This window comes from Eretmochelys imbricata, chromosome 6, assembly GCF_965152235.1.
Source record: "Eretmochelys imbricata isolate rEreImb1 chromosome 6, rEreImb1.hap1, whole genome shotgun sequence".
NCBI classification, from domain to species: domain Eukaryota; kingdom Metazoa; phylum Chordata; order Testudines; family Cheloniidae; genus Eretmochelys; species Eretmochelys imbricata.
In genome coordinates, this window is record NC_135577.1 from 43614839 (window position 1) to 43759017 (window position 144179).

The window sequence follows — 144179 nt, forward strand, 5'->3', positions numbered from 1 at the left end:
ACTGCAGATCAGACTAGATGATCCCTTCTGGCTTTATAATATATGAATTGTGAGTTTGGGGCTGACAAGAGCCACAGGATTCAGGAAATGGAAGATTCTAGATAAAGACAAGCTAAGTCTATTAAGTTAAGAGTTTCTATAGTTAAGAAGCTGGGAATTGGCGCAACAATGTGTCCGGATTTGACTGTGGTAATTAAAAGTTTAACTTTCCTGAGACTTGGAATGGAATTATTGTCTTCCCTTGTTAATGCTGGGAGTTTACAATATCTGCACAAGAGCTGGTTAAGTTATTGCCAATTCTTATAGTGGTTTTCTCAGCCTGTAGTAAAATGGATTAGTGCAAATCAGACATTTAAAATGGATGAGGGCTTTCTTTTGATCAAAATCTGAATATTTCCCGGAACAGAACCAGTTCAGTTTGATTCCTGAATGACTCTGTGTCTCCTCTATTCTTCACCAGGAAAGAAGCAAAGGCATGGGGAAAAAATAGTTTGGAAGCCCCCAACCCTCTTCGAGAAGGAAGTGGTTGACATTCTTCTCCCTAAGAGCTGGCAAACCCCATTCCATTTCCCTTGGTATCCTGTGGATGTGTAAAGCATAAAAGCAAGGGTGACAGGCAATGGCAGCACAGTTTCCTCCATGAGTCAGACAGATTAGGAGGGTCACATTATGTTCCCAATAGATTCTAAACCTCATCTTTTCCCCAAATGCCACAAGCCTTTACCCCTGAGAGGGACCTTTCCCTCCACAAAGTAAACCTTAACATGCCTTCATACTTTCAAGGGATGAAGCTATGTGGTTCATATTTTTTCCCCTGTTTCGGAGTATAGTTTGTAAGTTTTACAAGCCTGGGGTCTAGCCAGGAAGAATGAAAACCTGAGCAATGATTGCCAATTACACTATGTTACACATAAAAGTTTTGTCAGAAGACAGACTCATAGACTTTAAGGTCAGAAGGGACCATTATGATCATCTAGTCTGACCTCCTGCACAACGCAGGCCACAGAATCTCACCCACCTATTTCTGTAACAAACCCCTGAGCTATGCCTGAGCTACTGAAGTCCTCAACTCGTGGTTTAATGACTTCAAGGTGCAGAGAAACCTCTAGCAAGTGACCTGTGCCCCATGCTGCAGAGGAAGGCAAAAAAACCCCAGGGCCTCTGCCAATCTGCCCTGGAGGAAAATTCCTTCCCAACCCCAAATATGGCTATCAGCTAAACCCTGAGCATGTGGGCAAGACTCACCAGCCAGACACCCAGGAAAGAATTATCTGTAGTAACTCCGATCCCGCCCTATTTAATGTCCCATCACAGGCCATTGGGCATATTTATCGCTAATAGTCAAAGATCAATTAATTGCCAAAATTAGGCTATCCCATCATACCATCCCCTCCATAAACTTCTCAATCCTTCTTAAACATGGGAGACCAGAACTGCACACAATATTCCAGATGAGGTCTCACCAGTGCCTTGTATAACGTTAATAACACCTCCTTATCTCTACTTGAAATACCTCACCTGATGCATCCCAAGACCACATTAGCTTTTTTCACAGTCATATCACACTGGCGGCTCATAGTCATCCTGTGATCATCCAATACTCCGAGGTCCTTCTCCTCCTCTGTTACTTCCAAGTGATGCCCTGGATCTGCCTCAAATCTCTCTCTGCTCTCTTGATTAAGTCTACTGCCTTACAAAATCTCAAATGGTTTTCACCCAGGTATACGATAATCATTCCTGGCAGCTGCTTCTGGGCTCCTAAAGAATGTAAGAGGGGCATCATCTGGTCCCAAAGCATGCTCTATTTGCCATGCCAACCCAGAGGCCCAACCCATGCCACCACTGAGGTCCAGCTGTGAACCTCTAGATGAACTGGCTGATCAGTGCAAATTTCTGTGCCCGCAGATCCAAACACTGAGCCTCATGATGCATTTTTTCACCTTAGGGCATGTTTCTCCATCCAGGCCAACTCAAACCTGCCTCACCACTGAACTTCCATTCCCCTGTGAGCCAGATGAACAATATTCTATTCCAAGAGGTGTTGTGGATGTAATCCCTCCAATCCTGAACAAATGGAAACCCACATCACTAGGGAAACTTCAACAATCTGTATACTTTGACATCACCATGAACTGAAATTTGATTTCCAAGGTAACTCCTCTTCCTCTGAGGAAAGTGTTGCCTGGCATCAAGACCTCTACCCAAGGCAGGTCTGTACTGCTCTGACTGGGCCAATTTCAGTACTACAAGAATGTGTGGAGGCTATGATTCAACTTGCCATCCCTTAATCAATTTTTGGACACTGAGACAGGGTGTCAGATTCCTCCCTCCACTGCAAATCCCTAAACTCGAAAAGTCTACCTAAATCTTCCCTTGTTGATTCTTTTTACCCCTCAGAGAAACCACCCCTCTGAGAGCCTATGTAAAACCCTGGTGTTAGGGAAGGGGATGTGAACTACCTGGGATGCCGGTGGGATGTGGGAAAGCAACCAAGTTAATTGCTGGTACCTCCCTGTGGCAGGTGATGGGGTACATTTCCCTAATAAACCAGATTTGGAAATGAATTTGGGGAGAAAGACATCTTCTGTAGAAGTTGAATGGGGTTGGAACCCCTAATGTCTGGTACAGTGTGAAGACAACCTCCTTTCCCCACCCTCTCAACCTTTGTACGAGGGCAGGGCAGTGGGATCCCAGCAATGGGCTGGGACCAGCTGTGGAGGGGTGGCGATCAGCCTTCCCCCAGGTGCAAGTAATTACTAGAGGAATCATGACCTGCATTGTACAAACTATTGCCAGAGAGTTCCAAGGTGAGTTCAGCTAATAAAGTTGTAGCCTCTTGTCTTTCTTCCCATGTGTCCAAAACAATGCCACTTGGAGCTCCTGGGAAGTGCTCCCTCTCCACCACCTTTCCTATAGTGGGCAGTAAGCGCCCCTCTGCCAGCCCAGCCAACTCTACTAGTCTCTTAGGGAAATGCAAGGACTGAAATTTCACCTGCCTTCTGTGCTGAGGTGCCAAGGAGGAGGTAAAGATTCCTAGTTCTCGCCCCTGTTTGTGCACTTGTGCCTGGCCCAGTCTTGCCCCTGACAAACTTCTAGAAGCACATGTATATATGAAGTTAATAAATAGACTGCCAGTATTATATGAGCCATTAGATATAAAACATCTAACAGTGTGTATTAAGATATGCACATATCTATCGTCATCATAGACCACTTGGGCTTTGCTCTCGTGGTTACTATGATAATCCCTCTGAGTGGCTATTGCTGTCTCTCACCATGTACATCAATTATTAATGCCTGTTCAAAACATGCATCACCCACAAATTCATTCTTATTTTTCTCTCCTATATATCTTAGGGAATTTCCAATAGAGATGTGCTGGCAGTAAAAATACCTGTTTGAAGATGTCCAAAGAAAAGTACCTGACTCTCCTGAACTAGCTGGCCTGCTAATTACCCACAGCAATTGAATTGGATGTGAATCACTGGAAGAGCACTAAGCAAGGCAGGTGGGAAATATTTATATAGACTAGACAACTAACTGTTGCTGGTGCCAGAACAAACAGGTGCAGATTTTATTGATGCAACAAACATGAAAACTAAACCAAACAAACACACGGTTTACAGGGTATATTTCTGTACCACAAACAGCCTTTGCAAAGTAAAATAAAAGATGTTCTGTTTTCATTGAGGAGGAACCCTCATTATTAGTGATGCAAAGACTCTTCCTTAAACATTTGAACTCTAACATTAGAGCCTAAACTAATGGGGTTCTTCTCAGCTCATCAGATGCCCTCCAGAAGGTGTTTTAACCCTCCTAAATACATTATTCAAGATATGCGGACAGGTCTTATTCCTTGTTGCCTTTTTCTGCACATAATTCTATCCCACCCCCACCTCACATAGCAGTTATACAGGTTCTACCTATAACATGTAACTGTATGCCATTCAACACAGCCAGTGGTTGCTATTGCCATCATATTGCATTACCAGCTGGGCTACTGCTAGACTAGTTAGAAATAGTTCTTTCAGCCAATCTTGTGGTTCTTTCTCCCTGCTCACCTTCAAGACAATTTCCCCCATTCCTTCTCCCACGTTCATATCAACACAACCTTGGATTTCCAAAGGAGCCTGTAGTCACACCTCTCACCTCCATCGTGTCCCTTAGTGTCCAAATGGGGTGTTGCAGAGGTTCTCTCAATCTAGCGCCCCTTCAAATGTTCTGGTGTCACACAGTTCTTGGACTCTTCCACTTCTGGTGCTCATAACTTGACCTCTTGATCTGGAGGAGAGCAGCGGAATTCAATCCCGCTCTCTCCTTTGGGTACTTACCAAGGGATCCTGTTTTACGCAGATAAGGACTGTTCCACCACCTTCCTGAGTTGCTCCTACATTCATCCTACCTTTTGACAGCTTCATTAGGTCCCTGCACTTGGCTATCCCCACCTGATCTGTGGTTTCTCACAGCTTCTCCCTAGCTAGCTACAAAGGTGCTTTCTCAAAGCCCAGTCTCTCCTAGCCCTTCTCTGCGGCAGTTAGGCTGTATCGTGGGCAGTCCTTTTTGTCTGACAACTTTAGAATAATGAATATCTCCTTCCTCTAGACAGGAGTTCGCCCACAACCCTCTCTCTGGGGCTGGGAGTTGTCTCTCAGACCTCTTGCCTTAGGATAGTCTGTCTTCCCCTCCTTCAAGCAGGAGCTCCACCTCAGCCTTCTTCCTGTAACTGGGGCTTGGGTCTCAGGCCTCTTGCTTTGGAAGAGTCAGCTACAAAGCTTTTGTCAGCTCCCTTCACCTGAACACCTGCTCCAATGAGCCTTCCAAGCTGGAGGGGTCAGCAGTTCATCCCTCCCCTATCAGCATATGCTTGCTGTGAGCGAGAAGGCATCTTTTATGCTAGTCCCCTTCTCCCAACTCCTCCCCTGTTGATTGGGTGAGAGGGAAGCCTTACCTTGCCCTCTCTGCAAGGCTGTCAGGATTCCTTCCTCTAGCACCATTCATTCCCAGGATTCTTAGGTCTCTCTCGATATCTATTGGACCTTTCCAAGCCCTTAAAAGGCTATGCCAGCGGATGGGGTGGGCTAACCACTAGGCACTACTACCTTCCATGGCAGACTACCCCATCACAGAGGTTAAGGGAGTAAGAAGCCCAATCTCCATTGAAATAAGAGTTGGGCACTTCACCACCATAAGCTCCATTGGGGAACCCCGGCCTTAAATCTCACCACCTTTTTGCTGCCAAGTAAATTTCTCTTTCAGCTCACTATCTCCTAAGGGCTCAGAGAAATAATCTATTTTCCCCTTAACCCAACAGTTTGCTCCATGTAGGTCAACATGACACATGTGTTTGTTAATCTTGTTTTCCAAAGCAGAAAGTGACAAATTCTGAAAAGCAAGTAAACTACTAAAAAACAGAGGTTCTAATAAATTGCATTTTAAATGATATACAGAAAACTGAATATTAACTTCAGCTGATTTGTAAAATCAAGTATTTGTTTCATGTGTTTCACCTGTGCTATGTGATTTGGTCATGCCAAATCATTTATAATAAATAACCATCAAATAGTCAAACAATATTCTAAGGTTTTTGCCTCCATTTTCCTGCATTCATCTGTCAAAATTAAGAGGAGGAGGGAAGGGATGTGAATCAGGTGTTTTCCACAATTCACCTGTTTTAATAAAATGCTCTTTTGTATAGGACGAGAACAAAGATAAACAATCCCTGGGTTTTCCTTCACCATTCCCCCTTAAAAAGCTCTTCCATAATGTCACACATTACTTTACTTACATTTTAGATGATCTTGTACATTTACAGAAAGAAACACCAGTATTTGAGCAACTTTTGTGACACGAGTAAATCTTGATTATTTTACATTAACATAATGTTCAAATGTGTCTCTCTGAATGGTGATGTCTTCTAAGAAGAGATGACAAAATAACATTTGAATTATATTGCATGGAATGATAATAATAATAGCAGTGTTGCCAGCTCTTCTGATTTTGTCATGTGTATCACATGGCATCTGGTGTTTTTCTTAAAGTTCCAGCGCCCAGATTCCTGTGATTAGGTAAGAATCTCAGCCTTGATTTTAAAAAAAGTAAGTTTCTAGCCCTCATGTTTGCAGAGAAAAGCTTTAAAAGTGAATCCTGAAGGCTCAGAAACCAGAAGACAAATACAATAAACCCAACATTTATTATTTTGCAACAATCTCATGATTTTTGAGGAGTGAGTTATGATTTTTCAATGTTTGAGGTTGGCAATACTGTAATAGATTTTACTGTCAATTTAATTTACTCTGTTATCATGCTAGTAATCATTAAACATAGTTATAATTCTTATAGAGATATCTGCAAACCTGGAGTCTTATATTTCCATCTGTCCTATAGCAAAGGATCTCTACTCTACAGAACTCAGTGGTATTCAGTTACATTCATACTGCAGGGAATGTGGGGCTTTCAAGCTCAAGGTCTATATTATGTCATTTGTTTTACTTGGAATATCCAAGGTGATATGGGGAAAGCTCTGCAAGGTACTCAGCACCCTCAGCTCCCAACGAAACTAACGGCACCTTTAGAGAGACCCTCAAGCACCTTGCAACATCTCAATTGAGCCCAAAGTATTTTCAGAGTAACTATTTCTGTTCCTTCTTATTCTTTCTTTCTGCTGCTGCCTCAGATGTCACTGCCTCCAGAAATATCTGCAAGTTTATCAAGAGACACTCATTTATTTTCAAGGTCATGTGCAGAGCTGACCGCAGCAGGAATCTGGGTTTATTTAGAGCGTCGCCTTAGTGACAACTTATTTTTTAAGATCTCACCTGTCTGATGTTACTGCTGCTATTTTTTTTTTAACAAGTAGTGCACGAATCTGAATCTCATCCGGCATGCCTGTCATCTTTGGAAACTCATTTCCACCTAAGTTGTACTAACAATAGCCCCTGAACCTCTAGGTTTTTCTTTTCTTTTCCTACTCTTTCCTATAGACTAAATATTTTACAAAATTAAACCCAATCCCTCTATTCTGTTGATCTCTCAATAGCCCATTTTAGTTATGTTATGAGAAGCAATATGTTTGGCTTTATTATCCTAAAGTTATTACCATCCAGGTTTTGTTGTTTTGTTTAATCTACCATTTCGTACATTTCCTGAACAACTGCATAAAAATCCCCAAAAGAAAAATCCACATTACAGAGTAAGCAAACAGCACAAATCAGTGGTCTTTTAAAAATCTTAGTCACTCATTAAATATGGAATAAATGTTCTTTCATATCTAGGTGCTTTATTAGGAAGAATATTCCTGTACGAAATCTCTAAATTTTATACGATACATTCCATTCATATCACCCCCTGTGTCGTATCAAAAATGCAAGTTGGGGAAATGATTGATTTTTATGCTTCTAATATCTGTAGGACAAACAGAGAACCTGTAGCTTTGCATAATACTCCTTCATTTTCTTGTTTGCATAATTAATGCTATGCAAGGGGCTCCTTTGTTTTCCTTCCTTAGCTAGTTACTATGACAATGGCAATTGTTTGGAGAGCAAGAAGCTATTGGCAGGAGTGTGTTATTCAATGCAGAATTATTACAGAATAATCTGACTCAAAGTTGCAATGAGTATGAAGAATAGCAATTCTGATACTATCCTAAACAGTATTTTTCTGATGATAAATCCACAGAAACATTTGGAAAGATTTGAATTAATGTTAAAAATCATCTGGTTTGACTCATTTATTAAACTGTCAAGAAGAATCGGGCTGATCTTTCTTTCTGAGTTAACACATAAAATACTTGTTACTTGTATGATGAATGGGAATACGTCCTTATACATCAATTACCTGCCATCAGCGGCAGTAGCATTTAGCCAGAACTTTAGGTGAAGGCATTGCAAGCTCTTTGTAACTGCTTGTTAGATGCTCTTCTAAAGCCCTTTTGGACTTACTCTGTCCTTTCTTATGGCTGTCAAAGCAATGAAATCTGGATCCTCTAAGTAGAGAACTTTGGTTAAGGTTTTTGAACCATTCCTACACGTGAATGCCCCTAAGCACGTGCCTAACTTTAAGCATGTGAGTAATCCCACTTATTTAAATGGGACTCCAAAGTTATGCATATGCTTACATACCTTGTTGAATCAGGGACTCAGGGAATATGCTCTTAAATTACCACCTGTGAATGCAGCATATAACCAGATGATTGTGAATTTATTTTCTTTTGTTTCTTGTTGTCAAAGTGGGCCAAAGCCCCATATGCCTCAAAGGAAGAACCAAAACTGTCCATGAGCCTCTTCTTAAATTAAAACTTAGGCCACGATTTTCAAAAGGGAGGGAGCCTAAAGTTAGGGTTCCATGTCCATATTTAGGTGCCCATTGTTTTCAGTTGGAGCTGTTAGGAGCTCAGCATGTTTGAATATCAGGCCACTTTCTTAAGTGCCAAAATAGGAGTTTATGAGCATAATTTTAACGACCTTGAATGAGTTTAGAATAAAAGCCTCTTTATTTTGCCTCTTGTACAGCACTGAGCTATTGATAATGCATAGTAATAAGTAGCCTATGTAATCACATGATCTTATTACTCTTCCCTTCTTGAGCCTTGTCAGTTGGAGGGAGAGTGGAGGTATTCCTCTCCCCACCCCCTGCAGTGAAATCTGGAATGGTTGTTTTTTTTATCTCCTTCCCCTGAAACATCAGCACTGGCCATGGCTGGAATGGGGGCACTGGGCCAGGGCTCTGACATGACACCAAGCATTCTCTTTCTCTCTCTCTCAGGTACTTGAATGGCTGGTTCTTGCTCACATGATCAGGATCTAACCAGTCACCATATGTGGTGTCAGAAAGGAATTTGTCCTCCGGTCAGATTGGCGGTGACTTTGGGATTTTTTGCCTTCCTCTGCAGCACATGGGTGCAGGTCACTTGCCAGGATTATCTGGGTATATGTCACTTAATCATTTCCCTGCCATTGCAGGGGCCTTGATCTGGTGCACCTTGATCCCTCCTATTCTCCGCCTATCTAACACAATAGTCTAGTCTCCTGTGGGCTGCAACTCTTTGGTTGTTGGGTTTGGGGTGGGTGCTGGGTGGTGTTGATGGCTGATGATATATAGGAGGTCAAACTAGATGATCTGGTGGTAACTCTATGACCTACCCTCCAACTATTTGTTATACTTGCTTGCTGTATCTTGCTTTAGTCAGGGAGTAAGCACTTCAGGACTGTCTTCTCTCTATGTTTGCTGAGTGCACAGCATCCTGATGACTCTATCCCAATCGGAGCCTTTGGCACTACTGGAATAAATAATAATAATATGGAATTAAGTGGGAGTCTAAGGCTTCTAAGGGTTCTATTACCAGTATAGCCACTGACCTGCTGTGTGATCCTGTATTAGTCACTTTATCTCTCTACATCTGTTTCTCTCCCAGCCTTTGTCTAGCCTATTTAGTCTTGCTCTTTTCTATTCATGCTCTTGCTCTGTGTCTGTATAGCACCTAGCACAATGGAGTCCCTGTCTCAGTTGGGGCCTCCAGGCATTCCTATAATGTAAATAAGGCTAATGGTTTAAAAGGATAATCTGCTACCTTTGTTTTGCATGTATAGAACATACTATATACAGCAACCTGTATAATTTGGCATTTTAATAATACAATATTTATATCACATATCAAGATATTTATAAAAACTTGATATCTAGGTTAGAAAAAGAAAATCTCAAGTGAAAACTTATGTGTATAACATTTGTGACCCTATTTATAGGAGTAAGGATTTCTTCACAATTTTTTGGTGATAAATAACTCATCCTATATATACTACAACATTCAGCAAATCTTTCTAGAAATTATATTGCATAATTAGCAAACAGCATTAGGAAATTCAGTGCAGTTTATAAAATATTTAAAATAATTGCATGTGATTATGAGATTAGTTTCTAAAGCACAGAGCAAAATCATAAAGTTACTGCATGAGTCATTCGAACACTAAATCCCGGTATTCTGTGTCAGTTTTTAGTTGTTCACCGATTACAAGTTTTTATTAAATTTGGTGAATACAAATACCATTAGTTTGGTGGCAGAATAAGACAGTGTTTGCATCTTCACTTCATTAGACCTGGGTTCACTCAGACATCAGCTTCCCAGTCTAACAGGAGGCTAGGAATGTTGTCCAAGTGACCCATCCAGGAGAAGTTTTTGTCTATATCTCTTACAGGGCACACAAATATTTTCTCAAAAGCAGCCTTAGTGTACATGCAATTGTGTTTTCTGTGGCCTACAGGGGCTAAGCACCCCCAAGTTCTAGTGAGCATGATCTTGAAAGGTGATCTGCTGCTTCAACTCCCACTGAAGTGACTGGCAGTTGGAGAGTGCAAAGAGCCTCACAAAAGATGCTCAGCAACTAAAAGGATCATGGTTGCTCAGTCGAGGTGGCTCCTGGACAGCATCTAACTGTGGCCAAGCTGCTGTTCACTCAGCTTCAGGAATTAAATGATTCTATCACTTTCACTCTCTATTTTCTTCTTTACCACCTCATTCATTCTGAATTTTCTCCATTTACTACTGGGTTCTACTTCTCAGAGCCACTCTCTAGCAGACTTGCTTTCCCATCCTGTCCTGTCCTTTCCTTTCCCTTCTAGGTCATATCCCTTTCTGCTTCCAGCCCTTCCTATCTCCAGACTGTCCCTTCCTCCAGGATGCCTTTCCTCTTCTCTCCCACTTCCAGGCTCCTTCTTTTCACCAAGCTATGTCATAGCTCGACCCCCCTGCTTACTTTAAGTTCCACTGATACCCCCAGTCCTGTTCATTAACTGTCAAGCCATTTGCTCTTTCAGTTTTCCCACTGCATCCCCCCATGCTGTTTACATATTCCTTATTAAGCCTGCTACTATTACCATTAATGCGAATTTTGCCATAGACATCAAAGGCAGCAAGCCTGGAGACCACAGTTTAAGTGGCTGTTCACACACACATTCATACATAGACTTTAAGGCCAGAGGGACAATTCTGATCGTCTAGTCTGGCCACCTGCATGATACACACCATAGAACATTACCCAGTAATCAAGCCTATAACTTCTACTTGAGCTAAATTCAGCTACTCCTTTTATCCAGCTGACGTTATGAGCCCAGCTTATCCAATGAAACTCTAACCACAAAATCTTCACTTTCAGATTTAGACTCGAGGCATGGTTCTCCATTGCCTCCCATTTTATGGGGTCAAACCAAACTTTAAATGAAACTCAGAAAAATATTGGTTAACCTTTTCAGGTTTCTGTTTTTCATTTTCAGTTCCTCTTCACTTTCAGGTTTGGATGGTAGTAGAAGTAACAAAATGTTGCTCTTGCTATAAAGTATTTCCAAGAAGCACTGTGACCCTCTTGAGATACCTACTTTGTGTGAGATTTCCTGATAAACAAGATATTGCATATTTATCTGGACCAAATGCCAACCACTCAGTGTTTGGGGGGAGAGTTAGGCCAATGCTGAGTGCTTTGGAAAATTTCACTAAGTCTACTGATTTTTTTACCCTTGTTTTGGATACATATTTGCAATTAATCTCTTAGTCGGTGCCACTAGTCTTTTTATAGTTATAGAGTTCAGCTCCTGGAAACTTCTTAGGCCCTTGCACTTGTATTACTTAATAAAGTAGAGTTGAACTTTAAGTATCTCTTGAGTTTTCAGTATGTGTCTTTTGTACCTTCTGTAAATACATCTCTTTTGCACTGCATGTTCCCAATACTAATGTTGCTGTATGATGACCAGTGAAGCCAAATAAGGACCTGATTTATTTTATGATTCTTTTCTCTGCAGTCTTACAGCAATCTTCTGTTTACTTGGTCATTTGCTTGATGTGACAGTGGCAAATAAAATGGTTGAACTCTGAGAAAATGTTTTAATGTTTTTCTCCTGTAAAACTGTGGACTATTATCCAAGACTATTACTACTGAGGCTTTATAACGAGACAACATGGTTATACTGCATGATGATGTGATCAATAGCCTAGCAAAGCTGGACTCCTAGTAAATAATGAACAAATCCTGTTTCCATTAAAATGAATGAACATTGTGTCTCTCTTTTCTAATGGATATCCATGCAGTTGGTCTGAACTGAGCACCCAGAGCTCTACTGTTTCTACCACATTGACTCACTGGGTGAGTTGGAGGAATATTTAGGAGGTAAGTTCCTCCCTCCTTCTCCATGACTTTATTTATGTTTGTCTAGTGGATTAGTCCTTCTTTTATATTTTTCAATTTCTAGGTATCTTTTATGACTAACTTTCATGGCTTTCCTTTTGCATAGACACAAACAAGAATAATGATCTTGTCTACTTTCGGTACCGCTCTTCACAGTGGTGCTGATTCATCCCAGAAGAGATTGTGTTGCTTGCATGTGCCTGGGGGGCAAAGCTATACTCACTCTAGCCACTACTTCGGAGTAGGGCTGGATATATTTTCCACAGCTTGCCATTTATCTTAGTCTCTATGTACAACTGCAGCAGAAAAGTGATGTCCTTACTATATTATTTCCCTCAATAAGAAACTGACATTTTCTCCTGTTTAGTATCAGTCCATACAACTGAGTTATTTGTAGTGCTTTAATTAACCTGTGCATCATATGATTTTACCCCATGTAATATAGACACATATGTACATAATATGTATCCCTGACAGATGACCTAGAGGGATACTTCCATTTTCAAATGTGTCTGCAGGGAGCCAGGCAAAGCATCTCCTATAGCTTAGAATAGCATCTAATATTTCAATCACTATTTCTGCTCATTTGGGTGTCTGGGAATGCTCTTTTTTCACATTTAGAACGAGACCCTTTTTTTCCCCTGTGACACATGCCACTATTCTAATCTACCCATTGGAATGATTGTTCAATGCTCTGTATGGCCTGATTCAGCAATGTATATGGACTGAAGAGCCCTACTGACTTCCCATTGCAGCATAGGAGCCTATCTTTTAAAAACAACATGGAGTCTAACTATTATATCCAGTTATATACAGGAGCCTTTTCCTAGGGGCACTATCATTCTCCTGGGACTGGCGGGGTGGGGGAGCGGAGAGGACGGGGGGTGATGGGATGGGAGGGGCACGCACACTGTCTTTTATTTTGAATTTTCATGTGAATTATATTTGTTGTGTGGGTAAAATCCCCTAGAGTACATTTCCATAAGAAACGGTGACACAGCTAGTATGAAGCCAACAAACTTGGCCATGCTTATGTCTCTGTTATTATTATTAAGAATTTTCCTTTTACTGACAAACTACCACCAAGTCTGCACAACTTACTGACAGGTTTCTGAGAAACCCCATCATGTTACTGCAATGCCTGGCTCCTGTTCTCTACCTTGTTTTAATATTATTCTAACTTGTTGTGCCACTTAGGTTATAACTTTCTGGGACACAGTCTGTGTCCTTACCATTTTCTGCACACTACCTAATATACTATCAGGTATTTAACAACAAATAATGATCTGCTTCCTATGTATGTACTCCATATGGCCCTCATCACCTCACAGACATTAATGGATTTTATCCTCACAACTGCACTGTGAGGAGGAAGCTTTCATGGACAAATAACCATGTATTTTATACTGTATTCACTCAATACAGTATAAAACAGTAGAACACCACATCTGTGCTTAAAAACTTGGTTTCGTTAGCTACAGTAAAGTCCTTAAACCCTTTAGTTTCACGCTTCCAAGGAGTTATTACAACCAGTGAGAGAAAAGTCTTTCATGTTGTTTTTAAATCTTTAAGTTGAAACATGGACACAGCCTCAACAGTAGTGCCAGAGGGTGTGATTGACTGAGCTTTGCCAGAGTAAGGCCTGAGGGCCTGATCCTACAACGTACAGAGAACCTTCTGCAAGAAGCTTGCCATCAGTGGGAGTTGAGGCTGCTCCACAGTTGAGGCTGGTGAGGTCTAGAAGTCAAACATGTGAATGAGATTGTTCACGTCCAACATGGCTGTTCTAAGTGGAACTTTAAATGTGATAGAATTGCTGACCTAAGGGAAGCTTTCTGTGCTACAAACAGAAAAGTCAGGCCTAAGAGCCTATCCACTATGACTAGAGCTAGACATGAACCAAAATCTCAAGTCTAAATGCCCTTGAAATTTGGGGGTCCAAAACTAGATCCAATCTCATATTTGCAGCAGGCCACTCTCTGTTTACTCTGAAATAAACAAACAAATCCAAACTTTCAGACAACTGAAATCCGGGTCTGAATTTTATGGTTTGAACTCATGTTTAATCTTGCGGAGTATGTGGGCTGGGAGTGAGGCCAGGGGAACATGCATGTCCCCCTGGCACCTATAAGATAGGGAGGACAGTACAGTAATTTATTCTACAGGAAACCACTTAATATATTCACTCTCTTTATGGACCTTCTCTGTTGTGCAAAAGCTAAGGAGGCAACACTGATGCAGACACAGGGCTGCCAGTAGATGCCTGAGGTTTAGTTGGGGTTTAGGAAGTTGGCAAGGTTTGTTGGTCAGATCCCATGTTTTGTCTGTGGAGAACAAACCTTGAGTCACTGATGGAATAATTCAGAGGAAACTCCATGGGAAAGCATTGTGAAGTTTCCTGGCCCCTGCACCAAGTACTTGTATGTGAATTTTCTCCCTGTGTGCTGCTACAATAGTTGAGGCCAACAAGCCCCTAGATGTAAACATCTGGGGGCTGGAAGGAAGATTGTTCCTAGTGGAGGATCTTCTACTCTGAAATCACTTTTCCTACAACCTGAGTCTGTCAGCCTGTCAGTGATTATAGTCACTGACAATTAAGGCACAGCGTAGGGCCATCTATTTTCTTAGGCCTTAGGCTCAGGGATGTTGGGAGAGCAGGGGGTATATATATAGTACCATGAACATTACTTTAGGAGTTAAGAGCACATTTGCAGTGACTTTAGTCTGTAGGTGGCTGTAGATTTTAATAGTGCATGTGTGCGTTAGGGTAATTTAATAAACATTAAATAAATAAATAAGTAAATAAATAAATAGCACTATTTTAGCAGAAAGAGTTTATTTTATTTGTCCATGGAGATTGCTTTGTTGTCTCTAGACATTGGCCTTGGGCAGCTGTGGGCCTACAGGGAGGTTGATTTCAGAAGAGGCAGAACATACAGATGACAAGAGGCTTCAGTCACAGTGAGCTGGATAAAGGGAGCGGGAGACACAGATACACTAACTGATGTGCAGTTACCCTTTAGGCAAGACCATTCTGGACTGCTGCCCACTCACTGACTGCACACGTCTGTGGGCTAAGTCACAGCCTTAGCTTTGGTGTAGCTCAGGAAATGTCACATTTCCCAGGGTTAGCCTAATACAAGGGAATTAAAGACCACATGGAACTAGTCCTCTTTTTTCCTTGTTATTTTAATAGACATACTTTTTCAAGTGTTTGTGTTGGAAGGGGGGGCACAAGTACCTGGTTCCACTTAAGCAGTATTCAGTGGACTTAGCCAAATGGAGAATCTAACCTTTATTTTTATACATGGATAATGGTACAGATAATTTTAGCAATAGGTTTAAGGCGCTATTTTAAAATTCAGATTACAGTGGACCAAAGCAAATCCCCAAGTCCTTACTATGTCAAATTCATTGAGATTTTTAAATTAGGAAGGACTATGTAAATCCTGAGGAATAACTTTTGGATTTCAACCCCAAATGAATCCATGTGCCAGAAACCCAAATACAATTATGATTGTTACGCCCTGCACCCACCAAAGCAAACTGGGAAAGTTAAAGGAAAGGCGAAGAGAAGTCAGACAGCTGGAAGAGCCAGAAGTGCTCACCAACCAGCATGAATTGGTCAAAAGAAGAAGACTGGATCCCAGATAAGGGCTATACAGTTTGAAAACCAAGATGAGTGCCCGGAACATTTAATCACAGTGCCTACAGGAACTGATAAAGAATCAGAATCAAAACGGGATAACATGAGGCAGTTGAGATAGGACCAAGAAATCCAATTAGTTTCTTTGATCCACTGGTGAGCCTCAGCATAAGAACAAGAATTATTAGGGAGCATTCTCACCCCTCTCCTCTCAACTGCAGTTGGTGAAGGCAGTGACAGAAAGGGTTTGAAGGAGAGAAAAAAGGGAGAATGATGGGGGCCAGGAGAGAAATTTCACAGCAGCATGGGGAATATAAGAGGATTAGACTGGTTTAAAACCCTCATCAGAAAGTCTTCAAGACAGCACTCGGTCATAACATACTGTATGAAATGCATTGTCTGAGCACAACAGGCTATGCTAAGGACTGAATATGATCACAATCATTTATGAATTTCCCCCCCACACACACCCTGAAAGAGTCCAGTCTTCTTTTACTACAGAGGAGGTTCAATGTAAATCAGGAGATTAAAGTACATAAGGTATGATTAAACAAATACACTTTAGTATTGGCAAACATAATATGTACTTACTGATGATGTGACAAAGTCCTCACACATTTCAAAGCAAAGCTAAGTCATATCCTACCATTTGGGGATTTTTTGAAACCAATCGGAAAACTATAACCTGTATGAAAATGGAACTTATCTAGGGCCCGGGCCATCCTTATTCACAGTGAGTAGTATCTTACCATAGGACTAGTCTCTCTGAAATCAATAGGACAGTGTGTGTAGCAAGGTACAATTCACTGTGAATAAGAATGGCTCAACTGTGCTCACAATACTTATATCTAGTAAATATAATTATTACAAAATATTCAGCCTCTGCCAAACCCAATTTATCCTACATTCCATGTGGCTCCTGTCTCCCTTTCCTTTGGCCTTCTACAGTCCTCTCTGCTGAGATCCAGTTCTACAAAAAAAGTTTTGCTGTAGCCCAGTTGAATATACATGGGAACAAAGTATATAGTTCCAATTAGCATTTTATTATGTTTGTGATTTGTATCAGTATTGAACATTTATACTGTGCTCATGCTTAGAGGCCGCAACGGAAGCTCCACTGTGCTAGCCCTTGTACAGTCAATGACAGCCCCTCCCTCAAAGATCATGCACTCCAAAATGAGTGATATAAACCTTGGGGAGGATAGAATAAGAGTAATAACAGGCTGCTTTAGTGTAGACAAGCTGTGTGCACAATTCATAATTTTAGTAAAATAACTGGTAGCAGCAGTCACAGGAATCAGAGCTTGCCACCTTGCCTAGCCACTATACGATGACATCTGAATTATAGACAGAGCCCAGATTTTATTTTAGAACATCTATATTTCAACACAAAGCTATATAGGCACATGTAATGTAAAGGGAAACAAGGTATTAAAAGAGATAGAAACCCTTCGTAATGTTTATTATAGACTCTGATCAATTACCTGACTTTCATGTTTTGTTCGTTTCTTACAATTACTTTATTTCCCCTCGCAGCCACACACTCAGGAGCAGGCAGTGCAACCTAGTGATTGGACCAGGAGTCTGGCCTGGTGGTCAGAACAGAATCAGAGGGCAGACTCGGTGGCATGGTCAAGAGGCGAGCCAAGGGTTGAAGCCAGCAGTCAGAACCGAAGGGTGAGCCAGAGTTGTGGTCGGTATCAGGAGTTCAGAGGTAGGCAAGGACTGGGGCTGGCGTGGAGCAGGAAAGAGATGGAGCAAGCGCTGGCCAGGAAGCAAGTCTGACTCAGCTGCAGGCATGGAACACATTGAACATCCACTATGCTGCTGTTGTGTCAGGGCTTAAACGGAAATGTCTTGGCTCTTCTAACTAATCAGGGAGCACGGTCACTTAGTAAGGGTTTATTGGGCCAAGTCAAGCTCATTGAGTTGGTAGGTAATCAAGCCTAGATGTAGCTGAGTTTCTGACACAGACCAGAGATAGTGGCACAGTTTGCTGCAAGATCAAGCTGTCTGTGCTGGGAAATAACAAATAAGGTCAGGACTGAGACCTGTCCTTATGATACTTCCTAGGGCTACCTGAGTGCACACTGAGTACAGGTGAAGTGAAGGAAGACTTTGTAGATCTACTCGCCACCCATCTCGGAGGGAGGGGAACGACTAGGCAGGTAGTTAGCGTGGAGAGAGAAGTTGTTTTAAACCAGTAGCAGAAATACTTAATTGCTCGACAAAACAAGAGGAAATTGTGACTCTTCCCTCCCTGCTCCCAGGGCAGTGCAACTATCTGCTGCCCTCTGCTCAGCACATAATGGCTATGTTTTTACAGCTAGATTGTAACAATACAAAGTCTCTCCATTTTTTCCTTAGAATCTCTTGAACAGATTTTGCTGATATACTTTTAGTTGCTCTTTTTTTCTGCTGTTCTGATTACTTTGGAATCGGAGGAAGTTTATAATAGGCATTTGATAGAGTGATAACATCTGCCTTTTCCATGGTGGTACTTAATCATTGATAAAGTGGATCTCTGCTTGGAAAGGGCAGCAGTCTACAAAACAACAGTGTCATCTACTTGGGTGTGAGAATTAGAAAATGTATTGTGCTGTGAACCTAATGAGCGGGGAGTCATTTTAGGAGGACTTGGTGACGTCAAATATGGTCTTTTGAAGGTCAGCAATTGAGACTATCTGCATTTTTAGAAATATAGAGAAGCACTGAAGTCCTTTGATCTGCATAATATGCCCCACAAATTATGTTGACCTTTGCAAATAATTAATTTTAAAACACTATATTGTTTTGGTAACTTACATCAGGGAAACAGAGACAGCAGTGGGCTACAGCCATATTTTACTGTGTTCTAATTATTTACAAATCAATAGCTACAGTGGAAAATATATTTGTCTAACTAGGTTGTTAAAGTAGGCATATATATTAACTTCCTTAAATCTGGGTTCTCTGATACAGCATATATAAAATCAAAGCTTTATTTTAAAAAATGCTTAGAGCTTTGTGGATAAGACTTTTTGATGAGAGGGGGATTTCAAAGACAGGTTTTAGCTTTCAAAACTTTATCGAACAGAAACTACTTAGGACACCAGCAGGATTTCATGGATATATTATTATTGCGATAGGGGCATGTGAAGTTTTGAAATTCCCAGCACCAGCACTGTAACTTACAAGCAAATCGGATAGTTTCCTCTCTTACCCCATTTCACCCTATATATTGGATTCAAAAAGGTCTTGAAGCCAGTAAGGATTGTGGAGTATGGAAGTAGTATGTCCCCATTTCTGAGCACAAGTAAGAAAGCTGAGGAGGAGATACATCAGATATGGAGAAGACAAGAGAGACTGTCTCTTATATAGTAACATCCCCTAAAGAGCATGAGTGAGAGGACGACAGAGTAAAGGGGAGAGTGGAGGAAATGAGAAATAAAGGGGGGCATGAACAGCAGGGATACTTAGAGGAGACAAAGAATAAATATCAGGGGAAGAAGAAGCGGGAGAGCTCAGCTAGTCAGGATAGGTCAGTTGTAGGACTAGGTTTTCTTGGTTCCAAGGAGGATTATGGCTTGTTTTTGAGGGGTGCTTTTTATAAAAGGAGACACAATGGGTGCAATTGATTCCATTTTTGTTCGATGTACAGGATGTAGCCTTAACAGATAATCAGAGTCAGAATTCTTCTTAAGTAAAGGTTATCCTAAAATGCAATGCTGAATCACATCCAGCTTTCACTTAATTATCACACAAAGAAAACTGTTTGCTGTGGCAGAATTCCAGTTCAGACCAGGCAAGAGTAGCCTGTTAGGGGCAGAAGACACATATTGATATATAAACTTCTCTAGTTCACAGAAGGAAAAAGTTATGTTTTGGTACTACTATTGATCTTCTCCTCTTCTTCTTGGCTGTGCTTTCTGTCTGTGACTCGCGTGACATCGGTCTATATTTAAAAGGTGCTCTATAAAAATATTTATAAAATGGTCCAGTCTGATCACCTGTTGATGAAGACACAAAGACTATGTGGTGATTAAGGCTCTGATTAAGCAAAGCTCTTAAGTTCATGCATAGACTTTTCACATGTGTAAAGTTAATTCATTACAGTAGATTTACTCATGTGCTTGAAATTAAGCACCTGCTTAAGTGCTTTCCTGGACTGAGGCCTAACTCAGTTTGCAAAACAAAGTTACCAAGTACTGGTTCAGATGGATTACAATGTTATGAAGTATCATTCTCTCAGCTATTGTTATCTTCCTGCTCTTTTAAACAACCCAGCATGCATTCTGCTGATGACATCATAAATATTGTTCCCTGGTTCTGGAAATGTTTACAAAAGTTTATGGCTCATTCTTAAACCAAGTCACCATTCCACAGTCTAGAGAAGAAAGGAGGAAGAATGGTCTATTGGTCTGGAACTCAGGAGATATAGTTTCAATTCTCTGCTTTGCCATAGACTTCCTGTGTGATCTTGGGCAAATCACTTATCCCATTTTACTGAGACACAGAGAGGCTAATAGCACTGCTACCACACAGATGTGGTGAGGATAAATACATTAAAGGCTGTGAGGTGCTCTGATGCTACAATAGTGAGGAGGAATACATAGATACTCTCTTTTGAAAAAGCTTTTTTTATTTAATTACGTCAGAGATCTTCTCATATTAAAAAAGACTTTGTATCCTAAAATAATGTACGAAACTTGGCGCCATTTCAGAGAAATAGAATGAGGGAAACTGAGAAAAAGAAGAATGGCATTCCACATACTACAATTTCTCATTGACCATATTGGACAGTGATATAGCAGATGAAATATCCATATCATTTTGTATAGATTTTGATTCTACAAACACTTAAACATGTGAGTAATTTTATTCATAGGGATCGTCCCATTGAGTTCAATAAGGCAACCTACAAACGCAACGTTACCCACATGGCGTAAGTATTAAAAAAGTAGAGGCAACGATTAAGGCCCAGGGATTAAGGGAAAATAGACAAGATGATGCCAAAACTTTATCTTTATATTACTACCTAAAGATTATTTTAAATCAACAGCCAGCTAGAGTGGCATGAAAAATAGGAGAAAATGGATTTTCTAATCTTGTTCAACGTAAGGAGACAGATACCCTGCAAACCTTGGAAGGTTCTCTAGTTATCCCTCTAAAAGGGCTTTAACTGGACTGTGTTTATTGTTGTTTATCATTAAAAAAATTATTTATTTATCATGATTTTCGCTATTCAGAGCACTAAAATTCTTCCATAAATCACAGATTTTAAACTAAACAAATATGCATATTATATAGCATAGATTTATACTTATGCAAAATTAAAATTTCTATTATCTAAAAATGAATGTCATTTAAAAAATAAAAAATCTGATCAGTTGTTTTTCTTATCACATAGGGCTTTGGGGTTTAAAATAATTTAATAAAGATTTCAGATGAAGCTGAAATAGTTGGTGACTCATAGGTCAACAGTGGGAGGTAGGTGAGAGAAGGGAAAGCCTAAAGCAGTTAAGGTTTTAATGAGACTCTCAGAGCTAGTTTTCAATTCAGAACATTATTAGTTATTATTTCTCCTGTTATTTTAACCAATAGCCAATGTAAAAATCCAATCTCTTTTCTAGATGTTTGTTCAGTCAAATTTATTCTTTTTTTTTCCTGAGAATTTCTGAATAGCATACAGATTATATCAAAGTTTTGAAAAACTGCAAGGTTAGAAAATAAGAATAGGTCATTATCCATAAGATTACTCTGAAACTGGAAAGGTTTAAAGGAAAAAACAGCTGCATTTATCAATGCTGATACTTAAGAAGAGTTATAAGTACATGTAAAAATACTACAGAGTTTGAACAATTTCCCAAGGACATTCAAGTGAGCACATTAGCTGTTTTTATTTTGAGAATGCCATCTATCTCAGTTTGGCTGACATTATACTTTGTATGAGTGGACATTCAGACACTCACAGGGACACAGATGTTCACTGAAGGGAGATTGGAATATTATACAGGAAGATCGGGATAAGAACATAAGAAAGGCCATACTGGGTCAGACCAAAGGTCCATCTAGCCCAGTATCCTGTCTACCAACAGTGGCCAATGCCAGGTGCCCCAGGGGGAGTGACCCTAACAGGTAATGATCTAGTGATCTCATCTCCACCCTCTGACAAACAGAGGCTAGGGACACCATTCCTTACTCATCCTGGCTAATAGTTCTCTTACTCAGTTCTCTTTTAAACCCTGTTATAGTCCTAGCCTTCACAACCTCCTCAGGCAAGGAGTTTCACAGGTTGACTATGTGCTGAGTGAAGAAGAACTTCCTTTTATTTGTTTTAAGCCTTCTACCCATTAATTTCATTTGGTGGCCCCTAGTTCTTATATTATGGGAACAAGTAAATAACTTTTCCTTATTCACTTTCTTCACACTACTCATGTTTTTATATATCTCTATCATATCCCCCCCCCCTTTGTCTCCTCTTTTCCAAGCTGAAAAGTCCTAGCCTCTTTAATCACTCCTCTTATGAGACCCGCTCCAAACCCCTAATCATTTTAGTTGCCCTTCTCTGAACCTTTTCTAATGGCAGTATATCTTTTTTGAGATGAGGAGACCACATCTGTATGCAGTATTCAAGATGTGGGCGTACCATGGATTTAAGAGCAATAAGGGATGACCTTGAAGACTGAAGTGACAGAAATGGGATGAAATTCAATAGTACAAAGTGCAAGGTCATGCACATAGGGTCTGATAATAAGAATTTCTGCTATAAGGTGGGGGGGGATCATCAATTAGGAGTAATGACAGAGAGAAGACACCTGCATGTGTGGGTCGATCAGAGGATGTCTATGAGCAACCAGTGTGATGAGGCTGTGAAAAATGCAAAGGTGATCCTAGGATGTATTAGATAAGTCATTTGCAGTTGAGATAGAGAAGTATTAATGCCATTGTACAAGGCATTGGTAAGACCTTATCTGGAATTCCGGTCATCCCATGTTCAAGAAAGATGAATTTAAACTGGAACAGACGCAAAGAAGAGCAATTAGCATAATCAGGGGAATGGAGGGCCTGTCTTATAAGAGGAGACCGAAGAGTTTGGCTTATTTAGTCTCACAAAAAGAAGGCCGGGAAGGGATATGATTGCTCTCTATAAATACATGGGGAGGGGGGGTAAATACATTAGAGGAGGGTGAAGAGCTCTAAGCTAAAAGATAATGCTGGCAAACAACAAATGGACATAAACTGTGCATGAACAAATTGAGGCTGGAAATCAGAAGACGATTTCTATCCACCATAGGGGTGAGGCTGTGGAACAGCCTGCCAATAGGAGTTGTAGGTGCCAACAACTTAATTAGTTTTAAGAGACAGCGGGACAAATTTATGATTGCAATTGTACAACAGGGTTGCTTGCAGGGGGAGGAGGGGGGCAGCTTTATCCTTTTACCTTCACAGAGTTAAGAGTGAGTGCTAGGGGCATAGAAGGTACTTGGGCCATTAGGGGCAACTCTAATGCTGCTCCCCAGCCTTGAGAGTCAGGTAGATTCCCTCCCACTTTTCCCCTCTGCAGAGAGCTTTGTGGCCTATCTGAAGTACTCAGCTTTGCACTGAGGAAAGGATTTCCCCCCAACATACACTATCTTCATATAACTGAAATTTTCTCCAAGTTGCAGGCTATTTACTAAATGGCAGAGACTCATTTATCAATAGAATTGTGCTACCTGTTCCATAAATTACAGAGTTTGGGCCATAACTGACAACAGAATATCCCCAAACATGTTATTTTATTCTCCCTGATTGATCAGCAATTCCATTGATTTGGGAAGCTTATAATATTAAACTGATAACTTGTTAACTGGCTTGTAATGTCTATAGATGCTAGATGAAGCATTTAGGACCTAATCCTGTGAGGTGCTGAGCTGCTCAGCAAGCTCAACTCCTGTTAAAGGGCCAAATCCTGCAAGGTGCTTAACTCGGGGAGTTGAGGGCATTCACTCTCTAGGAGACACTCAGCTCCCACATGATCAGGTCCTAAGTGAACTCAGAAAGGCTTAAATTTCAAAGTAACAGGGCCCAATTCTAATCTCAATAACATCAGTTTTATGACGGTATAATTCCACTGATCTCAATGAAATTGCTCATGTTTTATATTGGTGTGAGATGAGACTCAAGCCCATTTGATTCTGTCTAAACACAAGAGCATGGGAAAATCTTAAGCCTTCCTGTGCTGCCCCTCTAATATCTACTGCACCTTATATGCAGACTCTGGATGCAAATGTTAATGAACTTCATATTTTAAAACTGCTAAGGCTGAAAACCATGCTTGGTCAATTAGAGTGACCCAGAGGCTATACCTGCTACTGGCATCAGTTTAATATTCTTTGTGCACAATATTTAATAAAGACCTTAGAGGCAGCAAAAATAATTTTCTAATTCTTGATTTTCTTCTTTTTCAGCAGAGCTTGCACTCATCATTTTAAAGTATGTGCTTCATCTAGGCCTGCTCATTAGCTGTATACACACACTATTGCACAGGAAACACAGGGAACAAAACTCTCCAATTTTCCAGGAGAGGCCTTGGGGACTTAGAATGACCTGGATTTCATGAACCAAATCGAAAGTCTAATTTGATATATACCAAATCTATGATCACGCAATATGTCCTGATAGATTTTTACACCAGATTATCTCCATTTACTTCAATCAAATTACACCTGATTTACAGCATTACTTGATAATATTCAACTAATTATACCTGCAAGTCCACTATCAAAAGCACAGGGATCCAATGAGGCCCACACTGAAGTCAAAAGCAAAACTATTGACCTCAGCAAGAGTAGCATTGAAACCTAGGTATGCATTTCATGTCATATATGCTGTGCCAGGGTGTATAAATATCTATGGCAAATTTTGTGTGGGTATGTCTACCATTTGCTTCATAAATACTTCCAAGCTCTTTTATATCCTAGATGGTGTCAATAGTACTCACGGCATCTGGATCCTAGTACGAGTCAGCAGATCACCTCTGCATCATGCTGGGTCCTAGAACTTGACACAAGAGTGAGTTAACAGTAGATCATAGAATCATAAAAATGGAGGGATGGAGGGAATCTCAAGAGGCTACCCCGACACGTACATATGCCCCCATTCCCACCTCCACCGAGGCAGGCTGCATCTCCGTTCAATCTAATACCTGTTAAAGGCACAAAATGGTAGAGAGAAAGAAAACTGAAGAAACCCTAATTCCAGCATTTAACTTCTAGACCTAGCTTTGACACGGGAGGAGATGGCCAGATAGCATCTTTTGCTCCCTCTCAGCATCAGTTATCATTTAAAATGGTGGAAATGGCTACTGACAGAGCAGCAAGAGTGGGATTCTCATTGCTAGATGAAGCAGTAGCACTCTAGGGTATAGTAAAAATTATCCAGATCCTGGAGACTAAAATTAACCCTTAAACCGCCCAACGGACTATTCATGGTCAGCCCCTAAAACTGTTTTGATGCAAATTGTTAAAAAACCATTTGGAAATTAGAAGAATATCAGCCAGTCAATCTCATTCTAAATATGGGGAGGTTAGTATTAATCATAAGATATCCTTATTATAAAATTGCCAAACATGTCACTGGAGTCCACTTTGGGTTGTTAATTTGTATAATTCAAAGATGAGATTGTTTGTTCTTTTAATTTGCTAGTGCAAAACACCAGTAGAGTATGCTGCTAATTTGGGGTTTTGATTTAGCACTTCTGTTGCCTCACTGTATGTAATGTCACCTAACTTAATTTAGAGAAGGAGAATTTCTATATATAAACCAACGTGGCAATTTTAGACATTTTTAATTAGTGATACCTCCCACAACATTGATTACATTTGGCTTTGGCTCATTGATTCCAGAATTTTTTTAATCTCTAAAATTTCCATGAGCTAAAGGGATTATTCATTTAATATCTTGTCCTTCTACTTGTTCCTCTAAAATATTCTTATTTTAATGGAGACCAAAACTTCTGCTTTTTTGCTTTTCCATTCACTATGCCATGGTCTGGCAATTCAAGGTTCCTCTCTCCCCACACCTAATTTGTCCTAAAAATAATAGACCTACTCCCTGAAGTCTTTGCTCAGTTTTTAGTCACTCAGGCAGAACTCCCAGATATATCACTGGTAGTTTTGCATTGAAAATTTTGCCTGAGTAAGTACTGAATAAAAACTAACTACAGCTGGGATTGTCTAAAGCAGTTAGAGTTGGCCTAACTCTTCTCCCAGTGATGTCAACACTTCACTCATTTACTCTGCAGTTCTGTTTCTCTTCCTTTTCTTCATGGAAATATGGCCAGTTCTGTCTTTCTATATTTACTGATTACATTTAAAAAGCTTCAGTCAAAAGAAAGTTTTATAAGTTGAAAAACTGAAGTGCCCAAAAGTTAATTTCTGTAAACCTTAATTCTGCCCCCATGTGTTTCCAAACTGTGCACTGAATGAGGCAGAGTTCCTGTGACCAAGTAATTAAAGGCTTTATCAAAGTGCACAGAGGGGGCCAATTTAAGGCTGCACAGGCAAAAATCTGGTATTTCCTAATTTTCGTGTGCTGGGAGGTCTGGTGCCTCAGATCTCTCTGGAAGGGAAGTGCTCCGGGACTATCGAAGGTATTTGTACAGCCCCATTACTATATCTGAGCACTTCACAATCCTTAACGTATGTTTGGGGAGCCACTGCCTCATCTGGTGCTCCCACTGGTGGAGATGGGGGCAGGGGGAAGATCAGAGGGGTCCATGTAGCAGGTTCAACTCTCTCTCCTGCTGCTGCAGATGATCTAGGAGCTCCCAGCCATCCCCAATGCAATGTGTGCTACTGCTGCTTTCACGGGGGGCATGGCTCCTTTAATCAGCATATATTTCAGCTAATCTGAATAGAATTTCACAGGCAGGGTGGCCAACCTTCCAGGATTGTCCTGGAGTCTCCAGGAATCGAATACTAATCTTTAATTAAAGATTATATCATGTGTTGAAACCTCCAGGAATACATCCAACCAAAACTGGCAACCGTATTCACAGGCAAAGAAAAGGCACTTCTCTGCCCCAACTGCTTTTTCCCCTGTAGAATTTCAAAGCTCTGCAGCAAACGTTGGAAGCATTCAAGTGTCTCAAACAAACAAACAAAAACAAACCCACACAGAGGAGTTGAGAATCTTTATAATGTAAAATGTACAGCAACCTAAATATAGAAGTTGCTACCTGCTCCTCCTATAATTAATGTAATGTCAAAACTGATAGTCAAATTATTTGTTGTGAATCATATTCATTGTGAATTTTGACACTATTGTCATTGGCTAACTCTTCATACATTATTATTTTTACTATCACTCAATTGTTGACTAGAAATATGAAAAAATATGACTTCCTATTGCTTTCAGATGACCAAGGAAAACACCCTATTCCTCCTTTTTATAAAACAAGCTTCTTTCCTTACGGTTTTCAAATACTGAAGATTGTATATTATTCCTTATGGGTGAAATTCATTGACCCCATTGTAGAAGATGTGACCTGAATAGAGCCTTATGTGCCAGTTAAGTCTTCCACCTTAGGGTGAATTTCACCCTACAGTTGAGCTTCTATCACAAAGAATTAAATCCCCAAAATGAAGAGGGTGCAAGTCTATTTGTTTTGAACTCTTGGTTTTCTTCTGGATTCCTATTATAATTTGGACCCCATTTACTTGACAATTCTATGACTAGGTGGAATTTACTTCTTGCTGCAGAATTGTGCTCCATGGCCTTAGATTTCATTTTAAATAAATGTTTCTAGCTCTTGTGAACTGATGCAGGGACATCAGCCAAGTCTGCAGAAAGCCTGACACAATAGCTGCAAATGGTGTTAATTGTCCTATCCATCTTAATCAGGGCCCACATAGTCCCTTTCCACAGCCACAGAATTTGGCCATTTCCCACAGGCAAAATTCAGCATTTTTGCTGTGGAATTTGCCATTTTGCTACAGCCGGGAGCCCAACATTTTGTTTTCTTTCTTCCTACCCTGACAGGATCTGCCAGCAGCTGACTCTGGCTGACCACCATTCTCCACAAGAGGGAATTAATTGTATTACACTACACCATCCTCAGGCTATTCCATGAAACCAGGCAACGAGGAGTTTGGGAACCCAGAAGTTTGGCATCCAGCTTGTAGCCAGGGAAGGAGGAACCCAGAAGTGTAGCCTGGTGAACCATCCATGAAAATAATCTTCAAAACCCATAGCGATGATTATTTTAAACTAATGCTTTTCTAGTGTGGAGATTTGTTTCTGTTTAGAGTGGGAGGGTATGGGAGTTTGAGTGGGTAGCTGGTGGAGGGGAGGAGCAATGATTGATAGACTACATTAACACTGCTGTAGAATTTAAGAGTTGCTACCACAGAATTTGTCATGGAGCATTCACTGCCATGATTAGCATGATTCAAACCACTGATCAGTAGGGAAATACTCCTTTGCTAACACAATAACAGAGGGTCAGCACTCTGGGTGAATTTCTTGATTTTCTGTTGCTCCTAACTACAGATTGGGTAGAAGAGGGGTCTGGTAGGAAGCAGATTGCAGTTCCCTGAATCTCAGTCACCTGGCCCCAGTGTAGGAAAAGAAAGCTTTAACTTACGCTGCTGGAAGGAAGCTTTCTGCGAGCAAAGAATCCGGTGAAATGGAGCTTTGCTCCAGGACAGCTCCTCCCCTTCTCTTGCCTTCTTGGAATGCTCCTTCCCATGATACACTCCCTTCCTCCCTTTGCAACGGGAGCAGGGAGGGTTCCAGCCCAGAAAGTGGCAGAGTTGGGCAATGGAGCTGGCATTGGAGGCAGATTGAGTCCCAGTTCCCTTGCAGGCTCCTTCTGGTGTGTTGCAGCTACATGCTGCCCCATAATCAGGCTAGGAGAAAAGACAAACTATATTTCTCTCTCTCTGGATAACCTAAACACTCTATTTTCTAAGGGTGGGCCTTACACCAGGGGAAACTCTTACAAACTGTGAACAAACAAACACCATCATCTGTCATATTATTATGTCTTCCCATGCCCCACACATGCCTTTTCCTCCATCTTTTAGTTTCTAAACATAGTGGGCCAGATCCAAAGCTGGTGCAAATCAGGAAAGCTCCAATGGCTTCCATTGGGCTAGTCTAATTTACACCAGCCCATAAAATGTAAATTAGGAGAAAGTGATTCTTTTCTTTTCCAAACATATCAGATGAGGTCTTTCATTTGTACTCTTCAGAGTATCAAGATACAAAGCCTTTTTCCTACACCAGAGTATCTTCACCTGAGGCCATCCACCTACTTCATGGTTGCTGACAATGTCACACCCAATGTGATAGCTGACAGCTTCATTATTTCCTTAGTAGCTTGCACTATTCTGTTTTATTTAGGCCTATGGAGCAGACATCTCCAACAACTCTAGACTTTGATCTTCTCTGCTGTGAAATTTTATAAGAAAGGATTATTTCAGTAAGTGAAGAGGAGCTGTTCCCGTTCATAACATTTGGGTATTTCTCAATACAAGGGTATTTTGATGTGGTCAGATAGGACAACTAGTCAAGACCTATCTGTGAATTGTACTGTAACACTTCATGGAATATCACTTGTCAAAGCAGTATATTTCACAAAGACCACATAGTATCTGACAATAGGTAATGTCTAATCTGTGAAGACACTTCTAAATCTGTGAAAACTTTATAGGTATTACTTCCAATAGCAATAAGAAAACATGGTAGTGCCTATCAACAAGTGACCCAAGACCAAAGTAGGCAGTATATTTTCAAGTTGATAAAAAAACTGGAGGCTTTATTCTATACTCATTTGTAAAAATGTCTGTATTGGGAACTGGGGCATAGGCAGTCAGACCTAGCAGTCGGAGCTGGAGTCAGGGTCAAGAGTCAAGACAAAGGTCAGAGCCAGAGTCAGCATTGGGACTGGTAGCCAATGGTCAAGAGCAGAGTGGAAACACAGGAGTCAGAGACAAGATAAGAAGCATGGCAGGAACTGAAGTCAAGGACAGGACAGAACCCGGAACAGGATGGGAGCAGAAGAGGAACTGGGGCTGGATGCAGAATGCAGGAGAAAGGCAAGAGCAGGATCCAATGCAGTAGCAACAGGGTCAGCACAGCTGCTCAGACAACCCACACATCTCTTTTCCTGGCTTACGTAGTGGGTGTGAGCCAATCAGATCACTACATGTTTTGGGTGTTCTGATAGTCGTGCCTGTGGCGCCCGACCTTCTAGGATTGGTGAGGTTCTACTTCATCTGTCTCCTTTGGTGATGACCCTTGGGTGTCAGAGACCCAGCATCCCCACAGCACTGTGTTCTAGACCCACCAACACTGTACCCTTAGATCCTTACAGTCTACCGAGAAAATCCCTACTGAAGTTCCACTGATGTAAAATTCATGGGATTAGGCCCTGGGAGTTTAATACCTACCAATTCTTTATGAGAATCTTTTCATTGGTGATTACTTCTGTAAATTTCTTTATGCATCTGGTACCCTGGTCCTTAATATAGAAAAAAGACCATCTCTAATGTTTTGCCTTAGGATCTGTCCTATATTTGCAATTTTCTTAATCTGATGCAGAGTTTCACAGCACAGCTTGCGGAAACAAAGATTCCCATTCCTGACTCTTTTACTCCATCTTGACTGTCATTTAGTAGTCCTGGACTCGACTTTGATTTCCTGAGTCATCCTACTCTTACTGAATATTGAATTCCTGCTCATTTCTGAGCATCCCTTTCTTCTGACAAGAAGGCTGATTGACTACAGAGCACAGAGTTTTGGAAATCCCTGAACTGCCACCAATTCTATCCTTTAAAAACATTTCATTATTTGATCAATAAACAAGTTATCAGAGCTCCTTGTTTTCCAAGAATCCTGAAGAGAGCCACAATGACTTAAAGCCTAAACTTTAAACCTTAGAGTTTCTCCATCATGTTTGTTAGGTCATAGGTTTTTAATGCAGTTATTTTTAATCAACTTAACCAAACCATTGTGTTCCCTACAGGTTTCCTGTTTATCTGGATGACATCCCATCAGCCTTTATAAAAGATCCTGACATACCTGCAGGGGGTGGACTACATATCCTAAAAAATGTCAGAGAAACTAACACTGTGCAATGTTAAAGTATGAATAAAGAATACCATAACCCTGAAGATCGCTTTGTTGTCTGAGCAAAGGAAGGGAAAAGACGGATTCACAGGAACATCAGGGCCCCCCTAGAGTGCCTAGCTGCAGGCAGGAGAATCTCTCCACCTCCTGCTACTGCCTACACTTATCAGAGACAGCAGCTTAACTTGCTGCATGAGGAAATTGCAGCCTGCACTCTAACAGAAATGAGGGTATGTCTACATCACAATTTACTGCTCAGCAAGTCAGGGTGTGAATCTACACTGCACCAGCTTGCTGCTCAGTGGAAGTCCCAGAGTGAAGCTCAGGCCAATCCTTCATTCTTTACACACCTATAACTCCTCCTGACTTAAGTGGGGATTTTGGTTGTGCAAGAACGTCAGAGTCATTCAGTGTTTGACATAATAACAACGCAGTCCATGAAGAATCTGGTTTTGTTTTCTCCCTCCAGAATCATTTTGGTGCAGTATTCTGACAGAGAAAATGGTCAAAAACAAAGAGATAAAGGTCAGATCTTCAGGTGATATAAATGGATACAGCTCCATTGTAGTCATTATATACCCATTTACACCAGTGAAGGATCTTGACCGCCATGTTTTGATTTAAGTGCTTAAAATTTTCTCTACTGATTTGATTGGAAGATTGTCCCCTGATCATAAGCTGGCAAATTTGGGGGATGTAATTTTATTTTAAAAATAGGAATCTTGTTCACTACCAGGATTTTGCAGTCTTGGTCAGCTAAGTCTAACTATAATACTGTACAAAGCAGCAGATGATACTTACAGTATGATTTAAAGCCAGTTTCCTTCCCTCTCCAGGCCTCCTCACTCACTCACACACAGAGCACCAAAATAAAATAAAAAAATCCCTAATGCTCTTAAACTTCACTTTCTCCTGACCAACAGAGAAAAGAATCATGGGCTCTATCAGTCATTGGAAACACTTCTTCTGGTCCCATACTACACTAGATTTTATAGCTATTACTGTACATTTTGATATATTGGATTAGCCTCATTTCTTAGAATTTTGCAAAATCTTTGCCAGTGATTCTAACGATGGTAACTCCCTACCATCTCACTTGCGAAAGCTCTAGCATTTACTTGCAACCTTCTCTTCAGCTACAGATGAATCCTGAACATGCAGCACTGACATAAATTATGCTTCTGAGGTGTGGGAGGAATGCTAAGATCAAAAAGCAAGGGAGACAGGGAAAATATCATTATGCTGCTGAAGCCAAAGCATGATGTACAGAATGACATATTGACTGCATCATGATCCTTTTTTAAAATCAGAACTGCTCTGAGCACTTCCCCAGAGATTCAAACTCTGGCAAATATACAAATACTTTAATTTCAGTAAAGCTTCCTTATGAATGCAAGCTTCCAGGTGTCTTAGAAAGCAAATAGTTTGTTCATTGCTTTGCAGTGAAATAAAGTCGAGTGATTTAAACAAGGAAAAAAGTAGCTGATCCATCCGAAAGTCTAATCCCAGCTCTGATGCTGACTGTGTACACCTGAGCAACTCTCTTAAATGGGCTGCCTCCATTTCCCAGTGTGCAAAATGGGAATAATACTTAATTGCCAACTCACAGGACTTTTTGTGGGGGTTGTAAACCACTTTGAATATGAAGAGTCAGGTTGTCAAATGGCCACCCAAACCCAGCTTCCAAAAGTACACCCATAGTTATTTGCATTCACAATTTTGTCAGCGCAAGTCGCTAGCAAGTGCAAATTATAAAATTTATGGTTATCTCCATCTCTCTGTTTTGTAGAGGTAATAAGGTATTTGGGATGCCTACATTGTATTTGCAGCCACAAGAGAGTTCACTTGGAAAATCTGGGATGCAGTGTTGTGAGACTGTTTTTGAACAGGTGGTTTACAAAGGTCTTGACACTGCAGTCCTATTCAAGAGTCACTGACTTCTGCAATTATAGTGACCACACAGTGATCCACTCCTACGGTGCCACAAGGCTAAACTAATGCAATGTGTTCTATCTATGGCAACTCATGATGTTGACTCTGAAGTTTCAGCTCATGCAGAACACAACTGCCTGAGATGTGGTGAAATGGGTTTTCAGTAACCTCTCACTATATCAGACCAATTTGTCTGGTTGGGAGCTAAGGGCTGGAATGCCGGAAGGGGACTGTGTTTCGCTTCTTGTAGCTCTGCTACAGGAGCTCTTTTGATACTGGTTCGGTGAATCTAATTATAGAATAAGCCCCCAGGTTTGGGGGATTGTCTGCCCTATTCCTTGCAATCTGCCCTGAGTGTGGCATTCTCGCTGTGCTCCATCCCAGGCACCAGAGCTGGGACAGACTGGAAAGAACATGTTACATATGCACTGTGCACTGGCTGCCATTTCATTTCCAAGTGAAATCCTGGCCCCATTAAAGTCAATGGTAAAACTGCTGTTGACTTTAATGAGGGTCCAGCTTTCACATGTTCTGATTACCAGCTACAAAGCCCTAATTAGCCTAAATCCCATTTTCCACATCCTCATTATTGGTTTATATCAGTGCTATCCACAACATGCCAGGTATTATCCACACATTGAGTTCCCCAGAAATGCTTGGTCTGGCTGTCCCATGGGTGGAACTCACAGGAACCAGGGACAGTATCTGTAATAACAGTGTTTACTAGGAAATGTTTGCAAAGTGAAGTCTAGAGGTTTCAGGCCACTCTATGCCTTCAAGATAGCCAGGAGACATGTAATGACTAGTATGTCACCACAGAGCATGGGTTTGTAGCTCTAGGAGTAAAACTATTCTTGGACCTATTGACTTCTTAAAACATGATTGTTTTTTTTTTAAATCATTGTGATAGGAGTGTTTTAGCTAACACCATGGCTGGCATGTATAAAATAAAGCTATGAAGCTTCATATAAACAGTAGCACTGTTCAAAACACTTATCAATTATTCAGCAACAAATGATTCTTATTCATGATAATGATAAGCCAAAGTTAGAAAAGAACAGGAAGGTAACACTACTTACTCAGGACTGAACTTAATGAGGAATCAAGAATGTTGCTCTGGCAATGCTAAACATTGGATATTTATTATCTTGGGGTGAAGTTTACCCCTGTGCACAATGCTCATGCTCCAGGCGAATTTCACCCTTTGTGTATTTATATAAACAAGATCATATTCAAAAAGTACTTTAATAGAGCCTCAGTGTGTGGAAAAAACTTAACTAATGGTAAGGAAATTATTTTACTTCAATATATTTCATCATCTAAGTTTATTTTAATGACTAAGCTTCAGGGCCACCCCTCCCTGGAGTCTCTGGTACTCTTGCGCTTGGCAGCTTCCAAGTTTCAGTCAGCTCTGCTCCTCTCCTGGAGCAGAAGCCCTGGGCTGCTTCCCTAAGCTCCATCCTCCAGGGACCCACCAGAGGTACTAACTCCATGCTGTTATGGCTTTCCCTTCCCAGGGTGCAGCCTGTCTCTGTTCAACCCCCAACTGCCCATTAGCAGTTCTTCATAGGCCTGGTGCAGCCCAGCACTCTTTAACAGCTGGATTGGGCTCATCTGCTCTTCTCCAGGGGTGCTGGGTTTAGTTTATCCTTAGGGACCTGCTACCCTGTGACAAGGGGTTTTAGAAATATGCAAGCAAGTCAGATTTGGCACACGTCAGAGTTGTATTGAATGCAGGAAAGAAAACGGACTGAATTTGATCAGAGAGCATCTGATGTTTACCTGCTTCTATAGCTCGCAGAGCAAGCATGTCCTCCAGCAATTGGTCCTGTGGCATTGTTTGCTTGGGTGGGGGAGGGGGAGAACAAGACATACAAGAAACTTCATAAAAGTGAAACATTTGAGAGAGCAATCAAACTAAGTGGGGTGGTACTTCAAAGAGGAGATGATAGGTTGTGCAGAAGATCTGGGATGACTTGATTGCTAAGGATGCAGTTTATCACTCAACAGGCTTTTCTTCCTACTTGCGTAAAATGAATCAAAGCATCTAGTTACACTGAAACAATACAGTGACCTTATGACACTGCATTTTATCAACTTATTATGTATCTCTTCAATTATCTTACCTACAAGAAAGCTCTTCTGTCCAAGCTGCTACAAAGATATAAAGCTTTAGTTCCCTCAGATGTAGAAACTGCAAGCTATTCCAGGCACGTCCTAAAAGGATTTGATAAAGGTAATTCTCTAATCAAAGTCTTTGGCAGATATGACAACAGTGACAGTGAAAACTGCAGAAAGACAGCACCAGATAGGATCTAGGGTTGTATGCAAGAAACACCAGGTGAATGGTGGACACCCTGTTCTTCCATGAAAAAAAGTTTCTAAACATGGCATCAACAGTCACTTGTAAAATTCCCTGTGAATACATGGTTCAAAATGCACCTGAGAGTGTAGGAGCAAACCCAACACAAACATTCCTTTCTGGAGTCTTTTCCAATGGTGAATTAACAAAGTCCACCAGCAGTCAGGGTGCTGAAGAAGTTTGAGACCCATATTGTACTAAAGAAGAAGTGGACACAAGGATGCTTCTGCATACGGTATGTGCCAATGTGGCTTTTAGATATCTTGGAGTCAAAGGACCCATAGTAATTACCTGATAGAAATGTTTTGATCCTTGCAGTTCAATTCTTTCCAAAAGTGGAACACACAGATAACATGTGGATTAAAACAGGCACCGTTATCAGCACAATGTGCATGCAACATGTGATGCACTCACTTCTGACTTCTGCAACATACTTCCTGCTGTACAGTCATTAATGGGATGTGACCTTGTCATCCCTATTTAGTATTGGGAAAAATCTATGTTTAATGTTATCAAAACAAAAGGAGCTTACTGCTTCAGAGATCTTGCCAAATTGTCTGTCACTCTCCCAAGCCATAATTTCTGCAGCAGGAAAGTTGGTAGCAGTGTTGTACGACCAGAGCAAGAATGAAAAAGAGACCCACAGAGATCTGAATTGCTTGCTCCTCAATCTAGCCGTCAAAAAGAAGAAGTCACTGGCCTAACTCCCATTATGTGAGGGCAGTTTTGAAAAGCATGTCAAAAAAACATTTTGGCAAACAAAGATTTGGATGTCTTTGCACATAGGGAAACTAAATATTGGATCACCATTGTAACATGGATGGAAAAATGTGGATGATGAACTAATTGCTGTATTCTCCAAAGGCCCAATGGCAACTGAGCTTCTACATTACCTTATTTGTGCCTGAACCACTAGGGGTCACTGCACAATCAACAATGTCCGTAGTCAGAACAAACTTCCCTGCACAGAACTGTGTACATGCCAATGAAGACTGTGGTAAGCCAAGCACTCTTGACAGAGATCATAATGATGAACAACATGATGATAATGATGTTGACTAGAAATGTCACAAGCACTGTTACATTTCAATGATACTTGAACCACTTATTAGATTTTGTTTTACCCTTTAGATTGTTGTTTTGATGCTTTGAGGTCCTAAAGAAATCCAATTTTATGTCTTGTAATAATACATAGAGTGATTAAACAAACAAAAAGTAATGCAAATATTTGAAGTGGTCATTTTAACATGTGGATGGTGTCATTGTTTATCCCTGTTTTTATAGTAACAGCACCACTTAACACCATACCTATCTTAAATTAGACATAATACGCTTTCAAATGATGTGTGTGTGTGTGTAGAGAGAGAGAGCATATTAAGTCAACCAAATAGGTGGTGTCTCTTGCTCGCCTATTGATGCAGTGGTGAGCTTCCGAGTGGTGCAGATCTTTCTGCCTTGTTCCCAAATAAGGTAAAAATAATCATTTTACTTTCTGCTGGTGTCATTCTCCTGCACAACCAGGTCAGCCTACAGCTTGAACTCCTCTCTCCAGGGGTCCCTCACTGGGCTATATTTGTATCTGCAAAATCTAGGGCTCTGGGAGCTTCCAGCTAGTTCCATGGCTCAGAGAATTCACAACTCAGACACTGCCACCATGTTTCACTAACAAAGAGAGAAGCTGAATACAGGTTAAGCTGAACAATTGGAACTTTATTAATCTCTTTGCACTGCTCTGTCAATGTGGCTGAGTTTCTTCCAGCCTAACTTCATCCATTCCCTGTTCCCCTCGAGTCTCATCCAGAACAGTCCCTCCAGGGAACATAGGATCTCTCTGACTCCAGGTCCAGCTCCCTCTCCACAGGAAGCCACTGCCCAAACCCGCCTGTTTAGCCCTCTGGAAGCTTTCTTAGCCCACAGCTGTTCTTCCTTCACAGCAAGACTCTGCTGCTGGCCCTCCCCAGCTCACTCCCATAGGGAACCGCTGCCATCCCTACCACAGTTGCTGGAGAACGTCTGCCAGCTCCTACTGATCCTTTTAGCTCTCCCCTTTACAAAGATAGGAGTTCTCCTTTCTCCTGCTTCCTTCTTCCTAATAGTTCTTGCTCCTGGCCCACAGTCACATAATCAGGCGGCAAAGTTCAGACCTGGTGCTTGAAGACCCCAAAGACCAAGCCAACCCTATGCCAGGCTCAAATAGAGAAATCCTCCAATGTCAATTCAGTGCCTGATCTTGAGAGAGCCTGCGTGCCCTCAACTACTAACAGGCCAGATTGTGTTCTCATTTGAGTCAGTGATGTTGTTTCATGGGAGTGGTGCCATTTGTTTCCATGGGAACTGGAGGTGCTCATTCACATGGTAGAGCTGGTCCTTAATACTTAATATCTGCTTTCCTGATTATGATTTCAAAAATAGTAGATTTAGTTTTAGTTAACATTTATTTTCATTAGAACTTTTTAGCTTTTTTCCATTAGCATGATTAAAGGTCAATCAATTCCTATCACTTACCTCAAAATTCCTCTCCACTCCCACCAAAAATCTGATCAAAACCATTTCCTGGTGTCCTGCTATTCGCTTTATATTTGTATTGGATCAACACTCAGAGGCAGCAATCAGTATTGGGTACACATTATTTTAAGCTCCCACCCAAGGAGTTTGCAGGCCAAAACGGCACATGAGATATAAAAGTTGGGGAGGGAACTATGATCAAATAAATAAAGTGTAATATATAAAACATCACAAAAACCCAATCATTCAAAAATCATGAGACAGGTCCCTAAAAACCATGAGATTGGACTAACACACATAAGATTTAAAAAGCTAAATTAACAAATTTGGGATTCTTCTAATTTTCCTGTGGCTTTTTTAACCAACCAGGTTCATATTTTCAAGCTTTGCTCCTCACCCATTAAAGCTTGTAGTGGGGCAGCTGCCCCATGCCTGGAGAACAGGGGTTAAAACAGCCAAGCTAGGCTGATTGGGGAAGCAGCCACAGCTGGGGCCATGCCAATCAGGGCCCAGCTGGCCCTGATAAGAGGGCTGTGGGCCAGAAGCTGGAGGAATCTCACTTTAGCCCTGGAGTGGGAAGGGCTAGTTGCCTGGGAGGAAGGTACCCAAAGTGGAGCAGGGCTGGGGAAGGTCAAAGGGGGCTGGGGAGCCTGGTAAACCCCCAGGCTGCAGGCCTTGCTAAGGGCCAGAAAAGGTACTGGGGCTACAGAGGTGTAGCCAGGGAATAGGCAAAGGCAGCAGGTCCTACCCTCTTGCCAATGATGAGTGGCCGTTATAGACTGCAGTCTGCCCTAGTGAAAAGGGGCTAGATGATGACTGGCTTCAGCCCCTGAGGCCAGATGGGTTTAGAATGTTGTGGGTTCCCCTGGGAGATCCAGAGTGTGGGGGTACTGCCGTGGGCAGAACCTCTAGGGTAAAGAGCACCAGGGTCTAGGAGGGACACAAGAGGCAAGCAAGACATTGGCCAGCAGAGGGTGCTCTGGAGGCTGGAGAGCTAATTCCCAAGATAACCAGCAGGAAGTGCTGCACTGGTGAATCTTCACTTTGCTACAAAGCTATAAACTATTTTTTTTAAAACAAAACAGATTCTTACATAATCACATGACTCTAGCAGCTGGAGCTTTATGAAAAAACACCAAATATAACAAGAATGAAGATACAATTGCAAGTTTCAGCAGCACTGTGAATGGATAAAAATAGTTTTACTTTGTGTCATTACACAAAACTATTTCTCCATGTTTATTTTTCCTCCCTACTGTTCCTCACACGTTCTTGTCAACTGCTGGAAATGGCCCATCTTGATTATCACTACAAAAGGTTTTTTTTTTTTTCTCTCCTGCTGGTAATAGCTCACCTTTCCTTGTCACTCTTGTTACAGTGTTTATGGTAACAGCCATTGTTTCATGTTCTCTGTGTATATAAAATCTCCCTATTGTATTTTCCACTACATGCATCTGATGAAAGTGAGCTGTAGCTCACAAAAGCTTATGCTCAAACAAATTTTTTAGTCTCTAAGGTGCCACAAGCACTCCTTTTCTTTTTGCAGATATAGACTAACGCGGTTGCTACTCTGAAACTTGAGTTATTGAGTATCTTGAAAAACAAAGATTGGTTGTGTTTGTTTCAAACAATCAACAGTCTCCAAAAGTCTATACAGCTAGGTATTACAACTGGTAGTTGGTAACTCAAACAAGGTTTGCCTAGGAAGCATCAGACCTCCAGTCTAATTTTGTGGACCGTGAATAATAGATCTCACACTAGCATGTGGGCTTTGGGGTGGTGATCTGAACTGAAAACAGATGGTAGAACCACATCACAATCCTTGCTTACTCAGGCAGAACTCATCAAATGGGAATTTTGCCTGAATAGAATGTGTAGTATTATGCCCCCGTGCACGGTGAGTCCATTAATGCTCTCAGATAAAATATTCCATCCAGCAGGTGGGATGCTGTTTAGCAGGAAATACTGTAGCCTTCACAGCATGTTATGTACAGTCCTGAGAGTTAATTACACTTAGGTGTAATATCGTCTCTGTACAAACGTAATTGTGCTAAAAAAAAAGTCAGATTGGCAAAATTAAAAATTGGCATGCTGATAATAGTAAGAAGCTGGAAGGATAAATCTGAACTATACTTCACCTGGTAAATATTTGCACACAAATACTAATTTTCATACATGTAGATGACAATCAACAACTGTGCATATAAATTTGATTTTTACATAACTCAAACTCTGTATGCCACTTTCTACCTTGTTGTACCTTTGTGACAGAGTATTAGTTTTAATGAAGAAGTTTACAGCTTACTTTTTAAACTAACATTTCTTTAACAGATACAAATATGGGCATATTTTCGTACTTCAGAATAACATTTAGCCTGGCTACGGTAGTTAGGTGTTTTACACTAAGGGTTTTTAAGGATTACATTAATGGAACTAGAACTGTATGTATGTATGAGGGAGGAAAGAAATATTTCATAGGATTCTTTAACAAATACCCCTTTTCAGCCACTTAAAATAATTAGCATTTCTTGTCTACTGGGAAAAGCACTAATTGGACATATCGGCTGTCACTGTGCTGTTTCACAAAGTGGAAAATCCCCAACTAATGGTTGCTGAAGCACCAATCCCAGGTAGGTGGCATTAGATGAGTCACAAAAGACAACCATCTCTGCAGATTAATAATTTTTTTATTTTGTTCAGACTTTGCTGATTTATTTTAACCTCATCATCGGAAAGTTAATAAATGTCATTCACTTCATAAAAAAACAAAGTTCTGAATCTGCTGTAATCAGTAATCCAAGCCCAGTTAGAGCAAAAAGAGATTCCTCCCCTAATGGATTCTGCTTAGAGGTATTAAACACTTACAAAATACAGCTGAGTAAAAGAAATGTATTCTGACTACACTGTTCTTCTACTGATGGGGAAATTATACACATTACATATAAAAATACATTAAAAGAATATTTATGCTGCGAAGTCAAGCACTCAGAAGTTAGAAAATACCAGATTTATGATTGCCCATGCAGCCTTAGTTCTGCCCCTGTTTGCATCCATCTTGTCCACTGAATGAGATGTAGAAAAATAGCCTGTGATTACATAGACTTTAAGGTCCGAAGGGACCATTATGATCATCTAATCTGACCTCCTGCACAACGCAGGCCACAGAATCTCTCCCACCCACTCCTGCAATAAACCTCTCACCTATGTCTGAGCTATTGAAGTCCTCAAATCATGGTTTAAAGACGTCAAGACATAATTACAGACGGTTCCATAATGCAGATGCACAAAGGGTCAGAACTAAGGATGGACAGGCAATCATAAAGCTGGCATTTCCTAATTTTTGAGTGCTTGACTTTGCAACCTAAACAACCATCACTGGGTTTTTTGTATGTTGTTTCATTGGTTTGTTTGGGTTTTTTGGGGGGGGTGTGTGTTGTGTTTCCTTCTATTTTTTTAAGGAAAGAGAAAAACAAATTTTATTATTGAAACTGTAATAACCCCTGCCCCATATCCTGCATCATCTCAAATCCTGCTGCTCTGTATCTTCAGAACCACATTAAAGTCTAAATACATTAGCTGGCAGAAAGAGAAGGATGTTATACCAGAGGAGCGAAGGACTGCTGTGTCCAGGTGCTGGAACTCAGGTGTGGAGCTCATCTTGGTTGCTCTCTCTGACTCTCCCATATGGGAGCTGGGAGAAGTCCTGAAACATTTGGTATCCCCAGAGAAGGAAATTGTTGCTGGGGCCAGGAGTGATTAGGGGACCCTGGCCTGTTTCTCTCTTTCTCCCCGCATCTCCATCAGGGAGCTGAGAGCTCTGGCCTCATATGGTATCCCTGAGGTGGAATAGGCTAATAGGGTGGTTTATAAGGAAGAAGCTTACAGTCCCATCCCCTTGTGCGTTGATACACCCTTTAGCTGCGTGATCACATACTATTTATACTCAGGACCCCAACCTCTTTCAATATATAGGAAGGACCTGCTCTGAGAATTAATCCGGATTGTATAGTTAATGAGGCTATTCTCTGAAGGACTGCTGTCACATTTATGGTGGAAGTTAAGAACATAAGAATGGCCCTACTGGGTCAGACCAAAATTCCATCTAGCCCAGAATCCTGTCTTCTGACAGGGGCTGGTGCCAGGTGCCCCAGAGGGAATGAACAGAACAGGTAACCATCAAGTGATCCATCCCCTGTCACCCATTCCCAGCTTCTGGCAAACAGAGGCTAGGAACACCATTCCTGCCCATCCTGGCTAATAGCCATTGATGGACCTATCCTCCATGAATTTATCTAGTTCCTTTTTGAACCCTGTTATGGTCTTGACCTTCACAACATCCTCTGGCAAGGAGTTCCACAGGTTGACTGAGTTGTGTGAAGAAATACTTCCTTTTATTTGTTTTAAACCTGCTGCCTATTTCATTTGGTGACCCCTAGTTTGTGTTAGGAGAAGTAGTAAACAACACTTCCTTATCTACTTTCTCTACACCAGTCATGATTTTATAGACTTCTATCATATCTCCCCTTAGCAGTCTTTTTTCCAAGCTGAAAAGTCCCAGTCTTATTAATCTCTCCTCCTACGGAAGCCGTTCCATACCCCTAATCATTTTTGTTACCCTTTTCTGAACCTTTTCCAATTCCAATATATCTTTTTTGAGATGGGGCAACCACATCTGCACACACTATTTAAGATGTGGGTGTACTATGGATTTATATAGAGGCAACATGATATTTTCTGTCCAATTATCTATCCTTTTCTTAATGATTCCCAATATACTGATCGCTTTTTTGACTGCTGCTGCACATTGAGTGGATGTTTTCAGAGAACTATCCACAATGACTCCAAGATCTTTCTTGAGTGGTAACAGCTAGTTTAGACCCCATTATTTTATATGTATATATGTGGGATTATGCTTTCCAATGTACATTACCTTGCATTTAATATTAAATTTCATCTGCCATTTTGTTGCCCCGTCACACAGTTTTGTGAGATCCTTTTGTAGCTCTTCGCAGTCTGCCTGGGTCTCAACTATCTTTAGTAATTTTGTATCTTCTGCAAATTTTGCTACCTCACTGTTTACCCCTTTTTTCCAGTCATCTATGAATATGTTGAATAGGACTGGTCCCCGAATGGACCCCTGGCGGACACCACTATTTATCTCTCTCCATTCTGAAAACTGACCATTTATTTCTACCCTTTGTTTCCTGTCTTTTAACCAGTTACCAATCCATGAAAGCACCTTCCCTCTTATCCCATGGCAGCTTACTTTGCATAACAGCCTTTCGTGGGGGACCTTGTCAAAGGCTTTCTGAAAATCTAACTACACTATATCCACTGGATTCCCCTTGGTCCACATGCTTGTTGACCCCCCCCAAAGAATTCTAGTAGATTGGCAAGGCATGATTTCCCTTTACTAAAACTATGTTGACTCTTCCTCAACAAATTATGTTCATCTATATATCTGACAATATTGTTCATTCTTATAGCTTCAACCAGTTTTCCCAGTACTGAAGTCAGGCTTACAGGCCTGTAATTGCCGGGATCACCTCTGGAGCCCTTTTTAAAAATTGGCATCACATTAGCTACCCTCCAGTCTTCTGGTACAGAAACTGATTCAAATGATTGATTACAGACTACATTAGTAGTTCTGCAATTTCACATTTGAGTTCCTTCAGAACTCTTGGGTGAATAGCATCTGGTCTTGGTGACTTATTACTGTTTACTTTATCAGTTTGTTCCAAAACCTCTTCTAATGATACCTCAATCTGAGACAGTTCCTCAGATCTGTCACCTAAAAAGAATGGCTCAGGTTTGGGAATCTCCCTCAAATCCTCAGCCGTGAAGACCGATACAAAGAATTCATTCAGTTTCTCTGCAATGGCCTTATCATCCTTGAGTGCTCCTTTAGCACCTCAATCATCCAGTGGCTCTACTGGTTGTTCAGCAAGCTTCCTGCTTCTGATGTATTTTAAAAAAAAAATTGCTATTCCTTTTTGAATCTTTGGCTAACTGTTCCTCAAATTCTTTTCTGGCCTTCCTAATTATGTTTTTACACTTCATTTGCCAGTGTTTATTCTCCTTTCTATTTTCCCTCACTAGGACTTAACTTCCACTTTTTAAAGGATGCCTTTTTGCCTCTCATCTTATTTTACTTTTTTAGCCATGGTGGCTCTTTTTTTAGTTCTCTTACTATGTTTTTTAATTTGGGGTTTACATTTATGTTGAGCCTCTATTATGGTGTTTCCACGCAGCTTGCAGAGATTTCACTTTTGGCACCGTACCCTTTAATTTCTGTTTAACTAACCCCCTCATTTTTGTGTAGTTCCCCTTTCTGAAATTAAATGCTACAATTCTGGGCCACTGTGGTGTTTTTCCTGCCACAGGGATATTAAATTTAATTATATTATGGTCACTATTACCAAGCAGTCCAGCTATATTCACCTCTTGGACCAGATCCTGTGCTCCACTTAGGACTAGATCAAGAATTGCCTCTCCTCTGGTGGGTTCCAGGACGAGCTGCTCCAAGAAGCAGTCATTTAAGGTGTCAAGAAACTTTATCTCTGCATCCTGTCCTGAGGTGACATGTACCCAGTCAATATGGGATAACTGAAATCCCCAGTTATTATTACTGAGTTTTATATTTTCATAGCCTCTCCAATCTCCCTGAGCATTTCAGTCACTATCACCATCCTGGTCAGGTGGTTGGTAATATATCCCTTCCACTATATTCTTATTAGAGCATGGAATTTCTACCCATAGAGATTCTATGGTACAGTTTGATTCATTTACAATTTTTACTTCATGTGATTCTACATTTTCTTTCACATATAATGCCACTCCCCCACCAACACAAACTGTTCTGTTGTTCTGATATATTTTGTACCCTGGTATTACTGTATCCCATTGATTATCCTCATTCTACCAAGTTTTTGTGATGCCTATTATATCAATAGCCTCATTTAATACGAGGCACTCTAGTTCACCATCTTATTATTTAGACTTCTAGCATTGGTGTATATAAGCACTTGTCTCCTTTTAGCTGTCTGCCATTACATGATGTAATTGAATGGGACTTTTTTTTTTAAATTGAGTGTTTCTGATCAGACCCTACCTGTATTTTATCATTTTCCATCCTTTCATCCTCACTAGGACATAGACATTCTTTATTAATAGATCATCCCCTAAAGGATGCCTGAACCATGTGCTTCTCCACACCTGTTGGCTTTCCCCCAGCCCTTAGTTTAAAAACTGCTCTGACCTTTTTAATGTTGCTCTATGACCTTTTTCATGTTAGAAGGTATGTAGTGAATCCAGCATGAAGGGAAAGGATGGTGTCACGGTTAAGAATGCTGAATACCACCTTAAAGAACTGGATTCTATCTCTGCTTGTGCCACAGAGTTCCTGGGTGTGCTCGGCAAGTCACTTGAACCAAACTTTTCACAGGTGGCCACAAAGTGTGTTCCTCATATTCCTGTTCTCCAGCATGAGATACCTGGGTTCTGATATGCAGAAGTGCTGAGTGCTCACAGCTGAGTTCTGTATTCAGTGAAAAGTTGTGGTAGTATGTTAAGAGTTTTAGAAATTAAGTGAGAGGAGGGGGGGGAACCAAACATTTTCAAAATGACAACGGTCACTTTGTTTTGAAAACTGTTTCAAATATTTTTGTAGGAAAAAACCTGGAAAATGAAAAATTTTGAACAAAAATTATAGGCTGTTTTATTTTGAATTTTTATTATTCCACTCCCCCAAACACAAGCAAAATCTCAACCAGCTCTAGCGGTTTCTTTGTAACTACCAATTATACACTGGACGTCAGTGGTCTCCAACCTGTTCAGCCTCTTGGCTGAAACCTCATTGAAGCTGGTGGGTGTAACAGCCACATTCTGTATAAATATGAAAAACAATGAAGCTCTTTTATGGAATAGATAACGAACAATAGCAGAGTGACTGCCCAAAACACAGACATGTAGGGCTGAACTAGTTAAGCCATGCTGTCTGATATGTTTTCCGTGGGATCTACGTATTCTTTGATGGAACTCTGCATGTGTGTGTTTTGCATATGTGTGTTGCATGTGAGAGCAAGAGAAGCAACAAATACCACAAAGCACACAGAGAAGACAGAACAGGAGCCCTGGAGGCTGCCAAATGCGCACTTGTACTCATAATATGATCCTGAAAAAAAGCTAAGAGGACTTTTGGGTAGAGTGCTGCTGGAAAGAGGCTTGAAATGGAGCAAAGGAACTGTCTCCTACTGCTTGATTCCTATCCTGCTCAGGAAATAGGATTTCCTGGACATTCTTTGTAAATAAACAAAGAAGACTGCATCTCAGAAATACCTGACTCCACCATCAGTTCCCCTCCCTAAGAGGAACAACCCCAAAGACCTTGAATATTGATGAAGAGCTTGGCTTAAAACAATTAAGGGACACATGCAACATTTAGAAGCATGATCAATTGTACTCCTTTTTTAGTTGCTCAGAAAGGGCAAAGGAAGCAGCAACCACCTGCAATCTCCTGGTTTGGAGAAGTCCACCATGGGCATGCAATCAGTTTCTATGCCTCTCCCACATCAGCCCTTGCTGCAGGAGTTGGGGGAAAGAGTGACTGGAGTACTGTGCACCTCTGGCTATTCTCAGCTGGCATATGATCACTAGAGAAAGGGTGCCAGCAGGTGCAAGTTAAATCATCCCTCAAGTCTTCTCTAACCTAGACTGGGAAAGAGAATCAAGGAGGCAAAACTGATTGTTGGTTCTCAGTGTCTTCTCTGTTTCCCCCCCTCTCCAGAGCTGCCCTGGGTGGCTCTGTGAGGGTGGGAAGCCTTTGATAAGCTCTGTCTTGGCTCACACCCAGGTCCAGCCCCAGCCAGTTAGAAGTTTTTTGTCTTGCTCTTCCTGTGACTCCCACAGCCAAGTAGGTAAGCTGGTTATGGAGAAGCCATAACCACTCTTTCCTTCCTCTCTCACAATACAGCAGGCAACTATTAGGTGTCCCTTACTGCTTCCCTGTAACAATGGGACTAATCCAAACAATTCAGCTTAAAAGTTGTAGGGCCCACCCAGCTCAGGAACACATATCTTTCTTAACAGAGTTGCCCTTGAAGGCCATAAGCTTTGAGGGTTACACATTCCTTTACTTTAGCTAGATCTAATGTAAATTTTCCACAATAAATGTGTGTGGGACTCGAGTAACTTCAGGACTAAAATTTAGGAGCATTTGAGAGGTATGTCTCTCTCTTATGCTAGTGAGAATCAGAAGTAATCTGTTTGACTTCAGTGGCGTTACACTCATTTGTAAGTGAGTGAGTGCTGCTTGACATTATTTATTGGAATAGAAAAAAATATCCTTTCACTTAAATGTAACAGTTCTGTCACAGGGTCCACTCTGAGTCGCTCTTAGATATTAGCTCCTTAGGAGGATTCAGCACCTCAGTGGTAGTCTCTCCACCTGTCTCTGCAAGTCCAGATGCTCCTTCTTCCCAGCTTCCCAACCTGGCCCTGTGGCCAGGGCATCATGGATGTTTACTCCTTCTGGGGTATCCAAGTCTTTTGGGGCAAACTGTACCAGGAAGTCCACTCTCCAGTGCCTGGTCTGTGCCACTTCCCCAATGGCTGATAGAGGGTGGGCCTGGATTTCCCGTACTTTGGGATCCAGCTCAGGGACTCTCTAATCAGCAGCCAAGGTCTGTTCCATTCTAGACTTTCCTGCCTTTCGCCTGTGCCTTTCCTAACCTCCTAACTCTCCAGACTTGCCAGCCCCCAAACTCTCTCACATGAACTAAATGTAAGCTACTTTGGCTCTGTAGCCCCCAAACACATCTTCTCCCAAGGAGTGACTGCAGACTTCTTCCCTACAACCTGCATCTGTTGCCAACTTCCTGTTTTTATAAACTCAGCCCAGCTCATTCCTCCTCAGGTGGGCTCCCTCATTATTTAATAATTTACTTATGTCACCTGATTCCCCTCAGCTGTGGCCAGTCTAATTAATTGGCCCCCCCTCTTAGCCTACATTAACCCCTTCAGGACAAGAATGGGGTGAACACCAGATCACAAGTTCTTAACTGTCCCACCCCACCCCACCCCGGTCCCTATATAACCCCTGTCAATGTTTTTTCTTTTTAGATCAAAAACTTTGTCTTCTTTCTTGGCAGCATATGCACACATACAGTTAGAAACATTCTGTTTTGCCAAGAGTGCTTCACACGCATAAAGCGATTTTAATGGATTTTAAAAATGTAAATATAGAACAATATCAGTAAGAAAAAGAGTTATTAAATATGAATAGGTATGCTTTTACCTCTCTTCTCAAGGGTGCTACTTCTACATCTTTAAAGGTCAGTTCTCAGACCTTAAAAATAAACAAGGGAACACTCCCCGCAAGAGAAAAGACATTGAAGCACATCCACTCATTTGGTAGGAAGTATTTACCATAATCTAAGATGGGAGGGAAAACAGACAATAGCAAGCTTTTAGTGGGGCTGGATTGCCAGGTTGGTAGCAGTAGAATTGTTTCCATGCCTTGGCCTTTTAGATCAATTTTCTATCAAGAAGAAAAAAGTATCAGAGCTGTTGTGTGCCTTTATAGTACCGTGGGCTTCACATTTAGAAAGCTTTTTGTCACTGCTTTGTAGGGGGGCTCAATAAAGTTGAAGAAGAGCCTAGTCTTTGTGTAGCAAAGTGCCTCATGCAGAACCTACAATGCCTATTTGAGAAGAAAAACAACAATTTCTTGACCAGCTGAAGGTGAAAGATGGTGCTTCTGACCACCTCTGCTATCTGGTGATCAGGAGCGAGGAGGAGTCTAGTAAAATCTTGATTGTGAACCACTTGGACAATATAGGTGTACCTTCAAGTCACTAACAGGTATAGTGTCTGCCCATTCCTCAATATGATTCCCTGCTAACAAACATCACTTCCAATTTATCCAGACTGAGTCTAAGCCAATCCTGGCTCTGGTCCTTGTCCCTAGTTTCACCACACAAGGAGAGAGCAAGGAAGCAGTTTTATCTGGGCCTGAAGAAAATGAGATTCAGGTCTCTTCTACTCTAGGAATTTACTTCAATATAGCTATGTAGCTATGTCTCTCAGGAGTGTGAAAAATCCACACCCCTGAGCGACACAGCTATACTGACCTAAACCCCAGTGTGGACAGTGCTGGGTCAACAGAGTAATTCTTCTGTTAATCTAGCTACCACCTCTTTGGGAGTGGATTACCTATGCTAACAAGAGAAGCCCTCCCATAAGCATAGGTAGTAGCTACTGCCATGCTGCAGCTGCACCTCTATAGTGCTTGAGTGTAGCCACTCTCTACAGCAGCAGGAGGGCTTCTCCCATCATTGTAGTTAATCCACCTCCCCAAGAGGCAGTATCTTGGTTGATGGAAGAATTCTTCTGTCAACCTAGTGCTGTCTAGACCAGGGGTTCATCTGGTTTCAATGTGTCACTCAGGGGCTGTGGATATTACACCCCTCTGAGTGCCGTAGCTGGGTCGACACAACTTTTTAGTGTAAACCTGGCCTTAGAGTGGAGCGTCCTCAATATATTGCTGATAACACTGTAGTCCATAGCCCTTCTCAGGCTATGGAAGGCCCAATGACTACACATATTGCTTGAACAACAGGAGTTCTGCAACAAGAAACATTTTGTTTTTATGCAGTCCTGTGACTGCTAAATTTGGATGGACTTTCATTTGTATCTTATAAATCAAAATTGTCTCTTACTTCTGTGAATACTTTTCACCCAAAGGATACCAAAGCACTATATGCAAAGGAGGCCTCTGGATGGAGTTGCAGAGGTGTCAGGTAGCGCACAACAACAACTAGTGCATAATATAGATTTCCATAGTCAACAAACATTGCTGGGAGAAGTAGAAAGGCAGAATACAATCATAGAAACAGGAATTCCTTTAAAAAGTGCAATGGGATATTTAACCGATCCTACGTGAAGTCATGGAAGTGGTGAGGTCATTCAGGAGTATGATGTATTGAAAACTGTGTTAAAATTGAACACTATCACTACAAATTTCAGTGACGTTCCCGGTCTTGCGTGCAGGCTAGGGGCTCTATAGGGAAATGTGTAATCGGAGCATAGCTGTAGTCAGTCTACAGACAGCCTACAATAATTTGGGCTGAGTTGGGCCTCTCTATTTTAGGGAGCAGCCTTCTCTCTCTCTCACTTTCTGTCTTGTGGGGGAGGGGAATTCTTGTTATCATTCAGAATTATAAGAAATAAAGTTGTGTTACACTGCAGCCTTCCAACAAGAGTATTGTGTTTTTTATGTAACTTCTCTGTTGTATGCAGTGAAACACACCAAGGACAATCTGTGTCTGGCCTATTCCTGGACAGTAAAAGGGAACAGAGAAGTCCTGGGATCCCTGCTAAAGGACCTCCTTTGACATGGTGAATCCACCACCCATCCTAAAATGTGCAATGGTGCAGTCAGAATTAAAGAAACCAACACTCAAAACTAAAGACCTTGCAAACTACCGTCTGGCATCAAACCTCACTTCTGTAAAGAAGCTAGCTGAGAAGCTAGCAAAAACCACTCACTAGTGCTACCTGTTGGCTGTCAATAGCCTACATCCCTCTTAGGTCAAGTTTCAGATCACAATACAGTACAGACACAGCACATGTGGCTCTGGTGGGTGTCCTCCTTCTGCCCAAAGACAAGGGAAGTAGAACCATACTCATCCTGCTTTACCACTAAGGATCACTCAGTGCAAACATTAAAGGTCCTGCAAATGCTTTTAACAAATTCTGTCAGAATTATGAGAAATAAAATGAGGAGACAGAGGTACCGGATGCTCGTTTAGCATGAAGTAGTCATTGGGCAAGGGTGCGGGGGGAGAGAGAGAGACAAAAACAGATTAAGATGTCAAAGGCAGTTGTTACTTGAATAGCAGCAGAGATAGAAAACATAGGGATAACATTTCAAAGGTCTGTGTAGATATTAGAATAAAATATTTCATCACAGGATTTCTGCAAGTATCTCTCACACATTGCTCTAAAACTGTACCTATGAAGTAAAAGTATACTATTTGGGTGTGTATTTAGAGGCAGAGATGAGGGCAGATTTGCAATATTTTCAGCCCTCTATGGGCACCTCATCACTCTCCCTTTTGCTCATTCCTGCCTTTTTAAATACCTATAGCTCCTGAAAACTGGCCGCTGTTCAGCTTGAAATCATGCTCCTTGCTTCTATAAACTATCCACAACTATTAATCACAAACCAAATTAGGCATGACAGCCATCTCCATTTCCCTTGGTCTTCATGGTTTTTTCTGCCCCCAGAAAGCATTTAACTGTGCATGGAGGCAACAAAGGAAAACACATTTTGATACCACCTCTGTGTGTATAAACTCTAGGGCAAAATTAGGATTAAATACCTAGAAAATAGAATTTCTCAATACCCTGCCTTTATATTTCTCCAGCCCAAAAAGATTTACTGACTGGGATTGTAAAGACAAAGTTAATTTCCTTCCCACTTTTAAGATGACAGCCTGAGGAGGGGAAAAAAGTCAAAGGAGTTATAAGAATACCCTTATGAGCATGACTCACATAAAGTGAATAGGGGACTGAGCAAAAAATTACTAACATGAACAAAAGACCTGATCCTGTGGAGTCCGGAGTGCTCTCAACTCCTATGAGCTTCAACAGGTATTGAGGGAGCTCAGCACTCTGTTTTGATCACAGTGCTTGATTCTCTGATGAAATTGCCTTTTGGAGCTAAACTTGCAAACAGAGTAATAATCGTTCACTTGCCCTAATGGGCATCCTCATTTTAGGAGAAAGAAGATCTATTGTGCTACTGTAAATGGTAAATGTGTACTCTGAAAATTACTGGTATCTGTCAGCCTCTGGGCTTCTCTTGTTATACTGCTGAAAGAAAAGGTCTTCCTGGGATTCTTAGAGATGTTCCAAAAAGGCATGGGGGAAAAAAAATCCAATTTTTTTTAAAATGTAGGGATTGTCCTAGGTGCAAAAGTTGGCAAAGTAATTCCCTACTGCACATTGCTTCTCTGTCCTTCACTAGTGGGGTAGTTAAGTCATACTATTATAGTACAGACACTCCCCGGGGTTATGCGACTTACACAAATCCGCACTTACGGGAAAAGTTCCATAAGCCAGAAATGGGATTTTTGAGTTGCGGAAATTTTTGCATAACATATGGGTATACATTTCTGACTTATGCAAAACTCGAGTAACGCAAGGCTTTCCGGAATGGAACGATTGCGGAAGTCGGGAGGTGTCTGTAGTATCACTGTCCTTCGCTCCTGTAGATCATTTGGCCCACTCAGAATGTTAGAGCAGTTAGACTTAAATTCCTTTTATTCTGTTATAAACCAGCATGTGTACCATGTGTTACACCTGTGATGTATAATAATAATTCATAATTTCAAATGAAGTCTCAGATTTGATCTATGGCATTAGTGTCAAAAGGTATCAGACATCATCATACAGAAAGAAGCAAATTTACTATCTTTTGTAGACATCTTAAAACAGTCATGGCAGTAGCACTCATTCCACAATACAATTTAGCTTTTTTCATATTGAATATGCCCATTTCTTAGAGAAACAAGACTTCATTCTAATATCTTTGAAACTGGTTGAAATAAGGGCTTGTCTACACAGTACATTAGTGCACACCAGCTGTGGTGTAAATTCTACTGTGAACCAGCATGTCGTGCACTATCTGTGTGGACACTGCTGGTGTGTACTAAACTTTCCTTTGTGCGCATTGACTCAGTCCCATCAATGCCTTCACTTATGGTAATGGATGCAGGAAAGTGTTTGCTTTGTTGTGTGCCTGAACTCTTGGTAGTGTGTTTCTGTGATTCTCCCTATGCTGATTCTGTTGCAAATAAACACAGTATGGATTTTGACAGATGGTACTTTAATTTAGCGATTTAGATATTACTGTGATCATTGTTAGAGATGAATGCTGACAGCTATTGTTAAAAGGGATAATTTGGGAGATGACTGATGGTTTACAAAATTTTATGGAAAAGAAAATAGAAAGCCATCACTGAACAGGAGACAGGCCAATTTTTATTGAAACATCTGTTAGAATCCCATCTTTTGGGTTGAGTTTCAAGTATTGTGGTGGACATTTTTGTTTAAAAAGTGTGTGTTGGTATTTATACCAATAATATTGCAAAAAAATAGAGCTGAAGTTAGTTCAGTTTCCTGGGAAGAAGCATATGGGCCAGATCCTCAGCTCCCACAACACAAAGGAATCAGAAAGTTGGTGTAACAGGTAATCCATGATTAAAGCCTCCATACCATTTCTATTACATTTGATTTTGGAGGGGAGGGGTGTAATTTTATTTGGTTTGGTTATGTATTCACTAGGTGAAATCTGGCCTTTCCATTAATTGCATGTCAAGGAATACGGATTTTTAAATCACCTGTCAAGATTCAATTATACAACTTATTATCTGTATTGAAGTAGTATCTAGAAGCCTTAGTCATGGACCAGGATCTTATTCTGCTAAATGCTGTACAAACACAGAACAAAAAGCCAAAAAATCAAGCTTACACTGCTTGACATAGGCAAGACGCTAACCATAACTGTAAAATCTCACACCAGCATGTGCCAGTGCACTATTACTTTAGATAAGCAAAAGATTAATCTCCTTGAAACTATTTCCCATCTCATTCACAGAACATGTCAGATGTGGATTGAATTCCAAAGTGACTACAGCACCCACAGTTGTTTTCATTTTCTCACGTTGTAGAGTGGATGTGAGCCACCACTGCATTTCCTGTTACATGATTTACACGAGAGAGCAAAGTAAATAAAAGGTCTATGAGGAACAGATCAAAAACCATGTAATGAAATGTGGCTATGGACAGCAAGGATCAAACCCACATTCTTCAACACCAAAGGCACAGGTCTCTACCACATGATCTAAAGAATTCCTATTGTTCAAAGAAAGTAGCAAGCAGGCTGTAATAGTTGCTGGAGTAGTCCTATCACATACACTGTGCCAGTGTATTATTTGCATGCACATACATCATATTTAGACTATCCAGTGTCGATTTTCATTTGCTTCCCTTGATCCTGCTTCCACAGAAATCAGTGGGAGTTTTGACCTCAGTAGTAACAGGAATAGTGTCCTGGATGCATGGCAGTGTGGGCTAGAAATTAAAGGCCTCGTTCCAGAAGGTACTGAATGGCCCCTGAGAGTGGCTGAACACTGTCAACTCTCAAAATCCTGACTTCAACTGGAGCTGAAGTCATTCATCAGTGCACCTGGTTGAAAACAGCTTTGTGAAAGTGTCATTGGTTTGTTTGGTTGGTTTTTTTACCAAAATGTCACAATTTAGAAAAAATTCAACCAGCTCAGCATTTCAGAGTCATCCTGTCCCTTACAGAATTGGGTCCTACAGCATGGAATTTAAGCATATGTCTACTTTGCAGCTGAGAGCAAGCCTCCCAGCCCATGTAGACACACTAGCTCGGCTCAAGCAAGTCTAAGTGTACTAAAAATAGCAGTATGGAAGATGTGGTGCTGGCAGCAGCTCAGGCTAGCCACCATAGCTCGGACCTATAGGATCAGGTAGGTTTGAGACTGGATGGCTAACCTGAGCAGCCATCAGCCCTGTCTCCCCACGCGGCTGTTTCTAGTGAGCTCTACTAGCCAGAGTCTGTCTACCGGGTCTAGGAGGCATGCTGCCAGCTGCAGAGTAGACACACCCATAGAGAGAGGCCAGAACCCTGGATTCTTCCATGGTCACTGATTCACAGATGACCCAATCCTGTTACAAATGAAAAGCAATAGCAAAGTTCCTTTTGACTTAAATGGTACAGGGTCACACAACATCAAACCCTGCTCTAAGTCACTGAGGGACTAATTTTATGAGATCCTGAGCATTCTCTGCCCCTTTAGAAATCAAAGGGCATTGAGGCTGCTCCACAGCTCAGCAAATTGAGCTCCTACTCTCTCCTTGCCTCAGTTTACCAATTTGTAAATGGTTATAGCACCTTTTAAGATGTTCTAGGACTTAATTAATGTTTCTACAGTTCATTAAGGGCCTTAGCTTTAAACAGTCAAAGTGGAAAATATTATTAAAAAGTGTTTTAGATTTCCTGTGTTCATTGCTCGGTACATTGCTATTTACAAGTCTGGTAGAGGACCCAATTCCAGCTGTTAAATGGAGCTGTTTGCATGAATAAGGATTACCCATATGAGTAAAGGTTGCAGAATTGGGTCTTATTTACAGACATTTTAATTTAATCTATCTTCCTTTAACCTTAAGAATAGTTTCTTTTTAATTACCAACATGCTCTCACTAGAAATGCCTGAAGGAGAGCAATCTAGCCCCTTCATTTTAACTTACTAATTAGTTCTCTTTGAAATTATATATAAACAAAGATAACTCAAATTATAGTAGGTTTGTGCAGCTTAGCTCTGAAAGAAGCTTAACTCCTTTTTTACGGCTTTAAATCCGGTTCAGTCCATCCACAAAAAGGCTGGAGTATTGCAAAACAGATGTAAGGGATTGTAGACACTAAGAAACTTTGCGGTGGGGGTGCAGAATCACATCATGCTCATCAGTTGAATCATATGGACAGTGAGAAAGATGCAGCACATGATGTATTCAGAGATCGCACACAAACTGCTTAAACCACAGCTTATAATCCTCCCACAATGCGATATTTTTACCACTTTTAATGAAGCCGAGGCAGGTGTCTACAGCAATAATGCATGTCCATCTAAAGTTGGAACTTTGGTACAGATAAATAGCTGTGCTTGACGCACTAAACCATGACATACTGTATGTACTGTAATTAAAATACACTACTCCCTGAACATCTTATTGAAGAGGAAACACAAAAAGCTATAAAGATGCATATTGATTTGTGGAAAGCTACAAACTATTCTGAGAAGTGTTAAATTTGCTGAGTGGAATAAAATGGTCTAACATACATTTAGCCTTTAAAGGATGCCTCTGGTTCTTCCTTTCGAGGTGCAGTTTTTTGGAGGAAAGTTTTGAGGGAAAGTTATTTTCCATCTCTCTTGGTGTTGGGATTCTAAACATGCTCCTGAATTAATTTGGGTCTTTTAAAAATGTGAAATAAGTTAATATGCTCTAAAGCAATACAGCTTGTCAATCATCATGCTTTTTCTCAATATCTGCCCACTGACTTCCTCCTCCTACTTGCAGGCTCTCGAGACATCTTGCTCTAAAACTATGTTTTCCTTAAGAGCTGCAGTGTTCAAATCATCAACAATCACAGGGACAGGTCTAATAAAACAGATGGGCACAGTGTGAATGGCAATAAAGGGCATAATGCTGTTTGTTCATTTTGTATCTATGTAGTTTTCTGCTAAAAACTCTTCCTGAAGTGTGCACATTTTCAGAAACGATACTAAATAATAGTACTCTCTTTCTCTTATACAGCACTTAGCTGGAGATCCTGATCCATTTTATAAAGGAAGAGAAATATCATTGTAAAGATATATAATGTATATAAAATACTCTATTAAAGAAATTAGTGCTTTTTAAAAATCTTTGTTGCATGTGCATGCTAAGTCTTTTAAAATCAAGATTCAGGTTCAATAGCCTGCAAACTGAAAATTAGCAAAGTGGTCTAGATTCACAAAGGCACTTAGGTGCCTAACTGCCACTCTAGGCCTCTACATTCAACATTTAGGCACCAGTGGCATTCACAAAACCCCTCTCAGCAGCACTCTGACCAATTTCAGAATGAAATGCCATGGATTATCCTCCGCGGACATAAACAGAATGTAGTGAGCCTCCAGTGTTCCCTAAGAATTAAGTTATCCATGTGAAGAGGAAGTGACCTGGAGGAAATACGCAGTTGGTGTGGGAAGCTCATGGAAGCAACCAACCTAAAATGGAAGAACGAAGGGGAAATTATACCAGTGGGAATTCACACAGAGTCCGGGTCCTGTGCAGGAAAACCAATGAGAAACAGCCTCTGGCTTCAGATACTATTGTCAGGCAAATCTAAAACTTTTCTAATCCCATTTATAGTAGGAAATGATGTTTGTTGTAAATGAAATGCAATAATCCAAGTGATAACATTTGATGATGGATACAGAAATTAAATAAAGTACAGCTCTATCTGCTGTCTTCTTCCACAGAGATGAAATTTTCATGTTAGTTTCACTCTAAACTTAAACAGATGTAAAAATGCCAAATGATGCCATGGCTCTTTGTTTGTTAATATTTTTTAGCTAATTTTTTTCCCCTACACAGCTCACTTCCACCTAAGAGCTTGGAAATTCTGAACATTTTGACTCCCTGGACTAGATTTGTCATTATGTTCTAGCTTTTTTGTGCCACCTGCCTATTGCAAAGGGGCCAGAAAGCAGCTAGACGTGCCCAGTGGAAAATTCCTCCAGTGTGGGAGAGCTCTCAGCTAGCAAAAAGCTGGTATATCTTGGCTTTGGTGCTGCAGGCATAGCAGGGTGGCACTACAGTCCACTGTGTTCCAGATATTCTCAGCTGCCACATAGTCCCTTAAGTAATTTAGCAAGCTGGTGGTAATTAGGACAGTCCCCAAGCTGCTCTAACCTCTTCCAAGGCTGAGAGTGGCATAAATTCATCCTTAGAATCAGGAAGCCACAAGCAGCCCCCTCATAACACTCCTGGAAGCTTGGTGGTACAGAGAATCTGGGCCACTATTACTCACTGGAACCCTTCCAAAAAGAGCAAGCCTTATCACTTGCACAGTAGGGCAGAGGCTTCAGACCCTAAACCCATAGGTATCTAGGGATCCACAGAGACCCTGTTTCCCCTCGCTAGGTCCCTGCTTCTCCTGTCTCCCTCCAGCTCTCTTCCAGCACAGCCCACCGCAACTCCAGCCCCTGACCAGCTCCTCAGCCAGTGCTGCACATTTGCACAATGGCTTCCTAATGCAAACTGTTCTCATTCTGCTTGGGATGTTATTGAGATTATGAAACTCATTTGAAATGTGAGCTGAATTAGATTTAAACCCAGGTCAGGAGAAGTGAAAGGCTAGCTAGTGACTTAAACCTCTGCCCCACTTAACTACCTGTTTGTCCCTCAGCAGAGATATAGTTTAAAATTGTTTTGAATTATATTTAAACTCAAATAAATAAAATATATTTTCCTGTAAATGAGTGCAAGTTTTGCCAATTAAACCCAGGTCTATTTTAAAGGGAAAAAGATCTTTAGCTCCCACCAACTGCTTGCTGGTCAATACTGACTCTTTTCCCACTAAGAGCAATTCTAATCATTCATGCTCTTGGTTTTCCCTGTATCATTTAGCTGTATGTTCCTCTTGTTAATATTTAAAGCCTTTTTCCCATATGCATTTGGACGAAAATACAAAACTAACTTTTCCATTTAAATAAAACCTTGTAAAAAAAATCCTCATGTCCTTTGCATTAGGAGGGAACTTTACTAACATCACCGTTCACACTCCCACAACCCCAACAAAGCTCTTAAAGCAACATCACACAGGATATAAATTTTTAAAAGGTTTAGCAAGGAGAAAAAGGTGTCTTTTCATCACCATCCAATTATTTATAGATTATTGTCGCAATCTGTCGAATTTTTTTAGCATTTTGTAGCTCTGTAAGCTATTTGAAGCTTGAGGTAAGCAGGATTTGGCCCAGGACACTGAAGTTAACAACAGTTACTCCAGTGTACCATTATGAACCAATAAATGATACCGCTCATCCTGCCATCCTTGCACCTGTACAGATCGGACTGCAAGACTGCAGCAAATCAACATGTGTATATAGAGAATACTATGATGGAGTGGTGCAATATAAAGGTTTTACCTATAAGAGTTTTTGGATTGTGAACGTTACCTGTCTGTTGCTTTTCCAGATGTGCTGTTTCCTACTCATGCAGAAAAATGTCTCCAGCAAGCAAGAGTAAAGGTGTGAACTTTCCTCTCCACTGCAATGTACAATAAGCAGTCAGGAGGCCAGCTAGTTAGAGAGGAGGCTCGGTACAGACTGAGTCAGCTAAAACTTCTGGAAACCTCTACTTCGCTCTTGGCATGCTCACAAGCTTAACTCAGGTAGTAGCATAGACAACCTCACACTAGCATGACATCATCTCATTAGCATAGCCTCTGTTTCACAAGTCTCTTGATACCTTCAATCACATACTCTAACCCATTCACTACAGAGCATTATGTCTACTCACAAAATGTCATTTACCTCAAGGAAGTAGGATCTTAATGTCCTAGTTGTGACTCTTTAAATGCAATTTCTCTCCTTTTCTTTCTTTTATTTAAAATAATAAAACCAATAAAAACATAAGAAAATGAAATGCAAAATTTCCATTAATGCAAAACTAAGGCTACATAATTAAACACACAAATGTTTGTGAATGCAAAAGTTTAATAACATTGACTTACCCTTATTGAACAACTCTACTGGGGGTAGGGAGCTGGTATAATTAAGTTTACCGCAGTCCCTTTCTTATAATGACTTTTATGGCCTCAGAATGTCCTGAAACATTCTCCTTTTTGGTTGCCATTTTCTGCATTTGGTTTGCAAATATTTTCCTTGAAAATTTTGAGTAAAATTTCTTCCTCAATTTTTGAGTTACGCAAATATGTAAATCACCTCCCTACCAATGCTGGTAGAGCAACCCCATTCTATCTACATGTTTTATTGTTTATAAATTATTGTGAACTTTGAATGAAGTAAGATAATGGATCATGTCTGAAAATTCATGTGAGGGGGTATGTCAACTCATTCATGTAAAATTATCTATATCAACATAACTATTTACATTAATCCTGGGGAAAAAAATTCTCAGTCTAATTCATGCAATTCAGTTCTAGCAAAGTTTGTTTCCAGTTGGAGTTTTACCTGAGACAAGAGAAAGGGGTTTATTTAGGGTTTGCAATTCCCCCAGATTGCTATTACATTAATCTACCTTAATTCTCCCACCCCCAACAAATTCTGAAAATGCTCATTCTGACCTACCTATTTCCTTCACCTTAAATTTCAACAGTAAATTTTATGATAGGATCTACTGTGTAATGGAACTAAAAATTCATACTGAGAATATATAGCTTGTCAGACTCTCTTTTTGTAGTTGGTTGGTTTGTTTTCAAAAGGCTTTTTTTCCCAGTAACAATACCACCAAATCAGTTCCCTAAATAAACATTTAATGGTATAAAAGTTGAGCACTCTGCTGCAGAACAACAAATTTTGAAATGCCAATCAATTCAGCCGGTTCTAAAAGGTGACTCATCTGCAGTTTTAACATCATTTAAATATTTTCCATCAATGCAAAGAGTCGGCCATAAAAGGTCAACCTAAAAAGTCATTTAGTTACCTATTCTAATGCTTCCTAGTTTCCTGTAGTTCTTACTATACAGCTGATACTGATATCTAACTTGAAAGAGTCTCTAATTTCTAGAAAAGCTGCTAAAATGTTATGCCTGGGAATCTATAATTTCATTCGATCAGTCAACTATGTCATTCCCAACTATGCCAAATTTTGGGTATGATAATCCCACAAGTTATTCTAGTAATCACTATTTCATAAATAAGCTCAATAATAGGGACTAACTGCCTCAACAGATTTTTAATGAGAATTAGAACCTTTCACCTTTAGATTGCAGATTCTGGTTAGTCCCAGTGCATTATAATGATCATGAGTCATTAGTTTCTGATGACTGGGAGCCATGCCTTGAGGTACAATATGATATTTCAATTGATGGATTGAGTCAAATTCCCAGCCAGTGGACAGATATCCTGATTATAAAAGCCACCAGGCCTCTTTCGCCTCTCACTTGCACTGGTTTTACACTGGTGTAACCTCACTGATTTCAATTTATTGCTAATTCACTCCAGTTGAGAGCAGAATCAGCCTTACCATCTCTGTCACTAGTAGGTGGTGTGCTTGTTGGAAGACGAGGTATAGTGGTTAAGAAATGAATGAGTCTGAAGTTGACTTTTTCCCCACTTGAGACCGGGTTTGTGGCTAAGCTTCCACTCCTGACCTGTTCTTTTCTGCAGATAGAGACCCTCAGTGTCCAGGGATGTTAAACAGGCACTTTAATGAGCAAGAAAATTTGGTTTAAAAAGAAAAACAGGTAAGTTCCCTTGTTCCCAACAAGCTGTTAAATATGCCTTGTTTAGATGTGCTTTGTTTCCATGACCTTTTGGAGCCCTCTCCAGTAATGGTAAAAGAGCATGTGTGCAGAGGAAAAATGAAGAATATGAAGAGTTAAAGCTTTGAAGGGTCATTTATTGGTGGAATCCCAGAAAACAAATGAGTGAACTTCCACATCAGCCATGGCCAGACTTCCCATTATATGGCCTAAAATCAGTTCCATGAAGTAAGTTTCCAAGCAAGCTTTCCAGACTCTTGACTTGTAGCCCATATGATTATTACAGCTTGCCCCTCACATTGTGATGAAAAGAAAAATTAGACAGAAAATTGTTGTTGTATACATCTCGTATAATCAAACTGCTGAGCCATTAATACTAGTCACACCCCCCAAAAAATAAAGTTATGTGAAGTACTTCAGTTACAAGCAAAGCTGAGGAAAACTTCCATAAAGAAACTGGAAAACAAATTGCTTCAGATTTCACTTTGAGTCTTGAAGAGGATGTAACTGCTCTTCTCCTTCTCCACATAACCACCACCATAACAGGCTGTAGTCATTTTCTTGCAGTGTCAGAAAAATTCTGTTGTCCTATGCCTTCATCTTCCTATCTCTTTGGGGCAATCATCTGGCCATTACTCCTTCTCTTTGATTGGCTTACAACATAAGCCTGCTTCCCCAACATAGTTAAATGTCTTTGGTGACGCGACTGCCTTTTCATGCCCTCAACTCCCATGAAGCAGGAGTGGGACTGTATATACTGCTGTTAGTCTTACTGCTATTGACTATGTTTATCTCATTTTTAGGTCCTGATGCACCCTGGAGTATGTGTGTGAATAGGAAAATCCAAGAGTATATGTGAGAGATTCATGGGAGTTTTCCTGGAGCTCCCTGCAGTGAGGGGATATTGTGATTGTATGACACAATTCACCCATTTTATTTCAGAGGCAGTCAATATCACTGGGTTTGCTGGGAGGCTCACCTGTAGCTTTCAAAGATTGATGAGAACCCAAAAACTCCAAGAAAACCATAGAACTTGCAAATCTGGGTGACTTCCACCTGCCTGGGTAGGTTTGGCAGGTCAATGCAAACGAAAACAGGGGGCTCCACAAGCACAAATCAGAATGTTATCCTCAAAATAAAATCATCCTATCACCTTGTTAGACTTTTTAAAAAATATTGTAGGATTCTTTTGCTGACTTCTGATACAGAGGCTCACTCATCAAGGAGACAGATGGTCTAATTCTGATCTCACTTACATCAGTTTAAATTAATAATAACTCCACAGATTTCAGTTGAGATACACAAATGTAAAACTGGTATAAATAAAATCCAAAGGAGGAGGAAAATACAGTAATTTGTCCCAAGCTGAGTATGAACATTGATCCCTCTAATCCAGTATTTTGTCTCCTGCAATGGACAATACCTGATGCTTCAGAGGAAGTTAAAACCCCTCATTAATATACCTTGTTAATCATGCCATGCTGTATGTAGAGGACCTTTCCTTTCTTGACCCCTGTCATAATCAACATATACCCTGATGCGTGAAATTTGTTTACACTCATCCTCAGCTTACAAAGCTCTAATTGTCATTAGTAGTCATAAAATTATCTAGGTCTTTTAAAATGCACCATAGCAGTTGAGCCTATGACCTCCTGTGACAGTGAATTCTACAGGTTGACTACATGCTGTTTGAACTAGTATATCTTTTTATTAGTGCTAAATTTTTTGCTCTATAATTTAATTGACCATCTCCTTGTTCTGCTATCAAGGCATAAGGTAAAAAAAGGTAGGTTTGAGCAGTTTTCATTATGTCCTCCATAATCAAATCCCCTCCAACCCATCTCTTTAATTCCAAGGCTAAATATTATAATTCCCACCTCTGTTTTTTTATCATATGGAACCAAGCCTTGCCATTTTTGATCTAATCATCTTCATTGCACTTTGCTGGAGTTTTTCAATCTCTGCTTCAGGATACAATAGCCTCTCTTGAGCCGAGGCCCTACCTATACTGAAATACTTCAATGGACAATTTCTCACTGAAATCACACCTTGCAGCAGAAATGTGGTTTAGAATCTGACCTTTCCATATATATATAATTTCTAGCCCTTATGGTTGCAGAGAACCTCAAATATATGAACTGAGTATAACCCAAAGCAATATCCTCTGCCTGTTTCTGCAGGAAGCCTGAAACTATAGCTCGGAAAGGTGCGTCCTGCCTATTCATCTCAGTCAGGGTTCTGAGAGCTCCACACTTCCATTGTTGTGTAATTTGGCATTTTCCCAGGATGCCCCAAAATTCAGTATGTATGCCATGAAAGTCACCATTTTGCTGCAGCCAAGTGCCAGAATTTTTAGTTTTTGTCCATCTTTCTGCTTAGCTGTGGCATGTTTACAGCAGCCTCCTGCTGTGCAGCTTTGCCAGTAAGGAGACAAGGGGGAAGCAGGGCTCTCCTGGCAAAGCTCCACATCTCCTCCCACCATTACACACCCAGCCCCAGAAGAGGTCTCATGCAAATGAGCAAAGAAGAAAAGAGATGTAAATAAATAAACAAAATAAGTTAGACAAATTCCACCGTCTGAGACACCTGTGCACTTCCTTTGACTTCAGTGAGGCTGTAGGAATGTAAACAAGAGAAGAATTTGGATCTGCTGCCTAAGCATTTTCTGGTTTCCATTAAAGAGGAAATCCATTCACTAACATTCCCTCTTTAATTTTCAACATAGTGTTCAGATCTGGCAGCTTCTCTGTAAAATTTAAAAGAAACTTCTCTGTGACCCAGGGCAACACCATAATGCAAATGAACGTTATTCTCATTTGGAATGGAAACAAAATGACATCTACATTTCCCTTTCTGCCATCTTCCTTAGCACGTGACGATTACCTGTTCTGTTCATTCTCTTTGGGGCACCTGACACTGGCCACTGTCGGAAGACAGGATACTGGGCTAGATGGACCTTTGGTCTGACCCAGTATGGCTGTTCTTAATTTCTTAGCTGTTCGCACTGGAGAGGATTTCTTACTCCCCAATGTTTTAAAAATGCAAAGCAATAATTGAGGCTAGTTTTGATCTGACCGTTGTAAATCAAGTGTAACTCTACTGAAGTCACTATAACAGTGCAAAACCAATTTTAATAAGATCAGAATTAAAACAAATAAGAAACATAATAGGTGAAATTCTAACCCCAATTGAAGTCAATGGCAGTTTTGCTATTGAGATCAGTGGGGCCAGGATTTCACGCAATAACTTGATCAATAAAGATTAAGTCACAAAAGTCAACAACTCTAAGGCTGCAAACTTTGGGCTTTTTCTGAATTCAACTTTTATATAGTAAAACTTATTTGAGTATCTGCCATTCATCTTTATTCATATTCTCTTAATGTCTTAAAAAATTTCAAAATTGTATCATAATAAAAGTTTTATATGCATAACATTTTATCCCTACTTTGAAATATTTCATTTCTATTTCTTTCTATTTCATTGTAAATTTTTATGACAAATATTTATTTTCTTGGATATTTTCATTCATCTGTTAAAATATTTTAACTCTATGTGAATAATAATAAAAACCTATACATTGTTTGTTTTTTCTTTACATTTAACACAGGCGAGAAGTTACTGGCCATACATTATTTGAGTTCAATATTGATTATATAAATACTTTGTAGGACAGAGTACTATGATGAAAATTTTGTGTTGGTCTAATACTCCAGCATGTTTCTGTAGACCACTAATTAGAATTTATGAAAATGATACAGAATTGAAAAATGTTATCATATGTAATATTAGGTGTACCACATGTTTGCAAGAATAATATATGCTGTAAGAGTGGAAGAAAGAGGGACTTCAAAATGCAGTATAATAAAAAAATGTGGATTTATGTAATAGTGTAAATTATTTACAGGCCTGATTTTCCTGTCATTTATTTTGGTGTAAATAAGAAATAACTCCACTAATGTGAGTGCAGTAGCAGAGAAGTAAAAATGGTATAAGCGATCAGAATCTGATCCACACGGTTCAGTTTTCAAATATAAGCACATCATGTGCATGGAAATAACAAGTATAACTTTGAGCATTATATGATGAGATGGACTTGAAGTGGACCATCAGATACAACATTTTCTTGAATCTCAGTTGTGTGTCTGGAGAATTTTCAGATTCAGATCTCCAGATCCAAACCTTATGTTATGGCTATTATTCCAAGATAGATCCAAAATTATAAGGGGGCTATTTTCTTGATCCAGTTTGGAGATGAAGCAACTTGGAAGAAATCTCAGTAGAACAGCAAGCACTGCAAGATTTCCATCATTTTAAACCAAAATGTCACAGGAACTGCTCAGGAGATTTTAATTGTGTTTTATCTAACAAGCTACTCGAGGTCTCTTTCATCTTTCAACACAAACTTCAAGTCCTCCCCAAAATCTAATCCAGATTCCTATTAGTCCCTCTTTAATTAAGTAATGATGCTCTAAAGAACTCTGGACATTAGGCTTCACATCATTTCAAGAGAGCTAGACATTTTCTTATCTGCACTTTGGAAAAGAAAAAATGTCATATGCCCCTGAATTTCACTACATAACAAGTTAAGGGTTATTACAGTGAAAGCACAGTGTTGGATGTGGTTATTAATTGGATGCTTGTCAGTTGGAAGGTGACAAACTTTACATTTTAAAGCTAAGAAATTAAGACTTTCTGAAGGAAAATGAGTGATTAATCACATTATCTTTCGTCACTTGGACAAGGAAAGAGCAGAGTTCAGAGTAAAGAACGCTGGAAAATAGTAATGAAGTTCATTCTGAGTTAATGATATACAGCATGTGTAATAACCCCGATTTAGAATATAAATATAATTGTGCTTTAGTTTATTGCCTCTACTGTCTATCAAATTCACATAATTTATTAGGGAGTATGTGGCAGGAATCTCTCTCCCTACTAAAAAAAATGAAGCCAATTACCTAGAGCATACAGAATTCTACTAGCTATACTTTGATAGCACAATTTCAAAACACAATTTAATATCACATCACCCAATAAATTACAGGCACTTAGATTCAGGGAAGTAAAGAAATTTCCCTTCTACCATGTTGGTTTATTGGCCCAAATCCTCAGCTGTGGCTAAGGAATATACAACACAGGTTAGGATGAGAAGTTGCAAAAGTATCTTTAAGCCTCCTTTGAGCTTCCTTAACTTTGGAGGGACCGTGCCCTGAGTCTAGGTCTACACTAAAGGTTTGGTCGACCCAGCTACATTGCTCAGGGGTGTGAAAAATCCACCCCCCTGAGCAACATAGTTAAACCGACTTACCTCGCAGTGTAGAAAGTGCTTGGTCAATAAAATAATTCTTCCATCGATATAGCTACCACCTCTTAAGGAGGTGGATTAACTACAGTGATGGGAGTGATTTAGTTGGGTATTGGTCCTGCTTTGAGCAGGGAGTTGGACTAGATGACCTCCTAAGGTCCCTTCCAATCCTGATATTCTATGATTCTATGATAGTGAATGGCTACACTGAAACGCTATTGTGGCTCAGCTGCAGTGCTGAAGCTATCCTGCTGTAGCAGTTTAACTGTAGACACAGCCCGAGATAATCCATTGTCAAAAATTAGAGAAGCCCCAGGCTACTTTAAATAATGCAGGTTGTCAACGGCCCTAAAAGGTCAGTGCAGAAAGCCTTGGCCACAGCATCCTACCTCCATTCCATCTGCAGAGTGACAGTGGTGGCTCTCCTTTTACTGAGGTGATTCTACCATAGCTAGCCATGAAGGCTTCTGGGCCACTTTGTGCCAACAGTGCAGCAGAAGACAATCCAAATGCAGGTAGGAGTCTGGATCATTATCTGTGAAAAATTCTGTGGCAAAGTTAGAAGCTGAAAATTGCTGAGATGACAGTAATGAAGAGCAAGCAGTAATGAAGATCAAGTTCCTCCAGTTGTCTGTTATGCATCACAATAGGTATCATAGTTATATCACCATAGATATTTTATAACACGGCACATTGCCATAAAACTGCAGATCATCTGTTCATTGTTCAGGACCCCTACTATGTGTCGATTACCACCCAATATCCTTGCTGTCAGTGTGTTTCAAGGTGCTTGAGCATTTGATCCTCCAATGAATCACTCCGGGTGTGGATGGTGTCTTGCAGGTTGAGCAGGCAGGGATCAGGAAAGGAGACGGCACCTGTGACCAAGTCCTGGCCTTGACCACCTTTGTTGAAAACCGTTTTCAACAAAATCTAAAGACAGGAGCCATCGTCTTGGATTTGACCACCGCCTCTGCACAGAGGCCTTTTGTTTAAACTCTGTTGAGTTGCCCCGCATTGGGTGGTTGAAATAGTGGAGCTCTCTTTCTCCAAAAGAGGCAGTTTAGAGTACACATGGGCAACTTCTGTAGCTCTTGGAAGTGTCAGATCAACGGCCTTTCTCAAGGTAGGATACTGTTCAATGTGTACATCAATGACTTGCCAGCTATGCTCTCGCACAAGTTTATCTATGCTGACATCTGCTGCAGCTACCAAGCACAGTCCTTCTCAGAAATTAACAAGGTCTTGAATGATGATATGAAGTTCATGGCAGACTATCGTAGTCAGTGGCGCCTTTGGCTGAGCTTTTCCAAGACAGTTTCTAGAGAATTTCATCTGCATAATGCAAGTTTGAGCCACGAGCTAAACATTTTGCTCAACAGCCAATGTCCGCAGCATGATACAGTTAACTTCAGACTACGTCACATATCCTTCATGAGTACCCACTGACTTATTTTGACTGCAGGCTACTGGCTCTTCACCTGGCTGATGACGATACTATCAAATGGCTGAGCACATTGCGTATACGCTGATATACTGGCCAGTTCACTGCAAAGGGAAGACACTACTTAGAAAGAACAAACTAAACAAAAATTTGCTGAGTGTGACAATCTGTGATAAGTATTTGTATTAATTGCATATTTTGATCTGCGTCTTAGAAGTTATTTATGTGCATGATTTACAAGATTGTAGGCTAAACTAACAAAGGATGCTAAGGGTATTACCCTACTTGATGATGTGGAAATCATGGTGAGAGTTAACCAAATAAGCTTTCAGTTCTTGAACATCCTCACCTACTGGTTAAACATAGCCATCAGGCCACTGATTACACCCCATTAAGGACAAATTGGTCTAGCCATCCAAACAATGGGGGTAGCCACCATGAGGGTTTGCTCTTTGATAACCAACCAGGAGAAACCCTGTCTGAAGCACTAGGAGGCTTCACACCTGGGCCCTGAAACAAAGAAAATGACAGAATAATTTGGAAATGGCTTCCTGTTTGAATGTGAATATAGGCTTGCTAAGAGCAGGTTGGTTGGTTCAGTCCTTTTCCTGTAACTTAAGAAAAAAGTCCCTTTAACTTAGCTTGTAGTGATGCATAAGGTTAAACAAAATGTATGCAGTCAGTTGGCTGTATTAAAATAATTTTTCTCTAATGCTGTGTTCCAAATCCTAAATAAAAATACTTCACATGAAGGTTGTTGGTCAATATCATTGCTTATCGATTCCTGAAGGTGCCCCAACCGACCAAGATGGGCCTGCACTGTAATAATCGGTTAGTATAAACAAGGTAGTATAGCCCGGTACCAGTCTAAAAGTAGAAAAATTACGAGATTCCACCCCACAACAGGCAAGGGGAAGAGGCCAGACACCTAAAGGGCACTCAGAGAATAGAAAGGGGATCGAAGTACAGCTAGCCCCATAACCCTGCCTCTGACACAGCCCTAGTATTTTAGAAAACAGTCACATCGCCTGAGAAGTGCAATGGATTTAGCCCATTATTTTAAATCTGAGTTTAGCAAGGTGAAAGATACCAAGCTGGAAGTTGACCTTGGCCATTTATTCACAGGAGATGATAATACACAAGAGCTGTTGTGGGACATGGAGACTTGTGCAACTGAAACTGGACTAAGACCACCAAATCATTTCACTAAGAGACCACGTAGTCATCACACAGTAATAACTTTTGGCCACTATTCCAAACTAGGATGGATTTCAAGTGGTGATCTAAAGGTTAAACCCTTCATATCCCATTGACTTCAAGCCATCCACTCCCCCAGTTTAGCTATTCTTTTAACAGATGTAAAGGCTTATTTTACTTTTTAACATTTATGGCAATTTACATTGAATCATTGTAGTAATTTCTATTTCTTTGGTGGGATGCCTAGAATCCCCTAGAAGGTGAGCACCAAATAAATTTTATTATATCCATAATTTTATGGTATAGCCCAATATAAAACCAAATGTTTATTAGCTAATCTAACTGAACATTCTCTACATTTTCACTGACGAACAGCACACAGCTGTTTTGAAGTGCAACTATTCCTGAAATAGATACAGGTTATGGAAAACTCATAGTGCTACATGGCCTTCACACTCATAATCTCACCTGTGTGAATTTGCTCTTCTATTAGTGCTGAGATACAACACAGAATGTTGGAGACTATTGGATGAGTCATAGCCTGCTAGAGGACTCTTAACCGCCTTCGTGCTTTTTTGTTTCTCTAGTTACACTTGGTTACTTTGGGCCTGATCCCATTCTACTTACAGTAGTTCTATACCAGTTTAATCCCATTTACTTCAGGGGAGTAAATGAAAAGAGAATCAGGATCTGTATTTATTTTTATCATATTAAAATAGGTAAAAAGTTTTATGTACGGTTAAGGTAGAGTATATGGAAGCTTTAAGTTTGGCTCTTTTTCTGCCTGAGCAACAAACAGCACTGGCTTTTATGCTACTGACCATGCCTATTTTTCTAATTTTTTACTCATTTTCCAAGGGGTGTGCAACACTTTTGTTCACCGTTCGCTATCATAGGCTCTTATCCAGGGCTGCTATTCTGCTCTGGGGTATAACTCTTGGTTGTAGTATTGTTGCATACACTGATCACATTTTTGTTTTCCCAGTAATTTCCTTACCAGCTCCCAGGTATGGAAGAACTTTTATGACATTTCTATCCCCTGTCATTGGTCTCATTTCACTTTAATTTGCCCCTCTCCCTGCTTGACTGCTGTTGGTTGTACATTGTTTATCTGCACGGTTTTGGAGCAATACGTTTTTGTTGTGCCCATTGTAGAGGGGCCTGATTTGGCCATTTAAAAAGAGAGAGACAAATGTGCCTGTCTCATTCAGAGCAAAAGTAGCATTCTCCTTGGAAAACTGGAGAGACCAAAAAGCAAATGTTAAGATTATGAAGAGTGCAAGGGAAAAGGTCAGATGTCTGAATCATAAAGGAAAAGGAATATGTGCACATGTGTGTAAGAGTCCCATTACCTCAACATACAGAATTCTTAAGGACTGTTCTTAAAGATGAGTCAACCAAATCAGACTTCAGTTCTTCCTGTGAAACTTTGCAAGCACCAATTACTTCTATGCACAATTTTTGCTCACTCTTGTGGCAAGTATCACTAAATGGTACTTCTTCATATGGTTTTATAATTTCTGCTTCCTAGCTATGTCAGTACTATGCCACACTACGGACTACGGGGTGTGAATTGCAGAATGCACCAAACTGCTGCACGCTAGGTACCTTTTAGTTCATGCCAGCAGCATCCACGTGAGGCAATTAGCATGCAACATTTTAGTGTGTTCTGCAATTTACACACACCCTGTAGTCTGCACGGTGCAGACAAGCCCTTGGTGTACCAGCATGATTTTAGTCTTGGAAGACATGCTTGTTTGCTGTTGGCAGTTTTTTTTATAGGGCTGTGACAAACAGCAAACGTTTTTTTCTCTCTGTCTTAATGTCTCCTGTTAGAGTTAATTCTTGAGGCAGACGTGCTCCCTGGGAACTGACTTTGGTGGTTGAGCTGAGATCCCCTGAAAGTGATGATATGCTCATGTATAGCATACAGGCAATCAGTTTGGGGACTGATGGTATATGCAAATAACACAAGTTGCACCAAACATCATGTCACTGATTTCTCCATCAGCAGGAAGCAGACCTACAAAACCTCCAACGTCTGCTACCACAACAATAAGGCAACATGTACAATCACTTGTGCACAATGATTATCCATTTACCTGCCACAAAATTATTTTTGCTGCATTTCTGCAAAATGTATGGATACAATTGGGATTTGTATGTGCAAAATCAATAATTTCTGGACGCAAGTAAGGGTGCCAAAAATTGTGAATTCAGATAAGTGTCTATGTAAGTGGAGGCCTTTTTTGAAGATGAGGCCCCAACTATTATTAAAGAGGACAATGGAGATACCAGTAACATAGAAGAAGGAGAGTAGAAGATAGTGGAATAAAGCTTGGCAATGCTAAAATTGTCTATATTAGGAACAGTCAAATCAGTATCTGCAAGAAAATTGAAATGTTCTGGTAGCACTAGCTATTCTAAGAACCACAAACAATGCAATTTAAAGCAAATCTATTATCTAATAAACATACAGACATTTTGCCAAGAATAACAAATCCAGAAATATCCAAAAAGCTGCTTAACTGTTTGTAGATGGTAAAAGCTATTTGGAGGGAGAGGAATAGGCCTGCATCCTCCTCTGCTTTACACTGGTTTATGCTGATGTAACTCCAGTAACTTCAGCTAAATAGTACTCCTAAGCTCCATCTGCATGGAGAAGAATCAGGCTTTTAGTTTGAGTTGGTTGCTATTGGTCTGGCTGGTATTGCAGGCATGAATTAATTATTTTTGGTATGTGTATCTAAGATGAAAAATAAGATCCATTTTAAATAAACCTGAATACATACATAACACCACATTTGTTATGTTCTTTGCTTCACAGCACTGAAGCTGTATCCCTTCCGTTCTCTTCCTTTCATTGAGGGTAGGCCTTATAGCATGGTTGCCAACCCACCAGGATTGTCCTGGAGTCTTCAGAAATCCAAGATTAATCTTTAATTAAAGATTATGTCATGTGATACCACGTCCAGGAATACGTCCAACCAAAATTGGCAATCCTGCCCTATAGAGATTATACAGTCAGTGAAATATTTTCTCTTTCCTTTAGACTGTTATGGATAAGAAAAGATATGCAAGTGTTTTAAAAATTTAAAAAATGACATTCAGGTTTTAAGCAAAGGTGCTGAGAAAGAAAAAGAAGGTTTCTTATTCAACATCAATTAACTTAAAGCTTATAGATTTATTTTGAATATCAGAGCTAACTAGGAAGTTCCTGGGTTGCTTCTGGAGATGGCTACTGGAATAGGGGAAGAATGGAAGCCAGATTGAGGCTAGGAAAACCTTTTCAGGAAGCTCAGCCTAGACATTGCGGACTTTTTGCAACAGTGGGTTGCAGAATATTATACACATGGAACAAACTCAAAGCTGAGCCTGAGTGCGAAGTTTGATGCACTTCGTTCAAACAGCTCTACTGAAATACAGATGAAAATATAACATGTGAGACAACTGCCATTATAAACTGGCCACAGATCACCTGTGAATTTTCACTATCTGGATCCAAAGACTCTTCTCTGCACTTCATTCCCCTCCCCCACACTCTCACCTCCCCACCAAACCCTTGGCCTTTCCTAACTCTCAGAAAAGCCTCTCATTCTGTCCTCTATTCTCTCTGAAAATCCCCCTCATTCTGCCTTGTCTTTCCCACACTCCCATAAAACCTCCTGTGACAGGACAGTCTTCTCTCCCCCCTTGGGGTTCCTCAGCAACAATCTTGGACACCCCTTTCTTGTCAAGACTTCTGTGGATTTTATTAATGTTACCACCACCAAGTCCCCATCACAATCCCCATGCAGCACTTCTAACTACAGCATCCTTCAACCCTTTCTCTGGGAAGCACCTTAGCTTCCCATAGGCTCTGCTAGCCCCTCCTCCCTTAGCACTGCCTTCCTGTGCTTTTAACTAGCCTCCCTAGCTGGAAGGATAATTAGCACCTTAGCTCCCAGTCTGCTTATGCAATTAAGTACTGTATCCCACTATCAGCCCTTTCCCGGTGAAGCTAATTAATGCTTAAGTAATAAGAATGCTGGGTCAATTACTCACTCTCAGCACTCTGTTACATTTCCTTATTCCCCTGTTTCCTCCAGCCTATCTTTCTCCTCTCCCCAAACCTCTCACCCCCCAAATATCCCCTCCTAAGTTCCCTCAAGGTACATTCTCCTCATCAGACCTGAACCACCTCTTTCCTGGGATGGGGGTATAAAAACATCATAAACTGCTTATACTTTCCAAAAATCACTTACTGAGGCCAAGCGTAGAAAGTTCCATCTCAATGAGATTTTTTTTCTGACAGTTATGCACATGTGAAAACAAGGTAATGCACGTCCTGATATAACCTTAACTATAGTTTGTTATTGTGTGAACCATAATAATTAGACCTAAGCCGAGCAAGCACTCACATTTGTGAGCTTTGACAAGAACATGGAATAGCCATTCTGTAGATTCCCTTGGGGATTACATTAAGAGTACCTAGGCCTCAGTACATGAGCCCTTTAGTTACAGTTTTCTCTTTTTCATAACAGGGCAGGCAACTGCATGTTAAGATCATTAGTGAACACTATGATTGAGAAGTCACTGTTAAAAATGAAAAAGATCCTTGTTCTGTGACATAAGGATAGAATGGGATCTCTAAATTTCAATCTATAAGCAACACAGATATTAAAATCCCTTTAGAGAGACGTAGGTGTTAGCAAACAGTTTGGCTCTGAATGCAAACACCCCCGTACCTCATGAATTTGTATTCTGAGCCAAAAAAGCCATAGGAGTATAAATAAGTGTTCAGCTGACTAGTGGGTTTCTCAAACCATTTTGCATGCTTGCTCCAAACACTCTCCTTACTAAAATATTTTGTAGGCATCTTCAGTGGAGATAATAAAAACCTGCCTGTGATTTGTTATTCTTTTAAATTAGGTACACATTAAACTCTCTAAAAAACAACAAATTCCTTAGGAAAGAATAAAAATTAAATAAGTGACAAAGGCATTTTCTTTTCTTTCTAACTTGTTCTAAAATTAAGATCATTTACCAGTCCAAATAATTGTCCTTGCTCAGACAGAGAAGTGAATGCAACATATTCAGTATCAGGTTCAAATACCCAAGGAAGTTTGCATGGTCACTTTTTTGTTTAATATATACATATACAGGAGCTAGATACCCCTCTCATCCTGGATTAATTGGACTGACTTCAGTAGAGTTATTCCTGATTGACACAGTGTAAATGAGAGGAAAATCAGACCCAGTGGGATTACGCTACCACAAATCTGAGGTATGACAGAAGAATGAAGGCCTACTGCCTTCAACTGAGTTAAAACTGATTTACACCAATGTCAGTGAAATCAGAATCAGGCCTATTTTGTTTATTTCGGTGCATGCTGAAATAATGCTTAGGATACCTCATTCTAACTAGATGAAACTAAAAGAAGATGTAACTAAAACCTCACAGGAGAAAATAAATCCAGATCCTCTGTAATAAACAAAAGCTTGTGTCTGCACCACTAAGCAATTGTTAAACAAGCTTCTTTTTTTAAGAAGTCTGCCTACGCAGCTTCCTGAGCAGGTAGTGTTGGTCCAACCCGTGCCCTTGGGACATTTCAGCCACTCTAATTGGTTGATGACTCATGTTTTCTTTCCCCACCTCTCCCCATGTTCCTGTAAATACAATAGTTCCAGGAAAAAATACATTTGCTGGGATTCTTGTTGTGAGTGTGTGCATGTCAATATCCAGGGTGTTAGAAAAGAAGATGAAAGAACAAATAAAAAGGCATTGCATTGAGATCAGATAGTTCAATTATAGGAAAACATCTTGATCTTTTATCATGCTGAAGCCATATCTCGCTCTTCTTGCTTTGGAACTAGTCTCATTTAGTTAAACAAAATCCATGGAGGAGGCTGAGCATCAGGAATAAAATACAAAGGATACCAAAGGAAATTAGAAAAGGGTAAAACATGAGTAATGAGAATACTATCTGGCTCTTATTTAGTATATCATATACTGTATAACTCTGATGTCAAGAAGGCTATTAGTGAAATAAGGTATTACTCTGTGTCCAGAGAGGACAGAATCTGGTCCCGAATGAATTGTAGGTGGTGTCGAATGAGTTTATCAACTTTGTGGGTCCATGCAGTGATTCAAGGGGGAGAGAGGAGATAGCTTTGCTTGCCAACTTTATCCTCCCTTTGTCAGATCACAGGCAGTGTAAGTCCCAGAAGGGCCAGCTTCTAATCAGAGTTACTCTATTGAAGTCAATGGTGGTATTCCTGATTTACAACATTGTAAATAAGATTAGAGTCTGGGTCATAGTGTCTCCATTTTAAACCAATTTTCCATCTATTATAAACAATGAAAGTGAATGACTGAGAAATGTCTCGATTGTGCCTTTTCTACACGTTGTACAGAACCTTACTCCTCAAGTATTCCCACTGAAATCAAGTTATTATTCAACATTAGCAAGAGTGGCAAAATTTGGTCTTTTGTGTCCTCTAACAATAAGTGGTTGTCCAGATGAAATTAATTACATTTTGTCACAATAAAAATAATACTCTACAAAACTAGTTAAAGTGTTTCTTATACTTACTGGGCCAGCTCCTCTGTCATAACTCCACTTACATCAATGGGGCTACAATTTATAAATGTAGAAGACCTGGGCAATTGTTAACACTTTGGGTTTGTTAAACCCTATTTATGTGTCTGAGTACTGTATAGTAAATATCCTGTTATGTTTGAAAGATTCTGGTGGCAAGTCATCTTAAATTCTTCTCCCTCACTGTGCAATGGTTGCATGCCAGGAAGCAACACATTTTGTGAAGCCAGACTTGCTGGTCATACTTCGGGGTTCTTTCAAATCCAGCTAAATAAAATGGTCAGAAACAAGGGCCAAATCCTTTTCTATTCTGTGTACAGTTACCTCCAGGGCATTGATTTCTGCTTCTCCTAAGTAGACAGCAAGCCCAGTGGGCCACACTGTGCTCTCACTGACACTAGTGTAAATATGGAGTAACTCCACTAAAGTCACTAAAATCTCTTATGCAGTGAAGATTCATGGACCATCTGGTGTAATTATATTCAGTGAGCCAATGGAGTTACACCAGATTAACAATCAAAATTGAGGCAGAGTTTGATTCCCTGGGACTGATTCCTGAATGTAACTCCTTTGAAATCAGTGGAGTTACATCTGTGTAAATAGTACCACTGACAGCAGAATTTGTCTCTGATGCTTTAAGGCACCCACATACAAAACAATGTAAAAGTAGGACAGTGAAACTATGCAGTAACACATCAGTTATGCCTAACTAGTATGAGTGGAGGATACAGTGAGCATCACACAGTAACTTTGCTGGATGTTCTATTAACAAAATGAAAGCCTGTGACAGCAGAATACATGAGTACCTCTTTCCCTCTGACTTTGACCTTTCTGTTGAGACAGAGCTTTGGTGATAATGAAACCCCTTTTTCTCAACTGACAGAAGAAACATCTACAAATGGCAATTTTCAGTAAATTGTAAATTGGCCTGAAAGCTACTGAGATACCAATTTTGTCAAGTTGAAATCTTTCAACTGCCTTTGGACTATCTATGAAACTTCAGTGGCTTCACTTCCACAGATGGGATGTGTACAAATAAGAGATCTTCTGGCATGTGTCTGTGCCAAGCTAATTTGACAGAAAAGGGGTTTGTTTAGAACCTTCTTATTGATATATTGATCATGAATATTCAAAATTTGAGCAGTGTTGCTTCATTACAGCTGGTCGGGGGGGCATGATATTACTTCTATTCCCAGATTAGATGAGTTTGCTAGCATTTACAATTCAAAAGCTTGCTTGTGCTAACTAAACATTCAATTATGGCAAACACTTAACATATTTGACTTTGCAATTTACTTTCTGCATGCATTTGCGACAGTACAGTTTGATTGTTTGAATGCTCTCAAAAAGTGAACATTCAAGGGAAACAAGTGTGGCCAATGTTAATTCGTTTAAAAATCCAAACCAATATTTATGGAAAATATTTTGCATGATTTACCTAGCTCCAAATGTGTTGTTACATTCTGGTGGTCAGATTCCCAGCTGACATACATTAGCATAGCCAGTTCAGTGTAGCTATGCCAACTTTCACCAGCCAAGGATCTGGTCCTTGGTGTGTATGTGTTTTTAGAAAGACGACATAGTCTCTCTGCACTGTGGGGCATACACTAATTGAGAATGCTGGATTTGATAGGTACTATATCAAAGGGGAATCTGGTAAAATCCATGTGTGTGTGTGTGTTGGCTACATGTTCGTATAACACTTTAAGTAAAATTACTGAATCAAAACTCAGTGGTTTTACTTCACCAGGGGTTGTAAGAAATTTCCATTCATTTCAGTTACTGTAGATTTGTAATCACAAGTTTTGCTTTGAGTTCAAAATTCCAAAATCTCACATGTGAAACTCCTTCAAATCTGACATGTAGCACATGTTTTCAAATCACAACCATGGGTAAAAAAAAAAATTGTAATGGTTTTTGATGCATACATGATGATAGGTGTGCTTGAAACTGGGTTCAGTCTAAAGGACCGTTACATTTGGTGAACTTTTCAGCTGGTATAAATTGGTATAGCTCCATCAAAGTATATAGAGCTATGTCAATTTACACCAGCTAAGATCTGGCATTTAGTCTGTAACAAAAACTCAGCTTAGACAAGTTTTGTCTAGTTTTAGGTTTGCTGCTAAATTTTCACAACTATGATCTGCAAGCAACAACAACATTATTTAAGGTAAACTTGAACAGGTAATATTTATGTGAATGTCAAATTAGGATAATGACCCCTGTAGCAGTGTACAAGGAAAGCACCTCCACATCCAATAATGAGATGTCTCCCTCTAGAGGGAGACCTCTCTCTGTCTACTATGCTCATTTACTAGATTGATTGTGTTTGAAGATCTTGACATTTAGTAGTAAAATAAATGTTCCAAAGAGGATTCATATTCTGCATGTGTTAGCTAAATGGGAGAGAGAGCTTTTTATTGAATTTTTTAAATATGAAATAAATATTTACAGACTCAGCCATTTGTTAGGACCTGGGACAAGCCCACTTTATTTAAGTGTAGTTTTGCTGTATCGTAAGGCAAAATACAGTATTAAAGTGATTGTATACAGCTGCAGGGAGATGCTGGCTGTAGTTATTGAGCCAAATTCAATGGGGACATAAGCAAGGCTGTAAATTGGTCAGAAAATGAGTAAAAATAAAATGGGAAAGTTGTGTAGGAATACATGCTTGGTGGAGGAGAACATGTTGGGATATTGCTACCGCCACCTGCTAGGGACATGGCTTTAAACTGCAAGTGGAGGTTGCCTGGGCGATATACTGAGTCAGAGGATCTGGCTGGTGTCCTGACCTCATCTTCTCCCCAGCCAGCCCAGTCTACACTGTGGGCTGGGCCAGCCAGCTCTGTTACCATGTCACTTGGACTTTTGTCAGTGTTTGGCTCCCAATAGAGAAAGCCAGCGAGACCTGGGCAGTGAATGTGATCTAATAGGTGTATATTTGATACAGACTCCTTAGTACCAGGTGTAAGTGCAGGTCCCAAGTGCAGACAGGAGTGTAATGTATAGTTTGCACATCATACATTCAGATGGGGAGCCTTTAAAAAAACCTTTGCTGTGTGTTGACACTGTTTGCATCAACTTATAATTAGAGCTGGTCAAAACAAAAGTTGATGGAACAGGTTTCTGTTGGAAGATGCAGTTTCATTGAAACTGAAACATTTCAGGGGAATGTGGCAATTTTGAGGAAATATTTTTGACGGGAAAAAGTAAAAATGAATGGGTTCAACTTACTCATTTCATTTTCATATTGTCAAAATGTTTTGACAAGGTAAAAACATTTCATTTCAACTATAGTTTAGATTTATTTCATTTCTATTTTTATATTACATTATAATATATATTATATTTATTATATATAAAATGTATAATATTTTAATAAGATATACGTATAATTGAAATCAATATTATCAAAAAGAAATCCTTTGACATTATCTAAACAAAATATTTTGATGGTCCAAATCAAACAAAATGTTGGAACTTGACTGATTTGGAATGATGCTGGTTTTAGCTTCTGAATTTCCCTCAGAACAAAAATTCCAGTTTCTGACTCAGTCCATTTACAGTTAGCAAATTCAACTGGCGTGCAAGACAATTCCAGTTCATGCTGATGCTCCAGCCATGCAAACAGAAAACAGAAGGAAAAAGTAATTACAGGTTTGGATAGCAAGAGAATTTATTCCAAGTCCATTTAGATGGAGCATTAATACATCTTTAAAAGTTAACTATTCCAGAGTTTAAGAGTAAGAGAAAGTTTAGCTTGTTCAAATCACTCTGAATCTGTTGCCTCAGCTCTCTCTGTGGGATTTTTGTCTCCAAATGTATTAATTTTATCTCAGCAATAAATGTTTATACAGTAGCATCTTGACACCTGAAGTCAAGGTTTTCTGATATGAAACGTCTGAAATAACGTACCTGCTTGCATTCAGAAGTTAGAAGCTGGCAGGAAAGTGGAAATAGTAGAGCATGGTAGGAGCTGAAAGGGGTACACTCTGGCTTTGTCAATGGCTGCTCTAGTTACCATATGTGCAATTTCAGAATAAGTTCATTGATTTTAATGGAGCAACTATGGAGTTATACCCATGTAACTCAGAGCAGAAGTGGTCATAAATGTATACCATTCTTTGGGGCAGTGACCATCCTTGCTTTCTGTGTTTATGCAGCACCTGCACTATGGTAATACAAATAATCAATAATAGTTTCACAGCATCAAATCAGCAGTAAAAATCCGGTGAACTTTCTCATAACTTGAGATGCTTAAAAGAAAACTATAAAACTTTTGCAAAAAGAAAAGGAGTACTCATGGCACCTTAGAAACTAACCAATTTATTTGATGAATTGAACTGTAGCTCACGAAAGCTTATGCTCAAATAAATTGGTTAGTCTCTAAGGTGCCACAAGTACTCCTTTTCTTTTTGCGAATACAGACTAACACAGCTGCTACTCTGAAACCTATAAAATTTTTGAATGCATGATCCTAACTTCAAATATATTTGAGGACATGTCTAGAGAATATACTTTCTATTTGCAGGCATTGGGTGCGGGGGGCGGCTAGGTAAGGATGTGGGGCAAAATATGAGCCAAGAATATCATGGTGACAGATTAAATTCTCAACCCTTGTGAGACTCCCTTTAAGGCTGTAGTAACATAAATCATGTATATCCATCTGAAATGATGAGTCTTATGACTAACATCGGCAGTAATACATAGTAAGGTACATTATAGTATAAGATCCCCCAGCAAGGAGCTTAATGATAACAAGACAATCCAAACCATATTGCTTATATCTATGAGACACTCATGTCCCAAATTCCTCCTACATCATGCATGTTCATTAGCCACCAATTCCTCCCTCACCAACTAGGGGCACCATGACAATATATTCACATAATCTAATGGGCAGGCAAAAAAAGTACTAACGATCTGGATGGTATTGCAATCATGAGTATTACCACTGGCAATGATTTATAGAGAATAATTACATTGCCCAGGACAGTGACACTAATTTATAGATGGAAAGCTGGCTAAAAGAGTAAACAAAATAAATAACAGTCTCAAGTTAGGTGTCTATTGGGTTACTGATGTTTGGTCCAGTCTTATACAACATCTTTTATTAATGAGCTGACATCATGTAAACATCAAGCTAATGAAATTCAGACTACACTAACGGTACATGGCTTTGGTACTGACATACAGAAGTGACGCTAGAAATGCCTTAAAATACCATAAGCAGGGAAAACTGGGAGGAATTGCAAATAACAGTGCAGACAGTAAAACAAAGGGGGTAATGACAAGATTAGAAATGTGAACAGAAAATAATGAAGTGATATTCATCTTGTAAAAATGCAAACTAATGTATCTGGGGAATAATGATCCAGAGCACATACATTGTAGGTGAAAACCTGGAAAGCAGTTATGTTCCCAGACTGTGGGTGATAGTGGATGGCAAATGAAATAGGAGTTTGCATTTCAGTATGTCAGCAAAAACAGCCAAAGCCATTTTAGGTTGCATTTGCAGAGGAGTCAGAGAAAGAAGGTAATAGATCTCTCTCTACCCAGCTCTGGACCCTAATTACACAGTCTACAAATATTTGAAGGATGTAAACATGAAGACAGGGGAATTATTTAGGAAGGTACAGAGGGGTATAACTGGAAACTAAGAAAGGTAACGTAGGCTGATATCAGGTAAATCTATATGCACATGGAAGCAATTAGGCTATGAAATAGTCTCATAAGTGCAGTGGTGGAATCCAGTTGAGACATTTAAACTAGTTTTGACAAAACAAGAAAATGTACTATAAGGTGATGGACTGGCTGGCCAAATGGGTCTTTTTCCCCTCTCTGACTTGCATGAGTCCATGATCTCAGATGCCTAGCCCATCTTCTCTCCCTCTGCACTGGAGGACTTGTGATTCCTTATCTGCTCTGGTAACCTCTGATGAAGTGGATCCTATCACTTTCAGATAGAGTAATTACATGTTTTCATTGTAACAACATTTAATACAATATAAGCCATGGGCTGTTAGACACATTGTCATATTTCCAACCATTCTAACAAAATATGCTGTATTTCTATAATTTAATACCTCTAAGAGCAAGCAAGAATGAGCACCATTATGGCTCAGAGAAAAATACAAGAGAAATCACTATATTTTAAGTATGCAAATGGAAACAAATTGTCTGTCCATGAACTACGTTTAACAGATTCCTCTTTGTAAGGCAGATATTGTAGCACTGTGATCTGTTTCACTTCAGCAACATCTCTATAAGAATAAACAAACTGAAACCTCATGAATGCTTTTAATCTCTTATTTTTAGCATCAAAGGCTTTGACTGAACATTACCAGAAAAAAAGCTTTAAAATACTTGCCCTTTTTCCCAAAGTATTTGCATCTCCAGAGTTATACTTTATTTAGCCTACCACATTGGTATTAATTTTCTGTGCTGCAAGTTGGAATGTCAGTGTACATTAACACCTGATCTATAAAGGGAATGCTGAGATCTCACTGGAAGTATTAGTCACCGCACCTTGGGAATGTAGTTGTGTGTTTTCATTGTTGGCCAGATGTCTGAGATACACATGCCTTGATTCTTAATGAAACATGTACACCATCAAATTCATTACTGATAACCCTGAAAACACAAAGATCAGAAACTTTCCTTAAGTTATTTAGCAATTCCCAGACCTCCTCACTACTTTTATTAGGCTGAGAGGTAGGGAACATTCTACCAAGCGAATATGTAATTCCCTGGAGCATGCTCTCATTTCCTCCTGGTGAGTGGGTGGCTGTTCTCTATTTTTACTCATGATATTTTCACTATTTAGCAACTGACAAAGTCTTTTACCTAGAGTCTTGCACAGGTCCTTAGCGAAGAGTTAAACTCACAACTAGAAATTAGTTGAATTCACAATCCTGTTAGAAGATCCCTTTGATGTGTCCTTTGGGCTACTTATTTACCAAAACTGCCCAACCAGATCTTTTCTTAGCCCTCATCCATAGTTTCCTGACTACTCCAGTTGGCCCTTTCTAACAATCCACTCTAGATACTTCCTTGGTTATTACGTAATCTCCCAACTGTTTCTAGCTTTTCCAATGTTGTGTAATATTGTCCTGGCTCTCCCAGTTGCTCTCTCTTTCACATGATCTCACCTGTTGACTACACTGGCCCTCTCTGGTGTTAATATAACCCTACAGGCTGCACCCCCAGTTTCAATAGCTCTCCTCATCTTTTCCATGTTGCTCTCTCACAGCCAACTCCTTCTCCCCCTGACCCAACTAGATGCGCTCCAGCCCTGCTCTTTATTGTCCTCTGTTTTTCTCTGGGCCATTTTCTCCTAAATTCTTCTCCTTGATGGCTTATGTTCATCCAAACAGCTACAAAGTAATAGTTCTGTGTTTCCAAAGGTGAAAGTTTTATATAAAGCAAAGCATCTCTTCCTCCTGCACATCCCAATCATTAGCCTGTTGTTATTAAGCACTGATTTTAGCCAGTGAACGTTGAGAGAGTTCCGTGTGAAGATGTGAGCAAAGAACTCCTAGATACAGCTGGTATACGGTGTATTGCTGTACCTCGATGGTATTGTGACATTACACCCCATATTCTTCATAGAAATATTATGATATGAATATAGCATAACTCAGATATTTTTGTGCAAGATGGGCCATGTGAAGTATCATTGAAAAGACTATGAACTACTGAATGTGATTATCCAATTTGTATGCATGTATCATTTCTGTATCTAAAGTTAGGGATATTGTCTATGTAACAATTACAATTGTGTGGCTATGTGCTTTAGAAATGCCCACTAGACAGTAAGCAATCTGCCTTAATGGGCCATTAGGAAAAGACATTGAGTCTTCAAAGATGTGGATCCCCCATCTTCCCAGGAGTTCCTTCCTGCACACCTTGCAAATAAACCTTGTCTCATGGTTGCCCTGACACTGCAATGTCATGTGAGAATGTCGCCTGGTATAAAATACTACCTTGGCCACTGCTGGTAGTTTTCCACTGGAAACAAAGGCTTCCTGCCCTATATAAATTCTGTTTAAGGCTGGGAAACAAGGCCATCTGAACTCTCCTCCATTGCCTACCCAGGAAGGAAGACTGCTAAAAACACCTGAAGCAAAAGGCCTGGTTGAGTCCAGGCTGAGACAGGGGTCCAGTCTGTAAAGAGAAATAATTGGAACTCTAAGCTACAGAAACTCTACAACTTACCTAAAACAACATTTAGGGTGAGAAATTTCATTTTGTAATCTGTTTCTTGAGTGTATTAAACTTAGTTTGTGTGTTTTGTTTTATTTGTTCAATCTGCTTTGTTGTTTGCTATTCCTTATAATCACTTAAAATTTACCTTTTGTAGTTAATAAACTTATTTCTTCTTAATTTCAAAACCCAGTTTGTGAAATTCATATTGCGGGGTGGGGGCGGGGGGAAGTTGTGTTTACCTCTCTCCACATTGAGGGAGAGGGTGATTTTTTATGAGTTTCCACTGTGCAGATCTGTCTATACAGTGCAAGACAATATTATTTTGAGTTTATACCCCAAAGGAGGTGTGCACATGAGTGCTGGGCAATCCCCAAGCTGATTCCTCCCACACAGAGCTGATCTCAGTGTCTCTGTGTTCATTTGCAGCTGGTGTCTCCCTACCTCTGTATGTGTGCTGGAAAAGAAGGCTTGAGGGCCTGGTACAGCTAGAACAGGGTGAGAAAACCCAGACTGGTGGAATGGGCAGAACTAATGGGACCCCAGCACATCAGGTGGCATCCTGGATGTGGGGGTATAACCCGTAACATAGCTATAACAGTTCAGCTCTACCACTAAACCATTGATTAAAACTGCAATTACCATAAATATTAGTTACCTTACAGAAGTGTATACAATTCAAAAAATATGATGTCAAGAGGTGCAGTAGAATCACATGTGAGTATATAAATAGCAAGGAACAGAGGAGAAATAAAAAAGCATTAAAGGTGGAAATAAAAAGAGGAAAGAAGATAGATTGTAACATTAGATACAGTTGCCATGGAAATAAAGGAGCCATAACTATCTTTTCTTTTTTGTTTTCAAACGATTTTCTCTATTTTGATACCTTGGGTCAGATCCTCAGCTAGTGTAAAGTCAAAGGAACTATGCCAAATTATACCATAGACTTTAATTCAAAAATTCATAGAGTGTAAGGCCAGAAGGGACAATTAGATTATCTAGTTTGACCTTCTGTATACCACAGGCCACTAAATTTTACCCAGTTATCTCTGGGTTATTAAGCCCAGTATCTACTAGTTTCTGATTAAAGTGAAACTTGTGTTTGACTACGGCATAACTTCCAGAAAGGCATCCAGTCTTGATCTGAAGATATCAATAGATGGAGAATCCATCACCTTGTTTGATTGATCCCTTGGTTAAAATGTGAGGCTTACTTCTCATTAGAAATTATGACTTCAGTTTCCAGCCACTGTTCTTGTTATACCTTTCCTTGCTAGATTGAAGAGCTCTTTAGTACCCTGTATTTTCCCCACTAAGATACTTATCCACTGTAATCAAGTCACCTCTCAATCTTTTTGATAAGATAGCTAAACATATTGAGTTCTTTAAGTCTCTCATTGTAAGACATTTTCTCCAGCCCTCAAATCATTTTTATGGCTCTTTTCTTTATACCAGCTGAGGATCTGTCCCATTGTTATGAAGATTCTAATTTTGTGATCCATACAATTTAGGATGTTTCCGCAATTAAAATGATCTAATACATACACTTTATAAACCTTGCAATAGAACTAATATTAGTATAATTTAGATGTTAAAAAATTGAACATTTGAAGTCAGGAAATGCAGATGTAAGGTTGCCTTAGATATACTTGAAATGGTCCATTATATTATAAAATATGAAAAGATAAGCTACTACCAAATTAAAATATATGTAAAGCAGATAACTAACAAGTTGGGAAGAATGTACTTTGGACACTAAACTGCTATTATATAACCACTCAGTCCAAATCCAATTTTTGTTTCACTGATCATTGTTGATTTTTGATGGCGCACTTGGTTGGAGTGTAAGAAACCCCCAGATACAATTATCATATCATATGATATGTTTTAGGTTTCATACCGATCTCCACATTCTGTGTCCTGGGAATATAGCTGTCATTTGCAAACATAAAAAACAAAAAACCTATATCTTCTCATTTTAAGTATGCTAAATTAAGACAAATATATACAGTAGGAAATATACTAAAATAAACAGGGATTTACAGTCTGGAGAATATTGAGCACAGAGCCTGGGGATCAGCCTCGCAGTTCCTGTTATTATTTACAGACTTTGTCTAATTCCTCACACACTATATTAAAACAATTTAAACATGACAAAAAATGGTTTTCAGGAGGTCCTAAGTTATCTAGTGTTCTTACATTATAAAGATTTTACATTTGGTATATTTATTTAAAAATGTTACATGCTCTCTCTCTCTCACACACAATTCTTCTCTCAGAACTGTAACATTGACTCCTAAAACATGGCTACTAGAATATGGTTGACAACTATCCTATGAAAACTATAAAGATGCAGTATCTCTGTTATACTAGGAAAGTGAATAAGGATGGAATACCAGAGTCTTACCTCTCAACCTGACAAGGCCAAATATAGGATTCAATATATAACAGACTCAGAATAAGGGACACCAAAAATGTAATAATGCAGAACACTTAAAATGTATTAATCCCACAACCTTTAAATGTAAATGACTCTTTCTGTAATCTCAATTTAATGATTATTTTTTAGATAAATAATTTTCAACAATAAAGTGAAGGAGGCACCAGATTAGTATGGAACATCAGTAACCTGGGGAATAAAATGAGTTATACCCCTGGAAGTGAGGGAAGTTTGAGAGATATTTGTGGAATGTGTTATTCAGACTACACTTTGTAGTGGGAGACAGATCAGATTTTTGGGTTGACAATAGATTTGTGCATAAGATACGTTTGTTGATCTTAGACTACAGATAAGGATAAGATATGAGATGTTGGAGTTTTCCATTGTTAACGGGCAGCTTAAGTGGATTTCAGTCTACATTTGTAGTCAGTGAGGCCTTATGTAATAGATCTGTATTTACAGCATATGAATCTGCAGTGTCCACTGCATAAAATATGTTGAAAAGTGGTTTGATGTCATGAGACTAATCTTGGATGTTGTTTGAGGACATTTGACTTTTTTTTGCCAAAATTTCAAACACTCATACATTTAAACATCTCTCCAACTCCAACACAGCTAGATGGACTTTCTTCAAGAAAGGAACAAACCAAATAAACTAAAATCTTCTCTGTTCTATTATTATGCAGAATCTGCCTTTCAATTTTCAGACTAAAAGGAGGTTTCTTGCTGATGCTACAGGAACACTAAGAATAGGGCTCATAATGGGTCCCTGGCTGCAACTTAAACTATGGAGTCACCGCAGGCAGCTTCATAATCTATTTTTATACTGCATCTGCATTGCACTTTGTACAGGAGGTCAGAGTAGAGGAAGCTAGCCAATTGATGGTGATAGCCAGAGGCAGATACATGAACCACTAACAGCTTTATTGTCTTCAAGAGAAAGAATTGAAGAATGGCTATTTTATGGCTGTATTGTAAAGAAAAAAAAATCACTAACATAAAATAAGGTTGATGTTCCCTAACCTGGCTACCAGCTGTCACAGGCTGGATGCAAATCTACCAAGCAAAGAAACTGATAGATCCGCATATATGTATATGTGCATACATAAAACAGCAAGTTTACAGGTATTTAGATTATTGCAAACTGTTGTCAAAGACCTAGAATTACCATGATACTACACATCTAGATTCCCATGTCACACTCATCAATCAGGATCCAATTATGCCATCCTGGGTTGTGATAATAGTACCTTACTACACAAATAGTCCCATTGACATTAGTGCTGTAAGCTACTTTTAAAATGACTAAGCATGTCAATTATCCCCCCCGCCCCCGTCCCCACCCCATATTAATGATGGAAAAACATTTGAAATACCTGTTGATTTTAAAAATATGCAGATAAGAGCCTGCAAATTCTCATGGCTTAAGTTGTTCTAATGGTTAGTTATCATTTTTAAATGTTTGCACCATATTTTAGTCTGAATTTGTCTAGCTTCAGCTTCCAGACCCTGGATCTTGTTATGCCTTTGACTTCCAAATTAAAGGGCTCTCTATTATCAGAAATCTTCCCATGTAAGTGTAACCCACGCACCTCCTGGGTGTGGTGCTCTGTCCCATATAGCGGCACTGAAACCACGTAGAGATTAATGAGTCTGCTACAGCCTTAGCTAACAACCACATGGCTTTTAGTTCATGCAATAAAGGCTCACACACTAAGCTCCAGAGGTCCCAGGTTTGATCCCATCCATCAACGCCTGGGGTCTGTCAGCATTATAAGTATGGGCTTGTCTGGGATATTAACTGGGAAGTCTCTGAAGCTCAGTATGTGCTTCCTCTGGTAGGGGACGTATGTAACTCACCCACATCCTGGGTGAAGTGTTCTGTACCCTCTAGTATCACTGTGGCCACTTAGAGATGAACGAGCTTTTGCTCCCATAGCCCCCCTGCATTGCACTGAGAGCCCATGTTCAGCTGGTTATCTACCATGATCCCCCTACTATAAATGTGATCTCCATTTTCAGTTCTTAGACTTCGGACTTTGCATTGGGCTATATTAAAGTGTATGTTGAACAAGCGAGCCCACCTTACCATGGTTTGTGGCATGGCAAAATGTTTAACAGTTTATCCAGCCAATTAGTTACTGTGTCAATAACTTAGTACATAGCTGTGCTTGCAGATCCATTGCTGCTTTTACAGCTAGAATCAGCGTCCAGCCCATCTAAAGGGAACGTGTTCCAGTAACAAAATGCAATATATCCTGGCCAGGTGTAAACCATTCAGTCTCTTCTACCTGCTCTAGTACCTTCTTATGCCTCCCATGGATAGCTGCTATCAATGAAAGGCTGGCTGCTAGCTGATATCACAGCAACAGTTTGTGTGGCCAGTAGAAGTCATAAAGGTTTCCTCAGTTTATAAGACTAGGACCCCTAGGAGGTCCCTTTTGTTCTTGTCTGAAGAAGAAACATATCTGTCATCCAGACTCACTGCAGTTTGTGTGACACCAGGTAAACCGGTCACCTCTAGGATAGTACCTCCTCATGGCCATTCTGGGGAATAGCTCAGTAGACCACTGCCCCTTCCTGCAGTTGCACACCATCATGTTCTCTGTCAGCAGCCCCTCTCTCATGCCAGGGGCTACGGCTGCCTCTTCATGAGTTGGCCCTCCAGCCAGATCACCAAATGGTTTCCCCTTCCAGGATTGGCAAGCCTCTTCCTACGAACAGGCTCAAGCTGTTTTCTTATTCGCTGTCTCATAGAACCACTTCCTCAGTGGCTGGCAGGAGAACCCAGGCCCATCCTATACTCTGGGTTCCAGCTCAGAGACCCTCTAAGTCACCAGTCAATATTTGTTCCTCCCCAGGCCTTGCTGCATTTTCCTGAGCCCTTTCCTAACCTTCTGGCTCACCCTTCCTTCTCTGGGTCTAGCACCTTCACTACTCCCTCCTACCAGGGAGCAACTGCAGGTTACCTGTCCCTGTAACCCTTCTCCCAAGCAATAACTGCCGACTTTCCCAGCAGCCACTTTGGTGTCCAATTTCCTGTCTTTATAGTCCCAGACCAGCTAATGCCTCCTCAGCTGGACTTCCTCATTCAATCAGGGGATTGCTTAGCCATCTGATTCACTTCAGCTGCGACCTGTTGGGTTAATTAGCCCCCTTCTCAGTTTGCCCTAACCCTCTCAGGGCAAGTGCAGGGTGAATACCTCAGTACACTGTGCATTTGGGTAATTTTGTACTTTCTTAGAGACACAACACAGGAGAAGGGAGGGATTCATGGTCCCTTGTCCTCAGTCATTTTTCATCTCCTGTGTATTTTGCTTGCAATATGGAGGTTGCCTGGAACCCAAATATTTAAATTGCTAAACTTGTTTTATCATCAGGGGCAGCAGAGCTCTCACTTTCTGTGTCCTTCGACAGCACAGTGCTACCATAACAAGAGAGAAGGAAAATCTAAGGGATTAATGTGTGACAAGGAGAAATGTGCCATTTGTTTTCATGTTAGCTGAATTTATTGTCAGAATGGAATCCCCCTGCTCATATGGAAGAATTTTCTCTCACTTTCTTCTGCATTTTTCTGCTCTGAAATACTAAGACTATCACTTAAATTCACTGACTGTGGCTTGTGCAACCCTGTCAGAACCAGTTTCTAGTTGTACCTTAACTTTATTTTGCACATATGCCTGCCTTACTCATCACAGTACTATTGTCAGTGACATTTGCCTTCCAGTATAATTTCTTTGAAAAAGAACAGAGCCACCACGCTCAATCCAACTCAGAAAGATCTTTTCCTTCTTCAGAACTTCCACCAAAGCCAAAATACATTAACATGACTCATTCATTTTATAACAGGTGTCGAAGATGAACCTCAAGGAGCTTTTGCTGCTACTTCGCACGGAAAACTTTGAACATTGTCATTTAGAAAAGAATTGGTTCTTGGTCATGTAATGTTTTCTATGCTTCTCTCAACTGACTCTTTAAAGGATATTTGTATGAAAGTGGGAACTTCCTTTAACAGTGGATCTCTCATAAAAAATCATAATAATTTCCACAGCAAGAAAAAAAAATGCAACACAATTTTATACTTATGTAGGGCCAACTCCAGGGACTCAGCCTGAGTAGCATGTTGGGTACTAAGCATCTCTGGAAGAGAGAGAGAAGGATGGAATCCTACCCCTCAAACTGGAAGGAGCTCACTCCATAAGGAACACTTCAGGTCTCTAGCCCCACATCCTGTGGCCCACCCGGGCTAGGTTGCCCATACTCTGGGTGCTGCTACACATGGAGCCCCCATAGGTCTGGGCTTCATGCATTTATATATCCTCTCTTCATCCAGCTCTCTCCTCCTTTGTGCAGAGATATAGCACGGGTTCCACTGCACCTTTGAAGCCAGAGACTGGATTTGTCTCTTTAATGTAAGGCCATCAAAGCAGTTTATGAACAAAACTTAAGCAAGGCTCACAAAATACATAAGTGGTATCCCCCATTTACAGATGAGAATATTGGGGCACAGAGAATGCGAGTGAAAGGTTACCCACTGAACCAACTGCAGAAGATGGGATAGAACTCAGGTCTCCTGAGGCACCCTATTCTTTAACCATTGGAATGCACTCTTTCCCTGTAGCCAGCCACATGCACTGTAGGGCAAAACAGAAGAAATAAATGCAGGAGTGTTATGATTTTTGACAAACAGCTGTGTGACATCTGAAATGTTTGTGATTACACTTGCGTGTAAGAATGAACACACTCAATGTGTTCTTTGAAAGTTCCAGTCGGTGGCTGTTGTATACATATTGTCCTGTGCTGAAACTGTTATAGTGAAGATCTCTTATTCCTTCTTTTGGGGCACACAATCTAGATTTGAATCTAGTAGCCAGAACCAGAAGGGCCTCATTTCACTTCATCTGTCTATCAGATGAGAGACAGTGATGGATTATTGTTACCAACTATTACAGAAACTCCTAGAGGTCCCAACCAAGATCAGACCACCATTGTGCTAGGAGCTGTACAAACACATAATGAGCCACACTCCCAGCACTGGTTGCTATTCCCTTTGTGGAGGTGATTTTTTCTCCCAGCGCTCTGCCACAACTACACAAGCCAATTAAAGTGCTGCCACAGCAGCATTTTAACATTGCCAGTGTAGACTAGCCCACAATCTGTGGCCCAGATAACTTACAATCTAGCTAGACAAGACAGATAAAAGATGGTAGGGAAAATGTTATTCCCATTTAGAGATAAGGAACTGGAACACAGTGTGTCTTGGTTGAACAAGACAACCATTTGTCCCTAATGGGAATTCCATCTTCTGAAATTGTCAGGGTTAATTCACAGTGAACTCTTCGTTGCTAGTGAAAACTGCATAAGTCTGTTTATAATAAAGATGTAAAATATTTCAGAACTGTTCTCCATCCAGATCTACTGACCAGCACAAGAGCATTGAATAGAAAATAGCAGAACATAATTCCCTTGAAACATGTCGAACATGTACCATAACCATGTGTAACTGCATTTTTATTACATTTTTTAAGTATTTTTGTTTGTTATTGTTTTTCTTCTTCATTTGTTAAAAAATCCAGAACAGAATGTAAAATATTGTATTCTTTAAATTTAAAAAGGTAATTTTTATCTATAAAAAAAGTCTGACTCTTTTTATATAAGTTTACTTAAAAATGCATTGATTTTACAGTAAAGATTACATGAACTGGTCAGTGAAGAAAAACATTTAATACAGAAAGATTCACGGTGGAAGAGAAAACGTGAAAACCTGATAGCTTTTCTAAAATGATCCAGTACTCCCAGTATGTAATAGAGAATGGGAGCAAAGAGAAAATCTCTTGCATATTAATTAGAATACATGAGAAAAGAAAAGAAACTTATTTTTGGAGATCAGAAAGCACTAGGAAAAGCCATTTTGAATAGGCAATTCAGTTTTGTGCAATGCAGACATAACCAGTAAAGAAGGTAAAGAGGGAACCAAACAGGCTGCAAAACATCAAAGAAGTGAATGAGGTGATTCAATAGAAAAATAAACAACCAGCTTCATATCTGTGTGTTTAGAGTGGTTATCTTGTTGGACGATATGGTGAATGTTGATGAAGAAAATGTCTTTGATGTCTTATGGAAGGACTGTGCTTGCACATTAATACACCAGAGCTCCTGACAGAAGAGTCTTCAGTATTTCTTTTCTACTACCTTGCTTTAAACATCTCCTGGCCTTAGTCACTGTCACAACAAAACTTGTAAAGAGCCTTTCCACAGGTACAAACGTTTGTTTGCGACTTTGCTCACCCTTTCAACCTTTTCCTTCAACCACAGTAACTGCTGAATAAAATGACATTCTCCTTTGAGCACAAGCAAAGGGGGTAAGACTACAGCCAAGAAATGAATTTCAAACAGAGATGAGACCATTCTCAGAACAAATTAATACCTCTTAAATCCAGGCCTGAACCAAACCCCCATTTCTGGATACTTATTCAAAATCCACATCCACACCAGACTTTTGCAGGTTAAGCAGATTTTCTAAACTCCAACAAAGTACAGATGTAGGTATGAACATGCACCAGTCTTCAGGTGCACATGGAATCATAGAAGTGGAAGGGACTTCGAGAGGTCATCTAGTCCAGTCCCCTGCACTCAAGGCAGGACTAAAATTATCTAGACCATCCCTGACAGGCGTTTGTCCAACCTGCTCTTAAAAATCCCCGATGATGGAGATTCCACAACTTCCCTAGGCAATTTATTCCAGTGCTTAACCACTCTGTCCAACTAAACTGCCCTTGCTGCAATTTAAGCCCATTGCTTCTTGTTCTATCCTCAGAGGTTAAGGTGAACAATTTTTCTCCCTCCTCCTTGTAACAACCTTTTATGTACTTGAAAACTGTTATCATGTCCCCTCTCAGTCTTCTCTTCTCCAGTCTTAACAAAACCAATTTTTTCAATCTTCCATCACAGGTCATGTTTTCTAGATCTGTAATCATTTTTGTTGCTCTTCTCTGGACTTTCTCCAATTTGTCCACATCTTTCCTGAAATGTGGCTCCCAGAACTGGACACAGTACTCCAGTTGAGGCCTAATAAGTGTGGATTAGAGTGGAAGAATTATTTCTCGTGTCTTGCTTACAATACTCCTGCTAATACATCCCAGAATGATATTTGCTTTTTTTGCAACAGTGTTACACTGTTGACTCATATTTAGCTTATGATCCACGATGATCCCTAGATCCCTTTCCATAGTACTCCTTCCTAGGCAGTCATTTCCTATTTTGTATGTGTGCAACTGATTGTTAAGGCTGAGTGATGGGCTGGCTGAAAATATGTCTCACAATCCATAAAGCCAGATCATCAGCTGATGTAAATCAACTTTAATGGGGCTATGTTGATTTATACCAGCTGATGATCTGCCCCAAGTATTCAGAGGGTATGGAATTAATGGATCTTTTGAAAGGGGAAGTAGGATTTTATGCAGGGAATGTCACATATATCACCACCCATGAAATAAAAATTTGATTCAGCCTCTTTGTAAAAAATCTTACAGCCCTCCAGTGCTTTAATATTTGTGGAAGGCAAACATGCATGAGTTACAGACATAGGGTATGTCGACACTGCAATCGTGGAGTATGACCGCAGCTCATGTAGGCATACTTGCTTTAGATTTAATCTAGCTAGCTCAGGTATCAGTAGCTGTGAAGCCATAGCAGCATGGGCTTCAGTGCAGGCTGTACAAGCCCGCCTGCAGCCCTGGGCAATTACTTGAGTGGTTAGCTCACTGGAAGCCATTGCTGCTGCAGCTTCACTGCTCCAGTACTTTAGATTAAATATAGATTTATTTAGGTAGATTAAACCTAGTTCAGATACCTCCACACGATCTGCAGTCAGACCCCATGATTGCACTGTAGCCGTACTGATAATCAACAGGTCCATTTTCAGATGGACTACTTGTGGGAAAATATTTTCCACTATGAGCTCAACTCTATCATTTACATTTTAATTCCTTACAATGAGGTTTGCATTGTGGGACAGTAATTAAATATTGCAACACAAACATCTTTACATAAAAACACCAATTCAGGAAAGCATTTAAACATGGGCTTAACTTTAAGCATGTTCGTAAGTCCCACTGAAAGTCAATACTTAAAGTTAAGCATGTGTTTACGTGCTTTTCTGAATCAGGGCCATAGTAAAAGAGGGCTGGGAAATCTGTTTCATCTGGTTGCCTATTCCTGTTCTAAAACTAAAAGCTAAAAAGAGACAAACCAACAAGAAGCTAGGAGGTAATGCAAGTCCAACAGAACCAACTGTACATAAGCTCTGAATGCAACGCTCTAACATGATACTTGACTATATAAACAGGGAACATCCAATAGGAGTAGGGAGGTGGTATTATCTATATATATGACATTACTGAGATTGTTGCTGGAATGTTGCACCCAGCTCTGGTGGCCACACTTCAATAAGACTGTTGAAAAATTGTAAGAGTTCAGACAAGAGCTAAAGATATAATTCAACATCTGGAAAAATGCATTATATTAAGACACTTAAGCAGCTCAATCTATTTAGTTTATCAAAGAGAAGGCTGAGAGGTAATTTGATCGCAGTCTACAGGAACCTGCCTGGTGAAGGGATTTCTGATAGTAGTCAGCTCTTTAATCTGGCAGAAAGAGGTGTAACAGAATCCGAGGTCTGGAAGCTGACACTAAACCGTTTCAGCCTGAAATAAGATGCACATTTTTAACAGCGATTGCAGCAACCTACTCAAATGTGGTGGATTCTCCGTCAGTTGAAGTTTTAAATTAAGACTGGTTATCTTTCTAAAAGATAGGCTGTAGCTAAGGACTTGATGTAGGAATTACTTGGTGAAATTCTCTGACCCGCATTATGCAGGAGGTCAGATTACGTGATTGTCATGGTCTCTTTTGGCATTAAAAATCTAAGACAGTCTGATGAGAAGAGATCCTTTTTGGTCTCCAGGAATAATTTTAACACACCTGTTTCCATATTTCTACTTGTATGAACTCTTCACAGGCAGATGGGGGCTTTGACCATCAGCTTTGCAATATCGTGGGACTCCTGGCTCAGCGCCAAGGATTTCAAAAGACTCCTTTGTCCTTCCAAAGTAGATAAACTAAGTGCTATGCAGGTTACTATGTCACTGTCTATTGGATGGGACCTTAAAATTGGAAGTCTTAACTGCAATGTATGGGCATTAAAGACCCCATCATATTTTATGTAAAAGTAGAAATTGTCTCCAACTCTTCTGTTGTGCTGGCTAGTTTCAACTCTCCAGTTAGAAGCTGATACATTTTATTAATGCTGTAGATATAGAAATCGAAAAGTGATATACAACCCTTGAAGATTAAACGTTCATTATTACAATGAAAGACAATATATGTGCATTTAATACTTTATTCTGAAAAGGATAAAGTAGGTATTACTGTTATTAAAGGAATAACGTAGCTGGATCATTTATATTATGTGAGATGATTTCATTGAACAGTGTCCAGTGCCTTAAACAAACATATTTAGGCATCATGTTATTCTTTGCATATCTTTGGCAAGTATCTCCTGTTCATTAAACTTTTTGTAAACACGTCTGCTGCCCAGAAGCATAGATAAAAGTACAAGCAGTTCCATCAGATTTGTTACCATATATGTCTCTTCTTATGTTATAAATGACGTCTTTAAATATCTTTGCCATAGTCCTGTTAGCCTTAATATGTCTGTGCTAGGTATGTGTTACTCTTCTTTTCTGTTTATATAAGGGGTACTTTTTCATTCACTGTGTTGGCTCCATTAACAAAAAAATAATAATAATTCTAAAAACATTAACAATCTCTTGCATTCTTTCTGCTGCCACAGCTTCATCCTGATACATCCATGTGTCATCTGCAACACACTCTGAAAATAATGGCACAACCAGTCAAAATATTTACATATTTCCTCATGAAATATTTCACACAAAGACTTAACAGGCATCAGTAAGCTATGATGAGTATGTTCATTTATCTTAAGAAAAATACTTTGAGAAAATTTCCTGGCATACAAAAAGTAAGAAATCTAAGTGACATCTCTGCTTATGGAATGCAATAGTGTAACTACTTCCCCCCCACCCCCCATATAGAGGAAGGTTGGTTCAATACGAAACTATTTTCAATTAAACTCAAATATGGGGCCAGATCCTCAGCAGGTGTAAAAGAGCTTAGCTCCATTGAAGTCAACAAGAAATTGTCTAGATTTAAAAATGAATTTTTGAAACTGACTACATTTCAAATTGATGGTGCCCTTTCAATTAAGCCTCGCAATGGGCTTACTCGTCCTCCCACTGGCATGAATAGGAGAAGGAAAGAGTCCAATAGTCCTCTGAGGTAAGTATTTTTGATTAAAATAGGGCACAAATAGGTTAATGAAGGTGGCAGGAAACTAGTGGCAAAACTGGGAACATAGCTATGGGTTACTAGCTCCCAGCTTCCCGCTGCTCTTATCAGCCAATGATTCAGGAAACACCCTGCAGTCAAAGGTTTGGTTCATATCACCGTTCAAAGGCCACTGAAGTAGGTAGAGTGACACCAGTGATGCGTAATATGCTGGGATTCTAAAACATTCTGTTAGAAGAACACTAGTATGGTATAACAGAATTTGTGAACTGCAAGGTTAGATCGAGAAGTCGTTAAGATGGGAAATCCCAGAACCATTTTGAATTCCTTAAAATCTTTTAATATTTTTTTTAGCACATATCACACTTTAGGAGGAAGAAGTGAGGCGAATCACTGTTATTCAGTATTGAGAAACAGACCTGACCTGTAAAATTCATATCTGGAGGTGGATTTGGAGTGAACTTCTTAGCTAGTAGAAAAGGAGTACTAGTGGCACCTTAGAGACTAACCAATTTATTTGAGCATAAGCTTTCGTGAGCTACAGCTCAAATAAATTGGTTAGTCTCTAAGGTGCCACTAGTACTCCTTTTCCTTTTGCGAGTAAAGACTAACACGGCTGCTACTCTGAAACCTTCTTAGCCAGTGTAAATCAGCACAGCACTGCTGAAGTCAATGAAACTGACTTAGGGCAGCTGAGGACCTGGCCTTTTGAATCTTCCAAAGTTCAGTTGTGTGGATCTATAGTTTTCATTTAGCCCACTCCAGAGATAACATCTGGATCTGGATCCTGATTAACAGACCCAGAAGCGCTTTAAATCAGAGCACCAAGACTTGAGATTGAGGTATATAAATTTGAACTTTATTGTCATCTCTGCACCAAATAAGTATTCCCTGCAACATTACAGAGAGAGATCTTGAATGGGGAAAGAGTCTTGAATGGAAAGAGAAGGGATATTCTTAATTAAGAATGAATATTCTTAATATTACTTATACCCAACATTTATTCACTTCTTCCTTGACTAAAATGTTCCACATTCTAGGAAAGTTTACTCACATGGATTAAAGCTTCTTATCTTCACACTTCACCCATCTTTTTCTCTACCAGTTTACAAGTCACATATTTAAAGCAATCTGTTTTCAGATTCCTTTAGATGAACATGACTGTGTTCTTCAGATATTCATATGGACAAACATTTGGAGAATGCATCATGTGAGTTCGCTATTGGAGAATTAATTTTATTACATTGCATACAAATGCTTTATTGCTGTACCATATAATAAATCTAACAATATTAAGAGATAGAGGGCAGTAGTTTGATTCCCCACTTTGCCACAGGATTGCTGTGATTGTGGAGAAGTCACTAAGCCCCGCTGTGATTCAGGGGTATTATTGTGCAGATAAATACACTAAGGATTGTGAGGTATGGTAAGGAAGCCAGATGTATCGAAGATAGATAGGGGAAGAGAGAACCAGAAAGTAAAGTGATTGTAAAAACAACCTGGTTTCTCTTCTAATATTAGCACCAATTGCACGGTATGTATGTTCAGGTGGCTGATGTATGTAACCAGACTGGATCCAACACCTGAATTTTCAGAAAGCATTTTCCACTTTGTGTATTTATAATCCACTAAAAGAAAAACAAACATTAGACAGACTCTTTATTATACTGGTTTTCTTTGGGATTTATTAAAATCCCTTGTTTAACGTTGTAGTTATGTTCCTGAAAAATGCTACTTTAAGTGAAATGATGTTAAGCGAATCCAATTTCCCCATAAGAATTAATGTAAATGGGGAGGTTAGGTTCCAGGGAAATTTTTTTTGCCAGACAAAAGACATTATATACATATACATATAAGTTTTAAATATTTTTAAACAAACTATTTAAAATGTACTCACCAATGATGATTGTGAAGCTTGGTTGAGGCGGGGCGTAGTGGGGTCAGAGCATGGGGGCTTGCCCCACTCCGCCCGTCCAGCACTCTTGCTGGGGAGTGGGGTCAGAGGCTTGCCCTCTCCGTAGCTGGAATGCCAGGCGGGCGGAGTGGGATAAGCCCCAGCGCCCCAACCCCGCTCCCTGGCTGGAACACCAGGCTGGCGAAGCGGGGCAAGCCTCCGCGCCCTGACCCCACTCCCCGGCAGGAGCGCTGGGCAGGCGGAATGGGGCAAGCCTCCGCGCCTCAACCCCACTCCCAGGAAGGAGCACCAGGCGGGCAGAGTGGGGCAAGCCAAGCGGGGCAAGCCAAACAACCTTATAACGCATGACTTTAAATGAGTATGTTCTCTAATTGATCAGCAGCCTAATAACAAAACAATGTTAACCAGGATGACTTTAAGTGAGGAGTTACTGTACAATCAGATCGTTATATTGACCAAACCTGATATCTCCCCAGACATGTCTGGATGAAGAGTCCAGTAAACGTTACACGTCAGTTGGAAATGTGTGAATAATGCAAACAATTTTCCATGAGCAATCATATAAATTTTAAATACATTCATCTCACCCACGTTTGCATCATTTTGGGGGTTTTTTCCAGGAACATGGAATGATCAAGTTTTATTGGCAAAAATGTCCATGGAAAATTTCAAAGTCTCATGCACAAAAATTGAGTATAAATCACAAGAAGTGCTTGCCATTCATGGATCAGAAACAATGCCATGCAACTTATCTGTCCAATCACAACTAACCAAGAGAGCTCAAATTTCAAAATGCACAATCTACAGAGTAAAAAGTGTGAAAATAAAGTCATCCAATAAATTCAAATAATGAATAAATGGGAGGTTTCACAGTTTGTTTGCAGATATTCCATGTGCAGAAATGGAGGCTCAATTTACTGAATACATTGTTTGTTCAAATAATTTGCTTAGCTCTAATAGTAGCTGCATAGTGCAATGAATTAAAGTATCAGCCTTTCACTTCTAGAATTCTGTGTAAACTCTAAATCATCGCTGAGGCAACAAATTAAGAGGACTTCAATAAACTCATCGTACTTGACTTCTGTCTATATTAAAAAAAAATCTGTATACGCCAGTTCAATTGCTAGGCACAAGAAACCCAGTTATGGACCAGAAGTGAAAACCTGGGCCTCATTGAAGACAATGACAAAATGCCGATTGACTTTAATGGAGCCAGGATTTCACCCTAGAAAGTTAGGCTTAAGTTACCTTGTGGTAAGGTTTGCAGAGTGTAATAAACACATTCATCTTAGCAGCCTGCATTTGAACTTTGGACCATCTGAGCTAACAACACAAGCCTCTATCACTTGAGCTAAAAAGCTTCGCTTAACTGGTAGTTGTAGCAGACCCATTAACCTCTTTTATGGGCCAGCTAGTAGACAAAGACGTACACTATTAGCGTGGATTACATATGCATTGCATGTATTTACCTCTAGCTAGCGCTACAAGTTCAAAATCAATTGGAAAATGTGCCTGTAGAGCAGGTGCAGGCAAACTTTTTGGCCCGAGGGCCACATTGGGTTTCCAAAATTGTATGCGGGCTGGTTAAGGGGAGGCTGTGCCCCCCCAAACAGCCAGGGGTGGCCCAGCCCCCACCCCTATCTGACCCCCCCTGCTTCTTGCCCCCTGATGGACCCCCGGGACTTCTACCCGCCCCCCAGCTCCCTGTCCCCTGACTGCCCCTGGAAACTCCCCTCCTGACTGCCCCCCACCACCCCATCCAACCCCTCTCCTTCCTGACTGCCCCCCCGGGACCCCTGCCCCCATTCAACCCTGTTCCACGCCCTCTGACTGCCCCAACCCCTATCCACACCCCCGCCCCCTGGCCACCACCCCGAACTCTCCTGCTATCTATCCAATCCCCCACCACTCCCTGCCCCCTTACCACACTGCCTGGAGCACCGGTGGCTGGCAGCGCTACAGCCTTGCTGTCCAGAGCACCAGGACAGGCAGCTGTGCCACCCGGCTGGAGCCAGCCATGCCAACATGCAGCACAGAGCACCGGGTCAGGCTGCAGCTCTGCAGCTGCGCTGCCCGGCAGGAGCTCGCAGCCCCTCCACCCAGAGCATTGCGCCGGAGCACAGTGAGCTGAGGCTGCAGGGGAGGAGGAACAGCAGGGGAGTGCCAGGGGCTAGCCTCCCGGGCCAGGAGCTCAGGGGCTGGGCAGGAGGGTCCCGCGGGCTGGTTGTGGCCCGCGGGCTGTAGTTTGCCCACCTCTGCTGTGGAAGAATATTTAAAAAATAATTACTCTAGCTCCTTTCCCCTTCAACCAAGAATCTTGGATCATTTTATAAACATTAATAATCCTCCTACACTATTGTGAGGTAATAAGTATTATCTGCATTTTATAGAAAGTGGAAACTGAGGCATAAAAAGGCTGGCCCAAGGTCAAATAGGAAATGAACTGTGGAACTGGAAAAATCCATATATCCTGACGCAGAAGTCATGTGCTCTGAACACCAGGAACCAAAGCCTTTCTGCAATGTGTAGTTTTAGTCAAGTAGGGTATAACTGTTCTAGATTTATACATTGACTCTATGAAATAAAGTCTATATTGCTTTTGTTGCTGTATGTTTAATATACACATTCTCAGTTTTTATATTGCAAAGAGTAGTTAAAAGGCTAAGACAACAGGATGCTCAATTCGCTGTTCTACATTTCTGATTAATGGTTTACAGGGACGAAAGCTCACATTTTGCCCTTTTCATTAACATAAATAAAAACTGTAATACAGTTCAACTGTCTGAGGAACCTTGAAAAGGTTTAGGGCTTCATCCTGAGAGGTGCTGAGCAGGTAGTGGTGGATTAGTCCTTTAATGAGTAGATTAAAGGCAGTTTCCTCAGAGCATGTTGGGACCAACTGTTCTCACAGCACCTTTGTGTCTATGCTGTACAGCTCTTAGAAGTTCAGTTGTTTCCTTCACTTTATGCCTCAGAGAAGCCTGCACAGCGCCCATTTCTCACTTTATGCCTCAATAATACTAATTTAAATGGCCACCTTTGTAATAACAGCTCCACAAAAGTGATTTCATATAAGAAAACAAGGGCAATTATTGCAGGCAAGTGTTTCAGCTGTACATAGAGAAGTAATTTCTTCTACCTAATTCTTTAATAAAGCAACTTGCTACTGACCACAAAAATGAAAATATTTAATTTGAAACTGTTTTTACGTAAGATAAAAAAATAAATAAATAAGACTCCGAGTCATTATGGAACCAATTACATTCTCCGCTTAAAGTCTTTATTATCCTTCTAATTATACTACACCTTTAAGGTCCCTGCAACCTACAAAATACTCCCAACATGCCCTAAAACACACTAGTTGATTATGTACAAAAAAGAAAAAGAAAATCAATATTGTTTAAGCTGGTATTGATGACATGAGTTGAATTTTCCATGCAGAAAAAAGCCAGAGACATAACTGCGTGGGGCTCAATTCTACAAAAGAGTTCAGCAGCTCTAGCATTCTATTATATTTTAAAGTGGGCTATTAACTAAGGTATGTCTATACTACCTGCCGGATCGGCGGGCAGCGATCCATCCAGCGGGGGTCGATTTATTGCGTCTAATCTATAAGTGATAAATCGACCCTGAGCGCTCTCCCATCGACTCCGGTACTCCACCAGGTTGAGAGGCACAGGCGGAGTCGACATGGGAGCATCAGCCATTGATTTACCACAGTGACGACACCGCAGTGAGTAGATCTAAGTATGTTGACTTCAGTTATGTTATTCACATAGCTGAAGTTGCGTAACTTAGATCGATCCCGCCCCCCAGTGTAGACTAGGTCTAACTGACTCATAGAAAAGTAGGACATGAAAGGATCTCAGTGGGTAATCTAGTCTAGTCCCCTGCACTGAGGCAGGACTAAGTATTATCTAGACCAACCCTGACAGTTGTTTGTGTAACCTGCTCTTAAAAACCTGCAATGATGGCGATTCCATGACCTCTCTAGATAACTTCTTTCAGGGCTTAACTACCTTTACAGTTAAGAAGTTTTCCCTTATATCTAACCTAAATCTCCCTTGCTGCAATTTAAGCCCATTATTGTTTATCCTGGCCTCAGTAGATAAATAATTTTCCTTATCACCCTCCTCTTTATAACAACCTTTTACATACTTGAAGACTGTTATCATGTCCCTCCTCAGTCTACTGTTCTTCAGACTAAACTAATGCAATTTATTCAGTCTTTCTCCATGAATCATGTTTTCCAGACTTTTAATCATTACTGTTGCTCTCCTCTGGACTTTCTCCAATTTGTCCATTTCTTTCCCCAAGTGTGGTGCCCAGAACTGTCACAGTAGTCCAGCTGAGGTATTATTTGTGCTGAGCAGAGTGGAAGAATTATTTCTCATGTCTTGTTACCACACTCCTGCTAATATATCCCAGAACAATGTTCACGTTTTTTGCAACAGTATTACATTATTGACTCATATTTAGTTTCTGATCCACTATAACCACTTTCTGCAGTACTCCATCCTAAGCAGTCATTTCCCATTTTGTATTTGTGCAATTGATTATTCCTTCTTTAGTATAATACTTTGCATTTATCCTTACTGAATTTCATACAATTTATTTTGGACCATTTCTCTAATTTATCAATATCATTTTGAATTTTAATCTTGTCCACCCCTCCCAGCTTGGTATTATCCACAAACTTTATGCCATTACCCAAATCATTTATGAAGATATTTAACCAAACCAGACCTAGAACAGATCCCTGCAGGACCCCACTTGATATGCCCTTCCTGCTTGACAGTGAACCACTGATAACTACTTTGAGTATGCTTTTCCAACTAACTGTGCACCCACCTTATAGTAGGTTTGTCTGGCTATATCTCCTTAGTTTGCCTATGAAAAGGCCATGTGAGAAAATATCAAAAGCCTTCCTAAAGTCAAGATATATCACATCTACTGCTTCTCCCTAGCCATAAGGCTTGTTACCCTGTCAAGGAAGGATATTAGGTTGCTTTGACATGATTTGGTCTTGACACTCCATGTTGACTGTTACTTATCATCTTATTACCTACTAGGTGCTTACAGATTGCTTTTTTGATTATTAGCTCCATTATCTTTCTGGGTATGAAGGTTAAGTTGACTGGTCTATAATTCCATGGGTTGTCCTTACTCCCTTTTTTATAGATAGGTACTATATTTAATCTTTTTCAGTCCTCTGGGATCTCTCTTGTCTTCCAGGAGTTCTCAAAGATAATTGCTAATGGCTCAGAGATCTCTTCAGCTGGTTCCTTAAATATTCTAATATTCTGGGATTCAGAGCAAGCATTTCTTTCAGTTGATGAAATATGTATTCTCTTCTCACACTGTTTAGTGTACCAGGAGTAACTCTAGTGAAGTCAGTGGTTTCACACCCATGTAAAATGGATGCAAGCAAGTTCAGAAACAAGCACGCAGCTTCTAGGTTCTGAGGGTTTTAAAGATAAAAGAATAAGATTGTGCCAATGCCTATACTCTGGTTCAGTGCCTTTGGGAATGCTGATGCAACAGGACACTACACAGGAAGCAACATATTCTCTCCTCCTACTCCCATGCCTGTGTAGTTCTGCTAGCTGATGTGGAGACAAGGCAGGACTATAGTCCTACCCTCAGTCCAATCCTCCATACATGCTTTGAGGAGCTAATACTGCTGTCAGTCCCAGTTGCCTAAGATCCTGAGCACCTGAAAAGCAAGGACCAGGATTATACTTAGCTCTTGAACTCAGATAAAGATAGGGAAAGGAGAATAGGATATTTCCTTCCACCCTTGCTTACCCATTCAGGACTAGGCACAATCTAGCCCAAAAGCTAAGAGTCTGTAAAGAGCATCAGAATAATTTCACTTGACCAAAATAATATGCAAGCCATGTGTTTTGGCTTGCTGTGGGGGGTGATGATGGTCCAGTGCCTCATTCCTATGCTGGCTTGACTTCAGGAGTCTCAGAACATTTCATGAGTCTATTAAGATTTACTAAGATATTTACTCTTCCTTACCTATTAAAAGAAACACTCTCCCCTTAACCTTTCCTTCTATTTACCTGACATTCTCTTACAATAAAGTACCTCAGTGCTAGTCATGAACAAATGTCGATTTAACATTTTCCACTGCCAACCTTTATGACTTACTGTAGATGTTTGACAGCGTGTTACTTAAACATTTCCTCTGAACACTTTCTCTTTCAAAAACACCAGCACATTACCTCAGAGCTAAAGGGATACAACTTTAAGGAATTGCTCTTTGCCTAAGTTCACGGCCTCTTTCTTTAAAAAGGATGTTTTTTGCAATTTACTGGTTTGCTCATACTCTGGAAATAACTAAGGAGTACCGACAAAACTAAGTGTATCGTTACACCGCTCTGGTGGCTCAGCTAAACACAAGTATTAGCAGAGTTACTGTGATAAGTCTTTAAAAAGGGGTTCAGTAGGGCTTACCTTCCATGTTCAGCTTGCATATTGTGAAGTAAAAAATTATGCTTTAAAAACCAAACAGGATAGTAAGGTCAACATGGGCCAGTGCCCAAGTGAAGAAAAGCTTTTCTTGCAGACTTATCTTTTTCCCTTTGAAGTTTCATGCTATATAAAGTAGCTGTTAATGAAACAAAGAATTTGGGCATGTCTAGACCATTTGCTGTGATGTGTGCCATTTTCAGTTTTATTTTCATTATTACTCAAGTGTCTTTCCCCCTTCCCTGTTCTGTTTTAGTTTTTGAAATTTTCCCTAACTTCATTTTCCATACAGATGTTTAGGAAATGAGAAAACTAGCTCATGTTGTGACAGATATTACAATCACATGAGCATCTTTGGGGGGACATATTGGATTATGTTGTGTATCACTGTGGCACAGGAATTGTATGTATGAGTGTGTTCTACTCCATGGGGGAGGGTTACCACAGTTCCTTCCGTAGTTCCACAGTTCCTACCGCAGGGTGTCTACGGTGAATCAATCATATTGTAAACACCTCCAGAGAGGTACCACCCAGGAAGGTTCATATATACTGGTTCACGCTGGGTTTCCAGAGACAAGAAAAACAAAGAAAGGGCTTTTGGCTTAAAAGGCCTGCTTTTAAATTGACTCAGAGCCTTTTTTCTGATCCACAAAGAGACAGGACCTTCAATCCAAGAGCTGCAATCCTCACAGAATTGTTGGCCTACCAGGGTCCTATAAGATTGATGAATGACCTCAGGTAAGCTTTCAGCATGCATATAGGAACACGTATTGTCTGCAGGGCCAGATTAAGACCTTTAGAGGCCCTAAGCATGGAAAAGATTATGGTGCCCCATCCCCCATATGTAATTTAAAATAAAAACAATTCTATACCGTAAAATAAAATTTTATTTTTCAAAATGACACAAAACTTACATGTATGCTGAAATTAAAATAGCTTCTTTCTAGATTTTCTGATTGCAAAATTCTGGAAAAGTTCATTGAAGCTAACTCGACGAAGCGTGTCTGCTTCCGTACACAATAGGGAAAGTGAATCAAGTCTGTCCTGACACATTGCTATTCTCTGAGGGCTTTTTATTCTTTTCAGCTGAGAAAAAGAGTGTTCTGCGGAGCAGTTAGTAATCATCAATGTTAGAAAAATACGTAGTGCGATCTCTACATTTGGAAATACACATTGTATTCCATCTTTCAATATTGTGTCCTGAAGATCAATGTTACTGAATTTCATTTTTCCTGTTTCATTAAACTTTGCACGCATATAACAGTGGGACTGCCATACTTCTCCACAGAGATTCATGTTCAAGTCAAAAAGGTATGAGTCAACTAGCTTTTGGGAACCTCGTGAATATTGTTCGTCAGATAAGTCCATATCATTTAGAAAAGAAAATCTACTTGATACTTCTTTGTACACTTCACCTCTCCTCTTCATATGAGCTTCAAGTTTATCAATTATAGTGTAGTAAGTAGATACGTGAAATTTGTCTCTAGCATTCAATGCTGTTTCTGTTGCACTGCTATCATTTGCTTGTTTTTTCCTGATTCGCTTGCGGGACTGGGCTTCTTTGTAGTTAGTATCAGGCAAGATATCTTTTGATATGTCTTCAAATCTTTCAAAATCATTCCTCAAAGAGTGTAAGTGGTCTGCTAATGATTGACAGAGGTCTGCACATGTTTTCAAGTCCAATTCTTTTTCTTGGAGAGCTTGATTTGTGTGGTAAAAGTGTTGTAAAATTTCATTCCACATGGTCAACATGAATACAAACTCTAGTTCTTGTATCTTGTTTGCAATGTTTTCTGCCTCTCGTATAGTTTCTCCCTTTTGTGATTGGTCTTCAGCTATACTTTCTAAGGCATCCACAATCTTTGAGTAGAACTCCAGAATTGCACTTGTTGCCACTGCATGTGCCTCCCAGCGAGTATTAGAGAGAGATTTCAACACACGATCATTGCCCAAATATATTTTAAGAACTGCCCATTGGTGTGTTGAGGCAGAGAAAAATGTATAAAGTAACTGGACTGTTGAGAAAACACTTACTGCCACCAGACAACAATCAACAGCACTGCAGCCAACAAGATTGAGAGAGTGTGCAGCACATGGTATGAATATGGCATATTTGTTCTGTTCTAAAAGCTTCTTCTGCATTCCTTGATAACGCCCTGACATGTTGGCAGTGTTGTCAAAAGATTGACCACTACACTTTGAGAAATCTGTTTTGCAAACTTGGCACAGATAATGCAGTACTTGATTTGCCATTTCTTCACCAGTGTGGCTTTCAAATTGAGGAACGTTATAAATCAACCCACATACCAGGATCTTTTCTCCTATTATTTACAGCATGGGCAGGTTCAGTCTCTGACACATCCACACCTTCTAGAATAATGTCTGTTTTACCACCAGGAGTAGGATGATCAGTTACAGACCCTGACACATCCACATGTTCTGGAATGATGTTTGTTTCACCAATAGAAGAAGGGTCAGTCTCTGAAACACCTATAGGTTTTGGAACAATGTCTGTGCTACTGAGAGAAGGCGTTGCTTCTGATGGATTCACTTTGAAAAATGATGTCAGCTTTGGAAGACTTTGGAAAATTTCACTAGTTTTTTGTTTCTTTTCTTCCGCCAGTTTACGTTTCTGTGCTCCACTCAGTTGGTTACGTTTCATCCTGCCCTTTATCTCAGTTATCTGAACTTAAAAAAAAAAAACAAATTACACAATGTACACTATTTTTATGTATATATATAAGAAAGGAAAAAAATGAATCAAGAACGTATAACTCAGAAGAATATATCAATAATAAAACATAAATATATTGCAATACATGACAGGATCTGATTTCCTCGCATTATTTAGATCTACATTAGTAGGATTCCCCCCTGGTTTAGGTGGGGATAAATAATAAAAAGAGAACAGAAAAATGGGGGAATAGTGTGTAGTGGAGTGTAAGGAAGTCTAACAAAGTTCTGATTTTTCCCATGATGACTACTTTGATGCTTTTTTTGAAATATCAAATATTTTCAAAAAAATCATCTCTTTTTTTTGGTGTCCCCTGCTTTGCTGGTGCCCTAAGATGTGCTTAGTCTCCCTATTGGGTAATCCAGCCCTGATTGTCTGTAATGCTTTTGCCTTAAGAATACAGCTGAATGCTTAGAATGTGCTCTGTGGTAACTTGTAATTGGTGTCAACGCACTGTTCATAAGCCTCGGAGAGAAAGCAATGCACAGGTGCTGGCCTTTTGGGCAGGCTGATTTACTGGGGAAATTGCATTTTAAGGCAGGGAAATGTGCAGCCTTAAAACCCCCAGGCAGGTGGGAGAGAGACACAGATCTCCACCCAGGAGAGGTGACAGCTGGGAGCTTTAAACCATAAAGGGGTGTCCTTGAGGGGAAATATGGGTGCAGTTTCCCTGAATCTGTGACAATATGTCATTTGTTTAGTGTTGGTGAAAAATGCTGCATTGGCAGCATTAGAAACTGACATCTAGTTCAAATAAAATAATAATAGTTTTGGTTTAGTGCATTTGGTGTTCATGAAAAGTATCAGCCCTGGAATTTGAAGCCCTCTATACATCCACAGAACAGATACGTAATTGGCAGCAGCAATGCAGATTCTCCTCACCACCCTAGCAAAATTTGTTTCAAATCTGATCTTGACAGGACTGCCTCTTGTTCATACTGAATGAATATTCAAACTAGGGGCCTCTTTGCTAATGTGGCTAACAATGGAGCCAATTAGTGTTATCTACCATGATAGGGTCTGCGACTTGGACACCAATTATTAGACACTAAACTGAGACCATCAACTCATTTTATACAGAGCATTAAGGACAGCACTAAGAAGTGGTGATTCCATAGTAAAAGATGCCAGAAATTGTCATGGTCTTTGAATCCAATAACAGCATTGGCTACCTTCCTGGTAGATCCCTCCTGGACAGCAGGGATCCAGACAGCTGCTTTAGAAGCCACAGACATTTCTGTTTCAAATGGCACTGTCAGGAAATGTACCTGTGGAAACTGTCATTCAATGACACCTACAGAGACTGGGAGGAACTTGGAGCAAACCACTGAATCTACAGAGTACAGGATGGAGAAAGAAATTTTTGAATGAAGTCTTTTTGTAAAGGCAGGTATTGTGACAGATCCAATCACAGCCTCATACCACACAAATTGTCTCAGGTTCTATAACGGTGTCATAAACACACAATCAGAATCAATAGTTCGTAATATACAATATACCAACATACTCACTGCCAGGGAGTGGACACACTCGGACCTCGAAAAACATCCATATTGTGAAACCTTGACTCATATTTTTACTCACTTGAGTAGCCTTACATGAGCCAATGGAGTAACTACTCAGCAATGTTGCATTCTGGCCCACAATTTTTAAAAACTCAGTACTCCATGTACTCACATACTCCTGATTTTAGTTTACATTTTCATAAAGAATATCTCAGGAAATGATTTAAACATATGACACTAAGGATTTCCATCCAACCTGCTGCTGACACTTGCACTGCTCTTGTTTATTACTTATTTATCTGGGCTGTACAGAAAGGAGAAAGAACAAATTCAATATTGATATAAAGAAAATGTTTGGATCTCTATTGAAATGTGTGCCCCCCCTTCTTTTTTTTTTTTTACATTCCCTTATTGCAATGGTAAGTAACTTTGACTGAGTAAATTAAGTGTACAGTACTATACTACTTTATATTCTGTACTCCATTCGAATGCATGGAAAAGCTAATGTAGCTGGGAGACCTAACTGGAAGAAGTCTAATACTGTTTGGGTTCATATGAAAGAACCTCACGATGCTACACTTCAGATCCCGCGATAGTCATTATTTTGCTAGCTGTATATTTTATATTTGGTCATAGCTGACACCTATCTGAGTCTGCCCAATGCAAAAATTGCCACGAATAAGGGACTTTGCATGCGGTCTGAGATGTCTCATTATGATTTATTAATACTTCTGATTCAATATTTATAGTTACTCTGTCTTGCTTTACTGTTCATTACAACTGTTTTAGAAGATAGTTGTAGGAGTCTTTTGGGGCCCAATCCTATTCTCGTGGTAATTAATAGCAAAACTCCTACTCAGTTCTAGGATCAAGACTATATATTGAAAGTAAGCAAACAAAATGTTAAAAGCATAACTTTTAAAAATGGATTTCTCCCTCTATCATTCTCCCAATCTTTTTTCCTTTGGCATATAGTATTTTCTTTGCTGTAGGCTGGGGGTTTTTTTAATGTTGATAAAACTATCATGAAAGGAACCTCCCTGAATCACTCCCCAGATTTATATACTCTGTCATTCTTGCCTTCCTCCTCCACTCCCTCTTCCTCTCCATCTGTTCCATGAGCAGCACATTTGAGAAGCATTTTCATGACAGAGATCATTTTCACACACACTCTATTTAAAGATCATTTTCCCTTTCATGTATCCCTCCTCCCATCCCCCCTAACTTTTCTTACCAAAGCTATTTTCGGTGGAAGCAAGGCTTGCTTTCTCACAGTCCATTTTAAGATTAGTATTACATATTATGTAACAAGTGCTGTCAGTATGCCCAGCAAATTTAGAGGAAGACATAGTCTCTGCCCCAAGGAACTTAACATCTAAATCCAGAGCAGGCAGAGACAACACAGTTAACATAAGGGATACATACGTCTAAGGTGCTATCTCAAAGCGGTGAATATTTTTTAACAATCTGTCTTTGGTTGGGTGACAGGATGCATTATCCCTCTGGGTTGGTGAGACCCTGAGAGTGGTTGAAGTTTGGCTCCACAGGCGTGATCCCAACCCAACTCTTTATTTCCCTAGAAGGAAGGAGAAACTGACAGGAAAGGTATCAAGCCCGTGGAGCACATGCAGCTGGACTCAACAACCTATCAGGCCCAGGTACTTAGGCAGACAAAATAGAGAAGGAAGCCAGAAGGTGAGGTCAGTTATTGTGAAAACAAGCTAAGGAAGGAGAGTAAACTGCTTTCCTGCTTGAACCCCACAAGGGGGTAATATTTTATTTGAAACTTTGAACTATTATTATACTCTGAGAAAGGAAGAGACATTTTGTCCGACAGTTCTTTACAAAGAAGGAAGGAGGATTGTCCTCTTATTAAGGCACTGGACTCACCTCAGGAGACCTAAGCTCACTGTCTTGCTCTGCCACAGATTTCCTAGGTGACTATGGGAAAGTCAGTTAATCTGCGATTTAGTTTTAGTTTAGTTCCCATTTTTCTGCTTGTATGCTGTATCTCTGAAAACTAAAATTCAGCTCTTAAAAGCACATTTTGTCTGTGTTAAATTACAGTTGTGAAACATGAACACTACAATCCTTCAAATTTTGGTGTTACAGAAGAATTCTGAAAATATCACAGCTAGACCACCTAACCAGTAAAAAAGTATTGGAGAAGACTGGAACTAAGCATATGCTAGTCAGAGATCTTATGAGAAGAAAGATTCAATTTACAGGGCACATTTTAAAGGGTTCAGGGGGCTAAGCATGTTTACAAGCACTGGAAGGGAAAGTTGATGGCAGGAGAACATGGGGCAGAAAGAGAGGCTCTTGGATGTGATGTGATATCCTGGCTGGATTAAAAGGATAGTTCATCCATGAAGATATTAGCAGAGGATCGTACAGATTGGACTACCATGGCTGCAAACTTGCAGTAATGGAGGTGCCACATAAGAAGAAGATGTCTCTCTTTCTTCTGTTCTTTGTCTTGTCTATTTAGACTGTAAATTCTTCAGAGCAAGTACTATGTGTTTCTGCAGCACCCAGCACAACAGGGTGGCAGTGTGGGTTGGGGCCTCTAACCGCTACTGTAATATTATTACTCATCACAGGGGAAGACTTATGTTGGATGGTTTTGTTTACATTTAAGGCGCTCACATCTCTGGAGAGGCAGAGCTTGTACTGTGACAGGTGGGTAATCACTGAAAAACTCAATGAAAGTAATATGTTTTAAGGAGGGATTTGAAAAAGCCTCTATCTGTGTGGAATGCAGAAGAGCTGCGGAAGGAAAATCTACTCCATAACCCAGGACCAGGGCACTATGCGGCTACCCCGCCATCCTGCAACTGTTTCTCCAGATTCCATACTAGATTAGTAACTGTAATTGCTTCCACACCAGTAATTTAGGATATCCACCGAAGGACAGGGAGAGAACTACCAGGAGAGGCAACAAACAATAGGCACAGAGATGAGAGTCCTATCATCTCCTAGTTGATCCTTCATAGAAGTCATAGTGCTGGTTTTCCATCTCTGCATCTTTATGGGAAACTTGAAAAATAAAAGAAATGTAATGAGGGAGGCAGCACTCATTAAAACATGTTCAGCGTTGGTAAAGGGGACTCAGGAGATGTCCAAGCATATTTCTTTTTGTGTATATATAGCCTTGCTTTGCTTAAATGTGAAATTTAGGCCAATACTGATGCAGAAAACTTTAACCAAGGTCTCTGGTGGCAGAGGGAGAATAAGCTTGCAAAGTGGCCACAGCCACCTCCCCCCAACCAGGAGACCAGCACAGCCTGACCAGTGGGAAGATACGGAGGGCCTGGCCAGGGTTTCTGTAGGATGAATAGATTTATCAAAAACTAAATAAACTCCTTTTTTCCACACTGCAGGAGGGTGACAGTGTACTCTGGACAATCCTCTCTAGGATGCACAAGACTTTGATGGTGCAGAGGAAATGCAATATGCATGCCACGTGCAAGCTAGTTTGCACACAGCACTGTATCTTTCTGACACTGCTCTATACGTCCCTCCCAATTGTCTAGTGATTGATCACAGGTTGTCCTTTGTCAACTTCCATATACAGTCTCATGCTAAAAATCTTTATGTCAAGTCCTAACTGGAGGGTAAATCTCCAGCAGCGTATGTGGGGATTTAGCTATTAGACTACTAGCAACATTAATGGGAGCCATGCAATCAAATCCCTCTCCATTATACTGAAGGTGTATCCCTACGTGGATGTAAATAAAATAGGTCTCTCCCATACCATCACTGAGTCTTGCAGCCCTAGATAGCTAGGCTTAATCAAAAGACTTATTGAAAACAGAGAGGATGCTGAAAAATGTTAGTCTCACAGATACAGAGAAGAGAGAAAATTTAGGCCTATTGAAGGAACAATCTTTAGCCCAAACTTCTAGCTGAGATATTCTCCCACCTGCTACAGCTTTTCCTTATGCTATTGTTCCTAACTCTTTGCATTGTTTGTGAAAAGCTGAAGCATTTTATTACTAGCCTCTGAGTCTCCTTTCTGTTTACTCTCACAGTGCTCTCAAGCACTCCCCAATCCCAGTTCATTTATTCAATACACCTACCAGTTCTTTACACAAAGAACTTGTAGGTGCTGTGTTTCCAGACCTGATGCTGAATCATGGCATCTCCAGTGTACCTCGTCACAACATAACCCAGGCCCAGGCCCTTTAATTTTCAAATCTACATTGAGTTCCCGATGGAGCAGGGGGTAGTGGACATCTTGTTTCCATTGCATCCCCCCATGCTGGGTGGGCTTTCGGCCCTTCCAGGCCAGCAGCATGCATTTTCAGCAGAAGAACCCATGATCTTCTTCTTATAATGTTCTACTGCTTGTCAGAACCATATCATGGGAGCTGGGAAAAGGCTTTTCCTTGCTGACATTTCTAGACACTAACTTCAGAGTTGCACTTTGTATTGGGCCTTTTAATGCAAAATCATACATTAAAATTGAAATCTCATGTTCTGTAACAATAGTTTCAAAGCTCTTTTCTCACACAGGCACAGAGCTGCTCCCATTGAAGTCACTGGGAGCTTTGTCACTGATGTCAATGGGAACAGATGGGCCAAGTTATTTATTAATATTGTGAGCCAGTGATGTGCTCAGTACTGTACATAACAAAAGGGCCACTGGTCTAGAGAACTTGCAATGCAATCTGAAAAAGGCAAATGATATAGGGCACACTGGGAGACCTAAAGGAAGGGGTTGGCATGGCCATATTTTAGTTTGATTCACTTTTCCCTGTTTGTGGACATTAAGGAAAAATGGGTCTTTAGATGGAATTTGTATAAAACGTGGGTAGAAGCCTGGCAAACTAGGCTTAGGAGATTGTTCCATGAATAGGGGGCAGCATGGAAGAAGTCAGACAGATAAAGAAAGAAAACAAGGGGGCATAGTAGTAGTAAATATTATGGGAGTGCCCAAAGCCCCCAGTTAGGATTGGGGGCCCCACTGTGCTGGGTTCTGTATAAATAGTGACAAAAGAGACAGTCCCTAACTGGAACGGCTTGGCATAGAGGCCACTGTCATGGATGGAGTAAAGAAATGGAAGGGAATTGAGACAAGGAATAAGAGCTGAAGTGCAGGCTATGACAGAGTTGTACAGGGACTTGAACATGAGGATAAGAAGCTTCATACGATGTGCAAGGAAGAGTCAAGGGATTTAGATTTTAAGGCCAGAAGGTACAACTACGCTCATCTAGTCTGATCTCTTGCATAACAGAGGCCATAGAATTATTAATTATTATGTATTAGTACTAGAAGGGAGAGACATGATCAAAAGGATTAGAACACAGACCAATAGTTGACAAAATTAATGTGGAATGTTAAGATCATGTACAAGTACACTGGAAAGGGTGAAATTTTCAATCAGAAATGAAATCAATAGTTCACCAGGAAGGTTTTATTCTTAGCAAGTCATTCTGATGCTAGTTGTCAGACTTCCAGACGTAAAACATAACATTTGAGAGCAAAGTAGAAAAGGGCACTGGTCCTGTGAGTCCTTGCCAATTAACCAAAAAAAAGCAACTTCCTAGCTTGTCCTTAAGAGCATGCGGGGGTGGTAAACGTGAACAGTTCCATCAAGATGACAAGTCTGGTCCCACCAATGAGCTTGGCTGACTGGGAAGTGATTAATGTTTACAGTTGCAAAATTAAATGTTTATTTATTGTTATGTATAAGGAGCTGGACCACAAATTAAAACAAGCAAACAAAAAACACTGTTAGCGCTACTGATATTTATGCAGCATATCTTGACTACTAGAAGGAAATATGCATATGACTTGAAAGAAATATATATAGGGCCAGGTTCTGCTCTGGGATGCTTCAAATGGGATGTTTTCATCATATTTCAACTGGAGCTCCATACTACAACTGGTTGGGAATTTTCCAACACATTTTTTTAAGTGGAAATGCCAATCCATTGTAGTCAAAACTGTTCATAGGAAAGGGTCAGGGTCAATGAATGTTTGAAAAAAAATTTTGAAGTTGTCAAATCATTATTTTTGAAATAAAAAAAGCTGTTTTTCTGTTTTAAACCAACTTTTCATTTCAAAATGCATGCTAAGAATAGTCAAAAAAACATTAAATGGTCAAAATTGAAATGAAATACTGATTATCCTGAACCAATATATTTGTGGGATTTTCAGTTCATGAAAATTTGAGATTTGGAATTTTGATCCCAGGGTTAGAATGGGAAAAATTTTCATTCTCAATTTTTTTTGCAGCATGGGAAACCTATTTCCTGCCTAACTCTACTCCATATGCACATCTAAACATAACATTTCTGAATCTGAATCCTTCCCTTACCGTCACATGTCACACGAACAAGGCTCCGCCATCTCCACCTATTCTGGGATGCTCTTTGCATTTCTTCTGAGTTAAGTCCCATAAGTTTTCCCTCTCAAAGTACAGTTCAATGGAGGGATTCATTCAGTTGTCCCCTTTTACCTATTCCTCCAGCTGCCCAATGGCATGTTTGCCATGGCTGATGCTCTGACTTCATTCTTAACACATGTCCCAGATATTTCCATTTTCTTTTCTGAATAATTTTAGAGATAAGAAGTTGTTGAACTTTCTGATCAATCTCAACATTTGTTATGAATTCACTCCATTTAATATCTAATACTTTCTTGAGGCATTTTCTTTTTCAGGCATTTAGACATCTGTCTTTATCTTTGGTAGATTTCATAACCATATATCAAGGTGGAAATAACAATTGAGTTGAAGATTCATAGTTTTGTCTATTCAAATACCAAATCTTTTTTAAGCTGGTGAGTGCAGCTGCCATCCCGTGACATGATTTCCTCCTGGGACATTCCCAATGACTTGCACATTATTGCCAATGTATATGAACTGACTCGCCTCTTGTATTCCTTTGCCTTCTTAGTGCTTGAGTTGGGAGTTACTGGGGTGCTCATTAAATCTGTGTTTTTCATAACTTATTATTAATCCCTTCTTTTTTTGTGATGCTGGACAGTCTTTCATTCTTTCATTCAGCTGTCACTTAGAACATCTCTGTCGTTAGCAAAATCTAATCTTCCAGTGTTGAGCCACTGGATGCCTGTGTTGTATCAGTCTACACTTTTTTCTCATAAGGTGGACAATGGCAGTGCTAAACAGGAGAGGTGAGAGAATGCATTCTTGTTTGACACCAGTGTCAATGTTAAACCATTCACTCAAGTCTGTATTTACTTTAACTGTGCAAGCTGCACCTTGATATGGAGCCTTAATCATGTCAATTATTTTTACTGGCATACCATAACACTTCAAGGTATTCCAGAGTGAATTGCAATAGAGATTGTCAAATGTTTTATTGAAATCTATGAAGTTTATTATGAGTGTTTTTTACCAGGATCAAATTTGGCTCTTATGTAATCAAATAAAATAATCAGAAGATTGGTATACATTCGTTTGAGTGAACTTCGAAAAGGTTCAGAGGATAGAATAGGTACTAAAATGTTAGGATACTTCTCTAAACCAATTAGGATCCCAGTCCTGAATTTCCTACTGAAATTAATGGGAAATTTTGGCACACAAGGAATGAAGTTCAGGACTCTTCTTCTGGAAGTTAGGCCTGTATCCCACTCCAATTCCTACTGTAGTCAATAGTAAAACTTCCATTGACTGCAGTGGTAAAGGATTAAGCCCTTAGAAGAAAGACGCATAAGAACATAACATTTTCTGGTTCCATGAGGAGCTGGAGATAATGGAGCCTCTTATTCTACACCTGTTTCTAGTCCTTGTAAAAACAAGCAAATGCAGACAGGTAAACATTTCAAAAATCAAAATTTAACTGAAATGCTTTCATATCTCCTAAAGAGTTGGAATCTGTTTGGATAAAATTGAAGACTTCACCCAAAATTCATCCACATCTAGGGTCATATATTGCCTTTCATGCATGAACAGGACTGCCACTAACATCAATGGGAAATTCAGACGGATCAAAGGAAGCATGTATCAGTCTCCAGAATACATCCCGAACAGCTTTCAGAAGACAATTGACAAAAAAAAATTCTGTTAATAGATGGATAGTTCGATAGGTGATAAATGACTTTCCTTGCAAAAGGTCAGCTCTGTTACAAGAGGAGCCATGCAAAATCCAAGGTTCACTTTGCAGGGATCAAAGGGAACTTTTGCTTCTGTTTCGGTCTCTGTAGCCTCCTTGATATTTACTCTGAAGTTTGCTAGTTTCTAATAAGTTCTGCTTTGAGTTTTTGAATTTGTTTCATTCTTAATTTTGGGAGCTTCTGGTAGCCTTAATCTTATTGAACATCACTTTGTGCCATGAGTGTGCTCGATAGCATGATTAAGGTTACCAGAAGCTGGCCTAAAGTGCTACCGTGAAACAAACATTCGGGAAATGTTTCTTTATTCCATGAGAAAAGTGAGACAAAAATTAACAATGTTACACTGTTGTCAACATTTTTCTTTGAATTTGTTGTAGGTTTTGCCAAAAAAACCTGAAAACCAGATTCTTTACACATTTCAGCAACCAAAATGTGAAAAATATCAGCCAAACACAGTACATGTTCAATCTGAGAGGGTTAGGGGTTTTCTCCCTTGAAAACCATAAAATTTCTTTGCAAATAGACTTTTCCCACAGAAATTTCCATTTAAACAAAAATACAAAAAAGCTACTTTTTGTTCAAAAAGTTTGATGGAAAATTTTCAGCCAGCTCTAGAAAAAAATCCAAATATTTAGAATGAAATTCAGAAGAAACTTGCAAATTTCATCCAATTTCAATTCAAAACCCTAAATCTACTCAAAACGGGGCCTAGATTTGGGAACCTCTCAGTGAACCTGGGTTGAGTTTCAAGACTGAAACAAAACACCAAGCAGACAAGTTCCACGTCATTTCGGATTTCATTGTGAACATTTCACACAGCTGGATTTACAAGACCGCTATCTTCCTGACCACTGTTTTCATTGCTTTGCTTACATCATCTAATACAGTTTCCACTATGATAAAGAAACTATCCTCACCATCACCTCACCATTATTATGTTTTAAGTTTCATAATGGCTGACTAGCTTGAAGCAGTTCTCTTCCACTTAGCTTTTATTTCCCACCAGGGTGGAACTATCTAATTAGAAACATCAGTACAGGAGAATTATTTTATCAAAACTGGTTGAAACATTTCACAAAGGTAGAAACATTGGTAACATTTATTATTTAGTTTGTTTTCACACACCAAAAATCTCTTATTAATTCATCCTGCTCTTGTGAATTTCCTAAGTGCAATGAAGCCCAAGCTAGACTAAACAAAACATGCTCATCACTGGGAATCAGGAGAGGAGTCAGGAGGGAAAGGACACAGTTCACAGGACAAATCTTGTATCTCCTATTCAGTCTTTATTGATGGGTTTACCCGAGTATGGAACACACCACTTGATTCCAAGTGTTCTCAAAGATAAGACTAATCAAATCACATGCTTCTATGTACAAGTTCATCACTTGCAGGGCTCAGAAAGAAATATTCTTCCCTCCCTACAACATACAGCACTGCACCATTAACAGGTGCCAGACTAAATCCTGGACCCTCTGTGCATTGGGAATGTCCCTGAGGATCAGAGGGAGGGTGTCAACAAGCCCACAGTTGTTGCAAGCTCACACCTTCCACATCAGACAATGAGTCTACATATTCTGGGATCCACTGAATTTCCAAGCACACCCTAACATGTGCTCACTACAACTGTATGCAGTGGGTCCTTGGCTGGCTGGCTGGGAGAAATGGAGTTCTTGCCCCACAAAGAGCTACCTATGTAACTGGTTGCAGAGGAAAGAGGAAAAATTAGCCAGATGGAGCAGGTAGGGGCAGAAAGCAGCTGGACCAGGTCATGGCGACTGTCCTTCCAGCTGACCAGAAGAGTGGGTTGGTAATTATACCACAGGCACTCTGGAAGAAGCCATCTTTGAAAAAAAATAAAAAAAGGTAGGCAGAACTTGAGAGTTGGTACAGGAAACCAGCAAGGAGCCCATTCAGGTACGGTGAGTTCTCAGGTAGCCTGGTTCTTTATTGACCAAGCTATGTAGGAAGAATGGGGTATACCTATTTAACTGGGGGACAAATATATTTTTGACTGATATTAAGGAAGGAAACAATAAATATCTAGAACCTAAAGAAGGATGCAGGGGGAGGCAGCCAAGCTAAATTGCTGGTACCTCCTTGTGAAGGATGTCCAGTGCAGGTACTCATTATGGAAGGAATACAGTAATCTGATACAATGGATTTAAGGAAAACATCCCTCAAGGGAGCTGAGGAAAGGGGGATTCAAAGCTCCTATGTCTGGAACAACAGGCAGCCAACCCCTTTCCTTTCATAGTCCTCTTAAACCCTCATATGAGAGAAAGGTGGCAGATTCCCAGCAAGAGGATGGCTGGGACCAGGTTAGGGATTACATGGCAATCACTATGACTGGTGCTGTACAATTTATTGCCAGGTACTCCCAGATATTTTAAATGAATACAGTTGTGGCCAATCAAACCACATCTGTTGCCTCCTGTCTTTCTTCTGGTGTCGCCACACAATACCAATGAACACAGAGAAAACAGGAAGCTCCCAAAGATCTCCTTTACTCATCTTCACTGGAGTCCCTGTATATCTTTCTGGGGGAGCAATATTTGTCCCTATAAATGTTCCACCACTTTGTCTCCTATCTAGTCCAATCTACACAACAAACCAGGAGAGGTGGGGCTAGAACAAGCATTATTCTGAGAAAAATAAAAGTCCAGTTTTCCCACATCCCTGATTGCTGCCAGGATGGCAAGAGGAAGGGAAGCCTCCTTGTGACCTCTGTTTCTCCTTCCAAAACTGCATAGGAGAAGCCACATCTACCCTTGTGCATCCATACACATTCTTTCCAGCGAAAATGTCTGCACAAGGCAAAGACATCACTTTGTCTCCACTACTGATATAGTTCAGCCAAAATAGAAGTTCTTCATGGATCAAAAGATGCTCCAGCCGACAAATTTCAGGAGATAGCTTAGAAAAGCTGCTGCCTTGAACTCAAGAAGTAGCTGTGTTTCACATGTAGGTTAAGTGATCCCTGTACAGAAGTGATCATCACTACACTTGTACAGCACTTTGAAACCTCTGAAGGGTACCACAGTACATTCACCAATAAACAACAACAGAGTCCAACTTAAAAAAAGAGTCTCACAATGTTTACTTTCCAGAAGGAATTGTAGGCTCCAAATTACCCAAACCTCAGGACATAGGATAAAATTTTCAAAAGCTTCTAAATTATTTAGGCACCTAAGATCCATTTTCATAAATGACTTAGGGTCAGATTTTTAAAGGTATTTAGGTGCCTAAAGATACAGATAATCATATTAGGATTTTCAAAAGTGCCTAACTTCCCATCTTTAGACATCTAATACCTTTAAAAATCTGCCCTTCAAACACTTGAGAGACTATGGGCATGTCTACACTTACCGGTAGATTGGCACTGCTGCAATCGATGCAGCGAGTGTCAATTTAGCGGGTTTGCTGCAGACAAGCTAAATCGATGGGAGAGCACCATCCCATCCATTTGTGTACTCCACCTCCCCGAGAAGTGTAAGGGAAGTCCATGGGAGACGCTCTTCCATTGACACAGCACAGTGTAGCCACAGTGGTAAGTGGATCTAACTACGTCGACTTTGTTACGTTATTCACGTAACTGAAGTTGCATAACTTAGATCAATTTAGCATGGTAGTGTAGATCAGTATCACTTCAAATTGCCTTACTCACTTTTGAAAATGGAAGTGAGGTGCATTTGAAAATATTACCGATAATATCCCCTTATTCCACACTGCAGGACTCCTAATGGGTATGGATAATCTTGTGGTTAAGGTGCTAGGCTAAGATTCAGAAATTCTGGGTTCAATTCCCAGCTTTTCCGAAGACTTCCTATATGGCTTTGGGTGAGTTACTTAGCCTCTTTGTGACTCAGTTCCCCATCTGTAAAATGGTGATAAAACTTCCAGTCTTCCATGTAGTGTCTCTTTAATTCATAAACTCTTTGGGACAAGAGCTGTCGATTACTGTGGGGCCCAGATCTCCATTGGAATGTCTACGTGATAGTGAAATACTAGCAGTAATTTCACATGAAAAACTTGGGAAGGATGCTAAGGTTCAGGACACATGGAAAAGTTTGCTGTTTGCAAGTGGCTGAGAAAATCTTTCAGGAATAGGAAATTTGCAGCCTTTATACATTATCTGTATTCATTCTAACCTCTTTCGTGAGTGAAATCCCTGGAAAATCTACTTAACTTTTAGGTAACGAAGGGGAACCCTAATCCGCATGGAATTTTACATTCTTTAATTAAACCAGCAAAATGCTACTTTACAGCCATAGCTTCCAAGAAATAGATACCGCCCAACAAATCTACCAGGATGACATAACACTGCCAGTTTTAAATATCATTTGAAAAAGGCATTACAAAAATATCTCATGAACAAAAGAAAAAATAGTGTTTTTGAAACATAGGACCCTTTAACACTGAGTAAGCTTCTCTAAACTGAAGTCTTTTACAGGTATAGTTTTCAGTAAGGGTCAGGAAAATTCATTCATCAGAATTACAGGAGATTAAAATTTTAATGTTCCTATAATATTTATAGGAAAAATGTCAGCAGTATAAAATGGATTTAAATCATATTCATTAATTATTCAACATTTCTCTACATTTCTTGAGTGAATTTTTTAATGGAATGAAATCTCCTCAACTGCAGTAACATCACCGCTGTCTATTTATAGTTAAGTTGTCTTTGGGTATGGAAGTGCCTTTTCATGTTGGTATCAAAGCAGGTTTTCCCTTTGTAGCAAGATTTCTAATCTTAAATTAAAGTAATCCAGTACTTGGTGAACAAAAGAGATAGAACTGAGAATACCTACTGAATTTAATAGGATGCCAGGCATACATTTACAATACTATTATTAAAACAAAGTCAAGATTGGGTGGAGGGATCCCCTAAAGGGATAATATACTCTTTTTATTTATATTTTTAAAGGTTTTGTCGAGATCAGGAGAAATGGTGCCATCGGGTTTCTTCTTTTCCTTTGAGTTATTTTCCCTAGGCCAATACCATTAAGCACTTCAAAGGTCAAAGTCCTGAATGGGGCAGCATGAAATTATCCTTCCTTTACATTCAAGAAATACCTCAATCACCCACCAATCCTAATCCTAATGTTCAGTGTCTGTTTTGTGCATTTACCTGGTACATTCAATCCTGTCTCTGCAATTTCTTTAAAAATATTAACAAGAAATGATACAGAAAATTAAGGAGATTCACCTTTCCAGCACAGAGGGCCTGAAGCAATGACAACTGAAGTCAATGGAAAACTTCCATTGACTCCTTTGGACATTGGTTTGAACCCAGATTTTCCAGCAGTTTCACAGTGTCACCCTATGTGTGCAGTGTTTGCATGCGAATGTGTTTGCACATATAATACCAGCACTTGCATTTGGATACTGGGTAATTCCCTGTGGAAATGGGCAGTTAAAAGTATAGTAGATTTACAACTCAACTCAGTTTCCTTACTTACAACTTGTCTTGAAGTTAAGAATGGATTCAGTTTTTTAATTTTCTCTTGTTTCTGTTTTATATATATAAGGAAGAGTACTTAAGGAAGAAGAGGGAGTAATTAAGGAGGAAGTCTAGTGTGACTGTGACTGAAAAACACTATTGTAACACCACTGAGGTAGCAGGGGAAAAATCCCTTAGGTCTGTGGTATTTTACATGCAAATATAATAAATATTCTTAAGGTAGCAGTGTAAATAACTTTCTCTTTAAAACTCCATATTTCCTTGGGCTGGTCAGCTTTGGGTCTGCAGAAGCTGCCAATCACTAATTCTGCAACTATGTTCTTAAGGGTAAGGATATTCAATGGGACAACGCATGGGAACTAAAGCTTGTGTGTTAAGTCTTTGCAATACGGGGGCCTTATTACATACATCAGGCTAAAAATTCAGTAGTCCTTTCAAAGTGCACCCACGTATATTGTGCCAAGCTACCATGGGATTTGTTACTCCTAAAGAACTCATGAGACTCCTTCATGATTGCTGAGGCTAAAGAAGGTCCAGAAGAAAGCTATTCAGCACCAAGAAATCCACTGCAGTCTGAAATGAATGCTAAAATTTATGGGTCAAACAGAGAATAGAGAATCATCACCAGTAATATATACTAACATTTTGTTAGTACCAGTTTTGTCATCATCCAATTTATCCACCGTTTTCAGCTTCACTGAATTAGTTATTGAAAGACGTGGTGTTTGTTTCATTGTTTCTGTGTCCACATCAAAAAGTAAGAGCCAAAGGAGTCATAGCCATATCTGTACCAATGGGGTCCATGAAACCAGTTTCAGTATGGGGGCTGAAAATGCTGCTTCTTGGAATAGAAGGAGTGAAGTGGTGATGTTCAGAGAGAAAAAGACAGGGGATGGCCAAAAAAAGATTTTCCCCAGAAAGGTCTTCTGAGGCCTAGTATTATAGATCCTGAAAACTGAGAGGGGGATACAATTTGAATACAATCCCATTTAGCCTGTATTTTATCTTCAAGATCTATAAAAAAAACAAGAAAAATGAATACATAGTGTAAACTGAACACTTCTTCAAAGAGAGGCAGAGTAAATACAGAGCTGTTATGTAAGAAAGTGCATTAGTACAATTCCTCTGGATTACGTACCTAGACGACGAAGTCTGTTTTCAATGGAACAACACAACCGCAGCTTGGAAATGAAAATATAATGCAGCTCCTGCAGCATAACAAAACAACTACAGCTTCAAATAAACTGCCAGAGGTAAAATTTCAGTTACCTCAGCTGGTGCTGTCTTCAAGAAATCCAGTTTTCATTCTGATCTCAGCATTTGTGTGCGTCAGCTCTTTCTGTACTATTTTTGTTCTCCTTCTCTCATCTAGCAATAGTGGGGTCCTTCAGAGTTCTGTCTGGAAAAACTAAAGACTCACTTCCCCAACTGCTATTTGGTCCACAGAGGTGGGATATAGCTGTGGTGTTAAACTCTAACGGGTCAAGTCAATCAAACAAGTCTGACTGATGCCAGATTAAGATACTAAAGGGGAAAAAAATCAGTACTTTCAGCACTGGAGAAAAACATAGATTGTGTTATTTTGTTATCTTTGAAAAGTTGTAAGGAGCTTATTATTATTATTCATACCAATTAAAAATAAAATAACTACAATTCACTAACACTGAGACAAAGGGACATAGTGATATCACACAAAGGGGAGACCTGCCCTACTAGGCCAGCTGGGAATCGCATGTCCTGGCGAGTACTGGGTCCCTAGGAGCAGTCCCTAGGTGCATAACAGGAGAGCTATTTATGCTGGGGTCCACCTTTTTCCTTTACCACCCAGGTCCTGCACCAAGCTCATCAGATTCCAGGATCTTGTCCACGGGAGGGCTAGATTAGAACAGCAGATATCACTTTTACAGCAGTTAAAAATGAGATACAACTAGCTCAGAATGAGACTCATGTACTACCTCACACTTCTTTTTTAACCAAACACAATTGGCTATTACCTGGCAACAGTACAGCTCTTGCCCAAAATAAATGGTGGTTCTGATCACTCCTTACTATATAACAGAGCGGCTCCTCCCTCCCCCGTCCCCAAACCCCCCTCTGTTGTTACAAAAACCTCACCAACAGGCAGCACAAATAACCAGAGTCCTCTCCACCCCCACATGTACTTTCTCTCCCTCAACTGGGCAGCAAAACCCCCCTTTTTGCTCCCAGGGGCCAAAAGTCACCTTCCCTGGGCAGCATAGATGACACCCTCCTCCTGTAGTCCCATAGTCCCCGCCACTCAAAATCTCACTGACCCCTCTTCTCTCTGCATGGCAACAGAAACTTCTCCTCCCCCACTGGTTCACACATACATCAGGTAGCAGAGTCCCTGTACTGCTGAAAAGGCCCCCTCCCATCAGCTGAAGTATTTTTCTAGTGGGCAGCAGAACACCACCAAGCCTCCATCAGTCACCAGATTCCTGCAGAGGTCCTTCCTACCAGACTGGAGATCTATAAGGAGCCCCATGGGCCTGCAGGCCTCCCTTGGGCCATGGAACTCCCTAGACCAGCTTGATTCCTAGGCTCTTCAAATTCAAAGGATGGTGCTGACCAGCTTCTCTGCCTCATTCTCTCCCATGAATACTCCTTGTATAGTTACAGAGGTGCGGGTGGGGCACTCCACTGGGGCTGCTTAGACTTTGGGGCAAGCCTGGGAAAACACACTGATCTTAGCCCTGCCTGTAATTTCAATATGGAGAGAGTTCTCTTAAGGGCTGGAAATCACAAGCCCCACCCTCTCCACACTGCACTCCTTGATGCTGCAGCTTCACTTAAAGGGCTAGATATTGCCAACTCCTCTCTCTCTGGACTGCATTCAAAGGGCTAAACACCACCTGCCCCACTAGCCACCTCCTCTTTCTTTCAACCCAGACTGCACTTGTGGAGGAGGTAGTTAGCAGAACCCTTTTTGTAAGGGGCTTAGCTGGTGGGGCTTTGCCCGATCAGTACCAGCCACCTCTGCCAGTCAGAGAAAGGTTGTGGAACCTCAGTTAGTGTATGCTATCATTAAAAGCAGTAGCAGCTGGCACCAAATAGGTACAACTTTTACCAATATGTAGCGGTGGGGTAAGAAGAGGATTGAAAGGAATCACGCTCACTGCAATTCCTGTAAGTCGGCATCACATTTAGGGGGCATATTTGATGTATGTGTGCATTTAAGCAATATTAATGTCTAATAGGGAATGCCTTGCTTGGCAGAAGGCGCTGAAAGCCTTAGTCAAAGCCAAAGGCATTTAGCCCAGCTAGTCAGTGGGCCCTGTATTCATATCAAATAGGTCCATTTCAAAAAAATCCATAAAGTTTAAGGACAAAATCCTTTCCTTACTCTTAGGAAAGATGCAGAGTGAAAGGGAGTGGAGTTGTGCTGATCCAGATTCTGCAGACCTTCCTGGTAGTGAGTAATCCCTTATTCTGTGAGTGGTTGCATATATGTGGTCCAAGACCCATTCTGATGGCAGAGGGCAGAATGGCTCAGGGTGGGGCAGAGGGACCTGGTACTAGGTGCACCTTACCGAAGCTCTGAGGAGAAGCAGATTTGCACTCTCTACTGCATCATGTACATGAGCCTGCTAGGGTCCTGGCCTTGCTTCTCAGCAGGTAGACCAGGCTCCCATTCCACTAAGTACTGCTGTTATTCTTAGCAAAATACAACAGGGACAAGTATTAATTTTACCATTAATATGACATAATGCGACAGCATTACCACAGGATTCTATGAGTTAACACTTGTTATCATCATTGGTTTTCAATACAAATATCATTTTCTCATTACTGCATTCAGGCATGATATGGGGTGTAATACCCACAACTTTTTGTGTGATTGATAATAATACTCATAACTAATAGTAAGGGGAAATTTTGCAAAGAAACTCCTAACCACATGAAATAGACTTCCCCAGTTTCATGATTTGTTACAAACCCAAAATTCAGAGTGCATTTCTGAAAAATATTCTCTAAGACGCACCAGTCTTTTAGGTGAACGTGAGCCCAGTTTTGAGCAAACTTGGATGGATGTGTCACAAACTCAGTTTCGCAACTCAGCGATTTCAACACAGTATTAACTTACAATTTTGGGTTTATGTGAGCCTGAAATTCTGTGGATGAGAACTCATGCTGATCAAAACCCAAAGAAATGGTTTTCATTAATCCCTTTTAACTGAATCTGCTGAATTCCACATTGCTGGACTGATAATGCCAATAAACCATGGACAATCTTTATGCCATTTATTAGTGAATTGAGTCACTAGACTCATATAGCATACAAGTCACAAGTGAGTTTTGAACTTTTATGCTTTAATAAATTGCCATTCTGAATAAGACGCTGATACTGGAATCCTACTAATATTGAAGCCCACTGCTATAAGCTTTAGTGCTGCAGTGTGGGTGCTGACACTGGAAATCTAAGAAAAATGATACCATTGACCAAATCCTTCCATGCTCCAGCTACAAAATATGTATATTAAATGAAACAGTAATTCACCAGTAGGGGGAAGAAACACTTCACCAAACTATCAGGAGTTTAGCTTTCTATTTCCTAAAGTGAAACTGCCTGAAGCTTCCAAACTACATGCCTTGGTCTGTGAATGGAACACGACTGCATGATCTGCCCAATATAAATACAATTGGTAGAATGCCATCAGTCATGTCTCAAAGATACATGAAGCAGTACTGTTCCCAAACAGCCATGCCTAACCACATGAAAGACAAACAGAATTTAAGACACAAACATATGATGATAAAAAGGCTTTTTCAATCCCCTTTACAAAGGGAATTAAGTGTAATGTTTATACAAGCCATAGCGAAATAAGAAAGAAAAAGAGGTGACTGTTAGGGGCACATAAAAGGCCAGAAGGCTGAAACACTTTCAGAGAAAAAGATAAGAGAGCTGTGTATTTATAAATGCATTGTGTTGTTCTGATTTATCTCATGTCAATTGAAGATGTGAGGATTTGTAGGAAATCAGAGGCTTATGGAAACTTTTAGAACTTTTATAAAAACTCTAGATGTTTGGCCCAACATTTTGGAACTACTACATGGGTTTAAAAAACAAAAGAACAAAAAACAAAAGAAAAAAAAATAGAGCTGAATTCTGCACACAAACTTTGGACACAGACATTGACTTAATGGGAGTTTTGCTATAGTAAGGACTTCAGGATTTTGACCAGGGCAAGTTGTGTGTGTATATCTGAAACAAGAATTGGGCATATAGATTTTCAAGGGAAACTGAGATGAACGAGCTCAAAATATGGTTAAGTAACTTAGGGCCTGATCCAAGCCCCATTCAACTCAGTGGAAAGACTCCCGCTGACTGCAGACGGCTTTGGATCAAGCTCTCAGTATATTACTTTCCCGTCCGGTGGCAAGAAAATAATATAAAAATATAATTAAAACTTTGTTTATAGATTTGTTCATTTTTGATGGGATAGACTCTGCTTTATATATTCTTTTGTGGTTTTCTGGTTTTATCTCTTCATTGTCTCATTTCTTTTCATGTTTCATTAGGGTAGCTAGTATGGACGAGCTGCTCCAATAATAAACTAATAGTGTTTTCTGCTGTATATATTTTAGTGCTTTGTCCTGACCAATCATTTATACCCTAGTTTTAGTGACGTGTCTTCCTTCCTTCATTTCCCTTGGGAGACTATTTCAGTCTAATGGTTAGTGGCGTTAGACATTTTTTCCTAATTTTTACCTTAAATTTTCCTTTGCTTAACTATATCTCATTACTCCTAGCTAAGTGCTCTTGGGCCACCTAAGAAATGATGTCCCATCTTAGTGTTTACACCTTTTATCTATTTTGTAGGGAGTTCTCATCTATATCCCTGTTACTGCTTTGTGGCCAAACTATACACTTTCTTGGATGAACAATATAGAATCCTGAGTGGATCAAAAGGACTATTCATCCACAAAGAAATTAGAAGAGGATTGTACAGAATGAGCTACCATGGTTGCAAATCTCCAGTTATGAAGATGCTACATAAGAAGGAGAAGGTACACATTTAGGTTTTTGAGGCCTGATCCAATGTCCACTGAAGTCATGGAAAGCCTCCCATTGATTTCAATGGGATTTACATCAGGCCCTTAATCTCACCAAACAGATCAGTCCCTCTACACCTTTAATCATGTTTTTTTTTTTCTCCTTTAAGGTCTGAAATGTCCAGATTTGAACACAGTGGAGGAGTCGTCTCAGGAAGTGCACTAGAGAGAGACCACAGTGCATTGTCTCTCTATATGCAGCCTAAATCACATTAGCTCTTTTGCCACCATATGGCATAATAATATTCTTGTTTGATTCCCTCCATCATCTCTGTTTGCAGTATTGCAAACTTATTTTGAATGTGATTTCCATAATTGGATTGGGAGGCAAGACAGGAATGCAAGTGTAAAACTGTATTTGTATTACACTAGCAACTCAAGGTCCCAACCAAGATCGGGTTCTCATTGTGCTAGACACTCTGGCCTGGAACCACAAAGGGACTTAGGCTATTCAACACTTAACTTTTAGGTGCCTAGAAAATCAATGAAACAGTAATGTGAGCCATAAAGCCTCACTTAGGCACTGCATTGGGAGAGACAGATATCTTAGAATGTGAGCCACAAAAGCCAGCATGCTAGGTGAGGAGCCAGTTAAGCTAGCTCATGGGAGATACTGAAACTATGGATTGAATTCATTTTCAGTCTCAGGACCAGAGCTTTGAAAGTAACGAGGAGTCCAGTGGCACCTTAAAGACTAACAAATTTATTTGGGCATAAACTTTCGTGGGTAAAAAAATGAAGTGGGTTTTTTACCCACGAAAGCTTAAGCCCAAATGAATTTGTTAGCCTTTAAGGTGCCACCAGACTCCTCGTTGTTTTTGTGGATACAGACTAACACGGCTACCCCTCTGAGCTTTTAAAGTAGGCACCATTGCTTATATGCATGGAACCCAGCTGTGCGTCCCAGCCAATGGAAGCACGCACACATAATTCTTAAATCTGGCTGGTTTACGTGTGCCTTTAAGTATGTATGGGCCATCTTGTGTATTCCTAACAATGGGCATTTAGGGGCATAACTAAGACTATAATTACACACTGCTGCTAGCTGTTTTCCTCTGATGACTCTGTGATTCTGTGCTCACCCTTCCAATTGAGATTATTGATGTATGTGGGGTTTTTTTCCCCCAAAGTCTGACAGTTTGCTGCATATTCATGCCTGCACATAGATTCCAAGTCCAGCAGGGACCATTGTGATCATCTATATATATAACACAGGCCACAGAATTTTCCCAAAGTAATTCCTAGAGCATATTGTTTGGAAAAATATCCAATCTTGAGGGGTGTGTCTTAACTCAGGGAGTTAAATGCCCAAGTCTGGGCTGCAGGAAGGCACCTATCCCTACTAGCAGTCCACATATGGGAACCTCTCTCCAGAGTCCGACTGCTTAGAAGCCTAAGGCAATTCTTGCATGAATGAGTTAAGTACCTGCCTCCCTCCACACACCAATGGCCAGAGGAGGAGGTAGTAGTGCCACGCATCTTGTAAATTTTATCCCAGTGGTTAACACACTCACCTGGGATGTGGGAGACCCAGGCTCAATTCATCCCTCAAGCAGAGGGGAAAAAGGATTTGAACAGGGATGCCCTGCCTCTCTGGAAAGTGTTCTAACCACTGGACTATGGGAGAGTCTGATGTAAAAAGCCCTCAGTCTCTCCTGTTGAAGCTGTTGTACTGTGTATAAATACTTACAGAGTCACTGGGTCAGAAAGAGAGAGAGAGTGAGAGAAAGCCACTCTGCAGGCCAGTAGTCAGGGCACGGACCTGGGAAGCGGGAGACCCAGTCCTCTGCCTCCAATGAATCTTTATTTATCCAAAGTGGAACAGGTTCAATAGGAGAGATTTCATAACTCAGTGGAGCGTGTTTGTAAGTGGCAAGAACTCCCCTGCCCTGCATTCAAATCCTTTCTCCTTCTCTGCCTGAGGGGGAAATTGAACCCAGTTCTTAATACTTTAACCACTGGGAACTAAAGCACAGAGAGATTAAGTGATTTCCCAAGGTCACCCAGGAATTCTTTTGCAGAGCCTAGAATTGAATCCAGATCTTCCAATTCCTGGTCTTCTGCCTTAGCCACAAACCCAATTTTCCTTATGAGGCATAACAAAGCAGAAAGCATGCCAACAGCCTCTGTTTACAAAGAATAGTTCTAATTCCTTAGCAAAATGTTACCATTCCTCAGAACCAGCCATCAAAATCAACAACCAAGTGACTAAATAAATAATTTCTCTTCTAGAAAGCAACAGCTGATCAGTTTCTATGTTGATTATGTTGAAGACAAATTAATAAAATTATGTACAAATCTGTTTATCATATGGTATCGTCCTTAATATGCAGGTGTGCTTGATCAAATTATTAATATCCTACAGCTTTCCCAGCTGTCCAATTCTGTAATCACCTCAACCGAGGATTTGTTTATTACTAAATCAAAACATAAATCTTCAGTTGGAGGCTATGAAGGGTATGAAATGCACCGTGCATTGTGCCATTTCAATGAGAAATAAGAGTTCAACTGCCACCTGCAAACTGCACCAGAGTTCACTGAACATTTATAGTTTGGGGTAGGGGTGCTCCAATGCTATTTTTCTTCCTTCTGCAATGTCACAGTAGAATTACACAGCACTTCTGGTCACAGTAGATGAAGGCACACAAAATGGTTCTCCTCAGCTCTCTGGCAATACACACAACTAATTAAGGTGCAAAGTCAGTTTTATTTGTTATGAGTGTCTTTCCTTTCTTCTGGCGTTGTTCAGGCTCCTGTAACAGGGTGACATGTATGAGTTTAGAACCTGAGAAGTCAAGTGACTAGTAATAGGGAAAAAACCACCATTCAGGGGACAGAGAAAGCCAGAATTTTAAGTATGAGGGGGTAGCTGGTAGAAAATCAGAATTTTAAGTCATCACTGCATGCAGAAAAGTCACATACACCCAGAATGAGGGCACTCTTTTCAGAACCACCACCCCCAAGAAACTGCACACACACACACACACACACACACACCCCATTGACATAGCCATGCTTAAGATGAGTTGTGAATGCACCTCTTAAAGCCAGCAGGGACACAATGCTAGGGACACAAGAAGGATGCTGATAAATTGCAGAGGGTTCAGAGAAGAGCCATGAGAATGTTTAAAGGATTAGAAAATATGCCTTATAGTGACAAACTCAAAGAGCTCAATCTACTCAGCCCAACAAACAGAAAGGTATGGCATGATTTGATTATAGTCTATAAGTACCTACGTGGAAAACAAATATTTAATAATAGGCTCTTCAGTCTGGGAGAGAAATGTATATCATCCAATGGCTAGACAAATTTAGACTGGAAATAAGGCATAAAATTACAGTGAGAGTGATCAACCATTGGAACAATTTACCAAGTTTCATAGTAGATTCTCCATCATTGACAATTTTTAAAATCGAGATTGGGTGTTTTGCCAAATAATATGATCTAGGAATTACTTTGGGGAAATTCTGAGGCCTGTGTTATACAGGAGGTCAGGCTAGATGATCGCAATGGTCCCTGCTGGACTTGGAATCTATGTGCAGGCATGAATATGCAGCAAACTGTCAGACTTTGTAAAAAAACCTACATATATTAATAATTTCAACCGGAAGGGTGAGCACAGGATCACACATTCATCAGAGGAAAACAGCTAACAGTAGTGTATAATTATAGTCTTAGTTATGCTCCTAAATCATCATTGTTAGGGATACACACAATGGCACATACATACTGAGGCCTACTTAAGCCAGCCAGATTTGAGAACTGTGTGCGCATGCTTCCATTGGCTGGGACACACAGCTGGGTTTCATGCATGTAATCAATGGTGCCTACTCTAGAAACTCTCAATCCATGGTCTTCTGTTTCAAAGGGGCATTTAGTTAAGGGTTCCAAAGACTAAGGCTTCTAAGAAGGCTCATTAAATGCCCCTTTTCCCTTCCCTAGGGGAGAATGTGCTATGGTAAGGATATCTTTGACAGCCTATTCGTGTATAAAGCCTGGCCTTTCTAGAGACAGATTAGAATGATATAAGGTCTGTTGGTGGGAAAAGGTGAAGGCAACAAAGAAAACAAAAACCTAGCTTCAGTTCTTCAACTCTGCTGACTGTTTGTTAATGGGCTGGGGGACGGTTGTTTCTTTTGATTTTTAATGAATCTTCAACTAGTGAGTCCATTGTACATTTTTCAGGAGCTCTATCCAACACCATGTCACAGCTCCCTTTCCTTTATGCTCACTACTCTCAAGCGGTGTCTAATATTGTATGGATTACTGTCATAAATATAAAGGGAAGGGTAAACCCCTTTGAAATCCCTCCTGGCCAGGGGAAAGCTCCTCTCACCTGTAAAGGGTTAAGAAGCTAAAGGTAACCTCGCTGGCACCTGACCAAAATGACCAATGAGGGGACAAGATACTTTCAAAAGCTGGGAGGAGGGAGAGAAACAAAGGGTCTGTGTCTGTCTGTATGCTGCTTTTGCCAGGGATAGACCAGGAATGGAGTCTTAGAACTTTTAGTAAGTAATCTAGCTAGGTATGTGTTAGATTATGATTTCTTTAAATGGCTGAGAAAAGAATTGTGCTGAATAGAATAACTATTTCTGTCTGTGTATCTTTTTGTAACTTAAGGTTTTGCCTAGAGGGGTTCTCTATGTTTTGAATCTAATTACCCTGTAAGATATCTACCATCCTGATTTTACAGGGGGGATTTCTTTATTTCTATTTACTTCTATTTTCTATTAAAAGTCTTCTTGTAAAAAACTGAATGCTTTTTCATTGTTCTCAGATCCAAGGGTTTGGGTCTGTGGTCACCTATGCAAATTGGTGAGGCTTTTTACCAAACCTTGTCCAGGAAGTGGGGTGCAGGGTTTTGGGAAGTATTTTGGGGGGAAGGACGCGTCCAAACAGCTCTTCCCCAGTAACCAGTATTAGTTTGGTGGTGGTAGCGGCCATTCCAAGGACCACGGGTGGAATACTTTGTACCTTGGGGAAGTTTTGACCTAAGCTGGTAAAGATAAGCTTAGGAGGTTTTTCATGCAGGTCCCCACATCTGTACCCTAGAGTTCAGAGTGGGGGAGGAACCTTGACATGGTGGCATAGTGGTGGGAGTAACCTGAAATCATTTTGAGATCCAGTTGAGATTTTTTGAACTAGAAATACAGATTTTAAAAAGGAATTTTTTTTTCCTGTGGCTTTGAAGCAGCTTTGAAACTGAAAGCATCTTGGGTTTTCCCTGCTTTGTGGCCAAGCAGAGACAAAAGGGGATTATCTTGTGAATTGCAGGTTTTCTTTGCCTGGAGGCAGGGTACTTAACTCCTGCAGGGAAATTCACAGTCTTCCAACCCAGAGGTTTTTTTTTTTTCTTTTCTTCCTAAAAGTAAATAGGGGGTGTGTGTTCTACCCATTTGCTTTTTCTTTGGGCTGGGTAAGCAGGTTTCCAAGTAGTTTGGAGGTTTTTTGCTTTAAGTTGGGCCCAGAACAGAGACAAGGGAATTGTCTTTTTCTGTAGGCTGACAATCACTATCAGAGAATAGGTATTCTATTCCAGCACAGCAAAATTTTACAGCCAAGTTTTGTTTGTTTATTTCTAAACCTCGGGTGTAAAGTTAGTTAAAAACAGAGAGGTTAGAATGACCAAATCCTCAGCTCGACTACAGCTGGAATTAGCCAAATTTCAGGCTGAGGAAAGACAAAGGGAACATGAAAGACAGATAGAACTCATGCGGCTGAAGAAGGAACAAGAAAGGGAGGCAGAACAACACCAAGCGGCTGCTCACAGGAGAGCTATGGAAGCGAGGGACAAAGAACTGGAGGAGAAGGAAAAAGAGAGGAAGTATGTGGAGGAGATGGAGAAGATAAAGGCTCAGCAGAATATCCCAACAAACCCTAGTAATCCTTCTCCAAGTACCACTTCCCATCCCAGAAAGTTCCCCACCTACAAGGCAGGCGATGATACTGAGGCCTTCCTAGAAAACTTCGAAAGGGCCTGCCTTGGATACAACCTCTCTACTGACCAGTACATGGTAGAGCTGAGGCCGCAGCTCAGTGGACCCTTAGCTGAGGTGGCAGCTGAAATGCCTAAAGAACACATGAACAAGTATGAACTGTTTAAATCCAAGGCGAGAGTCAGAATGGGGATAACACCCGAGCAGTCTCGTCGGAGGTTCAGAGCCCTAAGGTGGAAACCAGACATGTCATTTACCCGACATGCCTACCACATTGTGAAACATTGGGATGCCTGGATATCAGGAGCAAGTGTTGAATCTCCAGTAAATTTGCCCTTCCTAATGCAAATGGAACAATTCTTAGAGGGTGTTCCTGAGGAAATAGAAAGATACATCCTAGATGGGAAACCCAAAACTGTAATCGAGGCAGGAGAGATTGGAGCCAGATGGGTGGAGGTGGCAGAGAAGAAGAAAACTGGTCGCAGTTGGAGCGGAGACCAGAAGGGACCACCCCAGACCACACCCTATTACCGGGGGCCGCCCAAGGCCCCACCTACCTCCCAAAGAACCCTCCAGACCCCTTATCGTCCCACCACCCCGTTCTCCAGCAATCCTCCTCGCCCCAGTGACCCATCAGCTGGACGATGTTTTAAATGTAACGAGCTGGGGCATGTAAAGGCCAACTGCCCCAAGAACCCCAACAGATTACAGTTCATTGCACCGGAATCACACCAGAGGTCCACAGGCCCAGATACTTCCCAGATACCCTTGGAGCGGAGGGAAACTGTGAGTGTGGGCGGGAAGAAGGTCACCGCGTGGAGGGACACCGGAGCACAAGTGTCAGCTATCCATGCTTCCTTAGTGGACCCCAATTTAATCAACCCAGAGATCCAAGTGACGATTCAACCCTTCAAGTCCAACTCTTTCAATTTGCCTACAGCCAAGTTGCCTGTCCAGTACAAGGGCTGGTCAGGAATGTGGACTTTTGCAGTCTATGATGATTATCCCATCCCCATGCTGTTGGGGGAAGACTTGGCCAATCATGTGAAGCAGGCCAAGAGGGTGGGAACGGTCACCCGCAGCCAGGCTAAACAAGCCGTGAGGCCTAGCTCTGTTCCGGAAACTGCTATCAGGACCCAGTCAGAGGTGATGGACCTGGACCTTAGGCCAATGTCTGCAACAGCAGTAGTGGATCCAGTCCCAGAGACCCAGACGGAACCAGTCCCAGAACCGGAACCAGCCGAACAACCAACACCAGACCCTGTGTCAGCACTGAATCCAGTACTTGCAACCTCAACACCAGAGGGCCCCACTGAACCTGAACTGGCAGCAGCCGATAACCCTACACAAGAGGCTCAGCCGGAGCCTGAATCCCAACATAGTGCACCAGCGGAGAGCGGTTCACAGTCAACAGAAACAGCTCCATCCCCTATATTGCTTCCAGAGGGACCAAGCCTAGGTCCACAATCCAATGAGGGACTGATGTCTCCAGCATCAAGGGAACAGTTCCAGACCGAACAGGAAGCAGATGAAAGCCTCCAGAGAGCTTGGACAGCGGCACGGAGCAACCCACCGCCTCTCAGCTCTTCTAATCGATCCAGGTTTGTTGTAGAAAGAGGACTTTTATACAAGGAAACTCTTTCTGGTGGACACCAGGAAGACTGGCATCCTCAGAGACAGTTGGTAGTTCCAACTAAATACCGGGCCAAGCTCTTGAGCTTAGCCCACGATCACCCTAGTGGCCATGCTGGGGTGAACAGGACCAAAGACCGTTTGGGGGGGTCATTCCACTGGGAGGGAATGGGCAAGGATGTTTCTACCTATGTCCAGTCTTGTGAGGTGTGCCAAGGAGTGGGAAAACCCCAAGACCAGGTCAAAGCCCCTCTACAACCACTCCCCATCATTGAAGTTCCATTTCAACGAGTAGCTGTGGATATTCTGGGTCCTTTTCCGAAAAAGACACCCAGAGGAAAGCAGTACATACTGACTTTCATGGATTTTGCCACCCGATGGCCGGAAGCAGTAGCTCTAAGCAACACCAGGGCTAAAAGTGTGTGCCAGGCACTAGCAGACATTTTTGCCAGGGTAGGTTGGCCCTCCGACATCCTCACAGATGCAGGGACTAATTTCCTGGCAGGAACTATGAAAAACCTTTGGGAAGCTCATGGGGTAAATCACTTGGTTGCCACTCCTTACCACCATCAAACAAATGGCATGGTGGAGAAGTTTAATGGAACTTTGGGGGCCATGATACGTAAATTTGTAAATGAGCACTCCAATGATTGGGACCTAGTGTTGCAGCAGTTGCTCTTTGCCTACAGAGCTGTACCACATCCCAGTTTAGGGTTTTCCCCATTTGAACTTGTATATGGCCGTGAGGTTAAGGGGCCATTGCAGTTGGTGAAGCAGCAATGGGAGGGATTTACACCTTCTCCAGGAACTAACATTCGGGACTTTGTAACCAACCTACAAAACACCCTCCGAACCTCTTTAGCCCTTGCTAAAGAAAACTTACAGGATGCTCAAAAAGAGCAAAAAGCCTGGTATGATAAACATGCCAGAGAGCGTTCCTTCAAAGTAGGAGACCAGGTCATGGTCTTAAGGGCGCTCCAGGCCCATAAAATGGAAGCATCGTGGGAAGGGCCATTCACGGTCCAGGAGCGCCTGGGAGCTGTTAATTATCTCATAGCATTCCCCACCTCCAACCGAAAGCCTAAGGTGTACCATATTAATTCTCTAAAGCCCTTTTATTCCAGAGAATTAAAGGTTTGTCAGTTTACAGCCCAGGGAGAAGATGATGCTGAGTGGCCTGAAGGTGTCTACTACGAAGGGAAATGTGCTGGTGGTGTGGAAGAGGTGAACCTCTCCATGACCCTTGGGCGTATGCAGCGACAGCAGATCCAGGAGCTGTGCACTAGCTACGCGCCAACGTTCTCAGCCACCCCAGGACTGACTGAACGGGCATACCACTCCATTGACACAGGTAATGCTCACCCAATTAGGGCCCAACCTTACCGGGTGTCTCCTCAAGCTAAAACTGCTATAGAACGGGAGATCCAGGATATGTTACAGATGGGTGTAATCCGCCCCTCTGAAAGTGCATGGGCATCTCCAGTGGTTCTAGTTCCCAAACCAGATGGGGAAATACGTTTTTGCGTGGACTACCGTAAGCTAAATGCTGTAACTCGCCCAGACAACTATCCAATGCCACGCACAGATGAACTGTTAGAGAAACTGGGACGGGCCCAGTTCATCTCTACCTTGGACTTAACAAAGGGGTACTGGCAGGTACCGCTAGATGAATCTGCCAAGGAAAGGTCAGCCTTCATCACACATCTCGGGCTGTATGAATTTAATGTACTCCCTTTCGGGCTGCGAAATGCACCCGCCACTTTCCAAAGACTTGTAGATGGTCTCCTAGCGGGATTAGGAGAATATGCAGTCGCCTACCTTGACGATGTGGCCATATTTTCGGATTCCTGGGTAGACCACCTGGAACATCTACAAAAAGTCCTTGAGCGCATAAGGGAGGCAGGACTAACTGTTAAGGCTAAGAAGTGTCAAATAGGCCTAAACAGAGTGACTTACCTTGGACACCAGGTGGGTCAAGGAACTATCAGCCCCCTACAGGCCAAAGTGGATGCTATCCAAAAGTGGCCTGTCCCAAAGTCAAAGAAACAGGTTCAATCCTTCTTAGGCTTGGCCGGTTATTACAGACGATTTGTACCGCACTACAGCCAAATCGCTGCCCCACTGACAGACCTAACCAAAAAGAAACAGCCAAACGCTGTTCAGTGGACCGTGAAGTGTCAGAAGGCCTTTAACAAGCTTAAAGCGACACTCATGTCTGACCCTGTACTAAGGGCCCCAGACTTTGACAAACCGTTCCTAGTAACCACAGATGCATCCGAGCGTGGTGTGGGAGCAGTTTTAATGCAAAAAGGACCTGATCAAGAATTCCACCCTGTAGTGTTTCTCAGCAAAAAACTGTCTGAGAGGGAAAGCAACTGGTCAGTCACTGAAAAAGAATGTTATGCCATTGTCTACGCTCTGGAAAAGCTACGCCCATATGTTTGGGGACGGCGTTTCCACCTGCAAACCGACCATGCTGCACTGAAGTGGCTTCACACCGTCAAAGAAACTAACAAAAAACTTCTTCGGTGGAGTTTAGCTCTCCAAGATTTTGATTTCGACATCCAACACATCTCAGGAGCTTCTAACAAAGTGGCTGATGCACTCTCCCGTGAAAGTTTCCCAGAGTCAACTGGTTAAAATCGTCCTTGAGATGTGGAAAATATTGTTAGTCTTTATGTACTTGGTAGTATATTTAGAGATGCATGTGTCTTATTAACTCTGTTTTTCCTAGAGCTCCAGGAAGAAATCCCAGCCAGTGTTTCACCCTAGCTGAGATTTGGGGGGCGTGTCATAAATATAAAGGGAAGGGTAAACCCCTTTGAAATCCCTCCTGGCCAGGGGAAAGCTCCTCTCACCTGTAAAGGGTTAAGAAGCTAAAGGTAACCTCGCTGGCACCTGACCAAAATGACCAATGAGGGGACAAGATACTTTCAAAAGCTGGGAGGAGGGAGAGAAACAAAGGGTCTGTGTCTGTCTGTATGCTGCTTTTGCCAGGGATAGACCAGGAATGGAGTCTTAGAACTTTTAGTAAGTAATCTAGCTAGGTATGTGTTAGATTATGATTTCTTTAAATGGCTGAGAAAAGAATTGTGCTGAATAGAATAACTATTTCTGTCTGTGTATCTTTTTGTAACTTAAGGTTTTGCCTAGAGGGGTTCTCTATGTTTTGAATCTAATTACCCTGTAAGATATCTACCATCCTGATTTTACAGGGGGGATTTCTTTATTTCTATTTACTTCTATTTTCTATTAAAAGTCTTCTTGTAAAAAACTGAATGCTTTTTCATTGTTCTCAGATCCAAGGGTTTGGGTCTGTGGTCACCTATGCAAATTGGTGAGGCTTTTTACCAAACCTTGTCCAGGAAGTGGGGTGCAGGGTTTTGGGAAGTATTTTGGGGGGAAGGACGCGTCCAAACAGCTCTTCCCCAGTAACCAGTATTAGTTTGGTGGTGGTAGCGGCCATTCCAAGGACCACGGGTGGAATACTTTGTACCTTGGGGAAGTTTTGACCTAAGCTGGTAAAGATAAGCTTAGGAGGTTTTTCATGCAGGTCCCCACATCTGTACCCTAGAGTTCAGAGTGGGGGAGGAACCTTGACAATTACAGAGAAAATATGTCAAATATTCTAATAGCACTGAGCTCTTAGACCTTGAAAGGGCAATAAATTAGTATAAATAAAGGCTTCTCGACAGACATAACTCTCATTTCTTACTCTATTCCAAAAGCCTTTCCACGGAGCCCAGTGCCCAGAGGACAATGATATTTAGGATTGTTAAAATTCTACACCTCTTTTGAAACAGCTTCATAAAATGGAAAATTCTGCAGAAAACTATAGATAATCCAAACATAATGCCCAGTGGACTACATCTCTCCTCAAAGAACTCATATAATTCCTAGAGAATTCCAATCATTTGTGGTATTTTCTGTCTGGCTATTTTAAAGGATGATTTAAAGAGCACATTTGCCTCTCTGGTTTGTATAGTGTTTTTTTTTAAAAAAAAAAAAGCCTTCATGCACATTTCCCTGAAAATTGTTGTAATTGTTTCAGTGCCACTACAAAATAAAATGTTTATGCTCTTGTTATATATAAAAAAGGAAATTAAGTATGCTATTTCTCTCATCCAGAATAACTATTAAATGCTGAAGGCAGCTGTTTCTACACTGACAAAAGTACAGTAAAATGTACTTCTCCCATTAGTACTTGTGCTGTTCTAATTAAGGAGTTTTTACATAACATAGGAATTGTCATACTGTATCTGCCCCCTGGTCCGACTAGTCCAGTATCTGTCTCTAACAGTGGTTAGTTTCAGAGGAAAGTGTAAGGACTCCCTCAATAGGCAGATGTGGGATAATCTGCCAAGTCATTAAGTCCCATCCTGGTCTCTGATAGGCAGAGATTGCCTGAAACTCAGAAGCACAAGGTTTAACATCCCTTCCAAAATGTCTGTTATTCATTATAACAACTCTGTATATCCTTGCAATTATATAAATATCCAGTCCTGTTTTGAATCTTGTTAAATTCTTGTCCTCAATTACTTCCTGTGGCAATGAGTTCCACAGTTTAACAACACATTATGTGGAAAAAATTATTTCCTTTTGTTAGTTTTGAATTTCACACCTTAAAATTGTGGTGCTTATAAATGTGACACAAGGAGAAAACTGGTTAGAGAATAGATACTGCGGAATAATTCCAAACACAGTTCTGCTAATCTACCTCAATCCTGACCTATTTGGTAATAGCTTTATAAACTGGACAAACATACACTAGGAACAAGCACTAATGTCATTTTTAATTAGGTGTGAAAGCATACTGCATGCGCTTTCTGGTGGACTAAACATTAAGTCTGAAACATCTAGGTTCCCTGAAATCACATATTCAAATCCCAGCACATTCAGCTCAGCCCACCATCCTTACAAGGCAGATACTATGCAGTTTAATTTAATACATGTCAATCATTCAGATGACACTTTAAAATTAGATACCTTCAGCTCTGATTGGACACTAAAGAGCCCATGTCATTTTTTATAAGAACAGAGATTTGTTCTTGTATCCTTTGGGAAAACTCTTCTGTCCCTCTCCTATCATGCAGATGGCTGTGGACTAACTAGCTGTTGTTCTCCACCATAATTCAGTCGGTTGGTGTATGTATAGGGTTGGTGACATTCTATATTAGTGTAAGTTAGTAATTATTATTGTTAGTGAGCCAAACCCAAAGTTCTCATTCCATTTGATTTATTCAGCCTTTCCACAGATGAAGATTTTACTAACCTCAACAAGAGTTTTATCTTAGTAAGGACCAAGTAAGGATAATTATTATAGTATTCAGCGGTGAGAAAAATGGCATTCTCCTGTATTTGTGCTGCTGGAAACATTCATTTTGCACTAATGCTGGTACTGTACATTACATCAAATTTTAGATGGATGGCATGTAGATTAGTTAGCCATGTAATTATGGAAGTTATAGCTTTGTACAATTACTACAATTAACCTATTGTTTATCTAGTTCCTTATTATACCTTGCCAAACAATTCCAGTACATCATTATGACTTAGATTGTGCCCGTTAGTGACAACCCAGGGCAGTGTGGAGACGCACCAAGAAAATTTTGCAGAACTCCCAGCTTACAAGAGGGAGTTCACTAAACCTTTGTGGCCTGTTCCTTATGTTGTATTCATCCCTCTTAGCAGGCCAGTGCAGAGGAAGCACCTTTGTCCTGCCCCTTAGGGTCACTGTGTAGCCCTGTGGGAGTAGGGGGTGGAGCTTTATATGGACTAAATATAATAATACATGGTGCATTAGTCAACTGTCATGCAACAAAAAATATTTATTCTTTACTTATAAGTGATTTTTATTGCACAATGGCTGCTTGTGATCCTATTATATGAACAAATCCTGCAGCATTCTCACTGTCATTTTATTAACAAAGACACTAAGTATGAGCCCAACAATGTAAGACCTCTGTTCTGACAAATGCTTTACATGTCTCATAATGGATATTTTCGGTGGTTTCACATTAAAGATTTTCCTCCCTTACTAATGATGTGCCTATAATAATCCTGTTTCTTAGTGTTAATCTAAAATGTACCAAAGCAATGAAAAAGAAATGTTTACACAGATGTTTCTGTTTATTACCTTTTTTCCTTGTACAGTTATACGATTTCTCTGTCAACATAATAATAAACGTTTTTGCCAAAGCTCAGTAAGACGTTATTACTGGAAGTGTTGATTTTGTTACACACAGTGCTTATCACAAGGGAAAGAAACCATTACATTGTACCTGAGTTCCATGTAGGACAATGAGCCAGCTGTGCTGTTGTCAAGGTATCAAGAGCAAGAGAGAGGAACAAGTCAGAAACTTTAGCCGGAAGGAGCAGCCAAAGCAGGGACTGGGGATGGGGGTGGGGGTGAGGGTGAGAGAGACAAGGGGTAAAATGGGGCCCAGCCAGGGCCACCCTTTCCCATGCACCTCATGGATCCAGAACTATGAAGGGGAGACCCTCAGAAAGTAAGAAACTAGCACTCAGCTCCCCTCTCTCACACCACATGACCTTGAGGAAAAATTTCAGAATAGAATCAGCCCATACACTCCAGCCAGTAGAAGCAGCTGCTGAAGCAGGGACCTCTGAACATTCAGAGAACTTTCTATACTTTTCACTGGACTTTCTCTGCCCTGTGCTGATTTGCTATTTGCTCCAACCCTTTCCCTCCTCTTCCCCTCCCTCACAGTTTCTTTACCTTAGCTTCATTCTACACCAACCCCTTTTCTCCCCTGCCCTGTGCCCTTCACCCTTTCCCTTCCAAATCCCATCTCCCTTTACTTTTTTTTCCATTTATCTTATCCCCTTCTTAAGCAAACCCATCCCAAAAAGAAACTGTGGATCTAACATGATGTTTGCTGCCATCCCATTGTTCAGTTTGCTTGTGTGATAAACCCCCTTCCCCAACCCTGTGTCTGTTTTGTCTATTTAGATTGTAAATTCTTCGGGGCAGGGACCATCTACTACTCTGTGTTCGTACAGTGCCTGGCACAATGGGGTCCCATTCTTAGTGGGCCCTTAGACATTGTGTAATAAACATCATCATTGTTATTAATAAATAATAAATAACAACAACAACAATAATAATAGTAATAATAATAATAATAATAATAATAAATACAAAACCCGTTTCAGTTTGTGACCAGTTTTTATGTCACTGAAAGTCCTGATTCAGAACATTTGCCTTACCCTAAGCACATGGGTAATCCCACTGAAGTCTAAAATTTCTTGCTCATCCAGGGCCCATCTTCCAAACACAACTCGTTCTATTGCAGGATGGAATATCATGCCTTAGGAAATGAAAAGAACTTAAACTATTATTCTTATCATACTAAAGGAATGTACATTAATCTGAAGAGCTACATTTTTTGGATAGATATCAGGATGTTTTCTTAAGCAAAAAAAATTGGTTTGTATAAAAATATCATTAGTTAAATCACAGATGGAAGTGTAATTTGGTAGTAGGCTTTTAAGTATCTCTGTTGTTTGTGTGACAGTGCACCACTCCAGAGGAGTGGTATAAGATAGATGCTGGGATCATGTTGGAGTTGCTGTATTTTGCTGCTATGCAGACGACACTAGAATCTAGTGAAGGTGTTACCAGCTGGTGTAATTTAGAGCCCTGAGGTTATTCTAAACTACACTGTGGGACACACTGGCCCCCAGCAGCTTAGTGAAATATTAATTATCCGCAAAAGAGGAGGATGTTGGCTCAGGGAACAATGTCTCTTTTTGGGGTAGAAGATGAGACATTTGCAGGATACCCATTTATATTACTATGTTATATAAACTGGTTGTCAAATACAGGCACATAGTGATTAATCCACCTCTGAGATACAATTACTTTTGGCTAATTAAAGGAAGTTTAAATTAAAAGTTTTAGGGCGAAGGGGGGACTCTTTTTTTTACCTTTGTGAGTTAAGTGGAGACCATAATAAAACTGATTAGAACAGCTTACCTTCACCTCTTCTCATGGATA